Raw genomic sequence first — 134,054 nt, 5'->3', positions numbered from 1 at the left:
ACCTCTACCTGGCCAGATGCCACCTAAGCTTGCATGCTACATCTGCTCAGAAGCCACCTTCACCGGGGTACCAGCTCTGCTCAGGTCACCTCCGCACAGACGCCACCCCCAGAGCAGAAGAGATCAGGGCCAGTGCCCACACTGCCAAGGAGCCCACTGTGACGCCACAGGGCACCACGTAGCACTGGGGCAACTGGTCACACCATTTAGTTCCCTCAGCACCTACCCAGGCACGAGCACATCTCTGGCACGGGCACCCAGGAGAGCCCGGCTGGGCAGCAAACTGCAAAGGAGCAAGAGGAAAACTGTTAATGAACATTTTCTTCCTCTCTGCCAGAGCCATCCTCGAGCATGATGGGGTCTCCCACTGCACATAGCTCTTGGGCCAGTATCCCCAGTGCCCCCCCAACAGGCACTGCTGTCTTTTAGGGCCCCTTCACCTCTGGGCTGGGCTAAGCAACTCAAAATATGCAAAGTACATCAACATCCCCCGGGTGGGACTTTCTCTCTCCATCCTCTTCTTCCCCAGCGTGGGGACACCCCTTGGAGCAGATGCCCAGGAGGCAGCTCCAGCAGAAGCTCAGGTCTGACCATGTTGGGGCTGGGACACAGCCCTGAGCACCGACAGACCAGACCACACAGCCCAGCTAGGGATGCTCTGCTGGGGAGGTGGGACCAGCCACCACCTTGCTTCCACCTTTTCCAAGTGGAAAAGGTAAATCCAGTCTTTAGTTTATTTTCATACAGTAGATGTGACGCAGAAGATCCTTCCTTACCTACCCTCCAGCCCAAGCCCTGTTTGCCAATGGAAGCATCTCTGCTTGCAGTTGCAGTGATCAAGCTCGGTGAGACAGACCTTGCAACCAGGAGAAAAGCAAAGCTGGAGTGGTCTGCCCACCGCAGTCACCACCATGGTGCCACCTCTCTCCCCTTAAAGCAGAAGAGCAAGTGAAGGTCCTTAATGGGTTTTTTTCCCACCCAGTCAAGAGCAAAGATCTTTTGAGACAGGTCCAAGCACTGACGTTTCTGTCTACCAAGTGTCTGTCAGACAGTTTGGGGTCTGTGGGAAGGAGATAAGCTCTGCTCAAGACACTCTTGGATGAAACAGTCTGTCTGGGAGACCCAGTTTCTTTTCATTCTCCCCTCTCCCCCCTGAAAATATACGTTTGGGGTCTGCAGGCAGGAGAGGACACATGTCTGGAACAGAGATCAAAGCAGCAGTAGGATCCAAAATGGCAGAGATGCGGATGCTCTTTAGCTTGTTTGTACAGTGCTCCTTCCACCAGCAAAACGCTGCTTGACAGATATTTTCAGTTCTTAACCACGTTTCCCAGCTGGTTTTCCCCTATATAACTATATAACTCTGGAGCAAAAAAGCAGAATTTCAGGGCACAGCAGCAATTGAAGGGAACAAAATGGTGTGGTGAAAATTAAAAAGGATTCTTTTTAAGAATAAAAGGAAATATTAAAAAGCTCAGGCAGAAATCTCAGATGAGATTTAAAACAGAGTAACCAGGGCACAGAGGGAGGGATCCCTGAGAAGTGAATGCTCTGAGAAGAAGTCACAGCCTCGCTGCTCCTGCTCCCAGCCCAGGGCCAGAGACAGGGCACGTGAGGGGAAATCCCTCGCTGGGAACTAAACTCTCCCATGCAGTTGGAAGCCAAGCCAGTTTTTCATGAAAAAAAAATTACACAAGGCCTATATAAACTTGAAATTTGCATCTTGCTTCAGTTTTCAGAGATTGTTTGGAAGCAGGACGCTGGAACCAGACAGCTTGAAGGGTTTTGGAGGAAAGATGGGAAAAATAACACCAGAGGAAAGGTTCTGGGCCTCGTGTTATCTCTCCCTCCCCAAACAGAACAAGTGAGGTCTCAAACACTCAAGCACAAGTTTTCAGAAGTTAAAAATCTCCATGGAAAACCAAGCGGCTGCAGCTGCCTCCTGCCTTGAACTCCTCGATGTGGAAACCAGCGGAAAGTCAGATTTACAGGGATCTGCATTTCCACTCCAGCCAAAGGACTGGCCTTGGGAAGTTTCTCTGCACCAGCCACGGATCCTGTGCAGCAAAGTGAAAGGAGAAACCCCCGGGAGCTGCTTTGGGTTCATGAGCAACGTCCGTCAGACCCCTTCTGCTTCATCTCTCTTTGCTGCTTCTCCACAAGCAGCTTGTAAATCCCTGGGGGGTGTCTCATTAGTCTAAATTGGACCCAAGTGGGATAGCAGGGGAGCAGGGTCTTACTTGACTGATCTTCTGCAAAACTAGTTTTATCCATACAGACACTCACATGGCTGCACCACACTGCAGACTCCTCCTCTGCCGAGTTATCAGCACTCACCCTCAGACATCTTAATGTGACCAAGCCTCTTCTCATGAGCCAGAAATGCCGGGATTTCAAAGGAAAAGAGCTGTGCTGTGATAATATTGATGTAATACTTCCAAAATGTAAACAGCTGTCAGTGGAAGTGATGAATGGGAAAACAAAAAACAAGGAAATAATAGTATTTCAACCCCTTGGAAAAAGTTATGGGACATCCCACGACATCCAGCCGAAAACTCAGCAGCAGGGCTCCTTAATGTCTAAAAAGCCTACAGAAGATTATTTTCCTGTATTTATCATATGATATTAATCCTGTAAAAAGAAAAAAGCTGGGCACATATTTAGAGCTCCCTTCCCACTTAATCTTTTGGATCCCACTGCAATTTCAGTGCTGTTTCATCCAGCCCAGGCGGCACTTTCCAAAAAAAAAATCTCTGCCTGCAGCAGCGTGGAGTGGGGGGCAGCTGGGGAGACCCATGTGTTGGGGTGAAACACAAACTCAGGCAGCTGAAAGAGGGTTTTTTTCATTTTTTTTTTTTCCACATCCCAGCTGCTGCCTGCCATGAATGCAGCAGGAAGGGGAGCGGTTTCACACGTGAGCATCGCAGGGGACGAGGACCAGCCGGCATCACTGCTTCCTTGCGGGGCCGGCACACACCAACCATCTCCAATAGAGACCGGAGCGGCTGCAAACAAACAGCCAGTCCTCGTGCAGGAGCTTGGAAGGGTGGTAGGAAAAGATTTGCTGCAAGCTCTGCCTGGCTCTCAGCGAGCCCTTGGGATGGGTTTATGTTGGGTTTTGCTGGGGGATGCAGGAGTAGGGGGGTGCTAAGAGCCAGGATGCTGGGCTTCTGCAGGTCATTGCAGGATCTGTCCCCACCAGTTAGTCAGGCATCCCACCATGCTGCAAAACCAACCCGATGAGAGTGACATTGAACCCTCAGCACCCTCCAGCAGCCAGGAATAAATTGGTGGAGAAAGTGAGAAACAAAATAGATTTCTCCTGAAAACAGCAAAGCAACAGCTTTTGGTTGAGAAGGGCAGCCCTCAGCTTCTGACCCTGAAAAAGTCTGGCTCCCCAGAAAAGTTTCTGCTCATGACTCAAATGTCAGAATTTTGTGACCATTAAAACCTCATATTTTCTCTGCAAGCCTGATAGCTTCCAAGAAAAGTGTCCAGGTGCCAACTAAGGCTTGTGCACCTCGGAGATAATCCATGCTCTGTGGCCAAACTCCCTGGGCTTAAACCACCCCACCCCTTCAGCAGAAGCAAAACCCAGGAGCTGAACTCTGCACCCACCTGAGCCCCGGGCAAGGCTTTTACCTTCCTGAGCATCAGCATTTTCTGCAAATGCCAGCACAAGTCAGTAAAAAGCAAGGAGAGAGCAGGCAGGGATGGTTTCAACCCAGGCAGCAAGTTCATCTGGCTGCAGATCTGGTCAGGGAATTACACAAGCCGTTCCTGAGCCATTCCCAAGCCATTCCCAAAGGGAAGATCTCGTGTCTTCCCCCAGTTAACATCCTTGGATGGGCTTCTTATAAAATCTGGATAATACTGCACTGACCGTGCCCTTGCAGCCTGCGTGAGGATGACCCCATGCTGCATGGCTGAGCCAGGCAAGCCTTCATGCACCTTTTAAAGTTAATTACTTGTAGGATTTTCTATTTAACTCCCATCCACACATCCGAGTCGCAGCTCAAGCTCGCACCCTGACACCTCCAAACCCCACAGCAGTTTGTGTTACCGGCTCACCAGCTGCCTGACCTTCCTTCCCTACATTTTGAAGTCATCCCAGCAGTTCACTGTAGGTTTTCCCACGTGTGGTCATTTTTTCCAAGCTTCAGCCTTTCCCTGCGGCAGATGCCTCTTTGTGCCTGACCTTTGGGAGGGTGTCATGTATTGGATGCTATTGCTTCTGGAGTTTTGGAAGAATTAAGCTAGGATACAAAGAATGTAAACAGAGGCCAGGAATGAAAACAAAATCCCTAATTCACTAATATAAACGGAGGAAGGGCTGACGGTGTTTTGTGGGGGTTTAATCACAAGCTGCCCTGAGGTGATGGTGCCGCAGAGGGTCTGGGATGCACCCGTTGCTCCCAGGGTGCTTCTCCCACAATTTGGGGTGAAGGATGGTGCAGGTTGGATGCTCAGGTTGCACATATCCCCCAGCTCAGGAGCATCAAACGCTGCTCAAGTCTGGGGTCAGGATTATACCCGAAAGCAGCTCTGATGTGGCAGGAAGGGAAAAGGCATCATGAAGCTGGACCACCCGCAGCTCCCTGGGGGTCTCAACATGCTCAAACCCCTGGGTGGGTGCAGATTTGTCACCCATGGGTGGCTGGGAGCAGCTCAAAGCTGTCTGCTGAGGGCGAGCGCGGGCCAGCAAAGCACGTGGTGCCGTCATGCAGCCCCGCTGAGCTCAGAGCTCTGGAGAGTTGGTTGTCCAAAACAAATCTGATGTAAACAGAAAGCCAGCCTCTCCTGGAGACTGTCAGCTTCATGCAAAGCCTGGAAACATTACATCTCTACAGAGCACAAGACCAGGAAGGCGAGAGCCTCCCCTGCCCTGCCAGCACAGCGCCTGGGGGGAGTGACCCAGAGGTTTCCCACTTCGGGATGCTCCACGGTTATTTCTGTGCCCCAGGGTTCTCCCCATCACTCGTGTTACCCCAAGGACAAGAGCAATGTCCCAGCAGGGATCATCCTGGGTACAGCCTGGTCCAGCAGAGCGGAAGGAGACCGAAGCCTGGGAAAGGATGGGAAGATGCTGAGCAGGGACCTAAAGCTCCCATGGGGGTCTGCCCACAGGATCAAGAAAATCCTATGAGACAGATATTCAACATCTGCCTCCTTGCCAGCATAGTTTGGGGTTCCTGCTCTCAGCATCCTGTGTTGGTGGGTCCTTCCACCTGCACTCACCCTCCCCAGCAGGTGCAGACCCTTACGCACCCACCCAGCTCCCCTGGGGAGCTAAGGAGGAGGCAGCCACAAGCAACACCCAACTCCAGAAGCAACGTCAGTGGCTAAAATATACACTAACCCAAGAGAAATTCCTCTGGTGAATAGGCACTGCAGAGACCCATTGGCTTTTTCCTTTTTTCTTTTTTAAAAAAAGTAATTTAGCCACCGGAAAGCAGAGACTTGGCACCCCGGCAGTGTTTGGAAGAACTTTGGCCCTTAGCTCCCAGAACTCAATTAGCATAAGCCATATTTATTAGCCCTTGCCAAAATGCTTCTCTCTTCTTCCGTGCCACCAAGGTCATGCTGGGGCCAAAATGCTCTCCTGGCTGGACCAGGGCTTGCAGATGCCAGGCTGAGGTAGGCAGCAAAGCCCCTGCAAGTGATATTTTTGCAAAAATATATACAAAATTCAATAGCCAAGACATTTCTTGTCAGGTGTTTCTTGCTGTCTTGGCAATAGGTGCCCAGCTATAAACATCCACCTCTGAACAGATGACTTTACCTCCAAAAGCTGCTTTCTGAAACGTGCTAAAGCCCCTCTTAAAGGGTCACCAGAGCCCCTGGACCCGACTGTGAGGTCAGGGAGCCAGGACACCCGCAGCCTCCTCAGGAGGGACTGCGGGGTGCAGGAGGGCAAGGAAGCAGCTGTGGGGATGGGGTCCCCCCATATTTAAGGTCACTCCTGTCCCAGCTGGACCAGAGGCTCCCCAGGTGTCTGGTGCTGCTGCGGTGACTTCACGATTCAAGCAGCTTTCTCAACACCATATTTACAGACAACTAACCATAAGAGAAGTGTTTGCTACTGAGGAATTTCTTTGTTTACTTATCTAGCATTAATTTTTTTCTATTTATTTAGTCTCGCCCTGTTTATTTCTTACTTTGAATGAACAAACATCCACCCTGCCTGGATAATGAATTATTAGGATGAATCCCCTGGGGCAGAGCTTGTGCTGAGTAACCGCGGTCCGAATTCCCCGCCTGACCCGTGGCGCACGCTGTCTAGACGAGTTCCCAGGTACCGCAGCTCAGACCCTGCTCACATCTCTTCCACACGTACAGCACACAAAAAAGTGTCACGTGGTTGGGTTTATTCCCCTGCTACAAAGGAAGGCTCAAGAGTCTAGCGTTGTCCCTGCACATCCCCAGTGCATCACCCCAGAGAGGCCCTGGGAAAGCCCTTGCACCCCCAGCACTTAACCCCCTCTCAAAGCAAGAAAAAGAAATTAAATACCTCCCTGATCAAAACGGAATCTTTCCCCTGGGAAATTTTCAATTACAGAAAAAAAACCCTCTTATATAACTATTCTGAGCTATCTATTATGACTATTATTTTATCTCCTACTCCACGGCAGTGCTATCCACAGCTGCAGGTTTCTGCTACCTCCATTTGCCCGCACGCAGCAATTCCTCCCTGTCTGGAGGCAATCGCTGTGCAATATGAATTCTAGTTTTTGGTTTTTGTTTTTTTTTCTCCAGCTTAATTCTACCAAAGTGACACACGCAGCTAAGCCCTAAATACAAATGGTAAAGCCATTTAAACCTTGATTTGTCAGAGAAGATGCCAAACTGGCTGTGTGCAGTTGGCAGTCCATAAAAATCCCAACATCAGAGGAGAGCTTGATTAATACGCTGCTGAACCTCCTGGAGGGGAAAATATGCAACGGTAAAAGTAACTCTGGGCACAGAAATCTTTTTCAAAGAGGGAAGGAAAAAAGGCTTTTCAAACCTGCTTTCCTCCCTGTTGTGTGAAAAGGGGAGGCATGGCTGGGAGAACAGTGCTGCATCCATCTCCCGTGCACCATCCGCTCGGGCCCCCCACGTTCCCACAGGGATTAAACAAGGGGGATCGCTTGCACCCGCACAGCTTCGTGCTTCACTGGCCCTACCAAGGGGGGATTTGTGTTAATGCAGGTAGGGTGGGAGAAAAAACTCCACAACTGATGGACTCCGGGTAGGGACAGTGCCCTGGCAGCATTGCCCAGCCATCTCCGGCAGAGCTCGGTGGTTTTGCTGGATGTGCTTCAGGGTAGGTTAAGGAAGGGGTGCTGAATTTTAATACCAAGACCAAAATGCAGTTTTTCCTTCTTAAAGGAAAGCAATGTAACAGCCTCTCTTAGCGCAAGCTTTGAGGGGATTCAAAAATTTCAGAAAAGGGAAATACAAGTTTGACCTGAAAGCTGGTTGAGACTCAAGATCATCATGGCATGAGTCCCACCAGCTCCTCCATGCCATCCTCCAACCCTCCCTCCAGACCAGTGGCCTTGAAAGGGTGAGCCCAGCCCTCGCATCACTTACTGGGAATTCTTGCTCCTCTGGATGCAGGTTAGGATTTGAATATTTTTGGTCATTTCTCCAGAACACTCCACTGCAGAAAATAAGCACGTTACCCGCTCCAAGACACAACTAGGTTACTATAACAAACCTTCATACTTTCACAAAACACTTCCTCCAAGCAGCTCACGTGCCTTTCCAAACCAGAAATGCCATCAGGCATCAAAATCAGATCCCCTTTCACCTGACTCCAAGGGCACTTGGTGCTGGCATTTTCTAGACAACCCTCTCTAAAAAGAGGAAGAATGACCCATTTTTAGACTCTGGAGACAGATTTAACACATTCCAGGTGTCTAGAGAATGCTCTGCTTTGGTGTCCATGCTCTGGTAAGGCCATTTCTGGCCAAGTGCCTGTTCCCCTGCCTCACCAACACCAATGCCCAGCAGCTGGGTGCATCCCTGTGCGGAGGTGGCAGCCAGGATGTTGCCTGTGCAATAACATTTACAGATCGATGGCAGATCCCTGCTGCCCTGTGATCCATCCCCTGCAGTAACTTCAGCATCCTCTGATAGAGGGCTCCCTCCAAGCAAGCAGCTTCATACCCCTTCGGTTTGTCAGAAGGTCAAAAGCTTTTCTACCACTCAGTTTCAGGCATGGAAGTGTGATTTCAGCTGCATTTAGTGGCCCTTTGTCTGTCATCTCTGAAGCCAATGGACTTCGCTGGGAGTGGTGTGGAGCTTCTGATTTCCAAAATTCTCTTGCATAGTGCAAACCCTGCCCATCGAGAAGGCTGATGTTTAACGGTGATTAGCATAGAAAAAACACCAAACCAAAAAAACCAGAAAAAACACCAAACCAGCCTCCCAGGCTGCAGGTCCTGTGAGAGCAGAGGGGATGCACATTGACCTTGGACATGACAGTCTGGCCACGGCCATGCCATGCAGAGCTGCACCTGGGCAGATGTTGGGGGCCAGTGGAGCAAGGCAGAGAAAAAGCCTCATCCTCAAGGCATCATCTCTCTCAATGTGCACTGCTTTAGATTTGATACTGGGGTTAGTGCAAAGTTTCCTGCTTCTGCCAAAGAATTTGAAAGTTGGATTTTTAAGTAAAGATCAGCCAAAAGAAGGTGCTTTCTTTGTTAATGAAATATGAGGTTTTGCTCCAAAGCTGAATGCCAGCACATTCTCAGATTTATTTATTTTTTTTCAGGAAAAAAAGGCTGAAGACATTATAAAGCAAGCCAGTTCTTCATAGAGAACGCTGACCCTACTTTTCACTGTCCCCTGGCTGCCTGTGCTGGCTGGAGCACCGGCAGCTCTGCCATGTAGCATTGTCTGCAGAGCAGGAAACGCCATCCCAAGGCATCCAACTAAAGGAACCAAGAAAAATGGAAAAAAGGAAAATATGAAAGCTAAAACACCGCAGCCATCAGACTGGCTCTCACCAAAACACAGTCTCAATGTCTAAACAAATGCCTCACAGATTCTGGAGATCTACACGAGAAATATTTCAGGCTAAGGAACTTATTACCTCAACGAGCAGGTGGTTTCTTTTCCTCCCTCCAGTCCATAAAACCAGCCCAGAGATGTCCCAGGGACAAGACTGCTTTGAAACCACACTAGCATCACAGCTGCTCACTCCTGCTTCTGTCTGGGAACTCACTGAAGGTTTAATTCCATCGCTTGCTTAAAATCATATAACAGCATTGTTAAGCTTTTTTCCTTCTCCTTTGCTTGGATTTTGGCTCCCTCCATGGCTTTTGCCATGAAACGGGATGGAGGAAGAGTCACCCCTTTGCTATAGCAGCTGCAGGGAAGAAATCACCCAGCCACACACACTTTTTTTTTTCTCCTAGTTCAAGCTCCTAACCTGCAGTTTCCTCTGCCTTCTCCCACTTCTTTCCATGTTATTTTAGCGTTATTATTTTCCAAGTTGTGGCCTGTGCAGAAGCCTTGCCTGCAATGGCTACTGGGGCTAGCAAAGCCCCTGATGCCCGGTGGTCCTGTACCTGCTCTCCACTTGCCCATTTTCGGGATTGCACCCCCAGGTCCATCCCCAGCTGGTGCTCCCGGGACAGGCAGGGGGTGATTAAGTGACTATTCCAGCAAGTGGGGATGAGTCAGTGTCACAGAAATGCCAGCTCGGGGGGAAGGATGCAGCATCAGCAAGAAACCTGCCCTGGCTTGTAACAGGAAGAAGATGTTTCGCTGCGCAAACCAGCCCAGGGCCTGGGACGGATTAGGAATAGAGAAAACTCCCTGCCAGTGCGCACCGGGGACGTGCCAGCAGCTGCAGGGGCTGGCACCCGCTCAGGAGGACAGAGCAGGGATTAGTTAATCCCGGGGGCTACCCACCTTCCTGGCAATTTGTCTGTTTTAAACCAAACTCCAGTATCTCCTCCAGCTGACAGTGCTGGATCTCACCCTCAGCCTGCATCGCTCCACCTCTCCCTGCAGCTGGGACCTCCTGAGACCTCAGCCGGGCCCTGCTGCTGCTGCTGTTCCCTTACAAGCCTGTCCCAAAGCAGGGAACACCCCCTGACCCAGCCCAGGGGTGCAGCAGGGGAGCCCAGCCTCAGAGCAGCCCCCGCACCCGTAACGCTGCTTGCCACTGATAAAATCCTATCCTGAAGGGATTCATGCACCAGAGTGAAACAAAAGAAAAGAAAACGGGCTGTCTACTTTGTATTTTCTGACTTAAATGAAAAACAATTCCATTCACAAAAGATATTTATACCAAATGTAGCACTTTAATAAACGAGCACCTTCATAAACTAAATAAATCTGTCAGGAAGCAGGTTTTAAGACCTTTCTTTCAGTGGACATACAGATTTTTCTATGCCACCTGCATGCCATATTTGTGATGGAGTCAAGTATTATGTATAAAGGCACCTCTTCTGATGCCAGGATGCTGTTGGGATGGAACAAAACCCGGTGTGAAGCACAGCTGAGTGCCACACACTGCTCCTCCCGTGCAGGTTGACATTGGTGTCCAGTATGAAAAAACACTTGGGTTTCAGATAAAAAAAAGTTATATAATTTAACAGCACATTCAGCAAATCTCATTTTCCAGAGCCCTCAAAAAACAAGGAGTCAGTGCCCACATCCACGTCTGTCAACACTCCCAGTGCAAAGTATCACCAACTGCTTACAGCACATCCCAACTTTCTCTCCCTTCCATTTCAGCTGCTTCTTCGTAAAACACTGCATTTTTTTAAGCTCTCAATATCTTTTGGTCGTTACAGATTTAAAATGCTTGAAATCATCTTATAAACCCGGAGTTTTAATTACTTCCACATCATTCGCTTTTAAAACCAGCCTTTTCCAGTGGGATGGGCTGATGCTCCGCAGGAGGGACCCTCGGCTCAGCCTCCAAGCTCAGCTGAACATGAGAATTCACAAGTATCCCCTTTGCTGCCTTTTTAATTAAGCACGTAATAAGGAAAGACAGCTTTCCTCGCCCCACAAGCACTACCCATGTCAAAGCAGACTTTCTCCTGCTTCTCCACGGCTGCCGCCGGTGTTGCAGCACATCTACTCTGCTCCCTCCTACCCCCAGCCAGCAGAAGCAGTCCCACTCCTGACTTGAAGAGCCTATATTTAGCACTTCAGAAAAAGAAAAAATAAATACAATTTTGCAAACCGTAACTAGAAGAATATATCATTTTGCAGACGTTTTCCTCCAGGCCAGACTGCTGGGAAAACATGTGTTTCATTAGATGCAGCAAGTCATGCAGGTGGTCAGGGCAAGGGAAGCCAGTCCCATGGCATATGCACTTGTTTATTGTTTGGGGAAGGGGAAAAAAAAAGCCTCAAATGAGGTCATGAAACCTGCAGACACTGCAATTCCCCTGCTCTAAAAATGAGGAGGGATTTGCCAAACCCTTTAAAGGTGTTTTTCCCCCCAATGCCATCAGAATTGTATCAGGAGCGTTACACAATTACTGGCTGGAGCCTGAGGGGCATCAGGGAGCCCGGGTGCAAGCTGAGCCTGACTTTATAAATTCCTGCTTATGTGGGACTCCCACAGCCCCATGGGAGCAGGTCCTTTAGGTCAACTCTGTACTAGAAACACAACAAAAGCTGGTTCCTGTGCCAAATAGGACAGTCTTCACCCCAACCCCATCACGGAGGGAGGCAAGGCAACATCCAGCCCTTGGTGTGATCCTGCAGCCTCTGCACGGTCACCCAGGAAGGGTCACAGCCAGGGACCCTTCCTCCAGCACCCACCTTTCACTGGGACCAGTAAGGTCCTTGCTTATCCCCCAGCTCCAAGCTCAGCAAGACCTTGGGGACAGAGGGTGCCCAGGCAGGGGCTGTGGTGATGTTTCACTCTGCTCCACAGCGATCCTGGCACAGGACACCCTAACAGTACCCTAACCGCGCTCAGATGGCACGACCTGCACCCATCAGATGCTGCTGATTCCTGAGCACCCCAGATCCAGACCCAGACTGCCTCTCTCCAGTCCAGAAACCCTGCTATAACCATCACTACAGGACCTCTTGACTGTAAAATTACTACTTCAACTTTTTTTCCATACTCCTATCACTTAAAAAAAAAAATCTCGGTTTATGTAGCCAAGTCTCTATTACTCTTAAGTATGATGTATTGTTAATACATTTATGGAAGCAAAACCATTTCTTTCATTTAGTGTTATAGCCCATGTTATGCTACCTACTCACACCTGAAAACCATTTAGGGGAGCTCTAAATTATTGTTCTGCTGCTGTGCTCACCTAGATCTGTTAGAAAAATCAAACCAGAGCGGGTGGATTGGTTTCTCCTCTGCAGCACTTGGCAGCCTGTCTCAGGCCCCCATTTCAGCTGCAGGGATTTATAGAAGAGGAATCTTTTACAGTATTTTTTCACTTCACACACATGCACACAGGCCCTTTTCATCACCTTTCGAAGCATTAAGTGGGCTCAGACCAAATGTGAATGCCTTTGATCCAGCCCTATGGTTACCCAAGCTGTTTTGCAGCCAGATGCCCCCATCCACTGCCGGGCTGGGGAAATAGAAAGCAAAGCTAGAACACCCCAAAAGGAAATTTTGGGGATATTTCTGGCATTTGGGGGGCTGCTCTGGACCCCCCAACACTGGAAGTGAATCTGCCATAGCCTGGCAGCAGGGTTTTCTCATGCTCAAGGTGCTTTTATTTCCCTTGCAAAGCTCTCCTAGCTCAAGGCTGGCAGAATGATGTGCAGAGGTCAATGCTTCAGAGAACCAGTCTTTTCCTGACCCCCTTGCAAAAGATGTCACAGGGTTGACATTAAAAACCCATTTTTCATTCCTGAGAGCTCGCTGTGCAGGGCAGGCTGTGCTCTATACCTCCTTCCAATTTATTGTACCACTGGGGAGGGTGAAGCTGTTTAAGATTCAGGATTCACATCCCCATGCCAGGACCCTCTAACGAGCTCACCAGGACACACAGCCTCCTCGGCAGCTACAAGGGCAACAACCCAGTTATCAGCACAACTGGCTGCAAAGCCCTTGGGGAGGCCCCTGATCCCCAAATTTCCATATTTTGTCGTTGGGGTTTTTGCCTTGCAGGTAGTGTTTGAGCCAGGAAAACAGAGGTATACGCTAACTCAGACTAAGTACATAGAGAAATTTCCCATTTGAGAGATGAAATAGATGTCTCCAGCAAGTAGCTGTGATGTCAGCAGCAGAGGCCTGGCTCCACTGGAGGGGGTTAACAGCTCCCTTTCACCCTGCACAGAGCCCGAGAGGAGCCTGCAGAGCCTGGGGACACACTCAGGGCTCATTTCACTAGCCCAGGGATACATTTCCATAGCACTACAGGAGCAAGCCCACAGCCACATAACTTCATGCCCACATAAGCAGCATCCTGCAGAGCTGAGCCCCCCAAGTGAGAGCCAACAGCTCACTCCAGCCTTCTCTAACACCTCTTAGAGCAGCAAGACCATGAAGTGTTGCTCAGAGAAGCTGTCTCTGCAGAGCCCATGGGCAAACCCACACAGATAACCAACACCAGGGCCAGGCTGGACCTCCAGGACCCCAACAGCAAAGTGCTCAGAGCCACCTGGCACCCACGGGTGCAGCAGTAGATAAGGCTGAGCTTTACTAACAGCCACAGACCAACCAGGATGGCATCTCCCATGCTCAATCACCCACAGAACACAGTACTCACCCCAGGCTGCCTGCACAGGGCTCTTCACTCAGGGTCATGGCCACTTGGGTCACCTCTCCCAGGAGAGGCACACAACAGCAGGTGACACCAATGGGACAAGCCTCACAGGAGCACCAATCACAGCCAGGCACCCTCCAGCACAGCCTCACAGCACCCTTCATGCTGTGGATCCAGCCTAGGGAGACACTTGCTTTGGGTGCAAAGCCAGGCAGAAAGACTTGGATGACTCTCTAAGAGAGGCTTACTGAACCAAGGAGACTATAGGACACCACAGCTCCTTCCTGCACCTCCAAAACCACCCTTAGCCCAGCTCCAACCCTTTTAAGCAAAGGCTGCTAATTAGCACCTGCAGCCTAACGAGCTCATTTGTCTTTGAACTCACAGCTGACAGCACATTCCTGCTGCAGCCTCAAAACAGATCACCAAGGTGCTGGGCTGCTCTCTCAGCAGCCCTGGGGACAGGGCTGTGAGGGACAGAGGGGAGGTCCCTGCCTGGTGTGTGCCTGTGAGAGGGCAGGATTTGGGGCCAAGCTGTAGCTCCAGGAGCTGCTGTCCTGGATCGGACCCAGGTGGCTCCAGCCCAGTCAGGGCTGAGCACAGCAACAGTCAGAACTCGTGACACGCACCCGTGCTTCAGCAAAGCCGACCAAAACCTCCCTGTTTGAGCTCTATGACCAGCCACTGCAGCAGTATTTGGCCAAGGTGATAAGAATCACCTTGGCCAAGGTGATAAAAGAAGGTGATAAAAATAAGCAGGGAAGGACAATCTGAGACAAAACCGGTGCGAGCAGCAGTGAGGGACCTTTTTGCAGCAGTATTTGGCCAAGGTGCGCTGCATGCGGCTGTGCTTCCAGCCTGAGTCACCCCGCGGAAGTGGGGTCTCCATCACCAGCCCCAAACCCACGTTTCTAACAGGACCCTGCTGACATTTGCCAGAAAATTAACCTGGAGCTGCACGAAACATGTGCAGCATGTGTGGGTGGGCCGGGAGCGCTTCTGGCACCGGAGAAGGGTCAAACAGCCTCTTAAAAACTGCCAAGAGAGGCAAGAGCTGAGGCACTTTCTCCATGTGTTGTGCACGAAGGGTCACCTTCCCTTACTCCCTGTGGGGCTGCAGGTGGTAGGGCCAAAACTCTCCCCTCCTGGGGAGAAAAGCTTGTGATTAAATAAGCATTTAGAAAATAGCTGCTGGCAATGATGCTCAGAAGTTTTTATTTTTGGGGTGTGAAGTATTGTTCAGCCGATGTACCCAGAGCACTGCAGAAACCCCGCGCCTGCCCGGAGTCAGCGCTTGGAAGGCAGCGACTTCCATGTTCTCTCTGGGTAAACTGAGGCATGGGAGGGTGTGAACAGCTGAGCCCCCAGCGGGCTCCATCGCCAGGAGTCTCGGGGTCAGTTATTTACCACGTGTAAAAACCAGCTGAGCTCTGGCAGAGCTGGCAAAGCTGCTGGAAACGCACCCCCCCGGCCCAGCTCCTTGGTCATGCTTTGTTTGCTTTTATTTATTTTGCTCAAAAAGATTTGTAGAAAGCTGGGGGGACGCAAATGCCTTTATAAGCACTGTGCCAGGTGTTGGCGTCGGCGCATCACTGCCGGGGCTTGGTCTGGCGTGTCCCGTGAATTGTGTGCTGCCCTGTCCCCCCTCTCCCCGATGCTGTCACAGCCCCGTGTCCCTGCCAGCACACTGCCGGGGTGCCTGTCCCCTGTGAGGGCTGAGCACCCCATTTTATGAGCAGTTAGCCTTGGTGCTGCAAGCCCTCACCGCCTGTGGCTAAAATAAGAGGTGATGGAGGAAAGTGTGATGTATTTTGATAAAAATACATAATTATTTCCTGCCTTTGGTGGAAATTGTGGTGGCTTTGTGCACCTTCTCTCAGCTCTGGTTGTGCACGGAGTCGTGCTGGCCAGGCCTGGCACTCAAATGCTGGGGTGCACCCTGGGATCAGCCCCCCAAAATGCTGCAGTACACCTTGGTTCAGCCCCCTAAAATGCTGGGGTGCATCTTGGGTTCAACTCCCCCAAAATGCTGCGGTGTGTCTTGGGTTCAGCCCCCCAGAATGCTGCAGTGACCTCTGGGCTCAGCACCCCAAAATCCTGGGGTGCATCTTAGGTTCAGGCCCCCCAAAATGCTGCAATAAACCTTGGGTTCAGCTCCCCCAAAATGCTGTGGTGTGTCCTGGCCTCAGCCCCCTAAAATGCTGTGGTGCATCTTGGATTCAGCCCCCCACAATGCTGCGATGTGTTTTCAGTCCCCCAAAATGCTGGGATGAATCCTGGCTTCAGCCCCCCCAAATGCTGCAGTGTGTCCGGGGTTCAACACCCCCCCCCCCCCAAATACAATGGTATGCCTTGGGTTCAGCCCCTCCCAAATTGCTGTGGTGCATCTTGGGTTCAGCCCCCCAGATGCTGCGGTGCACCCCGGTTTCAGCCCCCCAAAATGCTGCAGTGTGTGCTGCAGCCTCTCCAAAATGCAACAGTGTACCTTGACTTCAGCCCCCCCCTCCAAATGCTGTGGTACATCTTGGCCTCAGACCCCTGAAAAGGCTGTGCTTCACCCTGCATTCAGCCCCCCAAAATGCTGCACTGTGCCCCAGAGTCAACCCTTGCAAGGTATTGCAGTGCATCTGGGGCTTAGCCCCCCGAAAAGGTGCAGTGCCCCTGGCTCAGCCCCCCCCCCCCCGAAGGCTGTGGTACCCCAGCTTCAGCCCCCTAAAAATGCTGCAGTGCCCCAGGCGGGGAGAAATGCTATGGGGTGCCTTGGACTCACCCCCAGAGTGCTGCGATGTGCTTCAGGCTCAGCCCCCTAAAAATGCCGCAGTGCCCCAGGCTCAGACCCCAGAAATGGAGCAGTGTGCCCCGGCTCAGCACCCACAGAGAAGGGGACACACAAAAGTCCATTGGAGAAGTGTTTGGCTTGGGGCTTGTTTCTCAACATTTTCCTCCTCCAGCTCGTCCTGCAAACCAGGTGGGAACGGCAAATGGGGGTGGGGGGTAAAGAAGTTGGGGGTGCTGCTTTAGTGGGCTCCCCTCAGCTGCTGCTTCAGCGGCCCCTTCCCCAAGCACTGCGTGGGGTCTTTCAGCTGGGGAGAGGATCCCACTTCTGGGGACGTGATCGCTGTGGGGATCCTTGGCAGGTCACCGACGTGGGTCAGCGGGAAAGATTGAGGGGACCTGATCACCCCCCCGCCCCCCCCACTGCCCCCTGAACCCAGGGAGACTTGGGGGTGCTCATCCTGTGAGGGGAAAAAGAGCAAGCGGGCCAGGCGTTTCAGGTTTGCCTTTAAAATGCATGTTGGAGGCAACTGCCAAACACATTCAGCAAACAACAGACTCGAGCTATGGAAAACCCTTCTTAAATTGCCCGGGCTGGCTTCCCACAGCCCAGGACGCTTGCCAGGATGCTCTCCTTAAAATGGAGTCCCATTTCCATGCCCTCCGTGCTGTGAGGAGAGCTCCCAAGTCTGGCCACGTTCCGATCTGCCACCGTATCCTTCAGGTTTCCAAATTCAACGTATGCTTTTCCCCAGCAGATGTGACTTAGTGCAGCCTTAAATCTGGACTCTGTTTAAATAGAAACTCATATCAGGCGTTTGCCTGGCTGAGCAGTGGTGGTTCAGCCAGGAAGACCCAGACTGACAAGGGTTAGGAAACGAGCTCCCTGTACAGCCCCTGGGGCTCAACTCGGGTCCCCGCTGGGACACTTTGCACTGCACCCCCTTGTCCTTTCTGCTGCTCTTCCCTGTGTCCACCCAGCATCCCCCTCCATAGGGGACAATATTAAGACCTTGGGAACCTCTTGAGATGCATCCGCAGCTCGCGGGGCCCATGGTACCCAAACGCGGCTGGGTTGGGAGCATCCTCTGTAGGAGATGGCTGAGAGGCTGAGGCTGGACGCCAGTGCGTGGTTTTAACCCAATATTGTCCTTCTGCTCTCTCGTGCTTTAGCCATTGGCACTAGAAACAGAGAGGAGCTTTGCAAGAGGGGTGCAGGGGGTTACCACAACACAGAGCCCATGGTGGGAGCCACAGCTCTGCCTCGGAGCTGGAGAATGGGGGGCGGTGGCAGAGCAGAGCAATCCATGCCAGGAGGGCTCCTCACCTCCATCAGGCTGGGGGAAAAGCTGGTTTCCACAGGATCTTTGTAAGTGCCTTAGGTTTTCCCACTTATCACTCATTTCAATATCTTCTGCCTGGGTTTAGGGTTAGAGCTTGTTCTGGGACCCTGCAGGTTCATATTCCTCCAGCAGAGAGCAATGGAAGAGCTCCAGGAGACCCCAGCATCTCTTCAGCACCATCTGACGCTCAGCCCTCTGGTTTTCCACCAAGAAACTCTGTATGGGCAGAAAACAAGGAAGCTGGGAATTATTTTCAGAAAGGAGGGCTAGGTCCTGGTTTGCACGAGGCGCAGGACAGGCCTTTTACAAAAAATTTAGCCAGGGAGTGGAGCTGGCAGCAAACTGAGACGCTGAAAGCTCAGCTCCCAGCGCTGCCTCTGATCTAGGCCAGTCCTTCTGTGCCTGCCAGTGCAAATCCACATGTCCCGGGGAGCCCGGCCATGCCAGGTGGACACCAGAAGCACCAGGAGCACCTCCGTAAACATAAGAAGAGGGGGAAGGCCATTGCTGTGTCTCACAAAGAGGATGAAGGCTTCACACCTCCTTTGGGCAGCAGTGTTTCACCCAAGCTCAGGAGCCAGCACCCATTTGTGGGTACCTGAATGAGCCGGCTGATTTCAGAGCTCCTCATGGCACGTGTTAGGGAGGCTGAGTCAAAAGCTGCTCTTACCAAAAGCCCCCTCCTTTGAAAAAAGGGTCAGAAAACCTCCCTGGGTGGGCAGCTCAAGGGGAAGGTACTGTCTCCTCTGCCACGGCCAGAGCTGTCAACACAGAGAGTGATGCTGCATGGGAGAAGATGCAAATCTGTCCTTGAGCTGTGTGTCCCAAAGGTCACCAGAAATATCCTTGCTGCGACATGACCCCCCAAACCTACAGCACGCCCAGCCCATCAAAAGATAGCGAACACTTTCAAAGGGCTTCTTTTTAAAAAAAAATTTAAAATCTTTTGCACCCCAAGCCCTTGGTTTAGCAGCCAGAGCCCGGCCGCCTTCTGAAAAACCCTGGAAAAACCCCACTGACCTCAGGGTGTTTTCCACTCCAGTTAGCCCAGAGCCCACAGATCGCAGCCATGACTGGTGTGCTGAGATGCTGGGGAAGGAATGCCTGAAACCACATGCACGCTCAGCGTGGGGCACGGTGACGAGCCACCGCAGGAGCCACCAGCTTGGCGACAGGCGCTGCTGCAAGCTGGCAACTCTGCTGAGCTGGGGATACGCAGGTGGGCACCGGCAGCCCCTTGCAAGGCCAGGGACAGGGTGAAACATGTTCAGAGGTGGAGATCAGCTCTGCATTTCCAGCGAAAACCGTCTCCCTGAGATGTTGGTGCGATGTCCCCGCTGAGGGACGGGTTTTCTGGGCTAGCTGGCACCGGGTGAAGCTTTCAGATGGTTTCAGGGGCTGCAAATGCCATCTCAACACCTGAATAACTACAGTTTTCTTTGGGTCAAGTGAAAAAAGAAAAGAACCACAACTCCTTATCTTATGAGGAGTGGCTGAGGGAACTGGGGGGGTTTGGTCTGGAGAAGAGGAGGCTGAGGGGAGACCTCATCGCCCTCCCTGAAAGGAGGGTGCAGAGAGCAGGGGATGAGTCTCTTGAACCAAGGAACAAGCAACAGGACAAGAGGGAATGGCCTCAAGCTGCGCCAGGGCAGGGTTAGACTGGCTCTTAGGAAGTATTTCTTTCCAGAAGAGGTTGTTGGGCGTTGGAATGGGCTGCCCAGGGCAGGGGTGGAGTCCCCATCCCTGGAGGGGTTTAAGAGTCGGGTTGACCCAGCGCTGAGGGATCTGGTGGAGTTGAGAACGGTCAGTGTGAGGTTAATGGTTGGACTGGATGATCTTCAAGGGCTCTTCCAACCGAGATGATTCTGGGATTCCTTTACAGGTGACTCACACCTTAGCTACTCTGCAATGAACTCAGGCTGTTTCAGACCCCGCTCCAGGCAGCGACCCCGAGGGAGGACACACAGACGCGTGGTTAATGTGTCCGTCCCTGCTGCTGCTGCCATCAGGAGCTCAGGCATGCGTTGAATCGCTCCCCTGCGGCCGGGGGACTGGAGGTCTTTGCTTGCAGTACATGACCGTCCTCTCCTCGCTGCGCTGCCCAGCTGCAGGCTGCTCACCTCTCACTGCGGTGAGTCCCGCTGTGGGAGATGATGCTCAAGCACTGCAGCAGCCCCCGACCTACACATGTGGAAGCAGCCTACCCAGCAGGGTCGAGCTCTGAGCACCCCAAGGAGGGTATTTATATATATAATATCTTGTATTTATCTCCCCCAAAACACACCAACCCAAAATCTAAACAGCTCTTCGTCCCGGCTCTCTTGCTGCGCTCCAGCCTCTGACGCAACGGCTGTTTTTCTCTCTGTCATCTTCTGCAAAGCGTTTCTGATCTGTCACGTGCTATCAAATTAGCAGCTATGGCAAGAGCTGGCTATAAACAGGCGCTATGTAAACAACAAGCCACAAGAAGGGGCTGGATTTAACTCGCTGGTGTTGAGAGGCTCCCTCTTGCTTGGTTTTTCTTGGGAATAGCTTTTCCCACTCCTGAGAGGAGGGTTCTCCTCCCAGCCAGCTAGTAGAGGCTGCTGGCACCCTCGCCGCGGAGGTGAGCGAGGAAGGCTGGCCCTCCTCCTTGCTGGAGAACACAGCACTTTCTCGCTGGGGTGAGAAGATGATGGGTGCCAGGAGAGCGGTTTGGGATCCTCCACTTCCAGCCAGCGCAGAGCAGCCCCAGACCCCGGCGCTGGCCCAGCCTGACAGAGCTGGGCTTCTCCCCCAAGCCCACACTTCAACCACAGCTTCCCCCTTGCTAGGGGTCATTGCTACCAGGCCTGGTGGTTGCCTGGGGACCGGGGACACGGCTCTGAGGTGGGAAACTCAGCTCCCACCCTCCATCTCCTGTGCTGTTAGAAGTAATTTTCCACCAGGAGGAGCTGCCATGTCTCTTTGATTCCCTTCTCATGCTGGAGCTCATTGCCTTTTCATTTGTGCACCACATTCAATTCATACTTGAAATGAGTAGAAATAGCTCCAAGTTCCCCTCCTAGTTCCCTGAGCAAAACGGGACCTTATCCAGGACTAATCTGAACCAGATGACTGCAGCAGAGGGGAAGAGCAAGGAGAGTCAGTAATAGAGAGATGTTTGTTCTTGCTAACAGTGTTTTTAAATGGAAACATCTTGCTTTCAAGTAGAAGGGCTTGGGCTTTCAGTGCAGTCCAAGTGCCAGGTTCTACCAAGTATTGTTATTCCAGATGAACTTTCATCAAAGGAGATGAAAGCTTGTCCCTGGACTTCTCTATAAATTATCTGGTATGAAATCCAAACATTAACCTCCGTATAATTCACAGCTGCAGTAACTCTGGGGATAATCCAGGACAATTTGCCATGCACAGACTGTATGTAGCATACTATATTTATTTCAAAGTAATTTTGGCCAGCGCAAACAATGCGCTCAGCTTTGGCCACCCTACTACACCCATCCAGCGATGGGCGCGTCTCTGTGAACTGTAACTCTTTTGTGATGGAGCAAGGAACCAGCTCAGTGGATCTTTCTTTAAGGATCAAGTATTTGCTAAGGGAGAACCTCATGCCTTTCATTTCAGAGGGAACTGCTGAGAAGGAGCATGGACCTGGAAGACATAAGGACTTTTCCCACCTGTGGCTCATGCTCATGGCAGCATCAGGACCAACACATCCGAGGGCAGCGTTGGTGCCGGCACGTCCCTCCAGTACTAGCGGAGCCCAGCCAGTCCCAAGCGCCGAGCGGTTCCATCTCCCCACCGGCTGGGCAGACACCTCGTGCAGGAGATTTGGGGCCTGACCTGCATCCTCAGAGCAAAGCCATCACGGGCTCACAGCAAGCGGCTTGGCCAGCTCCATTCATGAATCATCTCCTAATCAGGGCTCTCTGGTGACACGGTAATTATGTGCTACAGCGTGGCTTCGTTATTATTCTCATACGTCTGCAAGCACAGCCCAGTGCAATAGAGATGTGCCTTTCTGAGCATTTCATCAAATGAAGGGCTAAACTCATCCGTGGTGTAACCAGCTCAACCTCGGAGCGTGACCCAGAGCCGAGCCTGGCTCGGGCAAGCCAAGTAGTGAGTAATGGGTTGATGAAGTCTCTCCAGACTTACAATTCAGGACGAGTTTGGCAATATTCCTCTCAGGAGCTTTCCCTGAGCAAGGTGATGGATTGTGCTGAAGACAGACGTGCGTCTGCAGCGTTACATGCCCTGAATCTCCTGGACACAGGCACCACCAGCCACGTGCTTCCCGCAGCCCCTGCCCCTCTGCACAGCCAGCCAGGCAGGCTCCAATTTTCCTGATGACTTGTTTTAATTGCTCGCATCCACCGAGGCAGCATCTCCTTCCTCCCGCTCAGCAGCGCCAGTAAATTAAACAACACAGATAAATGGGGGGGGGGGGGGGAGGAGGGGGGGGGGGATGAGCCGCATGGCAGGAAGGATGGAAATGCAGCCGTGCTCCGCGCGTGGGCTCCAGATGCTGCGAGGCGGGAGGTGGGGGGGCGCAGCACTCCCCCCCCCCCCGCGCCTGGTTTCGGGACAGCTTTTGTTAATTAGCCCAGCTCAGGCCCCTGAGCATCCGTCTGCCTGGGTTTGCTCTGTTGCAGCAATGGATTTTTGCTTGCCCCAAGGGATGTGCAGTGCCACATGCCCCCCCCACATTGTCCCCAGGCGTCTTCCATCCTGTCCCCACGCCATCCGTTGCAGCCGGATTGTGCTCACAGGCTCGGCAGCTTCCCATCCCCACGATATATGCACCAATTTTATCTCGGCGGAGCCGGGAGAGGGAGCCCAAGCCACCCCCAGAGCTGGTCCTCGCCCCAGCCCCTGGCACCCACAAAGCTCCAGGCCCACCATGGCTGCTCCGTGGAGCACCCCCTGCTCTCAGCATCCTGCTGCGGGTGGGAAATCCATGCAGCAAGGGCTCTGCTCCACAGCTCTGTGCAGCAGACACAGCCTGATCCAACCCCACAGGACTATTCCCCTTGGCCATCCCATGGGCATCCTCCTGGGCCACGGGAGACACGATCCCAAGGGCGTGGGGACGAAGCAATCTTCCCCACCCAGCCGATGTCTGATGCTGATTTCCAGGACGGATCCTGCACGATGCCAGCAGGAGATTTTAACTCTTTGCAGGTGCTGAGCCTGCAGCAGTACAGTCTGTGCAGCACTGGCAAACCCCCCTCCTTGGCCCCCCCACCCCGGGAGGGCAAGTCCAGTCTGGGGCTTGAATGGGGTCCCAACAAACCTTCAAAGCCAAACCCCAGTAACAAAGCCCCTGCAATCTATCACTGGCTTAATTTTGATGCAAAGTATAATAAAATCCTTTCCAGTCTGCCAAAAGCCAGATGATTTGGGGTTGGAGTTGTTGTGCTATACCAGTGAAACAAGGAGCCTGTGATATTTTCCCAGCCATGGGGAAAAACTAAGGGTCCGTTTGCCCCCACCAGTTCTCAGCAGTGCCCCACGCAGCAGTTAATACCATTTGCTGCCGGGACCCACGCAGAGATGCTGCAAAAGGTGCCCTCAGCCCACAGCATTGCCACAAAATCCCACCTTCCCACCCCAGCAAGGGATGAGCCCCCAGCACCCCTCCTGCTCCCCACAAGGTCTCAGTTGGAGGGGCTGCACCAGCCCCCCCAGCCCTCCCTGCTCTGTGCGCTGCCTCAAAGCAGGTCCCAGTCCTTTCCCCAATATTTCTGGGCTTCCCCCAGCAGCAGCATTTGGGGGATGTTGGGGTTTACCACAACGTGGAGAAACCAGGGAGCTGCAGCCTCCCTCCATCAGCAGGATCAGGTCCCAGCAACACCTGCCTTCCCAGCAGCCTTTCCCTTCTCACCCTACCTTCATCAGCTGTCCCAGTTTGTCACTCCAAGTGAGTTGTTTCAATCAGCTAATTGGTGCTAATTAATCCCAGCAGCTCCAGACGAGCACAGGAGGCACAGTGGGCCCTGGGTGCTGCTGCTTCCATGACATGAGTGACAGTGGCTGGGGCATGGTGGCTCCTCTAAGGCTTTGCTAAGCCTGGTTTCTCCCTGCTCGGCTTATCTGGGCCTCGATGTCCCCTGTCTGTCACCTCCCTAGATCTGTTTAGTTTTAAACATCATCTCTGTCTGCATCGGGCCTTCCACTTCCACCACCAGCTCCCAGGAAAATGGGGTTTTTGTTGGGAAGGGGTCATTACTAGGTGGTTTGGGAACTAGAGGTGGCTTCTTCTGCTGGTTAATGTCATTAGTTCCACATTAATTGTATTACCCTTTCTCACAGTTTCCAGTCCAGCTCACAGCACATGGTTTATCTTTAAAAACAGAGTTGATTTTTAGAAGAATATCAGAGGACAGACTTTTTTCCAACCCTCAGTATTCACTTGTTATCAGATCCACTGATATTTTAAGGGGAGGCTCAGCACTAGAATAAAACTCAGTAATCTTTCATCAGACTCTTGGCTGAATAATCTCCTTATAAAAGGGAAATCCTTTGTTTATTGGCAGAGTGCTTTTCTTTAAGGGGAATTGGAAATGCATTTGATAGTGGCCTCAAGTAGTTTTAATTCAGCAACAATAAAATAAGTTGGTGTGACTTCTAATCTAACGGCTGGATACTTCTGCACCTGGGCTGTATCCTGCTGGTTTCATTCCCAAGTAACCAGGACACAACAAGCTAAAATACTACTTTTTCTAAGTATTGCTTCTCCCATCTCCAGTGATGGGAATCTTTAAAAATGTGAGAAAATGCTTGTGCTTTGTGTCTGGTGCAAGGGTGCAAGGCCTGGTGACACAGGCCGTGGCTAGCAGGGATGCTCCTGTGCCTCCCAGTACCCCACACCCCTGAATTTATTTTGAGTCGGTGCCTGTTTGCTCGGTGGTGAGAAGAGGAAGCGGGATAGAATTACACATATTTTATTCCTGTGTCAGTGACCTCGTAGCAGCTGTTTGGGCCCCCATCTGTGGCCACATGGTGGGACACCGGAGTCCTAAGTAACCCTGTGCATCTGAGTGTCCCCTCACAGTCTGGGCCACCCTTCTTTCACCTAGAAAATGGCACTGACAGCTCTGGGACAAGGCATTGGTCTCGGGTGTTGTCACTTGTCGCTGTCTGTAACAGGGAAAAAAAGTAAATCCCCTTGTCTGTGAGGGGAAACAAGCACTGGGATGAATGCCTATGGATGCTGTAGGGTGGGACAGGGCAGGAAGGTGTGAACCCACAGCACATCCCGCTGCTGAAACCCGATGGGAAAAGATGTGACTTGGTTGCGATGCCCGTGCAGAAGCCAGTGACCAGAAATCCGCCGTTCTTTCCTGCCTTCGCAATGCTGAGACCTACCGCGCTCCCAGCGTGTACACACCGGTCTTACTGGTCACCACTGGACCGACTGGGTGCAGGGAGGCCCCTCCTGGGTGGCCACCCCCCCTCTGCGCATCCCCGAAGGGGCGGGGTGGGGGGGGGGTGGTGCGGGCAGCAGGTGCCTTCCCATCTCCTGCCCCCGCGGGGCATGGAAAATCGCCTTGGCAAAGACTGAAAACCCTTTTCTCCCCGGAGCTGAGCGTCCCCCTCCCCACCCTCGCCTGCCCCCCCCCACCGCCCCGGGGGAGGCGGCCGCTCCGTCACGGCGGCGCGGGCTGACATCACCACCGCCGCCGCGCCGAGCCCCGATCGCTTCGGCTGCTCGCCCGGGCGGGCGGCGGAGGGCTGTGGGGAAACATCCCTCACCCCCCCCTCCCCGCAGCGTCCTCTTTCTTCCTTATTTTTTTATCCCCCCCCCCCCCTCCTTTTTTTCTCCACCCCCCCTTCTCCCCACGCCGCCAGCAGAGCTCCCTCACCCCTCCGCGACTTCCCGCATGACTGTCACCAAGGTAAGGACATCTCTGTGTGTATGTGTGTTCCCCCCCGGCTCGGATGCTGTGCTACGACGAGCCCACCCCCCCTGCAAGGTGCCTCGCTGGGGGCTGCAGGGCCCGGGCACCCCCCCCAATCCAGCTTGCTGCTCGTTAGTGTTTTTTCTTTTATTGTATTTTATTGTTTTCTTCGCGTCTCCCGCTTGCTCGGCCCCTCCGGCTCGCAGCCCTGCTGCATTTTTAACCCTTGGAGCAGCTGGGGGGGGGCGCGGGGGGGGTGGGGGGGGCTGAGCATCCCCCGGGGCGGACCCCGCTCTAAGCCGCTTGTTGGCAGATGCTGCCCAGACCTCTACAGGTGGCTGGGAGGGGGAAAAACCTCGGGAACGGGCCTGGGGGGGGATTATAGAGATGGGCGGGGGGGTTGCGAGGTGGAAGGGCCTCGGCAGCAGCTGAGGAAACCCACCCTGAGCAGAGCTGCCAGGTGCGGGAGGGGACACCGAGCCCCTTGGGTCCCCTCATTCTACCCTCTCCCCATCTGCTGGATCACCCCCAGAGCTCAGCTCTCCCAGTGCTGATAGGGGAATATGTTTTGCTTTCTGCAGACTGTTTTCCCGTTTCTCCCCATCCTCACCATCCCCGAGTTCGTCCCCTCCCGCTCGCCCCATCCTCCAGCGGGTCGGGCTTGTGCCGGGGTGAATGTTCCCCCCCCGGGGTGGTCCAGGGCGTGCAGCATCCCGCTGGATTAGGGCCTGATGTGGCATGAGATGGCGGCGGCCAGAGGGAAAGGGCCACCTCTGGCCTGCGGGAGCCACGGGGCTTCGGGAGCGTCGCGGTCCAAGCTGGACCTGCTTGGGCCAAGCCCTCCTTTCCGCTCTGTGGCCCCGCCGTGAGGATGATGAGTCTGGGGGAAACAGCTTGGTGCATGCGGTGTGGAAGCAAACGGGGCTGAAGCTGTTGTGGTCCTTCCCCAAGCCCCAAAGAAGGACGTGGCTGGGTAGGGCAGCCGTAGCTGTGCTCTCTTTGCTGCCTTTCACCCCAAATGTCGCTGCAGGACACGCAGCGGGGGCACACGTGTTGGCATGAGCATGTTGGGGACATCCAAAGAGCCTGAAGCATTCCAGGGCCAATGCTGGTGCATGCTCAGGCTCCCCAGCGAAGAGGCCGCCGGGGAGGAATCGCTTTCTCCCGTCTTTGTCCTCAGCAAATAACTTGCATTTTCCCTGCTTGGCTTTCACTGGGTGGTCACCAGCGTTTGCATTTGTTGTTGGGTGTCTTGCGCTGCGTCGTGCTGTCCCGCAGCCCCCTGCCAGCAAGACAAACCCACCAGCAACTGTGTTCAAGAAAAAATACGTTTCCAGCTCTTCTGGGTGCTGAGAAAGGGATTGATGGATGGACCTGAAAGGTCAATTGGGTTAAAAAAGCTACAAACTCACTGATATCAAGTGTCACAGTTTTAAACCAGGCTGACTAATTTGTAGTGCACATTAACGGATTTTTTTTTTTTTTTCTGAGTGCAAACGGATTTATTCAGGGCTACGTTGAGAAAAGGCCGCAGGGCTGGGAGGAAAGCATCTTCAGTAGGATGGGGAAGGACTCTGCTGTTAATTTTTGGGGAATGGAGCTGCGAACTGGGAAGATCTATGCCATGTGCACAAAGTATGTTTTCGCTAAAGCACTGTAAAGCTCTAACACACCCTATAGATTTTATTTCCTGCAATGTGGACTACCCTGATACAAGCTAAATTAAAGCCAAGAGCAGGGTCCTGCCCTGCCACAGCATCGGCTTCGGGGTCTTTACAGTCAAGTCAGGGGACGGACCCCAGCACCGAGGTGGTGACCTTGACCTTCACTCATGGGTCCTTCCTGGGGCCTGGGGCTGGCACACATGGCCCAGGCTGATGTGGTGAGGGAAAAAGAAAGTGGCACGAGCACCCGTGTGAGAGGACGTGGTTTTTTCTGTGTGTTTTTGGCTGCCGGGAGCCACTGCGAGGTGGGGACTTGGGGAAGGGTCCGTTGATCCAAGGCTGGGGAGAGTGGGGGAGTTTTGGGGACCCCAGGGGACTTCTGGGGTCTTCACATCCTGCCCAGCATCAGGTGTCTAACTAAAACCAGTAAAGCCCACAGCTCCCAGTGCTGTCAGGGCCAGGCATTTATGGCATTCCTGCAACAACTCCTCCCACGCTGGGGCCGCTTCCCAGGCGGTGCTGGAAACAGGAGCCATGGGTAGGGTTTTACAAACTTCGCAAATATTCCTGAGCAATTCATCCTTAGAGGAAAATTGATTTGAAAATCAGGTCTGGGTGCCTAACGCCAGGCCTCAGAGCTGTCCTAGCACAAGTCCGAGGCATTGGGAGCCACAAAAAGCTTTTCTTGGGGGGTGTGTGTGGGGGGCTGGGGAAGGCAAGGAGGGGACAGAAATATCTGCTGTCAGTATGTGAAACAAGCTGGTTTCATCGGTGTCCCAAGCCACCCCCTTCCCTCCCACAGGAAGAAATGCAAGCAGCCGCAGCACATCCCCAGACCTCACTCTTTTGGGGGAGTTTGCTACCCGGGAAAGTTTAAGCAGGTTATAAATAGGATGGAGAAGAACCGATTGAAATGCAAAAAGAGCCCACGCCTTGTGCTCAGGGAGCTGCCCAAACTCTGTGACACCTCCCTGGCATCATGGCATGGCATGGCATGGCCAGGGCTTTCCTTCTCCAGGCTCTGCAGTAAGAGCTGTCGAGGTGGTGGCCTTTGGCTGAGAAGGTGCTGTAGGAATTGGGGCAACCTCGCCCCTGCTGTAGAAGAGCTGGTCCTGTGAGGGTCTGGGCCTCGAGTTTGGTCTCTGTTGCCATCCAAAAACCAGCCCAAACGCATTAACTATAAAGAAAAGGGTCTGTGTTACAAAGCTGAATGAGTCTGTTTGTATCAGCAATAGCGTGGCCAGCAGGGACAGGGAAGGGATCTTACCCCTGGACTTGGCACTGGTGAGGCTGCACCTCAATTCCTGTGTCCAGTTTTGGGCCCCTCACTCCAAAAAGGCCATTGAATGACTCGAGCGTGTCCAGAGAAGGGCAACAAAGCTGGTGCAGGGTCTGGAGCACAGGTCTGATGGGGAGCGGCTGAGGGAACTGGGGTTGTTTAGTCTGGAGAAGAGGAGGCTGAGGGGAGACCTCATCGCCCTCTACAACTCCCTGAAAGGAGGGTGCAGAGAGGGGGGATGAGTCTCTTGAACCAAGTAACAAGTGACAGGACAAGAGGGAATGGCCTCAAGCTGCGCCAGGGCAGGGTTAGACTGGCTCTTAGGAAGTATTTCTTTCCAGAAGAGGTTGTTGGGCGTTGGAATGGGCTGCCCAGGGCAGGGGTGGAGTCCCCATCCCTGGAGGGGTTTAAGAGTCAGGTTGACCCAGCGCTGAGGGATCTGGTGGAGTTGAGAACGGTCAGTGTGAGGTTAATGGTTGGACTGGATGATCTTCAAGGGCTTTTCCAGCTGAGGTGATTCTGGGATTCTGTGCTTGCAAAAGCAGCAGGCAAACAGTGCTGACACACCTGGGTCTCATGGCAAACAGGGAATTTCTCGATGGTTTACTGGGGCTGGGTGAATGATTTCTCACCCCGGATGACTTTGTGCTTTATACCGGTGAGCAGGAAGAGCACGAAGCCAGGCTGAGGGCGGGCGGGCGGTGCGGGGCTCGGGGGAGAAGGGATGTGAGTCACAGGATACAGAACACAAGTGGGAGGAAGGAGCCCATGGCTGGGCTCTCTGAATTTATTTGCCATCAAAAGGGTAATGGGATCTTTGGGGAGACCCAAGTGGGAACCCTGTGGTCAGGGAGGGGTTAGACAAATTTAACATTCGAGTGGGGGTTGTGCTGGGTGTATTTTGGCAGGCAGAGGCATGGCAGCAGTCTCTTGGTATGGCAACAGTGCTTCCGGCTCCCACCCATCACCAGAGGCTGTTTCCAAAGCCCTAAATAAAATTAACCATGAACACAAGTTAGTGGGGGCCTGAGGGCGTGTTAATTTGGGGAATATAGTTTTAAAATGACTGGAGGTTTTTCTAAAAGACGCAGTTTAAAAGAGGGTGCCATCTGGGAGGTCCCACGGCATGCATTAGCCTGAATTATCCTATGGTCTCTTCTGGCTTTATTATGTATTAATTGGCATTAGTCATCGAGCCATGATGCCTAAATAACGGCTCATCCTCATAGTTCAGCAAGCAGATGAAGCCAAAACCAAAACCCAGAGGGGAAATTACAACTGTGGCCTGTCGTGATCAAACACAGCAAATAAATGATGCCCTAACATGGGGAAATAGTAATTACTGCAGAGGTCCTTGACTGGGAGGTCGCGGTTATAACGCCATGAGGTTCCTGATGGCAGGTCGCAGTGTCCTCTGCCTCGTTGGGAAGGGCAGAGTTAGTGTCTGGGGCAAATGCTGATCCCATGGAAAAGCTGATGCTGGTTCAATCAATAGGAAGCTTGATTGAAGGCGCTGGGCCATGTTATCAGGGAAAATGGCTTTGCAGAAATTAGGCTTTGGACAGCACAGCTTGGCTTTATTTCTGGGGAAGTAATGGGTGGAGTCCTCTCTAGGCAGTTCGCTAAAAAGGAATTGATGAAGCACTGTGTGTGCTCTGATGCTTGAGAAACAGCTCCAAATAATACTAATAAAGCTCGTGTTAATGGCTTAGGTGCAAGCTAACCAACACCTCTAGAAAACAGATGGACAGGATTTATCATTGCGTGGGGCTTTGCTCATGGTGTTCAGATCCAGCTGAACTCAGCCGGGGCTGTGCGCTGGGGGGAGTGGGGCCAGGGCCCCATGCAGACACGGTGCTGTGACAAAGGGCAGGTGCTTTTCCCGGCAGGAGAGGGGCAGCAGTGAAGGCAGACACAACCACAGAGGGTGCGGGAGGAGCAGGGCTTTCTCTGCCTCTTGCTGCCTTAAAATCTGTATATTTTCAGTTGGGGTTCAACGACATGGCAGTTGGAAAAACCTCGCTTGTTTGGGCTGCCCAGGCCCAGGCTCATAAATAAGTAATTGTGCAAAAGGGATTCCTGAGGTGCATTCGAGGTGTGGAGGGATGGTGGCTCTTTTGGAGGAGCTGCTTTGCAGGACATGCTGGGTGGAGAGCATGTAATGGTGTAGGAGATTGCGTTGCTGACCAGCTGGACGGGGATGGAACAAGGCAGTCAGCACTGAATTGTTAATAAAGTACAGAACAAGTCCCCTTGTCTCCAGCAGGGTGGATGTTCACTAATCTTTAGCTTCAGTGGGATTTCTGGGGGTTGGGAAGAGGCATAACGGGCTGCTTTGAGTCTAAAAATGGAAGCTCCCCATCGCAAGAAGTATTACTCTCATCAAAGGCAACTTGTCTGGCCTGCGGCTTTTTAATGAGTTTTAATTGAGATTCAATGCAGCATTAATCTGGCGCTTTAATATTGCCTGTCTGTGGCCAGCAGGCTCGCTGGGCGCTGTAATTCATACCCTGGAAATGCAATGCAGGGTCACCCCCCCCACCCCCCCCCGCTTCTTCTTTTCATGGAAATTTTATCAAATGATGAATAGTTCAATTCATTACCCAGCTAGAAGAGAGCTCGAAGGAGTCGAATCCTGGATTCCTATCTCCCGAGTCAGTGTGTCATTACCCAAATCTGGCAGCCGGCAAAATCTACATGACGGAGCCAGCTGCTAGAGTCCCCCACAAATCTGTGAATCCCATCGCTCCCGAGCTGGGAGGGGACCAGTGCCAAGCTCAGCTCCCAGAAATCCCGCGCTCCTTTGTTCATCACAAAGCTGTTGGCAAAGCCCCCTCGCTGCGGCTCTCGGGCCGGAGTCGGTCTGCAGAGCCTCGAGCATCGCCGTGAAACGCCCCGGGAGCAAAACTGCCCGGGGAGAGGCTGTGCCAAGGCAGTGCTGGAGCAGCTAGGGCATTGCTTGAGTTGTAGAGAGCAGAGAAATAGGGCTAAAACCTTCAGACTCAAGCCCAGATTGGGGTCCTGCCACGGCATGCAGCTGGGGAGAGGGACAGAGACCCTGCTTGGTGGGAAACCCGGGCGTCCTTGAGTAGGGCAGGGTGACAGCCGCCTTGCTGCACCAAAAATGAGATTTTTCCAACCTGTTGCTCCACGCTCACTGAAAAGCACGGCCGAGGAACCGCCCACTCCTGCTCAGCACCGGGATGGGAGCTGTGCCTGCAAGCTGCAATGCGCTGCCCTCCCTGTCCGGGTGCCGCCCGCAGCCCCCATCTCTGCATTTTCCCCTCGGAGCGGTGGTTTCTTCCACCAACAACCTGCTGTGCGAATCCCTCAAACAAGCTGTTGGGCCTTATGGAAAAATCCTCACCCACCCCCTGCGCCGAAGGGTGGGGAATAGCTGCGCTCCAGCCAAAAAGCCTCGCGGCGCAGCCGGGGAAGCTGCTGGGACCAAGCCGGGGATGTGCGTGTGCTGGCGTTGGGGACAGGGGGGTGCCAGCACCGGGCATCGCCCTCACAGAGTTAATGCTGTTTTGCTTTTGGTAACGGGAAGGACCTGAAAGGCTGGTTCCCGGGGTTGTAGGGGTGCTGGGGCTGTCGCTGAAGCCCGAGCCGTTAGCAATGAGGGTCCCTTTGCAGCCATGGCTGCCCCTTCGGACAGCCCAGGCCTTGCTCTCCGCCTGTACAATAGCAGCTATAAATTTCCCAGAGAATAATGGCCTCTCTGTCCGTGCCCAGGACCATCTCTGCCTGCCCGCCCCGAGCCACGCTGGCCCCACGGGGGTCCAGAGTGATGGGGGGCCACATCCTGACTGATCTGTGGTGCTTGGGGGAGTTCCATGGCTGCGGGCAGCTGCCGGCACCCAGAGACTCTGCACTGGCTGCTTTGGGGCTCAACATCCCCACCGGTGAAGGAGGGATTGCTCAGCCCATGCTATGAAATCCCTGCTCGCAGCTGGGATAAGCAGCAGTTTTGCCGTGCAGGGCTGGGGGCCGGCAATGAGAGCGGGGGGGGCTGGAGCTAATCCTGATATCAGCAGGAATTAGCTGCCTGCAGCTGCACTGGCACCGGTGGCTGCACCCTGGGGCGTGCTGGCACCCAGCATTTCTCGAGTCGGTTTGGTCCTGGCGGGGGCTTGGGGCAGGTGTCAGTGGTGCTGCTGTAACCAAAGCGTTTCCCTCTCTTCCAGGGTCGAGGAGCACCCACATTTCCCTGAGCCCCGCGTCCATTCCTGGGTGGCAGGAGGTGCCCAACCAGCCTGTGGAGCAGAGCAGGGCAGGTGAGGACCCCGCGCTGCGCCCACACCCCGACCGACCCCGGGGTGGCCCTGCGGGGGGACCAGGGAGGGATGGAAACAGCCCAGGGACACAGTGCCGTGCCCAGGGTGGGGGTCTGCCACCAGCAGCCCCTCTCGCCCATCGCCAATTGCTCACAGATCGCTGGGCAGGCGGTTGCATGTCCAGAAAAGCATTTTTTATCAAGAATGCGGCAGCTGCTGCAGCTCTCCTCCTCCCAAAATTTGACCCTGTCCCCCAAAGAAGCTCTGTACGTCAGATGAGAGCAGATCCGTGGAAGGCTCGGTCCTTGTGGAAATGCTGAGTGCTTTAAATAAATGGCTAAAAAGCTGAATGTACAGAAATATTGCTGGGGTGAACACAAGCGAGGCTGTGGGCATCCCGTGCAAGCTCAGGCTGCGGGATGCCGGCTCCTGCCCCTTCCCGGGGGGTTTCACAGCTCCGGGTCGCTTCACTACGACCCTCTGGCAAAGGGAGTTGCTTTGGCTGCTCTCAGGATTATATGAAGTGCAAAGAAACCCGATTCTAGAGCATTGTGTGCTGAAATACAAGGGAAAATAGGGAAAAGGGGAGATTTGAGGCTCTGCTGAACGCATGGACATGACTGAGCAGGGGAGGAATATCGCAACCGTTCCCCCATGAGCTTCCCTGCACTCATGTTTTTGCCGGAATAACAAGTCTCCGTTTTGCTTCTGTGGATGGTTTCCCTCTTCCTGGGAGCTGGCGCACAAGGCAGGGTTTGTCTGGGCTCCAGCTCCCCGGCGGGCACTGCGCGGGCTGGCAGCGGGGGAGTCGGTGCCTCCCCCATCCCGGCCCCGCTGTCCTGTGACCTTCATCCACCCAGACTCTGGCACTTCCTCGCGCTGGCCAGGAAACGGATTTCTGAAGCCTGAAATATTTAGAAGATACTGTTTGTTTTTCTTATTCTTTTTTTTTTTTTTTTTTGTCTTCTTTCCTTCTTCTCTTTTGGAAAACTTTTGCCCCCAACTGGGATAAATTTCAAAAAAACCCTTGCAGTTTTGTAAGCTGTCCAGGAGCGAATGGCTCCGTGTGGGGGCAGCTGGGATGCGAAAGGAGCTGCTGGAGCCCAGGCTGTGGGATGCTGCCCCATGCCCTGAGAAGCACCCCAGGGTCCTCATTCCTGGGAACATGTCGAGGTTTTGGGGGGAAAACATCAAGTGAGGGACAGGTGTCTGAGCTGCTCACCCGTGCACTGTCTCCCTGCTTTAGAAAAGTCCCATTTGCCAGGATAAATAAGTTTCTATGGTTCATGTCCTGTACAAAGCTGGGGCTTCGTAAGGACTTTTTTCAGGCTGTCGCAAAAGTAGAAATGTTAGTGCTCCCAGCAGTCCTTTTTGCCCCAATTTTTTTACCTTCACCCACATGTAGCATCTTCCCAAGCAGTTTCTTACCTGTGGGGTCCAGCAGCCGCCTGTCCCCCCACTGTCCCCCAGCCTTTTAATACCTGTGTGTGTATTTTCATCTCCTTATAATTAAAAAGCAGGTGAGTTAAGGAGGGGTTGGATTTATGACATCCTCCCACTGGAGGCTTTCTCTTGTTATACAGGCAGCCCCGCTTATTCTGTTTAAAACTGCTGGATCCTGGCTGGAAAAAAAGCCTGTTGTAACCAAGTCTCTTGACTCAGTCTTCTTGGTGACGTGTGGTGTGATGTAAAATAACGCGCACGGACGAGTGCCTGGCTCGGTTACCCGCTCATCTCAACATGTGAAAAGAGACTTTTTTCCCCCTCTCTGGCTTTCCTAAAAACCTCTCAAGTTGAGAAAAAGCATGCAATATTTTTGCCCTCAAGGAAACATTATTCCAAGAAGCTGGAGGAGGGTAAAATCCCGTGGTCGGTGACCCAGGGCAGCTCTGGGGGCCAGAAACGCTTTGTGCTTCATCAGGATGTTTCCGTCGGCTTCGTGGGGTGGGAAGGAGTTGGAAAACAGAGTGGGAGGAAAATTGTGCTTGTTTACAGAATTTATTGACGAGCGTGAGACTTGTGTTTCTTCTCAGCACGTGGGCCCAGGAGAGGTTTGGTTTGCCTCCCCTGGAAGGTTTCCTGGGGAGAAAATGGTCCAAAATGGGGCCCCTGCCAGTACCACAAAGACTGGTGCCAGGGATTCTTTTTGCATCATTCCCGGGCGGCCCATGACATCTGTGGGACCATGTGAAGTGTCTGGGGCGGGTGGGAAGCAGCACCGTGGTCAAGGAGGGATGGGGACTCATGGTGACAGCCCGGCCCCATGGCCAGGAGACATCTGGCCTCGCTTGCTGCTTTTTTCCCAGCGGCTTTGGAAGAGGAGAGGCTCTTCCCAGGCAGTCAGGGGGCTCTAGAAAGAAGAAGTCATTGAAAAGTTGAACTCCAGGGAAATCCCAGTCACTTCCTTCCAGGCTGGAAAAAAACTAGTTGGCAGATATCGCTTCAGAAATGTTCATCTGTCTTTTGTCCTTTGTTTAGACCATGTTAATGGGATTAATCCTTAATATTTGTAAAATCAATCTACTGCTTTTTACAAGTGGGATAAACATGGAGCTTTCTTTGCCTCTTCTCATCTGTGCACTAAGGACAAGCGGCTTTCCCAAAGTGAACCGTGCCTGCCCAGAATCCCATCTCAGGGGCTCCCTCCTTGCTCCAGGGTCACTGTCGGGGAGCTGGGGTGCACCCACCGCCCCGATGGGTGCAGGAGCAGAGATCTGCTCTGGCTCTTGGCAGCTCACCCCCAATTGGAGGGACCAAATCAGAGCTGTGCTGTGGCAGGGGGGTCTCAGCCCCTTGGGAGCTCTGCCCTGGGCTGTAGGGCTGTTGCCTGTCCCCAGTCTCTCTTCTGCCAGGATGTTGCCCCAGTACTAATTTCATCACAGCATCGTCCATCTAATCATGGCATCGCTCCTGGGCACAGGGTGCTGCTCGTCCCCTCGGTGCTGGCTGCTGCAGAGCACCCACTGAGGTGCTGGAGGGCTGGCGCTGGGCAAAGCCGATGCAGGGACATCTGGATTTGCACCACAACCTTGGAAACTGCCTTTTGGAGCATCACAATGCTGAACAGGAGCCAGCAGTGTGCCCAGGTGGTCAAGAAGGCCAATGGTATCCTGGCTTGTATCAGCGATAGCGTGGCCAGCAGGGACAGGGAAGGGATCTTACCCCTGTATTCGGCACTGGTGAGGCCGCACCTCGATTACTGGGTTCAGTTTTGGGCCCCTCACTACAAAAAGGACATTGAATGACTCGAGCGTGTCCAGAGAAGGGCAACGAAGCTGGTGCAGGGTCTGGAGCACAGGTCTGATGGGGAGCAGCTGAGGGAACTGGGGGGGTTTAGTCTGGAGAAGAGGAGGCTGAGGGGAGACCTCATCGCCCTCTACAACTCCCTGAAAGGAGGGTGCAGAGAGGGGGGGATGAGTCTCTTGAACCAAGGAACAAGCGACAGGACAAGAGGGAATGGCCTCAAGCTGTGCCAGGGCAGGGTCAGACTGGCTCTCAGGAAGTATTTCTTTCCAGAAGGGGTTGTTGGGCGTTGGAATGGGCTGCCCAGGGCAGGGGTGGAGTCCCCATCCCTGGAGGGGTTTAAGAGTCGGGTTGACCCAGCACTGAGGGATCTGGTGGAGTTGAGAACGGTCAGTGTGAGGTTAATGGTTGGACTGGATGATCTTCAAGGGCTTTTCCAACTGAGATGATTCTGGGATTCCGTGAATGCGCTGCTGTCCCTGGCCCCCTTTGCTCTGACAGGGCTCTGGGCTGAGGGCACGTAAGGCAGAGCCAACCCAGGAGATGCCCAGGCTCCTGCCTGCCCACCCGATTGTCACCCCTTGCAGGGGGACGTCACCCCATGGAGCTTCACAGCAGCCCTGGTGCTGCTCCTTGGGTCCAGGATGAGTGTGGGGCAGCCCAAATGCACCCCTGGATTGCGGCCACCACTCCTGCGTCACTTGTATCTTGCTGTTGAACTCTGTGTCAGTGGGGTCTGACCCCTCCACTGCCGAGGGGAGAAGTTTGGTTTGGGGGGGGGCACCTTCGTGGGGTGCAGCACGAGCAGACTGTGCCAGCCCCCCTGTGAAGGAGGCAGCCAGGCCACGTCCCCGCTGGTGCTCCTGCGCTGCGAGGCAGTTAAATCCATCATCCCATCACTGGTGATAGCAAACAGGGAAAAGCAAAACCCCACAGGTAAGGGCACAGAGAATTCAGCATCAAACCCCAAGCCTGGTTTTTTAACGCCACCTTCACGCACCGTTTGGTCTGGGGGCTCTGCGGGGCCCACGCCATGGATGTCCCGTGTGTCGGCACTCCGATGGGCTGGCAGCATCCCCTGCTGCAGAGCAACCTGTCCCCAGGCTGCTGCTGCTGTCGGGTGCTGTCAGCGGGGTGCTGTATGGGGTGAGACCCGAGCTACACCCCACACCAACCCCCCACCACCTCCGTTTTCCCCCCAGCAGATTTTTAGCTTTGCCAAACTTGTCCCCATTGCACAGCCCAGCTGTGCTGGGCAGGGCGAAGCGCAGCAGGACGGCAGGGATGGGGACATGACAGCCTGTTTGACGGGAACAGGCTCTTTTTCAAGGCCCCGCTCAGTGCATTTATTCCGGTGTTTATTAGAGCCCAAAGGTGTTTCCTGTGGTGGGTGCAGAGCTGAAGCCATTCGCTCAGCTTCCCTCTGCCGCTCCAGCTGTTTGTGCCATCAGCCAGATGCATAAATAAGGAGAAAACAAGGAGCTTTGCTGGTTACTGTAGGGTTTGGGTCTCCAAAGTGTTGTCAAGAGCAGGCTGAAGGGCTCTTCCCTCCTCAGTGGGCTGTGTATGTGTAAAGGGCTGGTGGGGACGGGGGACACGGGGTGTCTCGACAGTGGTATGAACACACACGAGCCATGGGACAGATGCTCCAGCACCGTGTCCTGGCAGGAGCTGGTGGAAATGGAGCTGGTGGGGTGGGATGGGAGCAGGAGAACCCTCTCCCTGCCCAGCTGATTCCCCTCTCCCCGCAAGAGGCGAGAGGGCCAAGAGGGCTTTATCACACATGGCCTTGTGCAGCATCAGCTGGCAGGGACGAGGACCGGCGTGCCCGTGACTCGGCGCCTGCTGAGCTCTGCCTGGCGCAGTGCCCCGGGGCTCCATGTTCTGTCAATAAAGCAAAAATTATGCAATTGTGTATCAGCTTTCCATGGGGATCAAACCCGTATCAGGACCAGGGGAAAAACACTTCTTCCCAAGGAGACTCTTTTCTCTGTTCTTGAACATTTATAACTAATTTGGGCTATGTATAATATTTTTTTTTACTGAGGGATCGAAACATACATAGAAAAACTTGATCTGAAAGAAGAAGCAGCTTCACGATGCTGATGGCATTTGGGACTGCATCCCCAGTGCTGGCAACGGAGCATTTCTGCTGTGGAGGGGCTTGCACGGGTCTGTGTGAGACCCCGGGGCAGGGGATTGGGGCAAGCAGAGCTGTGACCAGCCCCAGCCAGGGAGCCACTGGCAGCAGGAGATGGATGAGGTCCTGCTGCACCGCTGATGTTATCTTGGAGTCGTAACTACTGAACCATCCAAACCATAATAGCTGCATGGAGGCTTAATGGGGAGCTTTATTCTTCATTATCGACATAGTTATGCTGTAATGGGATCTGCAGTTTTGCCTGTCTCATAAGTACCCATAACTGCTTTTTAGTGGTCAATATATAATCCTGAACGACCTCATACAACTATTAACCCCCTTCTTCCCAACCTGGCCCCTGTAACAGTCTTAGACTGGCAGAATTTGGTTTTGGGGCTCCAATCGGCATCGCTGCTGTGCTGCTGCTTGTTGTCAGCCCGATGCGGGTGTGCAGGGCTCCGGCCGATGTCCCTGACGCCTGGGGCTGCTTCACGGGCTGGGAAAGCGTCAACAAGCTGCATCCATCAGCCTGTGCTGGATTTCACACAAACTGCCTTTTTCCAAAGGTCAAGCAAGGGCTTCTTGCAGAGAAGCACAAATTCTAAAATCAAAGCCTGTGCATCATTTTAGAAGTTTTCTCCATGGCAGCAGGTGAAACGGCTTCTCCCCACAGCTCAGTGCAACCCCCCCTTTTCTGCTGCTTGCAAAAAGCCAGTTGCACTGAAAATATCCAGCAAAAAAGTGTTCCCCCTCCTGTGCTTCCCCGAGGAAGGGGGAGGCTGCGCGGAGCAGCCCCTCACCTGTCGCAGCCACCGCGGCCCCGCTGCCGTGTCAGGCCATCCCCGTGCAAGGTTTAGGGCCCGATCCTGCCCTGGCTGCGGCAGGCGAGGGGTGGTCGTGCCCATGCCGATATTTTGGGGGCTCTGGGCAAGATCATATCCCACACCTGGATGTATGAATAGATGTTGCTTTACATCCCACCGCTGATCCCAAGGTTTGCGGACAGGACAGGTTAATGAGCATGTTAGCAGTGTATGAGTCAGATAAATGCTTCCATTTGCTAACGGTCTCAGGAGCAAAACTGTTTGTGTTGGAATTACTTTGTTCTCTAGAAGAAAGTAGGCGGTGATGCGTAATTACCCTAAACGGGGCTGGCAGTCGCCGGGGAGGAGGAGACAGGGGTCGGTGTGATGGCTGCTGCCAGCAGCTGGGGGGCTCAGCCTCGTGCCCTGCCGCCAGTGATGCCAAAATGACCCGGGAACAGCCCCGTGGGGGTCGGACCCTGCCATGCGTTGCCCAACGCCGCGGCATGGAGAAGCAGGAAGGGGTTGTGTGTTTTATCTCAGCCTCCCGGGATGGTGAATTGAATGTTTTTGCTTTCCCTCTCTGCACAGAGCTCTTGTCGAGTCAATGAGAGACCTCCACAAGTCTAGCGTGCTGGGAAGCAAGCACGGCAGCCTGGTGAGTGTCCCGCGCAGGGCATTTTAATAAGGCTGGGACAGAGAGATGCATAGAAACAGCAGCTGAGCCCCAGTGAGCCAAGAGCCCAACTGGCTGGCTCTGCTCTGAAGGTCCCTTGGCACAAAAGAGAAACCACTTAATTTACACCGGAGACTCGGCAGTTCTTAGCCCGTCTGCTTTTAAGTCAAGCTCGGGCTGCAGACGCGCCCCGGTGCCCCGGCCGAAGCATCAATCCTGCAGCAACACTAAATCTGGACTTTCAGACACGTTTGGTGGCTGAATTACGCCTGCACACTGTGAACATGTGTTGCTCTCTGTGGTGGAATTGTTATTAAAATGAAGAACGGGATGTGCCTAAATGTTAAATCTTACCGAGCCTCGTTAGCATGAAAGCCATTAATGTGAACAAAAGCCGTTTTCAAGGTTGAATTGAGAAGCATCAGAGCATTAGAGTAGTGGAGAGATTAAAATCAGCATTTGTTTGGCTCTAATCTAATGTGCATGGAACAATAAGCATTTGATGACTAATTTTGGCAATGCTGGGTATCTTATCAAAATATAGCTGTTTAATTTCAAGCTTTTCTTTAGGGAGTGGATTCCAACAGCATAAATCCTACATAAATGCTTTGCTAATGCACCGGGCATGCACTGAGCAGATCCCATCCTCCGTGTCCGGAGGAGTCTGGGCAGGACATGTCTTGGGGTGACACCATCCTGCCGCAGCCCACAAGTGGCTCTGCCAGCTCCTGCTTGGGCATTTTCCCCTCCGAGTGCAAAAAATGTTGGCTTTGCTCAAGCAAAGCGAGCAGGGATGGGCATGCGGCGGGGAGGTGGCTTTGCAGGGGCTCCCCCACCACGTTGGGCTTGCGGGGACAGTGTTTTGCTGTTTGCCAGTGTTGATTTAGGGTATGAGCACAGCCCTGCTCATCCCAGCGCTCCGCCAGCTCAGGTCCCCTGCCCCTGGCTGCTGCAGGGCCTGGGCTCCCCCTCAAGTCCGTGGCCAATATGTATCACATCCTTTGCGAAGGGGTTTAACCCCCCCTCGGCCACGAGGCTCCTAAACCCCCTAGTGCTGATGCTCACCGGGTGTGGAGGAGCATCGGGACCAGAGCAGGACTGTGCCTGTCTCGCGGGGGGCATTGGGGACGATGGCTCTGTCCTGGAAGGCACGTGGCAGTGTGCTCGGGAGTGTGGCATGGCAATGAGTCTGGTAGTGGCTTTTCCTCTAAAAAGTTTGAGATATTTTGATGTTTTCTTCCCCGCTCGCTGCACGAGGGAGCTGTCAGGGAGCTGTTGGGCCAGGGTGGGGGGGATTGGGCAGCTCTGTGCTTCCTACAAATGAAGCCATTTCCTTGGTTAAGACCTAAAAGCAGCTCTTGTTTTTGCCCGGTAACACTTCATTGCCTTAATGGCTGATCAATACTTGAAACCTCAAACTCGAGCACCGCTGACCTTTCTGATGGAAAATAACTTCTGCCCAGCGGCTGCCAGGGATGCGCAGGCAACGTGCTGGCTCCGGAGAGAGGGAAAGTAACCCCACGCAAGGGGGGCAGTGACGGGGTGGGTTTCACTTGTATTTGTTTTTTTTCATACAAAACTCTGCCTTGATTTTAACTGGAAAGCCCCAGATGGGGAACGCTTGCCAGAACCTCTGCCTGCGCCATGAGGGGGCAAGAAAAAAGGGAATAATGTGATTTTGGAAAGGCACTGTCTCCTGGAGTGCCACAAACCCCCTCCTGAAAGCCCCAGATTTTCTGGGCAAACAATTGCTGTTGGATTTCCTTTTCCCAACACACTTTTTCATGCAAATATATTTTCTCGCTAGTCAACCATAACCCTGACGCTTAACCATGTGCAGAACAACAAATGGGGGAGTCACGATGAAAGAGCACTGGTTTCCCATTAAAAAACCTCTCTAAGGCCATGGGAGATGCTACGTGTCATCGTGGCAACCCAAAGAGCTGCTGTAGGTGCCACAGCCTCCTTGTCACCCTGGGGGGCACCATGTGAAGGAGAAGGGGCTCCCACTGCGCGGGGGCTGGGGGGGTATTGCCAACCCCCCCAAAATGACTGCTTCATACAGGTGAAAGCAGAAATTCATTTCTCTGTAAAGCTTTCATGTTTGGGGCAGATTAAATGGGGCTATATATAGGAAATACAGATTTTTTAGGGATTACAGTCCACTGTGCTGTGTAACTGCCTATTGCAGCGTTAGGGGCTCTTTGCGCAAGCTCTCCCTCCCGGCTGCTGTTGCCAAGACTCCCGATGCTTGAAAAGATGCATTTAAAAATAAACACATTGAGACAAGAGCTGTGTCCTGCTGCTGCTGGTAGGCAAAGGCTGGAGCTGCCAGCAGATCAGAAAAGCCTCCAGAGAGGGGCTGGGTTTTTGCTTCTTGGTTCCTTTTTTTTCCAGGCGAATGGCAGTGCCGTTCCCAGGGGATGTGGACAGAGCTGGTCCCCGTGGGGTTTGTGTGGGCTGCCTGGGACACGCGGGTCAGGTCCGCCTGCCCCATGGCATCTGCTCTGCCCGGCTGATGGGGGCTGCGGGGCGGGTACCAGTCCTCCATCCTAGAGAAAAACTCACAAAATAAAAAGTTGTTTGTTTGGTATTTTTTAATGCAATTGCTCCTGAAGCTGCTTTGTGCTGTAAAACCGAATGGCAGCCACTTAAAAGCTTATTTCCCCACCCTGCAAGAAGCAGGAGCTCGCGGGGTGCCCAGGACGGGGCAGCTCTGCCCCCCCCACAGCCGCAGGGTTGCTCGTGGGATGCTCCCTGCGCCGCCTGGGCAGATGCCTCCATTTCTTGCTCGTGGGTCAGCCCTGCGCTAGGTGATGCGGTACTGCAGCTCCCAGGATAGATGGGGAAAAAGAGGGAAGTCAGGTCTCTGCAACCTCCGCTCACGGACCGGCCTGTGCTCTTGGGGAGGGAAACGTACCCATCCCTTCCCTGGTACGGGGCTGCAGCCGCTCCTCAGCATCAGCACCTTAATCCAGGCCTATCGTGCATGGAAAATCTCTTGCTAACGGCCCTACGTGGCATGCTCCTGGCCGCCTTCTACCCGTAGCTGCTTTTTCAGTGGGGCAGGGTCAAGTGAGATATTAATGTGGCTCTGTGAAGGTGCCAGGGAGTGCTGCAGGCTTCACCCAGAGTTGCAAACACCTAGCTCCTTGCCTATAATATTGTCCCTGAGGTCCTTCTCCACCTTCAGGTCTGTGTGTTTTCCTCTGGTTTTGAGGAGCAGCACAAAACCTGACGCAATGACACACAGAAACAACCCAGCACTCCTCTGCATTGCCCCTTCAGTGAAGTAGTTTTGCTAAACGAGGGCTGTTCCCCCCAGCCTGGGCGCGGATGCCCGGTGGTGGCAGATATCGTTGCTCGGATTATGAAACCTCAATGAGCTGCTTTGTTCTTTTGTTTGGAGAGGAGGAGCGGGATGGCAGTGCTGCCCGGAGCTGCTGCGGGAGCAGGGGTAGGGGAGGAAGGGGAAAGAGATGCTCTACACAGGCCTGTACCCCTGCTCTGGGCTCCCCAGCTCACCCATTTTTTGCTCAAATTGTTGTAACAAAGGAGATTTCCACCTTCCAGCTTGGGATTTCGGGACACACTCTTCCCCTCAAGCACTTAAATAAGTAAAACATTGCAATGAGCCTAAAAACGCCGGAGCGGAGCATAGAATTTCTCTGCTGCTGCTTGTTTCATGAGGTTAATGTTGATGCTGAATGTCGTGATTGGGGATGTGATTTATTTTATTGCCTCACTTCAAAGTGCTTTATAATATTCTCGTTTTTCATGTAAGTTCTGCTCAACCCAAAACAAGGGAGGAATTTTGTAATGAAAGGAAAAACCAGAGTCCAAGAATAATGCAGAACTAGAATGAACCTTGGAAATGGTGGCACATTAGTCCGATTCTGGAGATGGATGGAAATGACTCTAATAAATCAATAATACTTTTTTTAATGCCTCTGAGCCATTGAGAGTGAGGTGATGGAAAAATAAAGATGCCAATTAGCATCAGCAGAATGTAGAGAATTACTCAAAAAGCGAGTTTCATAAAAATTGTATATTGTAGGATTGCAAATGCTTTGGATAATAACTTCCAGAATTGCTGGATATTTCTGCATGCAAACCCCCGTGCAAAGCCCCAGGCTGCTGTCACCGTCCCCCTGGGAGGAAGCGTGAGGCAGTGGGGCCGGCGTGGGACCGCATCTGGGTCGCTTTTTCCAGCCTTTCCTCTCCCACTGTGTCTCGCCCGGGTCGAACTCCTTTGGGGAAGGGGCTGTTTTCCTCCCCGACTGGGAAATGTCAGCACCACCTGCAAAATACTCCGTGCCGGAGGGGTATGCTGAGCTGCATCCCGCCGGTGCCGAAGCATCCCAACATCCACCCTCCTCATCTTCAAAAGCCTTTGCTGGCCTGGCCAGGAAATAGGATGTTTGTCCAGCACTGAGCTTCAGCGTGGCCCCTCGGAGCCTGGAAACCCCGGGGAGCGAAGGACTCTGCAAAGCAGCACGTGGAGGGAAAATAAATAAGTAAGTAACAAAACTGTTTCCCATTTGAAAATATACCTCTACCTTGGATTGCAGAGACTGTGGGATAGGAGATTTTCATCCTCCTGGCTAGAAAATTCAACTTGTTTTCAACAGTTTTTCATCATAAAATGGTGTTTCTTGTGAAACCATGGATTTTGCTGTGATGACTTTCCACACGGTGGCCGTGTTTGCCAGCACAAGGGCGGTGCATCACCTTTGCACATTAGGTTTTCATTGACTTTCTTCCTCTTGGCATCCCTAAGGTCCCTTGGTGGCCTTGCGTGTGAGCTTGGGAGCAGCCGGGCACTGGGGAAATTTTTCCGGATCGGGGCTCTGATGTCCCCAGTGGCGTTGCCACAGGCTCAGTGTTGTGGCCACCATGGGCTGCTGGCAGAAACCAAAGGGCTCCTGCTGCTTCCCGTATCCCCTGGATCCTTGGAAGCCCCAAGAGATATGTCTGTCTGCAGACACTGGCTTCAAAGAGAAGGATGAAGTATATATTGGGGAAAAATAAGTGCAGGAATACATAATAAAGTTAAATGGAAAAATAAAACTGGCATCTGCTTAGAAACTAGATGTTTTCATCAATCCAGAACTGAAATATCACTCACCAGAACATCCAAATGGGATAACGCAATGGGAAACTGCTGATTTTTTTCACAGCCAGAATATCTTTCCAGGTTTTTATTCGTAGGCAAAGCCTCCTGCAGCCCAGTGGGCTCCACAGGGGAAGGGGTCTTGGCAGAACATGGCAGTCTTGGGTGCTGGCAGCACCTCCACGTGCCAAACCCAGCGGTGTAAATGGCTCCGCAGAGCAAGACGCTGCTTCCTCAGGACGTTTTCCAGCCAGGGAGCACCACCACAGCCATCTGCTGAAGGACCAGACACGAAGATGACGTTTTGAAGGTGGACTTTTCCTACCCGCCTACCTCTTGAGCACCTTGCTCCAGCGACAAGACAAAATGCCGGCAGGAGCAGCCTGCTCCGGAGCCAGCCGAAGGGGCAAAGGAGGCTGAGCTTATTATTTTTCAACCAAAATCTGCCACCCATCGGCGTGAAACTCTCCCATCAGCTGCTTTTCCCCACTCCTCCCGCACCGCAGCACCCTCTCCATCCAAAGGCTGATGCTCGCCGCAGCCGGTGGGGCTGGGACCCCCGTGAGCCCCCCCAAGTCCCCAGCTCTCCCACGTGGTGCAGGGAGATATTTCTGGCACGGGAAAGACTCCGCTGGCTGCCAAACCCAGAAATCTGCAGGAAAGGGCCCGGCCGGGAGCCGCCCGCCGCACAATGCCGGCTCTGGGCAGCTCTGAGCCCCTTGCCAGGGATTTTTCCGGCGTTTCCGGGCTGTCTGCATCCCCGGGGCCGCGGGGTGATGTGACGCTATTTGCAGGAAATACTGACTGAGGTTAAAGGAAAGAAACTCTAGATTTCTCCAGCGAAACAGGCACTTGAGCTTATTGCTTCCTCCCGGCGTGGCGGGGGCTGTGTGGAGACTTGCCCAGTTTTTGGTGAAAAGAATAATACAAGGAGGGCTGGGAAAAAAAAAAAAAAAGAGATGCAAAAGTGCTGAGGTCCTGGAAGCAGCATCACCCTTGCGGCTGGGGACCGTGGCGGGTAGGGAGCATCCATAGCACCCGCGTGAGGATCCACGTTCAGGGTAAAAACACGTCTCCGGGCTGCTTGGAGCTTGTTTGTGCTGGCGCTTCATTTGGCAGCGACTCGTTAAGATGAATTTCTGGATGCAAAAAATATTGGAAGCCCCTTTTCTGCTACCCCTGTGTGCTGGAGGGGTTTCTGCAGTGGGGGGGTCTGTGGGATTTCTCCTTCGTGGGGATACGCTGAAAAGTTTAGTGGGGGAAGGACTGAGCAAATGGCCCTTTCGGTAGAAATTGGGGCTTTTTTGCAATAGGTCCAGAGCAGAGGCGCAGGGATGGCAGAAAGTTCTGGGATCACGAAGAAAATTGAGAGCTTAAAAGATATCAAAATACATTTTTGTGCTTTTTTAAGGTTATAAAAAAATCTGATTTCACTATGAAAACTCATCTGTTCAGACAAAGGAAAATGTAAGATTTAGTGAAACTCTTGAAAGCCACTCCTCAAGCTGCGGTCGGGGTGTTTTTCCTTGCCCTGCCTGGCTCCGACCGCTTGGGTAGGTTTGGCAAAGATTCACAGCGCTTTGTTGGACATGAGTCTGCATTTTTTCAGAGCAGAAGCCTTTCCAGCCAAAAATGTCTCTCCGCTCTTGTTTTGGGTTAAATCCTCAAGTATCTGTGTCCTTTTTCCTTGCGGCCTGCAGATTGCCGACAGCAAATGTGCGGCCCCGGCGCTGCCGTGCATCCTCAGAAGGATGCTCCCTGCATCTGTGCTGCAGGTGGGGTGGAAAATACAGCTGGGATTTGGGGTGTGATGGGTGGATGCAGGGTCAGAGCAGTGCAGCAGAATCCTCACACAGGGCCGAGCAGGTTTCCTGCAGGCAGGGAGGGTGTCAGATGTGGTGAGGAATATCGGCACAGCGGGGGTCTGCTCGCGCGAAGTCCTGGCGACAGGTCCCCTGACATCAGGCCTGCAAGGCACAGCGCAGGACGTTACCCTCTGCTTCTCCTCACTCTGCCTTTTGCCTCAAAGCCCTGAGTTAAGCTGATGAGCTTGTTCGTATGAGTTAGAGATGGAAACACCACTGTTTCCAGCCTTAAAGCCTTCCACTTTTCCATTTGGGAGACGCTGATCAAGCACACCGTGCTCCCAACTGTGTGCCCGAGGCGTTGAGTTTGGGGAAAAGCAGGGACTGGGATTTATTTAGGATTAGAGCAACCACCAGAGCATTTCTGTGGTGTTGCCTCTTGCCGAGGGATGCTCTCAGCGAATGACCCAGTACACGCTTACACACTTTTGTGAATAAATGCGTAACTGAAGACGGCGAATGGCTATGAGTCCTCAGGCGTGCAATTATGGTGTGTTTGGATAGAGCTGAGTACTTACGTTGCTCTAAAGTGTCTTAAACACTCACCCAAAGTGCCTTAAATCTTTATAGATTTCATCGTGAACACTTGTGCTACCGTAAGGACTGTTCAAAAGAAGACCGAAATGAAAAAAGCAGTCTTGGGGTTTTTTTACTTAGAAAAAGCAAAGTGGGGAGGACAAGCGAAAGTGCACTCATTGCTGTGCATGCAGCTGCAGCGCTTGGGCTCTGGGGAAGCAGGACGAGACAGTGGGTCCTCGGGATCCCTGGTCCACTGGGATGAGCTGGGGGGTCCCTGGGAGCTTCCCAGCACCGCAGCGATGGCAGCCGGCCTGCAGCACACGCAGGGACCTGGGACAAGTCAGAGAGGGACCTGGGGGTGTTGATTGCCAGGTGGCTGAACAGGAGCCAGCAGTGTGCCCAGGTGGCCAAGAAGGCCAATGGCATCCTGGCTTGTATCAGCAATAGCATGGCCAGCAGGGACAGGGAAGGGATCTTACCCCTGTGCTCGGCACTGGTGAGGCCGCCCCTTGATTACTGTGTCCAATTTTGGGCTCCTTGCTCCAAAAAGGCCATTGAATGACTCGAGCGTGTCCAGAGAAGGGCAACAAAGCTGGTGCAGGGTCTGGAGCACAGGTCTGATGGGGAGCAGCTGAGGGAACTGGGGGGGTTTAGTCTGGAGAAGAGGACGCTGAGGAGAGACCTCATCGCCCTCTACAACTCCCTGAAAGGAGGGTGCAGAGAGGGGAGATGAGTCTCTTGAACCAAGGAACAAGTGACAGGACAAGAGGGAATGGCCTCAAGCTGCGCCAGGGCAGGGTTAGACTGGCTCTTAGGAAGTATTTCTTTCCAGAAGGGGTTGTTGGGCGTTGGAATGGGCTGCCCAGGGCAGGGGTGGAGTCCCCATCCCTGGAGGGGTTTAAGAGTTGGGTTGACCCAGTGCTGAGGGATCTGGTGGAGTTGAGAACGGTCAGTGTGAGGTTAATGGTTGGAGTGGATGATCTTCAAGGGCTTTTCCAACGCAGATGATTCTGTGATTCTGTGGGACACCTGTGTGAAATAAGCTGAGACAGCGGAACGCAGAGTGTACCAGCTCTCCCGATGCTCGCTCCCTGGCTAAGTGCTCTCGTTCTGCCCTGATGCAGCTTACGTGTGGTCCAGGCCAATCCATTTCCAAGTCATTGCATTAAAAGCCTTAATTCATTTGTCATATGCACATGAAGTAGTAGTGCTGTGTGTTCTAGATAAGCGGTTCATGCTGGAAAGGAGATCAGCTTAAATTTTGCAACAGTAGAGAGCCTTTTAATGCCTTTTGTGAGTTGTACCTTGTGCCAGGGGGAGATATTACATTTTTTTGGGGGTGTTATATCCGCAGATCTGGGCTGCTCTAATACTGCTGCACCTCGTCAGGCAAAATCCCTCTTGCAGCAGGGGTTGGAAACTGGAAAGCAACTGGGGAAGAGCCTGGTTTGGGTTATTTTCAGAAGGCTAAGCCCTCTGCATTTGCCCTGCAGATGTCATGGCGCCCGCAGTACCGCAGCTCCAAGTTTCGGAATGTCTACGGGAAGGTGGCGAGCCGGGAGCACTGCTTCGACGGCATCCCCATCACCAAGAATGTCCATGACAACCACTTCTGCGCCGTCAATGCCCGCTTCCTCGCCATCGTGACAGAGAGCGCTGGCGGGGGCTCCTTCCTTGTCATCCCCCTTGAGCAGGTAAGAGGTTTGACCTTGACGGAGGCGACTCCGATCCGGAGCTGGTCCCTAAATGTGTGTCCCTAAGCAGATCCACCTGAGAATCCCTGCCTCTGTGTGTCAGGGCCTCTGCTGTCCTTTACTGGGGTTTTCTTCTACGGGGAAGGGAGGATTTAGAACTGCCTTACTGGATTGGTTTTTTTCTTTAGGAAGAAAATGAAACATTGGTTAAAAGCGTTTTTGGCATCTCTCAGCGAGCATGTGCCGGCAGGGCGGGCACAGGGCACATCCCCACCCTGCCCCTTCACAGTGGCAGAAACCACTTGGGTCTGTTACCCAGTATTTCACCAACACAGCTCCCAGGAAGCAGGGGAGTCCCCGGGAAGCCCCTCATCCTGCCGAGCAGGTCCTTGCCCTTGATTTTCAGCTTGTCCATATAATCTCAGCCCTCAAATTCGATGCCCTGGGCAGCCTGAGGGGCAGAGCACGGCTGCGCACCCAGTTTTCCTGCTGCAAAACCCCAGGGGCTTTTACTTTGTGCACTGCAGCAGATGCCACCTCGCACAAGATTTTTTTTGAAGGCTCCCTCACCAAACCGTCGCCCCCCACGAGCAGCCCTGGAGCTCTGTGCTGAGCTTCGCTTTGCAGCTGGACCCGTCTAAACCACTTTGCATGGGAGAAGCGGCACGGACGCCTCTGCACTGTCAATCCTGTTCGCAGCACGCATCCTTTCTCCCCACCGCGCTGGGATTTTGCTTCCCCAGCTAAGAGTTGCCACAGCTCCTTGCGTGCTCATGCGATTTTAAACTCCCGTAAATTCAGCTGATGCTGCAGCAGCCGCCCCGTGGGACCCCAAGGTGTGCAGCGTGGCTCCTGGCTGAGCACTTGTCCCCGTGACAGATGCAGAACTGCATCTCTCAGAGGAAAAGCCAGGCAGCAGCGACCTTGAACATGAAATAAATATTGCCTTTGCTTTCTTTGCTTTGCCCCCCAAACTTGAGCACAGGGCAGTGCTGCGAGGTACCATGGTTGCACCGATGCTGGAGCTCCAGCTCCAAGCTGGCACCTGCCTCTCATCCCTAAGCATCCTGCTCTCGCCCCACAGCTCTTGGGCTGCAGGATGGGGGACACGGGGGCTCCCAGTCACTTATTTTTGGGAGCATTTTTGACACTGAAGGAGCTGCACTCACTCCCTTTAAGGATGCACCTACCCCATGTAACTCAAAGACACATCGCGTAGGAAGACATGTGTGGGGAGAAGGTGGGTGTCCCTCGGGCTCCTGGACAGCAAAGTCCCAGTGCCAAACCCGCCGGGATTTCCAGCCGGGAGGAGAAGGTGGCAGAGCCGGCGGCGATGGGATGGAGGAACACTCCCCTCCAAGCCCCCCCCGCACCCTGTCTCCCCACACCCTGGCATTCCTCTTAGACGCTTTCCCCGTGTAACATTCACATCTCTTCTGAACTTCTCTTTAATTTCTGGAGTAGAATCAGCTACAGATGGAAGAAATTATAATCAGCGTTTTAATTGCAGCGCACAGCTTGACTCTTATTAATATTCGAAAAACCAGGAGCTTTGTCTGAGCACTTGGAGGGCTCCAGCCCCTCCCCACGCCACCGATCCCGAGCTGGGAGGATGCCCATCCACACACCACTTGCTCGTAGCCCTCAGTCCTGAGCTAATAACCCTGTATTGCCAGTAAATTACCTTTTTTTTTCTGTCAAATGTAGCCTGGCCCCAGTGGGATAAGAGCAGAGGGAGTGCGATGGCGTTTGCAACCTGTTCTGTGTGGAAATCCTGGCAATGCTGCACCCAATAAATCCCAGCTGAATCAGACCTGGGCCCTCCGTGTCAAGTGGCCTTTGTACAGTCTAATAATTTCATTATTTTTTTAAAAATAGGGACTGATTAGCTCATTAAGAGTAAACTAATTTTCTTTGGAAATCAGCAGCCGTCTAATTAATTGGCATCCATATTTAGCCGAACATAATTAAGGTAACCTAGATACTGCAGATCTACTCAGGATTTGATTTGCTGCCATCTTTTTTTTTTCCTCTTCTTTTTTTTTATATTTCTGCCCTCTGTTCTGCTCAGAAATGTTCACGAGAAACCCCTCTGCTTTATGCTTCAAGTGACAATGCATTTGCATACCCTGGGCCATATGTTCCTCTGCCTGCACATCAGAAATGCGGGTTCCTCGCGCGCTTACGCAGCGATTGAGCGCGTGTGTAACCACTTCTGCAGGGCTGCGTAGGTTGGAAAGACGGAGCACGGCTGCATTTTGTTCCCCCATCCTTACCGAGCCCGTCCCCGCACCCCGCTCTGCAGCAGAGCTGGGGCAGGATCCCAAATTCTGGAGCCTCGGCCACCGGGAACCAGCCTCTCCCCAGCACTGCAAAGGTTTTGTGCTATAAATACCCCCGGGAGGTGGGCGAAGGAGAGCTTGTGCGCGGATGCTTGGGCTGAGGCTCGAGAAAACGGTGATTTGCTCCCCAAACTGTAGCGACCGAAGGATTTGGTCCCATCTGCAGCTGAAGGGGAGAGGAGACCGCGTCAAAAATCTTTATTTTGAGTCAACAATAACCCAGCCTGGGTTGAGCTCTGTTACCACGAGCAAAACCCAATCTTGCTCAGACGGTGCAATTCTACAGGAAAGCAGCTCGGTGTGATTCCATCCTCGTTTGTGGTCCAGTGTGGACCGTGTGTCTGCTCCAACCGCTCTGGACACGCTGCCAGCACTGGCCATCCCCCCCCGAGCCATCCCCATGCTCTCCACCTTGTGAAGGGATGCGTGGACAGAGAGGGGCTGGGCCAGAAGGACCCCTAGAATTATAGGAAAGCCAGGATTTGGGCTCCCTTTTTTAAAAAAATCTGTGCAAAATTCCCAGAAACATCAGGAATGGTGTGGCTGCCTTTTTTTAGCAGAGAATGTGCTTATGGGGAGAATCTGAAATTGGACATTTTACAACCCAAACAGCAGTGTTTTCCCCAGTTTTCCCCACATAAACGCTAAAATCTAGAATTTCCATCAACATCATCCACAGCACAAAGTCACCCATGGAGGAGCCTTCACCTCTTCTGGGCTTTCAAACGCTCCAGGGTGCATTTTGTGGCATTTCCAGGTTTTTAACGGTAGCCATGAAGCATTTCTGTTCCTCTGAAATGAAAACTGTGGCTCTCACATCCCTGCATGACCCCAGAGCTGTGATGGGGCTGAGCAGCCCCAGGAGAACCTGCTCTCCCCCTCCCTGGGGGAGGGTTTCCATCCCTAAACCGTTGTGCCCAGCTTTGGTCTGTTTAGTCTCCAAAATGCTTTAGCCTTACCCAAACGCATGGGGAGACCCGGAGCCCACTGGCCAGGGAGGGGACAAAATATGTGGTGCTTTTTGATGACGCTGCGCTTGTAGCCCTTGAAATTCCAGAGCTGGGACAGCTTTTGGCAGCAGTTATTAAATCAGAAAATAAACTGGTGTGTTTGTGCTGCAACTCACCTGTAACAGTGTACACCAGGGAAGCTCCTCTGCTTTGCTGGCTCTCGGCTGGCCGAAACAGCTGGGAAAAAAACAAGCTGCAGCAGCATGTGGATCTATCTCAGCTGTGCCTGATTTAATTAACTTTATATAAACAGGGTTGTGGGGGTGGTGGGATGCTGTGGGGGTCCCTTAGGGCAGTGGCTGCAGGGGAAGGGTGTCTGGCATTGCTTGCACAGCAGCAGGAGGATTTTTGTTTCTAGAGGGGATGAAGAGAACTTGTTTTCCCCAGCCAGACAATGTTATCTGTATGCCTGAAGGAAGCAGTGAGCAGGAAGGGGGAGTCTGTTTACATGGAGGAAGCTGAAGTCCGGAGCTGTTGCTTGTGTAGCTGAGGCTGGTTGTGTGTGGGCCGTATCCCTGTGGCACACTGATGCCCATCACCGTAGCCATGGGGGCCTGTATGGTCCTGCTTGGAGCTGGGGCACCCCATGGAGGTGACAGACCCATTGCTAATCCCCATGGGGGACCCAAATCTCCACAGCAGCTGTGGTGGGACGGAGGGATGGGGACAGCAGTTGGGCAAAGCCTGAGCTGTGCTGCTGGGAACTGCTGTCATGGGCTGTTTGTCCCTTCGTTACCCTGCACAAAGGGAGGTGACAGAGGAGCAGCCCCTGTGTCATGAGGAGCAGTGCCACCGCCCCTTGTCCCTGGGGGATTGGTGGCAGGAATGTGGGTGCCCCCCAGCCAGCTGGTGAGCGGGAGGAGTGGACTGTGTGCCCCAGGCAGCCTGCCCTGGCTCTGCAGTGGCTTGGCTTAACTCAAGGTCCTGGTGGCATCTGCTCTGCCTGTGTGCTCATGGCATCGCCCAAGGGACCCCCCTACATGTCCCCCTCTGCGGGGACACCTGCTTGCCCTGGCTGGGCAGAGAACGGGCAAGCTCATCACACAGCTGCTTTCCTTGCTTCTCAGAGCTACTGTGTTTCAATGTACCAGGAGGTTTTCTGCAGGAAAAAATACAGACTTTTCTCCATTTTTCTGTGGTATGAACCAATTTTCATGTCTTTAGAGATTTTCTATCTTTAAACTCAGGACACAGGACTTGTGTCTGTATTTTTTGTTTTCTGTGAATTTTTCTCTATCTGATTTTAGTCTGCAGGAGACATTTCCTTTAATTTATTGACTGTAAAAAAAAAAAAAAAAAAAAAAAGACCTGAGGCTTACAAAAATGTTGATACATCAGCATTGCTGCTCCACATTGGAGCACAATCTGGTGTCCCTGCATTTATCAAGGAGATAAGGAGGGAGAGCAGCTGGGGGAAGCCCAGACCTGGGATCTGGCTGCTTTTAAGCACCTGGATCAGTCAAAAAGTGTCAATGTACAATTTTAATGCTGCTCTGAGAGCTGGTGGTGGATCAGAGGAGGAAACAGGGTTTGAAAATGTGAGTCCTTGGGCCGGTGGAAGGTTGGAAGGGGAAATACGGGTTTTTGCCTCCCTTAATGCGGCTGCATTTGCAGCAAAGCCTGAGGTCGAGCCTGGGGAAGTGAGAGCTCGGCTTTGCCTGGGCCATCGCAGTGCAGCCCTGCCTGCAATTGCCTGCCCCCTCTGCCGGTTAAAACAGAGAGAAACCCTGTCCTCTCTGGGGAAAAGTGGCTTTTTGTTACCAATAAACATGGATTTATTTTTAGTGTCCATAATCCCATTTAACAGGGACATTATATGGGCTTTTGTCTTTTTAATTAACAAGCTTGAGCCTGGCTACTGTTTTTATGGTGCAGATAAATACTTCTGCAGCAAGGCTTTGGGGTTTTAAACTGTGCAAATTGTTTGTCAGAAGCTGCTGTGTGCGTGACTTTATTGGTTTTGGGGCTCTGTGGGTCCAGCGTGGCTGGAGAAGCTCATCTGATAGTTACCCCAAGCACAGGCAGAGTGGGGGGCTGTCTGCCTGGGCAGGAGATGGGATGCTTAGAGCCCACAACAGTATTTATATTTAATTTAACAATATTTCTATCCCTACAAGAGGAATAACTGATATTTAAACCTTCATCCTGGCAAAAATGGCATTAAGCAACACTGATTTCTTTTGCTGCCTTAGGACTTGCATGGTTTAGTTGTATAACAAAGAGTAATGAAGTCGTCTGTAAAATGATGTAAGTATTTATGGTAAGTAACCTGGTAAATCTGGGAGTGTTTATCCCAAAGTACCCCTGAACAAGGGGTTTGCCAGAGGCAGCGATAGCATTATTGCTCCTGGGGAAACTGAGGCACGGAGATTCATGGTGTTTGCTCAAGGAGGCCGAGGCAGAGCTGCCGTCCAGCTGCGCGGGGGAGAGGCTGGCCAGGAGTGCTTGCTGAGCAGAGGATGGGCGCTGAAGCCTGCTTGGATCGCAGCTTTTCCTGCCCTTCCCTCCTCCCACCCTGTGGCGAGGCTGGCAGAAAGGTGCCCGTGGACCCGTGGGGGTGGGAGACGCACAGGCAATAAAATCCACAGGGCTAAGCAAAAAATCCTGCCTGGCTCTGCACACTCCTGCGAATTTCCACGCTTGTTTTAGCAGCGCTGGAGGGTGCACAGAGCATGTCTCCATCTCCTTCCCCTCGCCATTTGTATTTCCCAGGTGTTACAGGCTGGGAAAAGGGGTGGCAGTTTCTCACTCCTGGTGTTATTTTCCTGGAGGTGCACATCTGGCTAAACAGCTTCTTCACTCAAGGTGCCAGAACAGGGGCTGGGCTTCTAGAATCTGTTTACTAGAAAGCTGGCGCTCGGTTTAGTGTTTTGCTTCTCTCATTCACAAGAGCAGTCAGGAAACTTGGCAGCATGTCCATGACAGCCAGGTTACTCTCTGCAGGACCCAGGAGCACGTTCAGACATTTCCAGTGCCTGGAATTGATGTTTCAATCAACAGTATTGTTGACTGCATGCATGTTTTGGTTTGTTTGGTTTTTTTTCTGATGGATTTATATTACTGAGAATCCCCAGACCAGCTTCCAGCCAGGCCATTTGTGTGCCCTGTCCCTCCTGGGGGGATGATCCTGCTGGGAACACATGTGGTTGCCCAGTCTCCTCAGCCTTGGCTAGCTCTGGCCAAACTGGGGCTGTGAAATCGCTCCCGTCCGGTGGTTTGCGGTCGCTGGAGGCTGGATGAGTGACCTGGCAGAAGGGAGGCTGCTAGGCAAGAGCAGAAAAGGTGGAGAAAGGCTTGAGGCATCTTTGTCCAGTTGTTGGAGAGAAACATTTCCAACAGCAGCATCCTTCCACCTGCACGTGGGAATTTCCTTGGGGAATTATTTGTGCAACGGCAGCGAGTGCCCAGTAACTACCTCCAGGTAACCCATCCCCGCATGTTCAAGCTCTCGCTCGGGTTGCAGATGTGATGCCTGGCTCTGCCTGGAGCCTCCTTTTGCCTCCCCCTTCCCGTGGGCTCTCGGCAGCGCGTGGTGGCGCGAGTTGTCTGGGGCCCTGCCAAGGGTTCGTCCAAGTTCTCCCTCTCTTGTGCTGGTTCTGTTTGACTTGGTTCCTAATGAGGATCAGTTAACCTGCAGCGACCTTCCCTTGTACATCAATCAGCCTGGGAGCTGCCCCGGGTCAGGGAAATCTGTGTAATTTCCTCCTCTTTGGCTCTTGAGTAGGAGAGCCCTTCTTTAAAAAGACAGCAGTAAATGTATTTACTCTTAATCTCAGCCACTGGAGACTTGTGTGTACTCAAGGATTTCCTGGGAAACCCTGTAAATCCCCTAAGCCTCAGGCAGTGTTTCCCTGAGCCCCCTCTAAGAGCTAATTAGGGATCAGGGAGCATCTGCGGGAAGCTGCTGGGTGGGGACGGGTGGCCTGGCCAGTCCCCAGACTGGGAGTGGGTGATCTTTCCTCGGGGAGGCTTCTCCCCCAGGGACAGGCGCTGGTATTGATGCTGCTATTATTTCTGTAAAGTTTTCCTTGCATGGCTGATTTGAGGGTTGAGTTGAATAAAGGTTCTCACCACACTTCATAGGGAACAGGAGGATTTGGAAACGTTCTGGGTTTGTATTTCCCAGGAACCTGGTAAGAAGCAGATTTTATGAAATACATCTATTAAAATGATTTAATCCGGGCTTCGTGCTGGTTGGTTGTAAAGTAAATGTGGAGCCCTGCCATCATGAGACAGAAGCTCCTGCTGCTTGGAGGGTGTGGGGTGATAACGCTTCCCATCGCTTGACTCTGACGATGGTTCAGAGGTGGACGCTGGTATCGGAATTACTCGTGAGCTCACACTGCTCACAGCAACACTTCGATGACTTAGAGTGCTTAAAAGTATTGCTTTTAAGAATAAAGAGGCATTGCTCCTCTGGGTGATGATGTTCCCCTTCTCAGGGCAGTTCAACCTCCTGGGGCTGTGTGTCCATCCCGCCTGGGCTCTGCCCTCGCTGCTGCTCCAGCCATTCCCAGGTGAAGGCTTCCTCCTCAGTCACCGAGCCACAAAATACCTGAATTCAACCAGCTTAAATTCATTGTCCTTTCCTCCCTTTCTCCCCCAGCAAGAATACAAATAACTGGCTCCTTTTCAAGTGCCCCTGATTGCTCCAGCAAAGGGAGGGCTTTGAGGGGCTGAAGTTGCTGGAAGGTTTGCTCCTTCCAGCACATGTTTTGGAAAATATCAGAGCTGCTGGAGCTCAGAGAGCCACTGCCCGACATGCTCTCACTGCAGGGACAGTATCTGGGTCACCGAGTTTCCCTTGGCCAGGCGTCAGGGATCCAGCGATTAAGGTTCACCGTGGCTTAATACACAGCTGCTGGTGAGGTCCCTCTAAGAATGGCTAAATGGGAAGCTATGGCATGAATCCCTGGGTTTTAATTTATTTTTTGCTTTTTATTTCCTTTATTTGGCTCCTCACCTTTCAGGTGCCCCAGGCACAGGCACAACCTGCCCCTGCTCTCACACACGGGCTGTCCCTTGCTGCAGGCACCATGGCAGCTCCTGTGTGCTGGCTGCGTTCGACTAATTTTAGTCAAAACTCTTGATTTCTTGGGCAGAAACTATCCCTAGTAACCAAACTCTGGTTTGTCCTCTTGAAAGCCTAATGAATTTTGACAAAAACCATCAAATCTACTTTGCAGAGGAAACCACTTGGCTGGTTGCTCAAAATTAAAGTGATTGCATATTAACTTGTGCTGTTAAAAGGTCTGTCCACCTGGAATTTAACAGCTGCTGCATGAATTTCTACTCTAGACAGTGTGTTAATAATGTCATGCTAATGCAAATATGAAAATAGGGGGAAAGCTAGATAATCTGAGCTGTTTGGGTAAGCAGTGTCTGCTAGCGTACTTAATATAATAACCCATAAAGCTGTGCTTTGCATCCCATTAATTCACAGGAGGGTCGCTGCGCGGTGCTGGGAGCCAGAGCTTCGTGCTCTAACGAAGCATCGACATTGCTGCGTTACCCTCCACCTTCTGTGTCTCACCTTGGGCTTTTTCCTTCCCAAATCTTGTCTGCTTGTCCCAGGGACTGCATCCCTGCAGCTCACGCTTTGCTCTCTGTGATGCTCATGTGCAGGAGAAGACCCAAAGCACCTCATCCTCTCTCCAGGGCTGCAGAGTATATGGTTGAGCTCTCCCAACCTGGGAAAGGAGGGCATAATTTTTTTTTTTTTCCCTGTGGGAAAACTTAATGTGAAAAACAAGATTTATTTTTTTTCATAACTTTCCATGGCATGTTTTTTTGCAGTGGAGTTTGGCGAAGGCAGTAGCTGACTCGGGGGCTCTGCGGGTCTCCCCAGCAATGGGCAGCTCTCGCCCTGTGTCCCGAGCACCCATCAGGGCAAACAGCCCCTCTTGGGTGCCCAGCCCGGCACGGGCACCTGAGGTACTGGGATTCTGAGTGAATGTGAATGCTGGTTTTAGATATTGAGATGTTTTTAGCGAAAAGTAACATTTTCCTAAATATTCCTCTCCACCCTTTTGGAAAATTCAATTTAGTAGAAAACTAATTTTTTGATCAAATCTGTTTTCTAGGCTCTGCATTGGGAAGACTTTATTTTCATTTAAACGAAGGGTTTGTCTTTAATTTCCCTTGAGTTATGGCCCATGTACTCTCAGCGCTCGGTCAGTCGATGCTCCTCCTTGGGCCTCACTTTTCCTGGGGACTGTTGGCTCCTGGCATGGAGATCTTAGTGTCTTGGGGGCATCCCCGAGAAGCTGGGGGCTGTTGTCCCCCACCATGCAGGTTTGGTGTGATGGACTTCTCAAGGGGCTTCTTTTGCCACTAGGTAAAAGGAAAACTTAAAATCTGTGATACCTTTCCTATGGGATGCTCCAGGGTTCACAGTGGTTCTTGAAGCAATCTAGGCAAAGAAAAGTATCCTGGGGGCAGGAGGGGAGATGCATGGCTAGGGGGATTCAGAATGGCATCATCCAGAGCCACCAGCTGCCAGAGGTTTGGTCACCCTGGCAGAACTGTCAAAAAGTCACTTTGTTTTTATCCCTAAAAACCTGAAGTGACTTATAATAGTGCTTATAAAACCCAAGTCTGGGGCACTACCCAGGAAAACACCCTTTGAGCTGTTCAGTAATGTCAGAAATATTGTGTATGTCAATCGCAGCTGCTTGTCTGGGGCAAATGCGGGGAAGAAAATGCGTTGGTGGCTGGCAGGAGGCAGTTAAGTGTCCAGGGTTGACGTGGCAGCTCAGATCTGAGCCAGATTGTTGCTGATGGGCAGAATGATCAAAATTTAGGCTCTCTGAGCAAGCCGAAGTGATGCTGTCAGCAGCTGAAGGAGGAGGCGGGCGCAGCCGCCCCGTCCCGGCTCTTCCATCCATCCCTGCCCTGACACCCCTGAAATTAGCCCTAATAGAGGTTAAAATCACACCGGCGGGTATCAATCAGCGAGGGGAGAACAAACCCTGCGCTGCACGGGTAGGGAATTACGTGCCCTAATTAGAAAGAGGCTCATGAGTTACAAATCAGTCCTGCGTTAAGTGCTCATCACAGGCTGGCTAACAGGGTTGTGATCCTGCGCCTGCCACGCCGGGGAATTAATGAGTGTTTGTAAGAGGGGAACGGCTGCCCATGACCCTGTTACCGGGCCAAGTGATGGAGCTGAAGGGGTCTGTTTGTTCACATACTGAAGGCAGCGAGAGCTGACACCTAATTTTTTTTTTCTTTACCTCAATAACTGAAATGACCCACACAACCGAGTCACCGGTGTTTTAAGGTCAGCCTAGTTCTCATCTTATATATAAGTCCACGAGCTGACTTAGAGCTGTTGTAGCAATTTGAGCAGCAAGAACTGGCTTTTCGCTAATAACGCCTGTGAAGAGTATTTTAAAAATTGATAAAGTGGGCTCGGGGAGGGCTATGTTTGCCTGTGTTTCTCAGTGCGTTGGTTTTCTGCATCTCCATCCCTGCCTGACCAAATCCAGGCAGGCAGAGCTGCTCTGCCCGTGCATCCCGTGTTCGCCAGAGCGGTGACCAGCCATGCACCAGGCACTGTGGCTGCCTGACAATTAGCAGCTGTGTCTCCCCAGGAGCAAATTAATTCAACTAAACCTTCCCAGCAGCGATGGCACAGGGGTGAGCCCCTGGGCCTGATCCGGCTGCCCAGAGCACTCCCGGCCGTTGCCTTTAGCCGCAGCTGGTAAAACCGTGGTGTGTTACCCTCGGTGCTTTTCTTTGTTCGCGTTAAATGGAGCCAGGAGCTGGATACGTTAAAAGGTCAGCGCTGGAAGGGCTATAAAATATTTAGTGGCTGTGTTGTGCTGACCTAGTTAGTTTGCACGCTCCAAGCGTGCCATCACCTCCGGGCTGCGGCGAGGAGCCAGCGCAGGGGAAGGAAGGGCGGTGGGGTGGCTGGTTGCAGAGACACCCTACAAGGTTCCTACAAGGAGCAGGGGGGGTCCGGCAGCCCCCCTGAGAGGGGAGCCTGAACAGGAGGCTGTGCCGAGTGCTGCGTGCTGTCCTCGCTCTGCTGGGACAGCCAGAGTGAACCATCCCCAAAAGTCTTGCAAGGATTTCCATCCGTCTGGAAGGATCCTGTCAAGTGGTGTGATGGGTTATTTGCGTCCTTAAGCAAGAGTGTCAATGATCTCAAAGTCGCGGGGTATTTGTCCTTGGTCGACATCCCTTCCAAAGTTTGGGTGGGAAGTACCAACCGTTTCACGTGTGACCCAATGGTTGATCAACCTCAAGGCCCAAGGATCGGTTTGGAGCCTCACGCGTCCCTTCCAACCCTTCTGCCTGTGGTTTCGGGTGGTCATACAAAGATTTCCAGCTGCAAGGAGCAGCCCCGTGGAGTTGTGGTTGCAGAAACCCCTTCTCATACAGATGCCCTGGGAATATCGATGGGGTAAAACCAATCCCCAATTCAGCCAGGTGTTTCCTCCAGCCAAAAACCCCATCCTGGGGTGGGCTATGGAGCTCTTTACCCTAACAAGGCTCCAGCCTTAAAAAGACCAACTTTATCACTAAATATTTTTTCTTTTTTTTTTTTTTGGTTTATTTTAAACTACAGACAGGCCGGATTGAACCAAACTACCCCAAAGTCTGCGGTCACCAGGGCAACGTACTGGACATCAAGTGGAATCCCTTCATTGAGAACATCATTGCATCATGCTCCGAAGACACCTCGGTGAGCTGGGATGCTTTGGGCTGGCACCTCCCAGGCGTTGTGCAGCTCCGGGCACCCTCCTGCTTTTAATTAAGATGCACAGAGGTGCAAATTGTGCCAATCCCCGGCTCCTATGTCGGCGGTGCAGGGGCTGTGGCTGGTGCCTGGCTCCTCTGCTGTCCCCAGTGTCACTTATTGTCACAGCACTGCTCTTTCTGTGTCCCTCACTGCAGATAAGCTCTACAGCTGTGCACAACGAGGTCTTTTTTTTTTTTTTTTTTCCCAAGCCCAACAGCAATGCTATTATTAATCCTTTTTGCTCTCAGGGACCACAGGGGCTGCAACCGCTCTCGTGGCCTGATCCATCAAGTGACAGGAGCAAAAGGCAGTTTTTCAGGCTGGGGGATAGTGAATCAGGTCATGTTTATGTAGCTGTTATTTGTATCCTCCTCCTTTTTATCTTCTGGACTCAATCAAGTCCATCCCAAAGGCTGTATCATAAAGGAAAAAAAAACACTTTTGTACAAGGGACTAGAAACCATCACCCATTCTGCACAGCAGAATCCGGGATTTGGGATGATCTAGTTTTTAACCAATTACAAATCTGCCTCGCCCGATACTTAGCGTTTCACTGTATTATCACCTAATGTCTCATCCTCTCCTTCAGTATATTGGCAGTTTTTATTAGCTGAAAGCTTGTCAAGGAAGATACTGAGTGGGGAAAAAAATTCAGATCATGGCCATGAATCATGGTGAGCTGTCTCCCACTTTAAATTATAACCTTTTATATACAGTTGCTGGGGAGTAGGAGGTGCTGGGAAGGAGGGAGGATACTGGGAAGACTTCATGAGCCATCGTTAAACCTGGGAAATTAAGTTAATTGCCCCTGAGGCTGTCTGGTGGGGGGTTTTCCCCCCCGATGAGGATGAGTTGGATGGGAGCAGCCCCACAGCAAGGTGGCCTCCTGGTGCCACCCCACACCTGGGGTGCTGCTTACGGGCAGGTCCTGCACCTTTGGGTGCTCCCCGCTCACTCCCCAGAGGTTTAATGAAGTTCAGGCCAGTAGTCTTTATCGAAGAGCGAGGATGCCTGGGTCCTCGTGGAGTCCAAGCTGTAAAAAATAGAGTATTTACATGATATTTGTCACCCGGAGGCACCGTTGGTCCCAGGCTTGGGGACACCACCGTAGCAGGGGAGACAGAGGAGCTGCCATGAGCGCGGCGATGCAGCTGGCCAGTCCTGCTCCGGACTCTTGGCTTTCCTCCATCACAAGAGAATGTGTGGCCTTGTCCCCCCAGGCATCCCCACGGGCTCGTCCTCTCCTTGGGGGGGCGGAGAATTTTACATCTTGGCAGCGCCCGATATTAACGGCCGTGGTTTGTCGCTGCCTCACTGGAGAGGGATCTCTCCCACAGCCCACCCTGCTTGAAACCCCTCCTGTAATTTCTCCTTTGCTGTCCAACCCATATCCTGTCTGTCCCTGCTCAGATAACGGCGTCTGTCCTCGCCTGACGCTCTCCCGTGGGATGGCGGGGCCGTTAATTATTTGTCCTCGTGGGATAATTAGTGGCAGGGCTGATCCTCGAGTTCCTAGTCCCCACTGTGGTGCTGCGAGATGCTGAAATGCTGTGAAGGCTTTCGGGGAAAGAGCTTCTAAAGGGCAGGACAAGGCAAGCAGGAAGATTAAAAGGGAATTACCCGATTTCTGTAGGTGTTTTGGGTTCTGTATTTCCCTTGTGCCGGAGCGCTCTGTGCGCTCAGGCGTGGGGAGCTGATGTGGCATGCAGGGATGGAGCAGGGGGGGGATTTTGCAGCACGGCGTCTTGTTGGCAGGATACATTTTTTTGGAAAGGGGTGTTTCGGGGGAAATTGCCTCAAGAAGGTTTCTTAGGGTGGGTTGGGGGAGGAAGCGTCCAGTTTCACAGGCTGCGTCCCACCCTGGCTGCTCTCCCTGGTGTTATGGGAGGAGGTGGAGGAAGGTACTTCGAGGGCTGTTCCTCTGGGTCCTTTTTTTTAACCAGAATTTTCCAAAACCATCACTTCTATCCCAGGACAGGACAAGGTTGTGAAATGCAGTGTTTGATTTCCAGGTTAGCTCCAGCTATGTCCATACTGGCACCAGAATGGCATTAGTGGTGCAACTGGTTCTGAAACGTCCATTTTCAGGTCACGGTGACTGTGGTAATGGAGAAACCTGCCTCAAATAGCCCCTCCCTGGCACTCACCCCCATTTTTTTGCAAGACACAAGGAATGATGCAGCTTGGTTAGGAGCAGAGCGTGGAGCTGATGCTGCTCTGCGGAGCCCAGTGATGATTCCCAGCTGCGCACGGAGGCAGAATGCATTTAATAACCACCCTCCAGGCTACCTGTGCAGTGGAAGGTGGGAGGTAGCTCCTGTTTGAGCAGACCCTGGCGATGTGGGGAGCCCGGGCATTGCAGCTGAGCACCTGAAGGTTTCCCTGTGTCCCCCCCCGGGGTTTGACAGAGCATCCCCCAAGCAGCGAGCATGCGGCAGGTCCCTCTCCTATGTGTAGGGCTGGCTCGGAGCAATCCTGGATGCAAATAGCCGGAGCGAGGCGCAGCTGGAGGTTTGGTAACAGCCTGTTTCGTAACCAGGCGCTTTTGTAACCGGTTCCTTCGACACCCAGCGATCAGGGTTGTGGTGCTTGTTCCTCGTGTCGTGCCGTGTTTGAAAACCACTGATGCCCTCAGAATCAGCCCTCTGAGCCCGACCAGCCTCTTTTGTGTCTCCCTCATAACTCTGTTTCCTCTGCAGACCCTCAGAGCAGCGTCTTCCACCTCTAAATGTGTAGGTTCAGGCAGAAAAAACTCACCGCTCCACCCGTACATCCTTACGCAGATTTTTCACTGCAATATTGCAAATTGAATTTTGCCCCACCCCAGGCTGTAGCTCAGCCCTTAGCTGGATGAGGCGACCCTTTGGGGTGCTGGAAAAGAGAGGGAAGAGCGGCCACAGGGGCAGCAGGATTAGTCCTCCCCAGGCAGCAGATATTCCCTACTTTTGGAAAAGCTTTATTTCAACTTAGCGATGCTCACTGGGGCAACACAGCCCTGGCCACCGCATCCGCCCGAAGGTGAGCTCGGCTTTTGGGATGCTGGTGGAGGAGGTGAAAGGGAACCTGCACAGGCTGTGCATTGTGTTCAATGTGTGACTTTTTTAATGGGTGGTACTTCAAGGGGTTGTGATGTGTCTGCAATGGGTATCAGAGCTGAGGCGAGACGAGGGCTCCAGGGAGGATGAGTGTGCCGGCCAAGGCTGCCTGCCCTGGGGAGGAGACGGGCGTGCAAAGCTCTGTCGTTTCATCTCTTCACCCGAACCACGGGGACGTGTACGTGCACCAAATGCTGATGGGTTTCGGGTGGCTCTGGGAAGCCGTGGGGCTGGCAGGAGCCTGGGCGCTGCTGCTTGGAGGGGTGCAGGGTGCTCGGGCATGGAGCAGACCGAGGAGGGTTAGATAAATGCCAAGTGTCACTTCAGCTTCCTGCTGGTGACCTGCTGTGGGGATGAAAGCATCTACAGCTGCTCTTTGATAGCATTATCTGCAGATTTTTAATTGAAGAGGAGACACTATTGAAGCCTTATTCTGTCCCAATGCATCACCTCCTTTTGTTCAGCAGAGTACCTTGTGTGGAGGCTTTCCTGGCTTGTTTTTAATCCAGGTGTCCTGCTTTCAGCTGAGGGAGTTAATTTTTCTTCTTAGTAGCTAGAACAGCGCTGTGTTTGGGATTCAGTATGGGATTAGGTGTGAGGAGAATGTTGATAATATACTGAAGTTTTTAGTTGTTGCTGAGAAACCCAGGACTTTTCAACTCCCTGTGTCATGCCAGTGTGAGGGTGCCCAAGAAGCTGGGAGGGAGCAGAGCCAGAGCATCAGACCCAAATGGACCAAGGGAATATTCCGTGTCACATGATGTCATGCTCAGCGTACAGAGGAGGGTTGGCTGGGAAGCTGGGTCTTGCTGTTCTGGGATTGTGGGTTTGGGATTTTCCCTCCTCTGGGATAGCTAGCTGGGAATGGGCTGGACATCAGTCAGTAGATGATGACCAATTGCATTGTGCCTTACTCATTTGTATGTTCTATTATTACTATCATGATCGTTATTACTTTAATTTTATTTTATTTCAATTATTAAATTGTTTTTATCTCAACCTATGAGTCTCCTTACCTTTCCCCTCACAGGTGCGGATCTGGGAGATCCCCGAGGGTGGCCTGAAGAGGAACATGACAGAGGCTGTTCTGGAGCTGTACGGGCACAGCCGGCGCGTTGGCCTCGTCGAGTGGCACCCCACCACCAACAACATCCTCTTCAGCGCTGGCTACGACTATAAGGTGAGCCCTGCCCAGCTCCTCATGCTCGGCCGCTGCCCGGGGCTGCCCTTGACAAGGCTTTTCCCTGCTCGTGGTGCGAGTGGGAGTCACCTGCGTGTCTGCGATAACGTGACCCACCAGATCTTACACCCGGTCATAAGGATTTTAATTTTGCACAAGCAGCAGCTGCAGGGCAGCGCTGGGAGGAGGGAAGGGAGCTCTGACTGTGATGAGGGGCAATTTCAGCCAAAATAGGAGATAATAGGCTCGATGTCCAAGTGGAGAGCGGTGACGAGTGGTGTCCTCAGGGGCTGGGGTTGGGGCCAGTGCTGTTTAACATCTTTGCTGGTGACACGGACAGTGGGATCAGCACGTTCCCTGCTGACACTGAGCTGTGTGGTGCGGGGGACATACTGAGGAGAGGGATCCATCCAGAGGGACCTGGGCAGGCCGGAGAGGGGGGATGTGCAAACCTCATGGAGTTCCACAAGGCCAAGGGCAAGGTCCTGCCCATGGGTCAGGGCAATCCCCAGCACAAATCCAGGCTGGGCAAGGAGTGGCTGGAGAGCAGCCCCAAGGAGAAGGACTTGGGGGGGTTGGTGGGTGGAAAACTGCCTGTGAACCAGCAACGTGCGCTGGCAGCCCAGAAAGCCACCCGTGTGCTGGGCTGCATCCAGAGCAGTGTGGGCAGCAGGGCAAGGGGGGGGATTCTCCCCCTCTGCTCCGCTCTCGGGAGATCCCCTGCAGTGCTGGGTCCAGCTCTGGGGCACCAACATCAGAAGGACACAGATGTGCTCGAGCGGGGCCAGAGGAGGCGACGAAGATGCTCGGGGGGCTGGAGCACCTCCCCTGTGAGGACAGGCTGAGAGAGTTGGGGGGGTTCAGCTGGAGAAGAGAAGGCCCCGGGGAGACCTTAGAGAGGCCTCTCAGGACTTAAAGGGGCTACAGGAAAGGGGGGGAGGGACTCTTGATCAGGGGGGTAGGGATAGGACAAGGGGTAATGGTTTTAAACTGACAGAGGGCAGATTTAGATGAGATCTAAGGAAGAAATTCTTCCCTGTGAGGGTGGTGAGGCCCTGGCACAGGTTGCCCAGAGAAGCTGTGGCTGCCCCCTCCCTGGAAGGGTTCAAGGCCAGGTTGGACGGGGCTTTGGGCAACCTGGGCTAGTGGAAGGTGTCCTTGCCCGGGACAGGGGGGTGGAACTGGATGGGCTTTAAGGTCCCTTCCAACCCAAACCATCCTGTGATTCTGTGATACAAGATGCCTGAAGCAGATGTGGAGGTTGCAGGAGGGGTGGGGGGATCTCTGGGAGCAGAGACACCAGGGCAGCCTCCCCCCTTCCCACAGGTCCTCATCTGGAACCTGGACATCGGGGAGCCAGTGAAGATGATCGACTGCCACACGGACGTCATCCTCTGCATGTCCTTCAACACCGACGGCAGCCTCCTGGCCACCACCTGCAAGGACAAGAAGCTGCGGGTGGTGGAGCCACGCTCTGGCAGGGTCCTGCAGGTGCGGTGCTTGTGGTGGGGGGCTGGGGGGTGGCTGCATGCTGCATGGGACGGCGGGGGATAGAAGGAAGGTGTTGGGGAGGAATTCTCCTGAAACGTGTGAAAACATTTGCAAGGTCCTGTACATACTTGTGATGTTTTGTGTGTGTCGGGGTCTGTGGGGAATTCTCTGCTGGTTGTTTGAATTAGGTGGAGGTGATGGGGAGGGTTCAGTCTCATTCCAGGCACAGGAGTTGGAGGCTTTTATCCCTTCATTTATTAAGGATTTGTGGAAAACAATAGAAATTAAGGGGGAAGGAAGCGGAAAGTTCCATAAAGAGCCACAGTTTGGAGGAAGATGGTGGTTAGGTGTCAGTAACGCTGCTACCTAATATTCAGGGAGATGGGCATTTTTGCTTTGCACAGGGAACGGGTGCTGAATCACGGTACCTCTGGCATTTCACCGTCTGGGGGGCGGCAGGTCGGGGGACCTGCCCAGGAAGGGGCTTTTACCTGGGGGGAGGGCCGGCCCTGGGGGCCGCAGGGGAGCCGGAGGGGCTGCCAGCGAGCATGCTCCTGCCTTGCAGGAGGCCAGCTGCAAGAACCACCGCGTCAACCGGGTGGTCTTCCTGGGCAGCACGAAGCGGCTGCTGACGACGGGGGTGTCGCGCTGGAACACGCGGCAGATCGCCCTTTGGGACCAGGTGGGTGCCAGGACCCCCGCTCCGTCCCCGCCAGGACCCCCCCACTCAGCACGAGCATCTTTGGGTTAATCAAGTGCTTTTTCCTGTGGTGCAGGAAGACCTGTCCATGCCCCTGATCGAGGAGGAGATCGACGGGCTCTCGGGTCTCCTCTTCCCTTTCTACGACGCTGACACCCACATGCTGTACTTGGCTGGCAAGGTACGGGCTGTGCTCTGCATCCCGCAGCAGCAGGGGCCGCTGCACCCCCTGGGGAGGCCGAGGGGCCTCTCTCCAGTGAACATCATGGGGAAGCAGGGCCGTGCTGAGCCCCGAGCAGAGCGTGACACAGCTCTGGGGCCACAAAACCCCAGTTTGGAGAGATGCCCGCCACTGTTGCATCCCGTGGGGTGATGCATGGTGCTGCAGTAGCCCCAGCCTGGGTCCTCACTGCAGCGTTTCCCAAGGACGGGGCACTGGGTGTTGTTATCACAGTCTTGATTCAACCTTGTGTTTGCCAAAGTGCTGAACCATCCCTCACTGCACTTACTCCAGGGCGACGGCAACATTCGGTACTACGAGATTGGCTCAGAAAAGCCCTACTTGAGTTATCTCATGGAGTTTCGCTCCCCGGCCCCGCAGAAAGGACTGGGTAAGGATGGATGATGGATGGTGCTTAATTAAATGTCGCTTGTCAATGGGTTGGGCAGGGGTTTGGCGGGCGCTGTGCTGGCTCTGGAGCACCAGCACGGGGCTGCGGAGCTCGCAGGGAAGCGTTCCCATGGCTGTGCTGTCCCTCTGGCCATGGTTCAGCCGGGTCCCAACCAGCCGCATGCCTGGTGACACCCTTCCCGCTGTCACACGTGCCACAGCTTTACTGGGGGACATCGGTCAGTGATTCCTGTGATTTGTCCTGAATAAAAGCTGCTCCTCCCTTTCCTGATGGCCCTGGTGTGGCCCAGCTCTCTGCCCCAGGTCCCCAGTTGTGATGGCAGGGGTTAATTCAGTGAAGTCCTGGGTCTCCTGATGGGGAGCAAAGACCTTTTGGGGTCCAGGGGAGGTGGATGTGCCTGGGCGGCTGCCCAGGGTTTGTGTCACCCCAGGGTTATTTTCCGTGTCTCCTCTGCAGGGGTGATGCCAAAGCATGGGCTGGACGTGACGGCCTGCGAGGTCTTTCGTTTCTACAAGCTCGTCACCCTCAAGGGGCTGATCGAGCCCATCTCGATGATCGTGCCGAGGAGGGTGAGGGAGTCTTCTGGGGCCCAGGGACGGGCTGTCGGGGGCGAGCAAGGTCCGGGGAGTGTCCGAAGCGGGGTCGGTGTGATGGAGCGGGGGGCTGGCACCACTTTGCTGACTGCTGGGTCTCTTTGCACCGGTCTTAAGACCTCCCAGGTCGTTACGCTTCCCAGGCGTGGGATTCCCCGGGGGATTTTTTTAGAAAAAATGGGAATGTTTATAGAAAATGCATCTCTGCATTGGTCCTGGCCTTGGTGCAATTGTTTTGTGAAAAGTCAGCTTGGTCTGTTGCGACAGGTAACGAGGGGCTTGTCTCACCTGAGGTTTGGGGGCTGTTTCTGATAAAATATATCCCGGAGCTGGAGCAGGGTTTGGCATTTTCCTTCCCAGCGCTGTCTGAGGCTGGCAGCAAACCCAACCACAGGCTGGAGGAGCTGGTCCTGGGCTCGGCTGCTGCTCATCCTTCTCTGGCCCTGCTGCTGGCAGCCACCATGTGCCCTGAGCAAGGCAGCGCCGGCATTTTTCATCTGACTTCATGGTGCAAACACCCAGTTTATTAGTTCCCCGGATGCCCCGGGTGGCTGCAGTGCTGCATGCCAAAGGGGTGAGCGCAGCCACTTGTAGCACGTAGCAATGTGTAGTTAAACTCGGGAGCAGACTCACGGAGGCGGTTGCTTTTCTTTCCCTGTGTTTTTAGTCAGAAACGTACCAAGAGGACATTTACCCAATGACTCCGGGTACGGAGCCAGCCCTCACACCGGATGAATGGCTCAGCGGGGTGAACAGAGGTAAAGCCACCGGTGCCACACTGCGGGGGGGTGACACGGAGCCCCGAAAACGGCTGGGCAGTGGGATGGGACTGCAGCCCCCCCTGCCCCACCCTGACCCCCTCCCGCGCTCTGCCCCGCTCAGATCCCATCCTGATGTCGCTGAAGGAGGGCTACAAGAAGACATCCAAAATTGTCTTTAAGGCACCGGTGAGGGAGAAAAGGAGTGTCGTGGTTAATGGCATCGATCTGCTGGAGAATGTGCCCCCCCGGACAGAGAACGAGGTAGGGCAGTGTGGCCCTGGCTGGGCACATGGGGATGGGAGGGGATGGTTGCTGGCTGGGGGGGGGACACTTTCTGGGTGCACCTTGGAAAGGCACAACTCTGCAGGTCTCTGTACTCCCAAACTGCCTGGGCACAGCGTTTCCCCGTGACTTCGAGCACCCTGCTCCGCGTTAACCACAGAGCACCCCAAAGGAGTGGCGTTAAGCTCCTCGTTTTATTTTTTAATTAAAATCCTTCTCTGGAAACAACATATGGAGCGCTGAGGAAACATCAGCACTTGGTCCCAGCAGGAATTTGTTTTGCTGGAGCTGCAGATTGCGTGTGTAGGGTATCCCTGAGCTGGAGGGTGAAATATTAAATCCGAGGGCACAGGCAGCATGGCAGATGAAGTCGTGTTGCAAAAGCAAAAGCGCGGCTCTGGGGGCTGGCCCGAGGGGCGAGTGGCTGGCATGGTCCCTCCAGCTCCCTTCTGCCTTCCCTTCCAGCTCCTTCGGATGTTCTTCCGACAGCAGGATGAGATCCGGCGGCTGAAAGATGAGCTCTCGCAGAAAGACATACGGATCCGACAGCTACAGCTGGAGTTGAAAAACTTACGTAACAGCCCGAAGAATAATTAACTTCCAGGGACGTTTTATAAATAAACTCTCTTTGTTTATACTTGCTCTTTAATTTTATTGTATCCACTTACACAGAATATGAGCCAGAAGTCAAGTGACCTGCCAAGAGCCCACTCGCTAACTGGAAATACGTCCTCCTAGTCTTGTCTAGCACTAAAACCGCTATAACCGAAAGCTACTGCATGAGAGGCGGCTGGGGCCTCCGCCTGCCCCAGCAACGGTCTTGGAGTAAGTAGATGAGCCGTGTCCCCTCCGTCGGGATTAACTGGCATGGGAGAGCCGAGGCGGCGGCGGCGACTCCCCGGCAAAGCGCGATGCTTCGTTGCTATTAATTTTTTTTCCTATGCAAAAATGTGACAGCGGGTGCAGAACTGGAATGGGGTGCGGGAAGGGCTTAATTCACAAAACCACGCTGCCATGGTGGCAGCCCGGGAGCCTTCCTGGGGCGGCGCGGTTGTGGCGTGGCACGGCCCGGCAGGCTCCGGCACGGGCGGCCTGTGAGTGTCCCGGCGCACCAGCCTGGGGAAGGGAGCTGCTCCACCTCTGTGCGTGCATCTGTGCACATATATCCTTCTTTAAATAATAGAAAGAGGTTGCATTTCTGAAACGGAGAGAGGGATTTTTGCACCCTCCGCCTCTGCAAAGAGGGATTTACCCTCCTCCTTTCTGCTGGGACATGTGCCAGTGCCATGGGGAGGGGGGTAAGGATGCCACCCATCCCATCCCAGCACCCAGCGGGTGCTCGATAGGTTCACCACGTGAGTACAATCACTGGTTTTTGTGGATTAGGCCTGTGGCACAGGGAACGACACCAAATACTGCTAGTTTACCTATATATATATTTTCATTAAATCAAATCGCTGAACTGCCCAGCACTACCAGTGCACCAGTTTCTCCTCTCCGTTAATTTACATTGTGCCCTGCACCCACCGCTTCCCCCTCTTTGTTACATGTGCTGTCATTGCCTATTATTTATGCTACTACAGAATAGTGATGAAATAAAATGTTTTCAAGATACCAAAACCTTGCCCATTCCTTCCTTTCGTTGCCGAGGGGCTGTGCAGGAGCACTGGCCCCCACCCGAGAAGGGGTGGTGGGGCCCAAAGGGGCATTTTTGAGTGTGAACAAAGGCGTCTTCTGCTGCATCATTCAGTGTCAGGACTGGAGTTTCCTGGGTTTATCGTGTCTCAGAATTGGAAGGTGAAGCCACTGTTAAAGCTCAGCTTGGCTGTTTTGTGCAGAGCAGCAACAGCTTCGTCCTGTTTGAGGTTATTTATGTCTTACGGCTTTATTTGAAGGGGGTGTGTGGGGACTTACTGTACTAAATTACCTCTTGTAAGGGAAGAGCCAACGTTTCTCCAAAGCCCCTTGAATCGATGTGAAATGAGCCCAATTATGGCTGCGGGTGGTGATGATTAATGAACCAATTAGCATATCTGCAAACATCAGCACCAATCCAGCGGCGGTTGCCACCTCTGCTGCAGGTGAGGGGGATGTCTTGGGGTGTGGAGGCAACTGGTGCAGGATGTGGCCCCACGGGATGGCTCTGGGTGGGTGTCAAGGCTCACAAAATGGTTTGGATTCACCAAAAACCTCCAGCCTGAGCCGTGGCCATGCAGTTTCCAGGGCAAACCCTTCACCCGGATCTCGCTGCTTCTCTTCTTGCACCTTTCCTCCCAAACTCCCCTCTCTTGGTAACAGCTCGAGCTCTTCCCGACGTTTCCTTCTGCACCATCTGGGTGCTATTTAAAGCAGAAAGGCCTATTTTTGGGCCACTTGATACACCCAATTTTAGCACTGAATTCCCTGCACTGCTGCAACCTTATGAGTCAACCATGGAGCAGGGGCCCTGTGCAGCTGGGTGCAACCCTGAATCGCTGCAAGGACCCACTGCATCACCCCTAACCCTGCCCTGTTCTGTTGTGGGTTTTTTTAGATGCTTCTGGGTAGTTTGCAGTATTTTCCAGGGTCCAAACGAGACCCCTGGCTCTGTAACCTCCCAGCTTTTTTTTTCTCACATCCTTGCAGACAACATTAAAGCTGCTCCTTGGCCCTGCAGTGTTAGCAGAGCTGATCCCTTCCACCCCAACACCAGCCCCTCCACAAACTTTATTCAGCCTCAATAATTCAAAAACATCCATTTTATCTGCAGCATTTCCCAAGCTGTCCCTGTCCAAATCCAGGCTGAGGTCTCACCCTTCCTGTACTGCTGCTAATTGCAATTACCTCTCCCTCACAGCTGACATCTTCAGGGATAACAGGTTTTAAGGAAAAAAGCTTAAAGATCTCAGCTGTCCACAGCAGACAGCCCCTTCCTTCTTCAAATAGGGCCATGGGGTGATTTCCTTCCTACCTTGTTTTTTCCCCTCCATATTAACACTATCCCTCTGTGCTCATCCTTATCAACCTGACCTACTTTCTGCTTCCTAGAGGTTTTGCTTTGTTTGAGGCTCGGCCTCCTCATATGCTTCCTAGCTGCAGGATTATTGTTAATTCTCTGTTTTCCAACATTTTATGAGTGCCTACTTGAAATGATTTCTGGTGATTAACCCCCCCGCCCCCTGAATTTATGGATGAAGATATAAGATCTGTTTTGGAAAACTAAAATTAAGCAAATGCAGAGGAGAAGCCACTATGGGTTTTAATTAAATGGAAGTTTCCCAGTGATTTGCAGAGGATGAGTGCTGGTCCCTCCTTTTTCTGACATCCTTAAAATCAAGGGGTGCTTTGCACTCACAGAACTTGGCCCAGCAGCTCCAGCTGCTGGGACCTCAACCCCCTCACAGCGAAAAATTATCAGAAATTTTTTACAAATTTAGTGCATTTTTAGAAACGATGCACTGCTGCCTTTTGCCCTAAAGTGAGATCCCCAGACACTGACTTCCCCATCCCCTCCTGGGGGCTTTCAAACACCAGAAGGGGAATTTGGTGCTGAAACTACACCAGGATTTGTGTAGCAGCCAGCTGCTTCTCTGGGCACCCTGGCGAGCGCCAGGCCGGGCACTGGCCACATGGACCTGCCCACTAGGACGTATCTGCTTCAGCCAGATGCTGCTGCTCCAGATGTTCCGTAAGGGCTCAGCAAGGAAACACCCTTGCCTGTCCTACTGCCCGAGCAGCAGCTTTTGAAAGCACCAGGAAAATCACAGTAAAATTAGCAATTGCAGCGAAGCTGTGATGTTTGGAGCGAGGACTGCTGCACGCTCTCAGGGGAAGATGTCGAGGGTGAGACGCTTGCCTGGTTCCACCTCCCTCCTCTGCGCACCTTTGGCAAGTGTCCAAGTGTAATGGAAAAATAAAAACTCCAAAGAGAAAGTGTTAAGCCTTGCCAAAAAGGTCTTCGCTGGGTTTTTACTGGCTTAGGGCAGGAGCAAAGAACCAGCTGATAGTGGAAGAGTCACACAGGGATGTTGTCTGGACCAAGCGAGAGCTGCCGAGCTGAAGAGAACAGCGAGGACTTCTCTGAAATGGGAGCCAAGGGAGGGCTCTGCTTTTCCACAAAGAACCTTTCCCCAGCACCTGACAAGTTTTAGGTAAAGCAAATTTTCTGCCACACGTAAGCATGACTGCACAAAAGAGAATAGTTTGGGTGCCTGGAGAACAGAACAGCAAAGTACAGTTGGAGACGCACCAGTAAGAGTTAATGGGAGCTGCTGGGGCAGAAAAAGTGGTCAAGTTTTCCAGTTAAAAGGGGATTGATAACCGCAGCTCCCAGATCACACACGTACTCTGCCTCCAGCCCACCCCGTGCTTACTCCCCAACAGCATTAATCCCCCCCTGCCATCCCCTTACCCAATGCATGAAGCAAACCAGCAGCTGAATATTTAAATCCTCCCTCGGTGCTTCCTGGGCTCAGGGCGCTGCCAGAGCCTCACCCAGAAGAAGGGCGAGGGCTGTGGGTTGTGCAGGGCCAACTCCTGCGCAACTCCTCCGCCACGAAGGAGGCCTTCGACAGCGCGCAGCAGGGCAGGAGGGAGGAGGAGGAGGAGGAGAGCTTTCCCAGCTCCATCCCGCAAGGTAGGAGGAATTATTTGCAAGAGCAGAAGAGAGTGGTGAGCCAGGATGCTGAGGGAGAGCAGCACCGGCTGCCCTGGGCTCTGGGCACCGGGAAAGCATCACGGTCCTTGCCTCCGGCGAGGGCAGCACCCGCAGGGCTGGGGGGGCTCCCCTCACTGCAAACCCCAAGCTGGGGCATCCTCCCCCACTGTGGAAATGGCCGCTGCCCACCCAGGCCCCACGCTGGCAGCAGGCAGAGCTCTATCGGCACACAGACATCAGCAACCAGAGCTGGCACGACTGCCAGAAAAATGATTTTTTCCTTACTGAAACATAAGACATCTTTAAGGATAAGTGTAAGACTCGAAGCAGGTATTGTTCTGCAGAAATCTGGGGCAGCAATTTAATACAACTGAAGTATCACAGTGCAGGGTAGGACCCCAGACTCGCTGCTTTGGGGAAGTACTTTTGGCAAGGCTGGGCAGTTGTTGCTGGCTGCAGACCAGCAGATTTGCCTCCCTCCGTCACCAAATCTCAACTCAAAAAGTCATCTGGGGTATGTAAGTGGTTGAGCAAGTCACCAATCCCACCTTGGGGAACAGGATGAAGCAACAGCTTTCCCCAACCATCACAAATTGTGAAGTTTTAAGGATGTACTGCAGTGTCCAGACAGAGCCTTGGCTCAGCTGGGCCAGCAGTTGTCTCCTGCATAATTGGCTCATGTTGACAAACATTTGGGCTTGGAAAGCCTTCCTGCCCTTCACCAGAGCCCTGTGCCCTTGCTTTAACCACCACAAACAGTTCAGGTCCAAGAAAGCATTATCAAATCAACCAAGGAGAAGCTGCCCTCGAGGGTGCCAGAAATGCAAACACTTAGGCCATTATGTTATTAAGACTTATATGGATTTGCAGTCCCCATACGTTCAGCTTGGCACGTAACGATTCTGGCCAAGAGCATCTTGTTCCCAGCTTGCGTACGCTGACAGGCACTGCACAACCCTGAGCGACACGGGAGAGAGGTTGTGTTTGTGATGAGGGGTCATGAACAAGGCTGGGAAGCCCCAGCAGGACATTTTAGGCACTTTGGGCTTTAGAACAGGCTCAGGACAGCGCGGTAAAGTAAAGCACCCCAGGAGGAAACTCTCTGGACTTCTCTGAAATGGGAGCCAAGGGAGGGCTCTGCTTTTCCATGAAGTACCTTTCCCCAGCACCTGACAAGTTCCAGGTCAAGCAAGTTTCCTGCCACATGTAAGGCTGAATGCACAAAAGAATAGTTTGGGTGCCTGGAGAAACCCCGGCTCCGTCCCCCCGGTCCCAGTCCAGGCAGATCCCTCGGCCCTGGATGGCTGCATGACCAGAGCTCTTCAAATTACCGCCTGGTTGGAAGGCAAACTGCGAGCAGAAAGAGCCAAGTGACACAAAACCTTGGCATTTGAACAGCTGAACTCTCTCATTATTCATTTCTGACAGTATTTCTACCTGGTTTTTCCTGCTGAACTGTTACAAAATACTGAGGTTTGGGTTTTTTCCAGGAGTTGGTAAGTTGCTAAGTATCATTCTGAGGTGCTAAGTATCTTTAGCCAGCACTTGTGTACACAGAGTACTTGGGAAAAGAAGCCCTTGGTTCCCAGTGTGACAAGACTGTACTTCTATACCATGAAATATGAAGTTATCCACATTGAGCAATCTTCATTTTTGTTTTCAGTGGCAGTAGCCAGGCAGAAGTCAGTCTCTCAAAACACACAGCCCAGCCTTGCTGTTCATCAGATCCCCTCTTACCCCTCTCGTGTCCCAGAGGATCAGGGCTCCCGCAGCACTGCACAGCCGAAAGGATTCTGCTTCCCAGGGAAAGCAGGCACGAGTGGCAAAGGTCTTACCGCTTTGAGAAAATAATTAATTCCAAAGTAAGCTTTGGAACAATTAACGGTACAAAGAGTCATTTAAATGACACCTAGGCCAGTCACTGCTTACACAAGGTGAAAAGCTCGAGGGTTTCTGAACGCTTCCAGGACAAGAAGAGAAACAGCTCTGCAGGCTGGCGGTGGCTCGCCAAGAGCCCCGGCTGACAAAGGTTAAACCAAATGTCACTTTGGCATCACGGTGTGAACCTGGTACCACCGCACCCTCCACACACAACGGGGACGTTCACTGCCGCATCTCGGGGACCTGCAGAGGCTCCTCCTGCAGCAAACGTCAGGTCCAGCTCTGACGACCCCTCAGCTAAAAAGCCATGTCTTTGCAAAACCCTGTTCCCCACTATAAAGCCAAACTGAAGCCTTAGACTAAGCTGGTTTAGTGACAGAAGGGCTCTGTTTGGGCTGTAGCTTGAGCTGCCAGCCCTGCCCCTGCTGTACTCAGGGGTGGCAGCTGCTGTTGGCTTTGCAGCCTCTGCCGGCCACGAGTTCAGTGTCACAGCAGCAGATCCTGCCTGGGGAAGGAACAGTTTGCCCAGATTTCCTCTTCAAAAAAACAACCAAACAAAAAACCCACCTGACAAACACTTCAGGATAGTGTAGCTTCCCACCTATAATAAAAGCATTTTTTTTTTCCAAAAGAGATCCACTCAAGATGGAACAGGGGATTCTCCACAGCTTCTCACACTCTTGCACGGCACAGAAACCTAATTTTAAGCACGCAGAATATGCCACTTGCTATGCCATCGGCTTTAATACACAATGCATTCACAAGAGAGGAAAATGCAGAGACTTAGCTCTGGACTGGCAGAAAGTCACAGCAGACAGCCCTTGTCTCAGACGGCCAAAGCTCTGAGATAAGACTAACCCAGAACTCACACACCGAACCACAGCACCGCACTCTGGCGAGGGAAATCGAAACTTCTTTCTTCTTGGCCTGGAGAAACAGAGGCAGGACCAAACAGGAGAAATGAATGTGCTTAACTGCGATAATCATGCTGGTAACACAGAAGAAAGCCTCATTCTGAAAGAAAAATGGCATACCGTTATTTGCATTAAAGCCACAACCTCTCCCTTGGCTTCACCCAACCATGGCTAAGAGTCATTTTTATGGAGCAGAACATATCATCAAGCTACTAAAAATATCAGGGAATTCACCAGAATAGCTTAGTAAATGTCCTTTTTGAAAAGGTATGCAACTCCTTCCCAGTGGCCCATTTTACTCAAATAAGCCACAGAAAAATTGTATAAAAAGATTTATTGAAATTCATCAATGACAAACAGACATAAAACTCAAAGTTTGGCTCTTCTGGGAAAAAAAACTGTTGCAAATGTATTTATACAGATGAAATATTGACTAGGAAATACAAGTCACTTCTAAAGCTATTTTAAAGAGGGATATGAAAGTAAAACTGTACATTCACTAGGTATTTTCAGTCATTTTACTGACTTCCACTAGGTAAGAAAATACAATTTTGTATTAGTATCTCGTGCTTGAGTGTATGAAAAGAAACCTCCTACCCTACATGCTGAACTGCCTCCTGTATTTAGGTTTGTAAAAATTTTCAAAGTATATAGCACAAGTGGAAGTAGTTTCTCATCACTTAAAATTGACTAGGTGTTATATATTACAGACCAAAATAGTACACACCTTATTTAAAAGGGTTGAAACATTTTTTTATTACAATTGTCAAATTCATTTCACTAGTAACTCAGGAATTAGGAACACTTTTTATATATATTTATATATATATTTAAATGCCTGCCATTTTCAGTGTATTGGCTATACCCTAGCCAAAAAAAAAAAAAACCCCAAAACAAACAGAAACGAAAACACACAACACACAGGGCAGGGAAGGGGGGGAGGGGGGGATTGCAAATTCACCCCACAAACCAGATCCAAAGGAACACCCCAAAAAAACCCAACAAAAACATTTGGTCACTATTTACAAACAGCAAAATAAAAGGTACCTACAAAAGCAGGGAAAGCATTGGCTGAAAATGGCAGTCATTCACGGACAGGCAACAAAGAAATCACTTTATCAATATGCCATTCTCACACCTGTTGCTGTGGAGGGATGCTTTGCCTAAATTTGCAGCATCCCCCAAAAAATGCTTACGATGGATTTAGTGACCGGCAGTGGTGGAAAAATCCCAACCACCAATGCCACTCAGCTGTCTCGGAACAGAGTACGTGTATTTGGGGGATCATCTACTGATCTTAAACTTTTTTGACTTTTTTTTTTTTTTTAAAAAGATGTCACTACCCACTCCAATAATAAGAAACAAATTACCACTTGGTTTATACTTACTATTGCAGTTACAGGGACTAAGAGAGGGACAAAAAGAAAAAATTTAAAATGAATAGGAGGAGGAGTGGCAGTAAAAATAGTATTTTATTCCCTTGCCCACCCAGTCTGCTTCTCCCTCTCGTTCCCACAGCAACATTACAATCAGAAAAAAAAAAAAAAAAAAAAGAAAAAAAAAGAAAAAAGGTTGGGGGTGTGGGGAGGGGAAATACAGGGTAAAAACAGTCAAATCACAATAGGAAATTTTCAAAATAGGTTATTCAGTTTAGTCATCTTCATCCCCTTCATCTTCAGGCTCTCGTTTTCTCTTCTGTCCCCGTTCTTCATCTAGAAAATAAAACACAACTTGAGTTATATGAGTGTTCCCTCATGCTGCTGAGAAGCTGAACAAGTTCAACAAGCTTCTACTTTGGCAACTGGCTTGCTATCAAAGGAGCAGGAATACAAACATGAGCCTGCTTTTTAGAAAATAACATTTTACTTATTAAAAAAAAAAAAAAATGCTTGTTTTATCTCTAGCAAAAACTGGATTGCTGCCATACCGGGCTCTTCTTCATCTTCATCATCATCTACTTCACCATCATTGTAGCCTTCTTCATCCTCCTGGATTTAAAGAGGGAAAAAAAAAAAAAAAGGATTAGAAGAGTCAGTTTCAGTGCAGGACCTTTCACAATTTGGCAATATTCAACAGCATTTTACAACGAAGTCCTTGAAGCATCTTAAACAAAAAACAAACAAAAAGGCAGACACTTCCCACGCGCTTATATAAGCGCAGTTTTTTGCTACAGTATAACTGGACTCTGGCCCAAGTTTCATTGCAGAAAATCACAAGTGATCATAGCAGCCACTTCTGGCTTCAAGTCTCCGGCGAGAAAATGGTTTTATACTTCATGCCGATACGCAGCTGCAAATTTTGTTATGATGTCCTGAGCTTAGTAAGGCTCGACAACTGGTCAGCAAAAGGGCCATGTTCTAGGGGTCGAGGGAGTCAGAACACGAGCAGACATCTCCAGAGCCTGAGGAGAAGAGGCTGATCCCCCCTTCAGCCAAATTTTAGCCCCATCCCAGCAGCAGGGCTAACAGCAAAGTTGCAGCAGACTGTGACTGGCTCAGCACACCCTACACAGGGGCTGGACTACGCTAAGAATTAAAGCGTCCTGAGGAATCGCAAGGTACCTGCCCAAGGAGGAACCTCACTCTGAGAGCACAGAGTCAGTAGTTCATATACCACTCTCTTGGCTTTAACCCCCAGCCCTCCAGAGGCCCCACAAACCGGGTCTGCGACGTTCCCGCAGTGTTTTTGACATCAGCCCAATAAACAGAAGGATTTCGTGTCAATGGTCACTAGATGGCAGCTGGCTCACAGACAGGCACGCCTCAAAGCCACCCCCTGCTGCGAAGCTTCTCAAGTAAAAAAGCAAGCGCAGGCTTCAAGTCCTAAAAACCTCCAATATTTGGTCCATTTCTTGCCCAACTATTTCCAGTTAGAGCATGTTTACTCCACACCCGTTATTAACTGCAGAAATCCTTACCTCCTCTTCTCCGCTCACGTCCTCCTCTTCTCCTTCCTCCTCTTCCTCCTCGTCTTCTTCATCTTCTACTACCTGAGCATCATCATCATACTCCTCTTCTATACAGTCAAACAAGATTAACCACTCAGACATTTAAAGTTTACTTTTTTTTTTTCCTCGCACCTGAGACGTGACCTCCTACTGACACAAGGAGCAAACTGAAAGCACTGCTGAAGGGCCGTACAGAATTAAAGCAGCTTTAGACGTAGTCCTGGGCCTCTTCAGCCTAGTGAGAAGGTAGTGGGGCAGCTGCACCCACGCTCTCGAGCTGCTCCAGGGGCCTTGACGGCAAGTCCCAGCAGCCTCAGGACTGCTTGAGCTTCAGCTGCTCCAGTTCCCACTACTAATCTGCATTTTTGAGCCCATGGGACACTCACAGCTCTTCATCTGCAAGCGCCCATCTGCTCCCACCAGGGCTAGAGCAGAACCTGACAAACCAACCAAGCGCTGGGTCCCTCCCCAGGGGACACCCTTCGTCTTTGTGCTGCGAGAGCGATACCAGAGGCTCACACACAATCCATCTTAGGGGTTCGCGATCTCTTTTCAAGAGGAAAGAGATGCAAACGCAACTAAGCCCAAGCAACAAACCAGAAATTGTTTTTCCATGCTGCAGGTAATGGCGTTTTGGAGCTTTTTTCATGCATTTGAATGCAGGCCCAGCCCTGGGCTCTGGTGAGGAGAACCTGCGTGGTGCTGGCTGAACACACGGCTCTGCCAGGCACTGCTGCAGCCCTCGCCCCTCTCACCAGAGCTCGCATTCAGCACTCGGGGGGAAAAGTGCAAGTCCAGCTATTCTGCTTTTGCTGTGCAGCTGGGTTTGAAGAGTCTAGCAAATTCCCCAAACTCAGCCGGATACTCATCCGACCGGTATGCTGCTGCCTCCGAGGACAGTCTCCCAGGGAGGCAGAACGGCACCCACAGCACAGAGGGACCCACCGTGCACCTCCCCAACATTAAAAACCTGCTCGCTGCTTCATTAGCGCCTTTCACAGAGCTTGCCCCAGGCAGGCTTCAATACATACACTCTCCCCTTTTCTGCCTGATCTCAACTACTTCAATTTTGTCCTCCCGGAGCAGCCACAAACTCCTATTAATGCCTTGGCTACTTAATTCTGTGAATTGGCTACTTTTTTTGATGCCCAATCTGGTTCTCCACCCTGCCCTTCTCCCTCAGGCCCTGCACAACTGCTTGTACTTCCTGGAACAGCGCAGCCTGTGCACGCCATCCTTTCTTACCCACTCCTGCCCTCGTCCCTGGGGTGTACTGTTCCCAGAACTATTTCAGCACCTTACCCCTCTTTTGGCCCCTTTCTTCTACCACCCTTTCACTCCCCAGCTTTCCCTAGAGAGAAGACTGAGCAAGCAGCTCTTCCAGGCCCTGTCCATCTCCTCTCCCCTCGTTCCTTCAGAGGACACTGAGATACTTCTGCTTTACACCAGTCAGAAGCAGCTGCTGAGGACACCACTTCTCCTGCCAGCAAGTCAGAGCTGGAAGCAAAACGTACCACGCAGCACATCAATCTTTCAACTTACGTACACCAAGTAGCACAAATTCACATACCATCTTCATCTTCCTCCTCGTCGTCTAAGCCCTCCACGTAGCCCTCTGCATCAGAGTCCGGTGCTTCTTTGTCATCCCGATCTTTCACTAGAGATAAGACTGAGAAAGTAGCTCTTTCAGGCCCTGCCCATCTCCTTTCCCCTCGTTCCTTCAGAGGACACTGAGGTACTTCTCCTTTACATCAGTCAGGAAGGAGCTGCTGAGAACACCCTTCTCTTGCCAACAAGTCAGAGCTGGAAGCAAAATGTACTAGGCAGCATATCGATCTTTTAACTTACGTACACTAAGTAGCACAATTCACATACCATCTTCATCTTCCTCCTCGTCGTCTAAGCCCTCCACGTAGCCCTCTGCATCAGAGTCCGGTGCTTCTTTGTCATCCCGATCGTAGCCATCGAGGTATGTGAGTTGCGGGAGAAGCTTGAATACATTTTCTCTATAATCGTTCAAGTTGGTTACCTCGCAATTGAAAAGATCTAGACTCTTCAGGTTTTCTAACTTTTTCTGCAAGGAAAGAAAAGTCCCTGAAGTTCAGCGTTACAAAAATTCTCTACAGAGCAAAGGATGCAACGGCAGCCAGAGTTAATGTGCTCAAGAGCTTCCCATGACAAAAGGGTCATTTTGGTCTCTGCCTGCTAAATTGGCGTGGAACAACAATCTGCAATGCCTGGCCGTGGCTGCTTGGGTATCTGAGAGGGGAAAATGCTCTCTCTGAAGTTCAGCGTCTCACAAGTAGAAGACTGAAGTTTGGAAAGAGGCAAAAAATCACACATGCTGTGAGGGGCCAAGCTAAGAATAAGTAATAATCCAGTCAGTTATCCCAAAAGGCAAGATATTGGAACCAGCGGTCAGGTATACTGAAACCACTGCTTTCAATGGAAGAAGAAACAGACCATTCTCTGGACATAAGAATTTTACTAGAAGAGATGTAAAAAATTTTAATGATTGTACCTTAGCCTTTGGAAAAACGAAAAAAGGCTTAGAAATTGAACGGCTTTTTTTTTTTTTTTTTTTTTTTTTTTTTAGGAGGAGGTGATCTGAACTGCCCACAGCACTTCAAAGAACTAACAATAAAAGCACAAGCAGCTGAGAATCGGTATCAAGTCTTATGAAATATCTCCCTTCTGGAGTTTGGCGCGTAGAGCAACGGTGACATCAAGTAAACAATAAGCCTGAAACTGGGAGCAGTTACAATCCTCTCTCTCTTCTGTTTGCTACATGAATTTAACAGCTCTGCTCTCCCCTTCTGCTGGGGGAGAGGAGATCCAAGATGAGAACTGCTCCTTGAGACATTTTAAGAGCAAGTATTGAGGAAATAAGCCTGAGCCAAAACTCCTCATTTCTGGAGAGCGAAGGGCACAAGAAGCAAAAATTAGAAAACAGCACAGCCAGAACTGACACTTGGATGCCTTTTGGAACTTGATCTCAGCACTGGAAATAAAAAAGTATAATGACCGTGAGCGGGAGAGGTGATGGAAAGCAGCAGGAATAAGCTGGAAGCTCAGCAACCTCTGCCTGGCTGCAGCGAGCAAGCCCAGCACGGCGGCACACAGTGCCGCAGCCCTGGGCAGAAGTGGCAGCTGGTGATTTTAGACCCGAGGCTCCAGAGGAAAGACCCGGAGCTGAAGCGGAGCGTCTGGTAGAGAGAGCCCCGAGCCCCGGCCTCCGAGGAAAGCCGCGGGGCTCCCGGAAGCAGCAGCCACTAGAGGGAAGCAGCCGCTCGTGCTGCGGGCACAGCCCCGGGCCAGAGCTCCCCGACAGCCCCGGGGCCACGGGAACCAGCCCCCAGCCTGGCCGGGGGAGATCAGCACCCACCACACTCCACTGCAAGCTGCTTTGGGACTGCCAATCCCTAAATGCCTCTACTCATCGCAAAATGGGGTTTGATTTCAGCCCGTACTGCACCAACTTACCAGAGGTTCTATTGTACCGAGATCTTTTATTTTGTTGCCGCTTAGATTTAGATGCGTGAGGTTCGGACACTTTTCTGCCAACACTTCCAGTCCGCCTGAGATTCTGTTGTCGCTTAGCTCGAGCTGGAAGGCACATAAACATCTTCAGGTTTTAGTGCAAACATGTATCACAAAGCAGTTTGGTCAGCTAAACTACGTTTTTATACAACTACTTCACACATGCGGTATAGCGCAAAGAGGGAGGCACACGGCATAGGACATTTTATTTACCTTCTTAAGTTTGTTTAACTTTGGTAAGTTTGCAACTGAGGTTAAGCCTACGTTGATTGTACTTAAGAATTCCAGCTCTTCAAACTCATCTGTGAGGCCTTCAATTTTGCCTTCGTATGACCTACAGTTGTCAAGAACGAGTTCTTTAACCTGGAAAGAGATGCAAAACGTGCATAAGATGTTCTGCGTGGAGAATAAAGATTTCACTCCCAAGCAAAGGATGACACTGATCAGGCAAAAATGAAAGGTATTCCGGTAAACTGGCAAGTATGCGAAAGGTTATTTTCAGTGTCTGATCCCTGCTTTTGCTGGTATGGTTAGCAGTGGTTCAGAAACAGGTATTTGTCTTTGCTTCAACTGCCTTTGTGTTGTTCTATAAACAACGTAAACAGTTCAAAAACATTAATCCTGGCTTAACCAATTTGGTTGTTAGAAGTAGCATCGTCTTTGGCAAATGCAAGCAACAGGCATTTTAAAAACTATGAAACCAATCTATTTATTTTTAAACTAATCTACTACTTCGGCATCCCGTACAACTCGTGTGCCATTACAACGTATCATCAGTTGTTAAAATAGCCTCTCTCCTAATGCAAAAATTATTCGAGCTTTTCAAGCGTGGAGAGGTCACTGCCTGCTCAGACACTCCTAAAACCTGAGGTAGGTCCTGGTGATCCTAAACCAGGTCCTGCTGGAGCCTCACCCCTCCGCACCAGGGTAGCTTGATGATGGTATTTTAGGGGAAGATCTTCTCCATGGAGGCAACTCCTTTCTTGGGGACTTACAAGGGCTGTGCCAGATGATGCTGGCAGGGGTGGTTCTGTGAGCAAAGTTGCTGTGCACCCTTATCTCCCTCGCCCCATTGCAGCAGGGAGGCTCGGAGGGAGAGGTGAAGATAACGTCCCCACGGGCCTGAGCCCCACAGCCAAAGTTACAGACTGCTCGGTTTTGTTGTTTTTAAACAAGGCACCGCTCTTTTTTTGTGGGTGCTATCTTCACCGGACACAACAACAGCGTCAATGCGAAAGAGATGCTAAATACACCCCACTCTGAGTAAAACTGCTCCTTTTCACCCTAAAGCCAGGTCAGCATTATGGGATTCAAGTCTCTTAGTAACCAAGGTGACTCTGGGGAAGCTCTGCCACGGAGGACTGTGACTCCACAGGAAGGGCCCACCCATTCGGGGAATATCCAGACATTTTCACACTGACGGAGAATTTCTGGGAGTTATTTCTCCCCTCTACAACCACCAAAGAAAACCCATCCTTCTGCGGGCACTGCAGACCCCATCCCCTGCACGAGGTTTGTTTACAGGTTTGGAGAGGAACGGCGTGCTGCTTTACGCTGCGGAGGGGATAAAGAGAAGTCTGCAAGAGGGGTGTACACAGAAAAAACGAAGCAACTTCTCAGTTCATACCAAGGACAGTTAATATGCAAATATTTAATTTTCTTAATTTCTTTTTATTACTGTAATCCCACAGCACAGAGAAGAATCCTATATAGTTTTATAGCTCCAAATAACATCCCTAGATTTCTAATTAAATCCCAAGCACTGAAGTCAATAGGGAAGTCAGCCCAAAGCAACACGAGAGTACAAGTGATTCATTGAGAGTAGGAGGATCAGTGTTAGACAGGAAATACATTTTCCAAGACTCTACAATTTTCCTAGAGGAATTATGATAGGGAATGACTACACAAAAGTCTTCCAGAATTTTAGGCTGGTTAGAAGAAACCAAAGATCAAGTCAAGCGCTCCTGATCCCACATACATCTATTCCATTGGGGGGGGAGGGGAGGGGAACCCAAACCCCCCAAAACAAATGACAAAAAAACCCTCTTTGCTTTGAAATTCAGACAGCTAGAAAGCCATTTTGAAGGCAAACATGCATATCTTCTTACTGTAACAGTATTTAAGTATCAGGACCCTCCAGTGAGATCAATTTGGGGACAGTCACCTTCACACACAGAGCTCCCGCCCAAAAGAAAAGAAAAAAAAGGAAGAAAAAAAAAAAAGTAGAATAGAAGAAGCTCCACCCTAAACCCAGACCCTAGAGCAGCTACATTCTGCCCCTATCTGTGTCCTCCCTCGCCAGCACATGAGGCCCCAGCCTGCTCTGTTATCTCCCTCGGCCAGTGAGGTGGCTCATCAGAGCTCCCACCTCCAGACACGTTTGGGAGGAAGGAGGGCGAAGGAGCATGGTTGCAGCATGCCGCGGGAGGAGAGGTTCTCCGCAGAAGAAGAGGTTCTTCGCAGAAAGAGGCTGATCTCCACACTGCACAGAGTGCAATGTCTTTTTTTTTTTGCCCTACCCTCTTCGCAAAGGAAGTTTGCAAGAGCTCACGTCAGAAGATGAAGCAAGGCAGGAGGGCATTTGGGGAGGGAAAACACTCGCAGCCACAGCAGCCAGCAGAGTGTAGAGTCAGCTCTGGCTCCAAGATATGCAGCAGACCAAAGGCACAGGGTGAAGCAGCACCTGAACAGCACACTGAGAAAGAAACGGCATGGGCCCTCACCCCGGGAGGTGGGACAGCCACCCCTTCACCCTCCCCAAGGGCAGGATGGAGGCAAATGGGGAATTGGACAAAACTTCCTCAGGGGTAGAGAAGAGATTTGAGAGGGAGTTGGAAGTAGCAATGGATGTAGAAGTAAAACCTTTTAATATGGTGATAGAATAGTCAACTGGCTTCTACTTTTAGTTTGCTCTTTTCAGGGCAAGAGTGCTGCTTCCCCTCTGCTTTTCAGAAAACTTTGCTACAGAACTGCAGAACTTCCTTGCTGTGCCCAGTACCAAGATACTGGGCAAAGGTACAGTCAAAACAACTCCCCGGGGAAGCTGTCATGGAATAAAACCAGCCAGGTTTGCAAGTTGTAGAAAGCCTGGTTGGATTGAAGAGTTGAGTAGGAAACAGCAGAGCACAGGCTCCTAATGCTCCCCAAGTGTGCCCGCAGCAATGTCATTTCGGTGCTTATGTGGTCAGAGGTATAACGATACACTGAATCGCTTCTGAAAGAATGTAACTCCACAAGAAAAAAATAAAAATTCAACTCAAAATTAAATGGCTTTATGCTCTAAGAGATTTAAGAATCCTGTAGGAAATATATGCCTGCAAGAGGAGGATGAACTGGGCTGATGGGGCTTCTCCCAACTTCACTGCCACATGCACGCTCACCACCGCATTGCACCCAACTCTCCTGCGTACAGTACAAGCAGTAGGAACTACCACCAGCTCAGACAGTTTTTGTAAGCGTTAAAATGACCTGCAGCTATTTGCCCACAGCCTCGCAGCCTGCAGTCGTGCTCATCCCACTCTTCTCCCCTTCCACTCAGACTTGCCATCTCCTCCTGAAGAACTTGCCGTTTCTCAGTGAACCGGAGAGGCAGCGCCGTCCCCCCGCCCCAGGAGAGGGCATCACTCTCTGAGGCCCCTCCGGTTATTAACAGGCACTTTTCCAAGGCGCTGGCTGCTGCACAGAGGTCTCCTCTCAAAGCTTAGCCCCGCTGCAAGGATGCTGGGCCTCATCCAGACATACTACAGCCCTGACAGTTAGCGAGCACAGAACTGTGTCAGTATAGAGAAGGAGAAGCGGAAAGGTGACCTTAGCAAAGCTACATTCCTTCTAAAACAGCTCACTACCACAAAAAGTATGACAGAAGGACTAAAAACCTATTCCTCGTTTGGTTTTCAGAAGTCTTTGTAATCTTAAGGAAAATTCCACCTCCTGAATCACTCTCCAAACGTCTACTGAACTTCCCTGAAACCACACGGTAACACTACAAGTTTTACATCTCTTTCCTCACCTTCCGTGACCAAAACACAGAATAAAACATTGCCTGATGCAAGTGGCCCACGTGAGCACCCTTCCTGAGTCTTGTTATATACCCAAACGAGATGAGTGGGCCTCGACCAGTCTGAACCAATTTAGTTGTATCACACTGCAGTCTCTAATACTACAGGCACGCAGATGCGCAGTCAGGATTAGGGAGGACAACCTGCATGTATCTGGAGAGAGAGGTTTGAGGGAATAAGTGTCCTCAGCTGATTTGCGTTTAGCTGCATCAAAGACAAGACGACATAACCTGCAGAAGTTGTGTATCGTTGACCTCATCCCTGTTTATGCACTAATTGGAGTAAGTACTAATACAAGTACAAGACAAGCCACATGACCCTTTCTTATCTTCCCCCAAAACTGCTGCATAGTGAGGAATAGTGGAAGAACAACATGCCACAGGGAACCAACCACCACAAACACCACCGCAGCGCTCACCTGAACAGCTAGCAAGGCACCCACAGGTGAATGTCTAGCAGAAACCCTCAGATGCAGGTGGGTAGGTTGGTTCCTGCAGTATGTAACCATGTCTTCCCCAGCCTTTGTGACAAGGCACCATCCGGTGCTTGGGTGGGGAGATGACGCATTGCACAGCTTCAACCAAGCGTTCCTCGCCCAGCCCGCCGTCCTGCCTCGTCCCCTGGGGTGGCTCAGGGCTCTGCTGCCCCTCTCCCTGTGTTGGGCAGGTGCCATCTGCTCGAGCAGGTGCTTCCTGGTTGCCTGCACACCTTCTGCTTCAGTGCTGTTGCTCTGCGGTTTGCCGGTACTGGTCCTTAGTTTTCAGCAGTCACGTGTAAGCAAGTAGGTTGCTCCTTCTCTAACAAACCCTTCGGACCACGCTCCTTGGACCTGTTGTCCTGTGGCCATTCCAGTTGCTATTTCTAATATCCCAGGCGTTTTCAGCACATGACATCACATCTCAATGCAGGCTGTGCTGTTAACTGTGGGTTACAGCATCCCCTAGATCTCTTCAGGACCTTCATGACATCGCGCTCTACATTACCGCCTGCTTGATAACTCTTATCTGTTTCCTAGTATAGTTACTGCATTAAGCTGCGTTCCCAAACGCGTATACGACTTCCTTAATATAGCCACAGGGTCTGCTGTGAGATTCCACCCTATTCCTAGAGGAAGTACAGGCAACCGTGTGTAAGCAGCTGCTGGATTTCATGGGAGTCACCACAAGTGGCACCCAGGACCCGCTCGTCATGCGCTGTACGTGGCAGGACCCCCCCCTCCCGCCTCCCTTTTCCAGCACCAGCCGCCTCGCTGGAAGGGACCGTACTCTCGAGTTATCAACGCACAATCAGTAGAATATAATTACACACAGACAACTATTAAGCTGCACATGTTGCTGCCTTAACCTTTAATCTATATTTCCATTTCAACAGGTAAAAAGGCAAAGTCTCTACTTCAGAAAGCCTACAACCCACGAGGGCGGGGAGATCCATGAACTTGGGACTAAGTTCCCAAATCCCAGCCTGTAATTGAAGGCTTAACAAGGTGACAGAAGGACACAGTTGTGGATATAATTTTAAAAGATAAAAGGCAAATTTACAAGTACAAATACCATTCTGCTGGCTTTACAAGCAGAAACAGCAAAGGCTGTAACATCTCATTTTCAGCACAATGGACCAGATGCTTTTGAAGTGTAAGCTGCATGTGGTACCCCTAGGTCAGGAATATCCCATGTGCAATTTTTTTTGAAAAAAAAAAAAAAAACCACGTAAAGATGAGAATGTTAACTCTACCTTGCACTGCTCCCAACCCAACGATCCAGGGGAGCACCGAGAGAAGCCCTCCATACCTCTTACCCCAGTGGGAACCTGATTTAGAGGAGGGAAGAGCTGTGGAAAGGAAGGAGGGGAGAGCAAGGGAAGCCTGCTGTGGTAAGCGGAAGCAAAGTCCAAATTACTTTTGAAAGCAGATACAGTTTTGTGCTCTCCCAGATGCACAAACACTTCAAGACACTTGGGTTCGATCTTTGGTATTTTTTTGGTCTCAACAGCCTGTATAGTCCATGCAAAGCTCCACAGTGAAGAATGACCATTGCTGCCTGCTGTAACCAGACTGCCAAGAGTTGTGGCCTCCTGGTGCTGGCACTGTACTCTAGACCCGTACTCACGCAGATCTGGGGATCCTTCAGCAGAAATGGATCCCCTCAGGTTTCTATTCCACTTGATTTGTGCAGCAAAGTTCAAGAGAAGCCAGCCCTGCACAGTCACGCTGTTCTCATTTGCTGGGGAAGGCACGGGTTTGACCAGGCTCAAGATAACGCCCAGGTCTTGCAGGAGCCCATCATTCATGCTTAGCTCCATGGCGATGGTAAGGATATCACGTCCTCCACACTTATGTTAGAAGCTTCCCCCGAAGTTACTACTGGAGGAGATAAGTGTTGCATGGATTTCCATTTCAGATACTATCCTGAATGTGACTAGGTCAAAAAATGCTTGAATGAACAGGCAACTTAATACCTTGGGCTAACAAAGCTGCTCTGAAGGCTCAAAGACATGATGCAATTTCTGCTCCAAGATGATCACCAAAACGTAACCAACCTGCAGAACTGATTTAAAAAGCAAAAAAACCCTCGATAGTACCACATGCCATTCACCACCGGCATTCAAGATCGATCTTCAGCCACGTTAGGACCCCCCATCATACAAACACAGAGCAGAGCCAGGCTACACAAAGCTCAGCTCCTGGGGGACAACGGCGCAAGAGGAGCGCAGAATAACCTCTAGCCCAAACCACAGCAGCTCCTGGGCCGCCGTACGTCCATGAAGACACACCTCAAGAGCTGTTCAGCCTTCCCAGAGCGCTGCCCAGCCAGGCTGTGCCCCCTCCTAGCTCTGGCGTGCTGCCCGCAGGCAGGCAGGGGAGGGAGGGAGGCAGGTGCCGTGGCACCGACTGCGCTGGCTTGGTGCCACGGGGGATTCCCCTTCAGCAGGGCAATCCTCAGCTGCTCCTTCTGGGCAGCTCAGCATCACCCCGTGGAGATGCTCGGGGATGAGGATCAAGCCACAAACAGAATTAAATGTAACAGGGAAGGGGAAATTCCAGTAGTGTTGACATCCTCTTCCTCCCCCAAGACACACAAGTAAAAAGCAAACCAGAATAAAGGCACCAACAGCAGGTGACAGCAGTAAAGTTTCTTTCCTTACCAAACCAACATTGCGATTCTGGATTTTGACATAGCTCTTCAAGGCTTTGTTATCATAAGTATCTAAGATGAGATAAACACGTGCAGTCCATGTCTTAAACTAGTTCATCAACGACCACCGACCTTTCGCAGGCTCTGGTCGTTACTGTACTGGGCAAAGAATCTGCAAATCCCGGGGCAGGGAGAAACACTGCACAAAAAATGCCCACGTAACATGAACCACTTCCCTTGAGATCCGGGCAAGATTATCTAGCAGTACTTGAGAATCCTATCAGCAGAGGCAGCGACTGATGGCGGGGAAAGGACTGCATGGGATTAATGCCTGCAGTTTGTAATTTTGAGCAGTGCTCCGTTACCACCATTACAGACACCGGGTGCAAACGCAGAGCCTCACCCTGGCTGAATGTCAGGCACCTGTCAGGACTTCAAAGAGGTTCAGGCTGAAGTTTACAGGATTTCCCCCAGACATACTCCCCACAGCCCAACAAAGCCATCCCTTCCACCAGCACTTTGCAACTGGCCCCTTCCCCACCGAGCAGTTCACATCTGCTGCATAAAACAGCCGCCAGCGCAGGCTGGTTCAATGGCAACCTGCTCCCCTTGTAGCTGTTTTGCTTATTTTTTACCCATTCAACCTGGCTGAGCTCCAAATGCTTGCAACAAGGTCATGTGAAACTACTACCGGACCTCAAAATTCATCTAGGGTTTCTCCAAATGACGTGATCCTGTCAAACTTTCATATTTGAATTCCCCTCCCACATCTCTTTCTCGGAAACTCCCACCAACACTGTTAAACACTTCAGCAGAGGGTTTTAGAAGCCCAAAATTGAACTTCCAGCATCACGTTCATACAGTTTTGGTGCCTCTCACGTTTTTCACTACAAGCACCGACACACGTGGATGTGCACGGATCCCGATACTCCTGTCTCTGAACTATAATGCTGTGCTTCTCTACAGGTTTACTCTGTGTTTGTAAACTACACGCTAGTAAACGCTTTGTATTTCATTTAGTTGATCCAACAATTGCGTGATGAAGAAACTCGGATTTACTCCAGATGAGGGTCCAACCAAGGAATTGCATGAGAACACTTGCCTAGGAACCAAGAACGATCCAGTGACAACACAAGCATCTCTGTGGACGTCTGTCAGCCTGGGCTCAAGCAGCTTCTTAAACCCCTGTCCTCAAGTTCAAAGTGGTGCAGTAAACTAGCTGTTTAAAGCCACCTTTTAAACTCCCCTCAAGCTGGGCTCTGTTTCTGTTAACTCCCACAAGGACGAGCACAATGTCCTCATTTTGGTGGCCCCCACATGTATGGGGGACCCTGCATCATCCCCAACCTGGCAAAGGGAAAGGAGCAGGAGAGACAGGGAATTTGTGTTGTTTTGTTTGGTTGGTTGTTGTTGTGATCTTTTTTTTTTTTTCTTTTTAAATCAAAGCTGCTCTGTGTTTGGAGACAGCTTAAGGCTGCTTGCACAGCTCAGAAAAAATCTGGCTCGATATCAATGCATTTACTTTTTTTACTCTCTAATATTTTACATAGTATAGCTGTAAACCCTGAGAGCAATACATATGGCGCCAACTAATTTTACATCCTTTTGCTCTGTTCTATGAGAAACTAAAGGTCCAAGGGAAATACCTAAGTGGCAGAAGGGTGAAGTGTCTTGCCAATTCTGACGTCTTACACTTGTATCTAATTACGAGGCATCTCTAGTACTAAAAAGTTGCAGAAAGAATAATCTACCCTTGCCTTTCTCAAAAAACAACCCCCAACCAAGAAACCCCATGAGTCAGAGAGATACACTTTCACACATTTACAAGGGTCACTATAGCCATATGCATAAGCAACACACTAATTAATAAATCGAGAACACACTCCAGTGACACGGAAAGCTGGTTCATTCAAAACCATACAGCTAGTTTTCGGTTTTGTTTCTACTGTTAGCAGCATAACTTGGTAAAAACTCCAAATATTTCTGTAGACAGACTGTTTCAAATACGTGGTGAAATTGCTTCTATCTTTGCATTAAATGCTTTTCAATATTCACATTAATGTTGCTTGCTTCTCTCTTTTCTACAGATGGTATCACCTCCCAGCAGAGCCCTTCGCTCTGCTCCTGGCTGAGGTGGGTGACTTTGCACGGGTCACTTCAGCTCCACGTCTCAGTTTCTCTCTATTTGAGAAACAGAGCGCCTGACATCACATCCAACATGCTTTTTCATTCACCGCCAGCTATTATTAAATAAAATAGAAGCAAGACATTAAGATTGCAGTGTACCTTTTATCTGAAAATTCTCCAGTTCGAAATTTCCAGCGTTTAGCTGAACTGCTTAGTTGGTGCAGTTGCACGTACTCCGAATTGCCCTCAGCAACAAAGGACTGATGTAGAGACACACATAAAAAAGAAACACTGCATTTAAATGAAGACTAATTTTAAGAGCTGCATATTTAATACGGAAAGCACTCTCTGAAGATGTCAGCTGCTATAGAATGCACTGGCAAATCATACTTGCAAAAGATAAGCTTCTCCTAGCTTTTTTTATGGCTTTAAAGGGAAAGTGTTCAATAGACCAAGTCGATGGACAAACGAGCGCTCCGATAGCAAGCACAACTTTTACACAGTGGCATAAAGGCAAACCACTGAGGCTTTTTTTTTTTTTTCCCCCCTTTTTGGAAGTATTTCAAAGGTCATGCTTACATATGCAAGGGTTTCATGACTGATTTTAGCAACCTAGTCAAAAAATACAGACTACGTATTTACTAGCTATTTTGTCTGAAGGATAGCTGAGCAAGAGAGGAGACAGGAAAAAATTATATGCGGAACAAGTCCAGTAGTGTCACATAAATAGCTGGGAAGTGTCCATCACTCCAAAGCACAACAAAACCACCACTGCTCCCTATTCCCACTTGAGACTTGTACCTCGCAGCAGACACAGAGGGTTTGGTTCATCGAGCTGAGCTGTTTGTCAATCAAGGCTGCTGAAAGCCATCGCGCGCTCCGCAAATGGCAAGCCGGTCTCGGCGGGTGGCAAGGAGAGGACCTCCCTTCCTCCCTTCCCAGCACCCCAGGGCAAGTCCTGCTCCCTCCCAGGCAGGGCACCAGGATCCCAGTAGGCCCCTGGGATTCTGGTGTGCAAACCAGAACTACTACTCCCATAACCTTCCCTTAGTCTTAATTCATTCAAAAAAACATTCAAGACACAGCACCCACACATGTTTCATAGGTCCGGTTCTTAGTTTTTAGGCTTTTTCAACTTACCAATACCTTATGGCAGGAGGATGGGGGGAGTAACCCATAAAATGAATGAAATTGGAATAATCAAAGTCAGCCTTATGGGATGCAAATATTCAAGCAAACAGTCTCCGATACCTGCGCCACCATTCAATGTACATTTAAAAATGCATCACTGATGTAGATAATATGCTCTTTTAAAATATCGTACTGTATTTAAAAGTCCTAAATCCTTGCATGTGGTTAGCAGTACCTTGAAACACTCAGGAGTTTTTGGTGTACACTTAGAGCAGAACAGCAGAAAGGTATATTCTATTTATTGACATAAAACACACAAATCCTGCTGCAAGGATGGATTACAATAGCTAGGCTTAACCCTAGAAGGTTTGTACTAAAAAATTGGGGGTTTCTTTCTTGTTTCAACAACTATTTTCATTTGGTGGGCAGGACAAGACCCCTTACTTCTTCAGGAGATGCATTTCTTGATGGACTACCAACACAGTTACATCAACTAAAGCCCAGCTATTTCTCTTAATGCGTTTTTATCTAGCCAGTATTTGGACACACACCTGAATCATATGGAAAGCTCTGTAACTGTGACTGCACTTTATCTATTGCTGGTCAAAAGGGAATTCTCAAGTGTTGAGGGGAAAAAAAAAAGAAAAATCTAGCATTGATACTTTCTAGCAGCATCACAGAGAAAGGGGAAAATCAGGCAACCAGTTTTGGATCCGTATACTGGTGTTCTTTGATTCTAAGTCTTTCAAATGCTTAAAACTTGGTCTAGGTTAAGAGAAGAGAATTTGCCACATACTTCCCTGGTCAGCCCAGTAGTCAGCTGTGAAACCAATCTAGATTTCAGAAAGGATAGCTCACACATCACGCCCATTCTCCAGCCTGATTTTTGTGGGCTGCGGTCCCTCCAAGATGAGCATCCATCCACCCACCCACCCAATAGGATGCTCGTTCTAGAGGTTAGCATCTGGAAATCAGAGTCGTGAAAACCAGCTGTGATACAAACTTGGGAAGTTTGCAAAAAAGACAGCTACTTCTTTGTACATTTACACCCTGCTGTCAGCTACATAAGTGGTTAAGTGATACAAGGCTGCAAAAATCCATGAGATAATCTGCACACGCCACACGGAGTTTGTACGTGCTGATCTCATGCCTCCCTAGACACAACCATATCTCACTTTGTTTCGAACCTAGAGTACATCCCCTTCCCATTTTGAGGTTGTTCAGTCTGGGGAGAGTAAAAAAGTAGGTATCTGCACTCACATGCAAGACCAAAATATTTTTTTTAAATGCGGGTCTTTGAAGTGATGCATGTCACTTTAAACTCTCTATGGTTCTTGCAAGCACCACAACAAGGAACTAGCTTGGGGAAAAGAGCCTTTTTATTTATATTCTTCATTTGAAACACTTTGTATAGATGCTTGCACCGTATTTCTCTTCAGTGTTAAAATCTACAGAAAACCAGAGAGAAATCAGACTGCCAAATTAAGTTTTAAAGTGCAACACAGAGTGAGAAGAACTGTAAGAAATACTCAACATTACAGTCAGTATTTTATCACTATCACAATTTTGAGCTGATAAAGCACTAAATCCTCAGACTAAATGAACCAGCGTGGTAGCCGTAAAGCAGAGAAGATGAGTTTTGTGCATAATTTCAAAAACCTACCTCCGTGTCACACAAGTAAGAGCCTCAGTACTGAACCTGTTCCACAGTCTTTGTGCTTTACTAATGAGTTTACGATGGGAATGAACAAGAATGCCCACAAACACGTCCAGGTGAGCACCCCTCTGCGAGGTCAGTAGTTACACCACTACCGGCTGATGGTTCTGGAGGAAACCCACGTGAAATAATTGTACCTGGCCCATTTCTGGCATGCAGTTAATTATAATGGAAAACCACGTTGGTAAGATCGGCAAAATGACAAAGTCAAGTGCACTACTGACTACTGTAAGCGACCATTAAATGTAATGGGATAAAAAGTTCTAATATCTGGGCAGAAAGTAGATGCGCAAGCTCAACTCTGGCCGTACAACACACAGAAAGAACAAGTTTCAAGCACTAAAACCCTGGACCTATCACCAATGCCGAATTCATAGAAAAATGGAGGGAGAATCAAAAAAAAACCCCACAACCAAACCAAAACAACAAAAAAAAGACGGAGAAAGAAAAGGAATAGCTCCTATACAATCCACTTCAGAACATTTATGTTATGTTTTATTAGTCAACATGTAACCTTGCAGGATTATATGACTTAACAACTCGGAGTAGTTAGCTCAGCCGCACAGCAGCACACAGTATTCTACACAAGAACCGTATTGGCCAGATCAAACTATAAAGTATCAATGTAGGCTCAGAAAGAACCACAACACCTTATCAACATCCTCTTATCTAACTTTGATTTACAAAAAGTTTTGATCCTGCACTCTCTGGTAACAGGATATATTAAACGTAAGATATACCGCAAAACTTAAGCACACATAGGGCAGAAGCTCCAAAACAAGCATATTCATGGCTATTTTCACCAAGATTTAGTTACATTACACTTAAAAGTTTGAAAATTATCTTGCACACAATAAGGAAATACTGCCTATCTATCAAAGCAGAGACTAATAAAAACAATTCACAGAACTGTCCTGTTCATGTCCAAAGACTTACTAAAATTTGTAAATAAATGACATGGGCATTAGAATCGCTTCTAACCCCCAGTTTCAAGTATTTTAGCTAAAGCATTAGCTGGATTTAGCCAATAGGTATTTCAGAGAAACAGACTTCAAACCCTACACTTAATTCTCCGGGACACAAAAAGCACGTGCACACATCTGTAATCAATGTCTTTACAAAGCGGGCTCTAAACAGAACAGCATTCCCGAATGGCATCTCCATCCCCCTTCGTATGAAGCCAGAAAGATTTGGCTTTCTAACAGAGGTGATCACCTTTGCTACCTCGGGAGGGCTGATACACGTAACTCATTGACAGAGTTAAAGTCTAGCAGGTAAAAAGTGACAGGTTCAATAAGCCTGATTTTACAACTAACTGCTACAGATTTCCGAGTTACTGAGGAACAATGAAGCCCTATCAGCTCAGAGCTCTCTCAACTTTCTTTGGCGTAAGCTGGAACAGAGCAAGAGCTGAACAAAACCAAAGCGTGGAGGGAAAAAAAAAAAAAAAAACAAAACAGAAGTCCAGTTTATACCTAACGCACTTTGTATCAAGTCTTCAAACCGTAGGACTGTGTTCAGAACGGTGAATAAGCCTCCAGCAGTAGGAGCGACGGGTAAATGGACTAAAAGTAAGGGGAAAAAGGCCAAAAAAATGATTAAAAATAAAATAAAATGAAAGGAGCCCCAACAGCAGAGACCTACCTTCCCGTAGGGCCCTACGCAGGAAGAAGGCGGACTCCCGGCGCCGCGCTCCCCGCCCGGGGGGCCGCAGGGGCACCCCACGCCGCCGCAGGGCCCCCCCCGGCCCCGCTGCCGGGGCCAGGCGAGGCGGGGCCGGGCGGGCAGGTGCGGCGGAGCTGCCGGCCCGGTGGGGCCCGGTCCCCGCGGAAGGCCGGGGGCGGGAAGAGGCGGCGTCCCCCCGCCCCACAGCGGCACCCGCGGGATTAAATAGAAAAGAATAATAATTAAAAATAATAATAATTAAAGGGGGGGGGAAAGGATGGCGCCTTTTTACCCTCCTGTCTCGTCCCGCCGCGGTCGTCACGAGCCTCCTCCCGCCCTGCGCTCGGCGACAAAATGGCAGCCCCGGCGGCTGGCAGTCATGTCGGAGAGGGCGCCCGGGCGCCCCTCGCCGCCGCCCGGCCCCGCCGCCGCCGCAGTGCCAGCGGGAAGGGCCCCCTCCGCCAACGCCTCACATCGCACCTCCACACACCGCCGCTCCCCCCCCTCCGCCCCACGGCGGGAAACCGGCGGCGGGCGGGCCGGGGCGGCGGGGCTTCCCCTCACGGCCCGGCGGGGCGGGCAGGGCCGCCGCCCGCGTTCGGCCGTTGCCGCCGCCGCAGCTGAGGAGAAGGAGGAGGAGGAGGAGGAAAAGGGGAGGGAAGGTGGGGGGGAAAAAAAAAAAAAAAAAATGGCGCCGCGTCCTACTTGCCGTGTGGCGCTGCCAGCGCGGGGCCGGGAGCGGCTCGGCGGCGGAGGGGGGGGGTCGGTCGGCCCCGCTCGCCTCATTGTACCCCCCGCGCTCGAACAATGAGCCCCCGCGGGCCGCGCAGGGCCGGGCCGCGCCTCAGCGCCCGCCGGGGACGGCGGCGGCGTGTGCCGCGGCGGTGGCGGGAGCCCTCCTCTGCCCCCCCCCCCCCCCCATCCCCGTCCTCCTCCTCCTCGCCCAGGAGTTTTTAAACTTTAAAGAGCAGGTTCCATCGACCTGCCCCCGCTTTTGTCCCTCGGACACCGCGCTCGGTCACCGAAAAGCCGCGGGGCCGCGTCCCGCCGCCTTGCCTCCGCCCTCCCCCCAGCGCCCCCCGGAGAGGTACGTTCTCCCCCCTTCATCCCCTTCCCGGTTCCCCCCCCCCGGCCCCTTTCCGCGGGCGGGCGGCGGGGCCGGGGCACACCTCGCCCTCCCCGGCCATTAGACAAGGGCCTGGCGGCGGCGGCGGCCCCCGGCGGGGCGGGGAGGGGAGGAGGGGGCTTCCCCGCCGCTGCCCTCGGCCTCCCCGCGCCCCGAGTTCGCGCCCCGCCGGAGCGGGCTCAGGGCCCCGCCTGCCTCCGGGCACCCCCCCGCACCCCCCCCCCCCCCGACTCTTTTAGGGTGGTTTTTTTTTTTTTTTTTTTTTTTTTTGTCCTGACAAAGTTTTTCTCTCTCTCTCTCGTTTATTCCGCCAGACGCGGAACAACAACCTGAAGTCCGGCCCCGGGGGAAGGGGGAAGGAGGGGGGGTGGGGGGGTGGAGGGGGGGAGAGAAAAACACGCACACGCACACATCCAGCCTTTTTGTGCGTGTGTGGGGATGGAGGGGGTGGAGAGTGCGTTTATTTCTTGCAATATTTTTTTTATTCAACGCTCGCGCTACCGGCGGCGATACCCGATCGCCAAAAACGCTAAGCATTGGTTTAAAATTCTTTTCTTTTATCTTCTCAGCATCTGGAGAGAGGGAGAGAGAGAGAAAGGGCGCGTTCATGAGGACTACAAAGTTACAAATATGGCTCCCCAGTCTCTCTTGCCTGATCACTGCAAAGAAATGAAGACGCACTTTAAACTAAACCATTTGCAACTCACTCGCAGTCCCTGTCTGCCTCTCCCTGCCCAGCACCCAGTACAAATATTTGCGAACTAAACACGCCAAGAGAGGAGCACCAACTTATTTTTATTTAATGCACGGCGAAGCCCCCTCGAAGGCATCGCACACCGGCAGACTCAGGAGCAGCCTCTAGTTTCCCCCTAAACCACAACGCGTGCGCCTTCGGGCACCCCCAAATTGGGGTGCACAGCCACACACACACACACACACAGGTAGGCACCTCAAGGGCAGCAGCGGCCCCGCCACCGCCGAGCCCCGCGGGGTTGGGATGCACACCCTCCCTCCCCCCCAAAAAAATAAAATGTGGGATGGATTTTTATTATTATCATTATTTTTTTTTTTTTTGGGGGGGGGGGGGGGGAGGAATTGCTTACATCTGAGGGCGTCCTGTTCCGCAGCTCTAAGTGGATCCTTTTCTTCATGTCCATGTCCGTGGCTGGCGGGAGTCGCTGGCTGTCCCCGGCTCCGCTCCTGCAGTGACACCGATGCGGACCCCCCCAAGGCCGCCGCCGTGAGGGACTTTGAGGGCTCAACCAGCTCCGCTCGGAATCCCGAGCCCCAGCACCGCGGCGAACACTAACCTGATAACTGCGGAGGCGGGCGCTCCCGGGGGCTCCGGCCTGATTGACGTCCACCGCCACCAACCGCCGCGCCGTAACGCGAGGCCGGAGCCAATGGGGCGGGCAAGGGGAGGTGGAAGCCAATGGGGGAGCGGCGAAGCCGGCCAGGGGGACAGCCCGGCTGGGAGCGGAGGCTCATTCCGTGCTGGTGGCTGATGGGGAAGGAGCGGCGGCGGCTCCGCGGCGGGGCTGGGGTGCGCTCTGCCTTCGCCGCGTCCTCCGTGTCACCCCCCCCCACCACTGCCGCCGCCATCCCCCCCTCCCCTCCTTCCTTCTCCACTCCCCCGCCTGCCGGATCCTGGGGGAGGCGCCGAGGCGCGGGGCGGGGAGCGGGGCCTAAGAGCCGGAGCCGCCCGGGCAGGGGCGCGCAGCCAGGAGGGAGGGAAAAGGTGCGGAGCGGGGCGGCTGAGGGGCGGTGGAGCGCGAGGAATGGCGGCGGGAGGGGGGCGGGCGGGAGCGGGAGGCGGGCGGACCGGCGCGCGGGGGAGGGGCGCCGATCTCCTCAGCGGCGGCGCCGGCCGGGAGGGGAGGGGAAGCCGCCCCCTCCTTTACCGGGGCGCTCCCGCCGGGCCCTGCCCGCCCTCAGCCCCGGGGTCCCCGGCCGGGAGAGCGCGTACGGTGGCGGGGCGGCTTGTGAAGGCGGGGATGGCGGTTGGTCAGCGCGGGGTGTCACCGCTCGGATTCCGCCCCCCGCCCTTCCCGCTTCTTTGGGTGAAGGGGCTGCTGAGGGCTCTGGGCAGCGGGAGGGAGGGCGGGGAAGTGGTGTTTGTGCAAAGAAATCCCGGGTCGGCCCATTCCCTCTCTGGAAGGCTTCCTAGGGGGTGCTTGTAGCTGCTCGGAACGTGTCAGCAGGAGCCTTGCAGGCTCTGGGAAGCCTCAACGTCCAGTTGTTGGGTGAAGCGCTGGGGCAGGGCCTGTAGTGCCAACGGGAGGTATATTCTGTATCTTTTGCCAGGCAGACTAATGAAATGAGGTGCCAGATGTGTCCTGGCAGGGCTTGCTATCTGCAGCAGGTTCTGGCTGTGGCCAAACCCCGCGCTTGCTTGTCTCCACGTGCTTGTGACTGGTTTATCAAACGGAGGGAACTGTTTTCGTTGGGTGTAGCAGATGATGGATAAAATGTGCTTCATTTGCTTAGCGAGGTTCCCGCTTGTCCCTTCACTCTTGGTTCGGTGGACTTGTTAACCTTGCCTTTGCCTCAGCTGGCTGAAAAAGACAGGGCTGTAAAAATCCGTAAGAGTTGCTTGAAATATTTGCTCTTCAGCATCCACAAAAATATGAGAATTGTTGGAAAACTGTCTTGTCAAAATATTTTGCAGCACAGGATGGAGATACTTCTTTTTTACCTGCGGTGTCTGCGGATAAACTGTGATGGGTGCGGTTGACAACTAAGCACAAGTTCTGTAGAGAACGTGCGAGCTGGGAGAAAGGTCAAGCTGGATCCAGTTTAAGGTAAAAAGTGTAACTTGTAGTACACTACCACTAGTATTCTGCAACAGGTTAATATTTTTGTGATGGTTTAGGGCCTTGTTTTGATTAAACTTGTTAGAGCCGTTGGATTTCGGCTTTGTCTGTGGCATGGACAAGTTGTTTTAATTATTGTTCTGTGGTGCTAGTTTCAACGAAAAAGAAGTTACTGCAGTAGTTTTAGAATATAAACTTTACAAAGCGTTTAAGACTTCAGGATCAGGATGAACTTTGTTTTAGCTCTGTTTTAAATTCTCCTTTACAGGTGTGAACAAAGGTGGCCCCTGGGCTGAGGCGTCACCGAGGAAGGTTTGGTCTGGAATTTGTTTTCATGGCACAGGTGAAGACCTTTGGAAAAGAACTTTTAATATGGAAACAAAGTGTCTATAAGTATTAACTACACCAACATGTGTTTAAAAAAAAAGTTTCTGGGAATACAGAGATACTTTTTCCTTTGTTTTCTCAGAAGAAAGAATGTTGTGTGTTATAATTATATAAAGTTGTATGAAGTGCCCCCCTCCAAACTACTGGGGGAAACTTACTCACAGTTCAAAACCAAAATTAAATGTTTAAACCCATTGGTTTTCCCTCTGCCCCATTCCTCTGCATGCTGGTTGTATCGCAAGGGTTTGAGAAGTCTTGAGAACTGTTTGGAGAACTCAAAATGAATGGAAATGTTCTACAGGCCAAATATCTAAGCATCCTATCACAATGGTGAATAAATTTTAAATAACTTCTTTGTCAAGTACAACTTTTGTTAAACAAACAGCAACAACAAAAAAATCTGGTCGCTGGACTGACTAATACTTTTAGGATATGAAAAAAAGCAACTCAGCTTTAAAAATGCCATTTAAACTAAGGATCTGGTTTTGTTCCCTTTGTAATAGAGGAAGAAACTGTTGCGTTTTGATGAAGCACTACTAAGTCTTAGTTGAGGAATTTTTATGATGCGTTTCTATGAATAAAGCTGTCAACTATCTGTTATAGATGTCATTGGTTAGAAATACTGCGTTCTGATACAGAGTGTGGAATCCTGTCTGCTCGGAGTCTTTAGCAGAGCGGAGCAGCAAAAGTGGCCTGAGCCCTGCTTACTGTGACGATAAACTGCTTGGTAGGATCCTGGTCACTCTCCCCTTGGAAGATCAAAATATTCTCCATTCTTATCTGTACGGTCTGGTCGTTAAAGCTCAAGTACAAAGAAGTTAGTATTGTGAGTAATCACCATAATCACTACAGTTAACGTTTGGTTGGGTTTTTTTTTTGTATGTGGTTCACATATTTGTCCAATTTCTTCATCACTCAAAGTAATTTGTTATTAACTGTATGAAAAGGAAATTCTAAATGCAGGTTTGCATGTTGAAGCTGATTGTATATCAGAATCCTGGGCCAGAATCTAAAATACTAAAAACCCTCGCTATAGAAACTTCAGTGGTGGCTGAGCCTGAGTTAGGTTTTCATGAGCTTCTATATGATTATCTTTCAGGTATTTTCTGATCTAGCTTTAAAAACTACTTAATGTAACTGCAGTTTGGCCAATTAGGTGATTTCATCCACAGTTCACACTTTGTTTTGGGTGGTTTCTTTTTCTTTTCTTTTTTAAACATGAACACTGCAGCCTGACATTAACACCAGTTATATGAAGGGCTCCTATACATTAAGCATGTGCATCATGTGTGAAATCCTACTGTGTTCTGTGTCTGTAAAATTCCTGGGTAGCTGAGCATTTGCTGAAATGAGCTGCTGATTGTTTTTTTGTGGCTTATAATACTCTTTTGTAGATCTGTTGGTATCTTGTTTGTCCCTGCTGCATCTAGACAATGCGTTCCTTCATGTTTTGTGTAACATCTTCTTCAGCAGTTTTTGTGTATGTAGATATGGTAACTGGAAAGAGAAAATTCTGTTCTTAAATTGTCCCTCTTCCTGCTCTTAGCTTCCCCACCTCCAGCATAGCTGGAATATTGGTCATTAAGGGGAATTTAGAACAGTCTTGATTGCTGGTATCCAGGAATTCTGGGGAAAAGGGACAAAAACGAGCATTGGGAAACTATATACATTCTCTGAGAACACAAATTTACTCTGTGAGATCCTTAAAATCAATAGGGGAGTGCTACAGGCAGAATAAAAAAAGCAAGAGGAAGAGCTCAAGACGTTGGATGAATAAGCTCTGGGGCTTATGACTGTTTTAAGACGCTTGGATGTTGGTGCTGTGCCTTTTGTCAGTTGTTCAGTTGTCTAAATCTCTCCCAGTAGTGGTTATCAAGGTGTAAACTGGGTGGTCAAGTCTAAACCCAGAAGGGTTCTTGTCTGCTGTTACTTGCTTTTTTTTTTTTTTTTTAATGTAATCAGCCCTTTGAGGGAGTTGGGCAAATTCAAAACAATATGTTTTTCAGTGCTTGCTTCTGGGACCAGTGTACAATTGCTCTGGCACATGAGTGATTCCCATTGGTCTCTGCATTAATTGCATGCGAATACTCCACATTTGTGTCACAATATTCTGTTTTCTAGCAGTGTTTCAAGTAAGAGATTGATACTCAACTGGGAAGCTCAGACAAGAAAGGAAGAAAGGCTATTTAAAGCAGTGTATCAAATGGGAAGCAGCTGGTTTAAGTTAGCAAATTAGGAGAAGAAGAGGTGAATGCTTCTGGTATGTCTCAAAACTGGCTTTTTTTTTTTTTCCCAGAGTCGTGTAGGATGTTATTTCCCTTTTATTTGCACGATATCAGGCATACCAGCGGAGCCTAGACATTCATAATTAACAAAACAAGGAGAGAAATTGTTTCACACATTTTTGCTGGTCTGTGAGAATAGACTGATCAATATATAAACCCATAAACCTTCTGTCACTTGTACACCAGTTTTTAAAATAGTTTAAATAGTTTTCTACAAGTCTTTTGCAGTATGCCACTTCCCACTCCCCTGTTTCTGTCTCTCAAATACTTTTTTTATTTCCTGCCAAAATTGGTTGTGTAGTTGGCGTGCTCTTAGGACAGGATTTAGATGAGTTTTGGAGGGGTTGGTTGGTTGTTTTAACCAGGAGGTGCACTGTATATTGTCTCTTTTTGTGAAAAGGATGCTTAAGAGTATTCATTAAGTTTATTCTTCGGTGTTTTTTAGATAACCAGGCAAATTTGTCTTTCTTTTCTGAAGCATTAATCATTTTATATGAGGGTAGGATGACATCGTTACAAATAAGTGCTTTTTTTATTGCTTTGATACTTCATTTTACTGTACAGGATTTAACAAATGAAAAATAATTGTTCAGTTAGTTCCAGTGGCTTATACTGGAACTTATTTTGTAACTGAGTATTCAGCCATTCTTACTGCTGTTGGTCTTCTTTTACAAGCTGTCCTGTCTATGATCAACTTCAGAATGTTTGTAAAAATCTCCTGAATTAGGCATGGTAAGCCAAAAATAGTATGGATTAGCTTAATTACCAGATAGACTTTCAGGATAATTTGGGGGAAAAATGTGTGTGTAACACGAAAATAAAAAAAAATCCTAAACTGAAGAAATAGCGTAACTTTGAAGTCAAATGAGCATGCCCTCTGGCCTTCCTGAGTAGTTTGTAGAGAATCAAATTACAATAACTTGGTAGACATGTGACAGGAGGGAGGGTGGGAAATCAGCATTATTTTTTTTGTTCAGCCTGTCATAAATCTATGAGTGGGTCAACACAGAAGTAGGAAAAGAACTTTAGTGATTGTTGCAAAATTCCTGATAAAATTCCTTTTAAAAAGCTGATAAACTCAGCTGTGGTATGGCAGAATAAGACACAAAATCAGGAAAGGAAAATAACAATTTTTAGAACAGAAAGTTTAAGAAGGTTACATACCCGAGTTCCAAGCTAAAAATATGCGTTAATGTATTTTGTAACGAGGTGGAAAATCCAGTGAATGATGACATCAGAATGAAACTGGATAAAATGAAGTTTATTGAAAAGAGTTTGCAGGACTGATTTAGCTGTTCCTGAAGATGACAAGAGACATTTGGAGGACTCTAATTAAAACAGAAAATTCGGAGGTTCTTGTCAAATCTGTGTGTGTTGGGGTAACTAGAAAGGTGTTTTGGTTTTTTTATAGCAGTTTGTCTGAGTAACTTAAAGCAACAAGAACATGATGTCAGGTTTTTACAAGGCCCGCGCACCGGCAGTGTGAATGTAGTTGAAGGTACAGCAGCTTTACTGCTCCACCAGGACTTAAAATTTTGGGACATTTTGACCAGTTCTGCTCTTTTTGGGAGACGGGGAAGGAAATGCACTTGTAGTTTTTATACTTCGTAGAATGATTAGATTTTGATTTAGCAGAAGTACTTCAGAGGAACAGAGTGTGTTTCTTTCTTGGACTCAAAATAAGAAGCACCGACTGTAGAAGGAGCGTATTGTACGAAACTTGCTGCAGGGGATGTGGGAGCTTTCAAGTCTGACAGTTTAAGTAGTGAAGATGAAAGTGAGGACAGTTCTTGGGCAGGGGACTTCAAGAGGAATGTGATTCATGGGACATAGTTACTGGTGGAATTACCAGCGCAGCTGCCGTAGTAACTTCTGCCAGTACGAAAAAGATCTGTCATGTCCAACGCTCTCCTGGGCGCGGCGTAAGCGATAGAGATGGGAGCAGCAGAAGTGCAGTGCCTTGGTCCACTTGCCAACTGCAGACCAGCGCACACGGCTGGAGCTATTTCTGCTATGTTTCAAACTGACCCCAAAGCTTCACAGGATTTCCTAAAGTGTTTGGGCTGGGCTAAAATTTTGGAATTGGAGGTGGTAAGATTTTGGTTTGTGTTTTCTGTAAAGAACAGTGAGAGGGTGGGCGTTCAGAGGGACTGAATTGCTCTGATAATGTGTGAAACCTGTTGAATTCAGGCAAGAAAAAACCCAACCCTTAAACATAAATACCTTCTACTTTCGCACTTCATTACATGAGGTTTTATTTCAGTAATGAATTCATTTGTTTCGGTATTGTAATAAATAGGACTTTTATACTTCACTCTGTGATAATACTTTCTATTTGCCATTCCTTACACAGTAGGTCAGACTTTTCATTTATTAATATTTGTTTCCAGTTATGTTGAATGGAACTTTTCAGATTTGTTCCAAAATGAAATTTGGAGGTAGGAGCTCTTGAAAAATTTGGAGGGATGATGGACAAGGAATGTTCTGATAGACGGAGGCTTCCTTTTAATATAAATCCTAGTTCAAATGAGAAAAATCTTTTACTGGGATGGGAGGGACTTCTGAAATACTAACCCCAAAACATTGTTTTCTCTCACTAACATGTGTCATCAAGACTCACTTCTCTAGCACGCGGTAAGTGCAATTTCCACTTAAAATTGTTCAAGTGAATCGCCAAAGGTCATGCATCAGTGTAGTGTCAAAGATGCGTCTGGAATTCAGGAACTCTGATTTTTATGGTCAGAGCAGTCTATTTAACTGCTTGGCCCCAACAACTGCATTAGCAGATCATAAAATTTCATCAGTGTGGTAGAAATAATTATTCTGTCCTATTTAAGAGAACACTTAACTTCCTTCCTAGCTGTTCTGCGTATCGGTGGCACGTATGTACGCACACGTAACCTTCTGAATTTCATTCAGTCTTCCTCACCCCCCTCAAAGAATTGCCGGGTTCAGTCTTCTCAACTGCTCATCTGCTTATTGCTTCACTTTGTCATTTCCATCTCCTGTTTCTTAAGAACCTCCTACAGCTTGTTTGGCCTTCTTGAGCAAAGGCTTTTGTGGCTCGATTCAGGAGGGGGGTAAAGGGAATCAGAAGTTCCAGTATACGAAGTTACCACAACATTATTAGTTATTTCATGAAAATGTTCTATAAGCATCCCCGGCTGTTGCCTCTGACTGCTATGGTGCAATTCCTACAGACTGAAATTCAGGTGCAACACGAGTCCTACAGTAGCCCTACTATAGGATTAAGCTCTACTATAGGGCAGGAGGGACTGCCTTTACTCCTCCCCAGCACCTCCTGGCCACAAGCAGAGCGACAGTAAATCGTACAGTTCTGTAGCCTACACGTCTGGCACGTATATGGGTGCACTGGGGCTCAGCCCTGATGAAGTGACCTTTTTTGTGGCAGTGATGTTGCATATTTTCTTCGTCACAGATGGCTATCAGTTTATGGAATGAGAGTCACATTGCGCTTTTGAAAATGCCATTAAAAATTAAGATTCTCTACAAAAATTATTTTTGCCTGAAGGTTGTGGTTATTTTTTTTAAACAACGAAACCCCCAAGTCTGAAAATTGTAGTTTAATGCTTTTTCTGTGCCATCTTTGAATCTCTTTCCAATACAGAAAGCAGGGTGAAAACTGATGATTTTTTAAAAACTTAAACAATCTCCTTTTAAAGCCAATGAAACAAAAATAGTTCTAAAATGAAAACTACAGTTTCAGGTGGTGTAAAAGGAGATCAGCTCATCCCAGAGTGTCTTTCCTTGACAATTAGGTCTTCACAGTCTCCAAAGTAGGTTAACTAACAGAGTTTAATAATCCTTTAGTTTCTCTGCGTTTCTCTGACTTGTTAATTTTTCTGCCTAATGTAAAGGTATGGTGCATTGTACATCCATCACTTTTTTGCCCAGTTACATAAATAATTGCATTGTTAAACTCCGAGGTCAGTCAGAGGTGGCGATAGGATATGAAAGTCCTGTTTTAGCCAGTGCTCTGAAAGAGGATTTTGCCATTCTTGTAATGATTCAAAACGTCATTGAGCCAGAGGTGAAGGTGGCTGATGGATTGATAAGTATGAAGAATCACAGAATCGTTCATAACGATGAATAATTCCCATGAGATGTACAAACGAGGAGGAAGACTCGTGTCCATTTTATAGATGGGTCAGTTTTCTGAGGTAAGTGACGTGTACACAGTGTGGGAAACTGAGATAGAGCAGAACTTAGAAATAAATCCCAACTGACCGTAGAGTTACCCTTCGTGTCCACCCGGAAGGCCTGGCCGCTCCTTAGGCATGCGGGCTCATCTTCAAATGGGGGGTCTGTCTTCCACCATTTTTTATGCCCAGTTATAAAAATAAATGCAGCTCAAAGAAAAATAAATGCAGCTCAAAGGAAAATAAATGCAGCTAAAAGGAAAGCTGAAAGGAAGAAAAGTTAAATTGAAGACCTGACTTGTGCTAGAGTACGTGGATACTTTATTCAGAGACAGAATGGAGGGGAAAGGAAGCAAATTCTGTAGCATAGAAGTTATTATCAAAACCAAAATAATTTTAAAGATAAGGTAGATAGGCCTTTTTAGAAAGTTACAAAGTGGGGCTCTTGCGTGCCTGCACCATTGATACCTTTCAAGTGGAGCGATGTGCTGGAGTAAGCGCAGCGAGTTGGTGCGGAAGAGGGGCTCGAGCGCACGCGGGATGTGGTGGCCTGGCTTGCAGAGCGAACGGGGCCGTTGCCATTGGCTTCGTGAGCGCTTTGGTTTTGGCTCGTAAGCCGCTTACGGTTCCGCTTCTGCAGTCAGAATAAAGAACAATCAGCAAGTTTGTACAGAAGCTGCTGGTAGACATCGGCCATGAGACCTACCCTGGCATTTAATTAAGATTTAATTAAATAAATGTTTTTCTAGAAATAATCGAGAATCCTAATCCTCTTGTGGCCACCTTGTGTAGTTTTCCCTCCTAGGTGGGTACGGAGTTTCCAGACAGCAAAAGCAGGAGTTTTACAAGTAGTCTGTGCGCTCTGTCCTGGAAAGCTGTAATTCAAGTATGTTTTGTGTCTGACACAATAATAGCTACAGGGGTGATGGAGGATTTGGGTAAGGAATATTCAGTTTTAGTTCAGTCTGCAGAGTGAGGGTCCCTGCCTCCTTCCTCCTGGGAAGAGGACCCTAAAACACGGGAAGCGCTTCACGCGCCACCCTAGGAAATGGAGGCCTCTGCTGAAAGACAAAACTCGGTATGCTGCTCCAGTGAAATACGTTACACATTTGTTATTTTCTGGGTAACAGCCAAATCATTTGTTGTCCCTCCCCACACGCACTTCCATTTATAAAGGAAGTCTTCAGTCTTTTGAATGTCATACAAAACTGTTCAAAACCAGACTTGAGCAATTGAAATTCAATTAGTTCAATCAGAGCAATTGAACTGACACAGCTGAGTTCTGTGATCTGAACAAAAGATTTCGCTTTAATTGTGTAGGAATATATAAATGATGATGTGATTGTCTCGTTCCCAGCCCTCCAGATAGATGTAATGCATTTTAAAGTTTACTGGTATACACCCCATTTTACTACTTGAGGTTATGTGGGGCTTCAGCCTTTTATAAAATTGCAGGTGAAAACAGTCCCCTGGGGAACAGTGTTGGTGTTTGCTGCGGGCAAGGCCGGTGAACGTTGGGGGCTGGCAGGTGATGTTATGACTAAATTTGGTAAATGGCTCAGTCTCCGGTCTGTCTTGAGGCATATGGTCCTGTAACATCTGTTTGCAGATGATAAATCATTTGAAGTTGTGATTCATGGCTCAACTGGAGTGATGTTCAAGTCAAAACCTGAACTTTATCTCGGAGCAGGAGAGGTTATGATGTCTGCTTTTCTTAAATCTGTTTACACTGCTCAGCCTACGACATATAAGGGGGTGCAAAGCCAACGTAAGCAGGTTTATTCCCTAATAAGAAGGCCAAGATTCTCCACTAGCTGGAAGCAGAAATTTCCTTTGACATCTTGCTCCTGCTACTAGAAGTCCTGCTCTTGGACTGCTGTTTTCCCATGGCATCTGTGGCTGGTTGCCACCAGTTCTGTCACCTTCCTAAGCGCTTCCTTACAGTGTCATGGTGATTTTTCTGTAAGTAAGCAAAGATCACAGTCGTCATCTTGCTTCCTCTGCCCCACACTTTGCATAAGCACGGAACTAGTGGTCATACCAGCAGTTCTGGTGTTGCCTAGCTCTGTTTTCTGTCACAATTAAAAAATCTCATTTTGTCTTTCTGAAAGTGTCTTTGTAAATGAGGCATCAGCTTATGCATCACACGGTTAAACTGGAGAGTCTCTTCCTCTGCCAATCTTCCTTCACCGTCTTAGTCATGGCAGATGAAACGGCCTAATTTGCTTATCACGCGAATTCAAATCGGGCATCATCTTTGAAATAAGATTTTCTTTAATTCTGAGTAGGGTTTTCTAAACTTCTGTATTTTCTATATGAAATGATGAGGTCCTTGGCCATCAGCACATGGAAAACTTAAGCAATGTCTCACTGGCTAATTAATCACTCCTTCCAATATTTTTTTTCTCTAGCCTGACACATTTCATCATGTGTTACATCCACGCAGAGTGATGCTGCGGAGGGCATTGTACGGGATGGGGATTTGATAGTTCATCCCTTTCTCGTGCTCTGCTCCCTTGCTTTCAGTAGGAAGTATTTTGCCTTATCTCAGATGCCGCCCTGCCTTATTTCGCAGCATCTCACCGTAGTCAGCCACCGGTGTCTCTTGATGCAGTGTGCCAGCCTCCACTGTCTGCCTGTTGCATTTTAAACCATTATTTTCATACAAGGAGGAGTATCCCATAAACAACCCATTCTCCTAAACAACCATTAATTTTCCTTTACTATGGTGACTGCAAAAGCCTTCAGAGTTGTTTGTTGATGGGCTGTTGGGACTGTTCATTCTGTCTTGCTGTTTATTCGGGCCTCCCTACCTGCCTGCTCTATTGCTGCCTCTTACATTTCTTTTTTTTTGTGCCCATTGTGGAATTTCTGTCACATGTTTATCCTATGCCAGGACTTGGCATGAGTCAGTGGCTAGACTTCATAGGCATTATAGTAAAACAAATAAATAATGACAGACTATGACATAATCAAACACTGACTCATAAGCGCAGAAGGCCTAGTCCATACTTCCTTTCAGGGCAGGGTCAGTTACACATAACTTTCTTCCTAACAGATAGTTACGTGGGCTGCTCTTGGCGGTGAGCAGTACCGACATCTCTGCTCCAGTACCTTGCCATCCTTGCTAGTCATAACATCTAACCTGTGTCTCCCTTGCTGCAGTGTAAGCCCTTTTCTTCTCGTACAGGCTGTGAACAGAAAAAAAAAAAAAAGGGATTTCCTCTTTTTTTTTTTTTAAAACACTTTATTTAAAGTACTTGCAGACGTTGTGGTCTTTTTGTCAGGCCAGCCTCCGTTGTTGCTCGAGCCCTTCCTTGTAGGCTGTTTGCTGAACACCTGATCGTTCTTGCTGACTTTCTGTATACAGTCTGTACTGGGTACACCTCTTTCTTAAGGCACAACATACCAAAGCTGGGTGCTGTACTCCACCTGAGACCTGGGTTATATTTGTCTTTGATCCCCATGAAGTGCAGCGCTGCTGTCAAAATAAATAAACGCTGTTGACTCGTGTTCACCTTCTAATTTCTCTGCGACCATTAGATTCTTCTCCGTAGAGTTATTTAACTCGTTCTTTCTGTCCAGTATTTATGTGACTGAAGTGGCAGTAATAAGTAGCTGTAGTGTTTTCCTCGGTGAGGGTCTCTGGATGGTCAATATGTCAATGAAAAAGCTAATCCTAGAGGGAAGTGTGATCAGCACGAGGAAGTTGCATGGCCTTGAACTGGAAACAACTGGAAAAGATGCTGGGGCTGTTCAAAAGGCTTTGGTGGATTTAAGCCATCTAATTTTTTTTTCACGGTGGTTTGGTGTATCCTTGTGGTCACAATATCTGTTAGATTAAATAGCATTGCTTCTCTGATATTTATCCCTTAGCTATGTAGAAGAAGGAATTTTATCCCTTTTCAGCCTTCATTTTTGTGAAGTGTCTATATACTCGATGAGATCTGTTATGAAGATAGGCTTAGCTGTTCTTCTCTGGGCTTGTTCTTTGCGAACAGGAACAATTACATTTTTACTAACTCTTCTGATCTATTTCATGCTGGGTGTCACTTGTGACGCGAGCGATCCAGGTTTCATTGCTGAATCTTGAACCTTAGATGACATAAAGAAGCGTAAGTATGTCAGATGGTACTTTGAAGAGTGAGTCAATGGGCCAAGTGACTGAAATCCATCCTTGCCATCCACACAGTCCCGGAGTGCTGCAGTGGCTGAGGGGCAAACTGCCAATACTGGACCCAGAAAAATCTTACAAGGATTTTCAGACTGAAAAAAAACCCCAAAAAATAGAGAAAACAAAGATCTGGGTAGAGAGAGGAAGGATTTCTTGTTATTAATTGCTATCCATATTGAGTGCAGTACTACTCTTCTAGGCCTTGGAAAATGACACATTATTTTCTTTTCTTTTAAGTATGACAAAAGCAAAACCTAGGACTAAGTGGTGGATGTTAAATCTTGAATATACCAAAAAGGATTTGTCATCTGCTAAGCATAAAAAAACTTTACTTCAAAAAGAAACAGGCTGGCTAGGCCCTATATGTTTGTTTTTCTTCATATGGATCATGTATTCCCATTTCTGTTCAAGCAACATTTATATTTGGGTAAATGGAAGTGCTTTTCCTTTACAGAAATGCTATTGCAAAAATAGTGATTTAATCAAATGAGCTTCACAAAATATTCACAGTTCACCCTCCTGTGTGCTGGAGTTCAGCATTGTACAAACAGGATCAGAAATTCTCTGCTTACCTAGCAGCAAATTGGCTGCTTAGTCAGATATGCAAAACACCCTGTTGAGCATACAATGCTGAAATAAAGTTTTGATAATTTAGCTTTCTTCTATAGTGGCATTTGTTGCGGGGTCAGACTTTTCAGATAATAGCTGTACAAAGTGCCTCAGCATTCTGTGTGTCTTCTGAATGAAGCTCAAAGCACGGATCTTTACGCTGGAATGTGTGCTTGGAGATGAGCTAGGGAAATATTCAGAGGCTCTGAATGTTATTACTGCTTATGTGCTGCGTTATTCTTTTTGAAAATTCCCAGAGCTTGCGATATGTTGTGTATATTTAAAAGCCCCATGAGGGGAGGAATAAAATACACTCTTCTTCTTTCCTCCATACTTCATGAATAGCTGCTTTCTTGAAAATACAAAATGATATAACCTTGTTTATTTTCTTACATCTACTTCTACGGTTTCTACAGTAATCTTAAAAATGTACTCTTTCTGCCATTGTTCCTTAAATATTTGCTTTCTGTCTCAGCCTCATGAGTGGAAAACCATAGGAAGGGGATGTTTGTAGTTTATTAACTTTTTAAGTTCTTCTGGTAGTTGAGAGTTCTAGAAATCACTGCAGTATGGGCAAAACAAGTAGAGTTGCGTTTTCAAATATTCTTTCTTTGTGGATATTCTGTGGCCACCCTCTGTTTTTTTCTGAGGCGGTTCCACAGGTTGGCCAGGCATTCGAAACTCAAATTAATTTGTGTGAAAACAGATTAAAAAAAAAAAAAAAAATCAGTTGGCAGTTATGGGGTATCTTACCACAGGCATCAGAAAACACAGGGATGCCAGCTAGCATAAATGAGTGTGTGCTTATAAAGAAGGGTGGGTGTTCATCTGAGGAAATGGGTAGATTTACAGGATCAGATTCTGAAAATACAGAAAGGGCTGAAGGAGCACGTGCAGGTGTGTAGAGCTGCATGTCAGATGTACCTGCTGGTTTGCAATGACACCCCACCCCCCCCACCCCCCCCCGCAAACAGCTTTTGTGTGTGCTGAGGAGCTGTACTTGTTTTACTGTGTGCGTATTAATTCACACACAGGTTCATGACAAGTGATTATACAAATGAGAAGTCAAAGAGTGTTTTGTATTAATTAGTATGTTTGTGGCCTTTTAAAACACTCTGATAGACATGGTCATATATATTTGAAGATAAATCTCTGTATACAGCTTACTAAAGTTCTAGTACCAGGAAAAGCATTAGTACAAGGACAGTACAATGATATAAACAAGTCAGCCTTGGGTTTTTATTCTTTGAGGTAAGATGGAGGGGTGCTGGTGTATTATTTACTAGCTAGGGGTGAGTACTGAAGGTGGCTTTTTCTTCCTCTAAAAGGAAGACGGTGGCTCACCAACTTCTGGTTTTCACAGACACCAGCAAAATATCTTCCCCCTTGATTTAATCTTCAGCTTGTTCCAGCTTACCACCTTCCTTCTGTAAATACTCACATGTCTTTAGTCAGCATCTCTGAATGCAAGGGAAACACGGGTGGGACTTAAAGCTAGGGGTAGGGATTGAATTTAAGCAAAGGAGATACTACTTGAGGGTTGTTTTTTTTTTTTTTTCTGCAAAGGGCTGCTTGTGTCACAGATTCACTTTATAATCATAGAGCGATGCTGTACTCTCCAGAAATATCCAAACTCCACCCAAAAAAAGTCCACAGTAAAGGAGGGACAGGAATGTAGAAGTAGCTATAGAGAGCATGTTTTGCTTTTTTATTAAAAGGGTATTCTTTAGATTCCTGCCAAAAGGTCCATTACCGAATCCTGTACATTAAGCGTTGTAATTAAAAAGTGTAGACACTCCCCTTAAGTCTTGATTAGCTGCACACATAGATTGTTCCCTCTGTTGAGAGCCATCTTTACTTGGTTCAGGCCACTTCTTGTGGCCTAATCCCCTTTTGACAGCATCTCCCTGCAGCTGACGCGAGGCCTGACAGAGGATGGAAACCCTCGGCTTTACAGCGCAGTGGATCACACATACAGAAAGCTGTTGGCTTTAATTGATAGTTAAAATGTTGAAATCTGGGAAGAAACGCTCTTGACATCCGTGGTGTTGCTGTCCTCTTTGATCTCCTTGGCAATCCCTGTTTAGGCAAGTCAGATCCTTAATATTTCATTGAGGTTTTGATACAGGCAAGTCCACCTTGCTGCAGGGATTAAGTGGATCTTTCCTGCCCTCTTATAATTTTACAGTTTCTTTGTTTGGTGATTTTTTTTGATCACCTCCAATCTCAAATCCCTGCAAGATGCCATAGTTTTCCAGGGGGTCCCTCCTCTTGACAAATCAGTTCCCAGTGAGTTGTAGTTTACTGTCCAGCTTAGTTCCTCTCAGTGGGATGATCCTAAAGATAGATAGTCCCCTGTTGCTAGCCTGTACCTTTTAGGGATCTTCATCCTACATGGAGAGTAGAAGACAACAGGATGAGGAAAAGCCCAGGTTTGCATTTTGACAGGTACTGTCGTTTCAGCAGGAGACCAGCAACTGTTTGAGGATTTCCAGATCGTTTCAAGACAAGGACTGGAATGAGCTGTGCCGAGGGAAAGTGGAGCAGAAGGAGCAGGGTTCGTAGCCTTGGTATCACTGCGACCAAAACTGGATCTTGTTATCTTCAGGTGAGCAAGTGAGGGTCAGTGAGCACAGTGATGTATTGAGGAGTCTTGGAACCAGGCTTTGAATTAACCAGGCCACCCCATTTGGAACCTCTAACAACAATAAAAAGAGGATAACTGATGAGGCAGAGCAAGTAAACCAACCTGAACGTAGTTGCCGTTGTGCAGGCGCGTGGAATTGGGCCTGCAATGGAGTTTCAGCCATACCGCTGTGGTTCTCCTTGCCAGCTCTCCCCGAGATGGAGTTCACCAAGAACCAAACCTTGCAGTAAGGAAAAGGGGCTGCTGTTGTGAAATTAGTGCTGAGAAAGGGTTCAAACAGAGGAGGCGGATCTCACTCCCTGATGGTTGTTGAGGTCCGATGGTCTTTTTATTTCATAACTGAAATTGCAGCAAATATCCTGTAATAATAGCAGAGTAGAAGCCAGTTGCTTCTCTGGTGAAGCTGATAAAAAGGACTGGTTTTGGGTTAGCCTACTGCTAATTTGCTTTTCGAAGGTTTTTTTTGATGTGATGAGCACACCTGCTTCTTAGTGTTCGTTAGTAGCAGTGAATACATTTTAGCTTTTCTTTCAAGGTAGAAGAATGAACATTAAATGTATAGACAGCAGCCTGTCTTTCAAACAACAGCCATAAAGCGCCACAATGTTTTTAACCTTCCCATTTATTATTTGTTCAAGGTAAGTAGATGTGACGTGTCTGTAACTTAGCACTGAAGTGCAACCATTGCCCACCATATGCAGATATTCCGAAAACAACAAAATAGTCTTCTCTTTGTGTGGATGACTGTGACTGTCTGGTGAATGTCATCTATGTTAAAGTGCTTTCAACTTGTTGCCCAACAAAAAATGTGTTATAGCAGTGCTTTGTTAGCATTAACATTTTTCTGGCCATATCCACTGCATTTTCCAGGGTCTTATCTTATGTTTCTGGCTCTGGAATTCTGCATCTCTGGACTTCTGGAAACAGGGTTTGTTAATCTTTCATGCATTTAGTAAACATATATCCCAAAGCAGACTTTGTTTTGTCTTTTGCCTTGGGGCTATGTGCATAGAGCGCAGCGTAAGTTTTGCTAGCTATACTTTAGAAGTGGAAGTAATTAATAAGGTAAAATCCTTAGTGTACACAAGTTTGGACTGGGACGGATTTATAGTCTATGATATTTGCACAAAAGAAAGGTGTTTCTGGCTGTCTTTAACATTATTTTCTATAAATATGTTCCTAAGGCTTTTGTATTGGAATTTCTTTTTACCAGTGCCCCATGATTTGCAGATGTGTTGTTCCTCAGCAGAAATAACTGCCTTGGCTATTTTGTAATGTTATTGTTAGAATATCCATAAGTAATATTATTTAGAATCACCTTCTACCAAGTTTACTGTTCCGCTGATGCTGATCTTTGGCAGATGCCAGATGCAAAAGGCTTGAGAATGACAGGAGTGACTAGCCACAGCACTCAGATAGGAGCAAAAAGAGGGAACAGAGTGATCGAGCAGTCTCTGTGGAGCATTAAGAGTTCTCCAGACATGACTTTACAGCCTCATGTCCCCAGAAGGGGTTACCGGTAGAGATCAGGTGTGTGTAATACCTAAGGAAGCATGAATCAGCTCCTGGATTCCTCAGCAGGCTATGAAACACTCTGGGGAACTGTCTGCCAAGAGTGCTGGTGAGTGAGTGACTCTTTACTTGCGTTTCACTGGGGAAATGTGTTGTCAGTCAGTATCTTGCCAAGCAAGTTTAATGGGGTGGAGATTCTGGGAAAACTGGTGGGACTGGAAGTAAGTAGTACTCTTCTAATATGAAAATTGAGTTAGGCTTCTGAATAAAAAGTTATTATTTGCCTAATTTCCCCTCAGATGTTCCAATATACACATGGGTCCAAAGCTCATTCTCTGACTATTTAATAGCTTTTAGCTGGTTAAGATGCAGACCTTAGAACTGGGGGGGTTGGGGAACGGCGAGAAATCCTGGCTGGGAAATAAAGTAAGTAGAAAACTTTTGAGTTTTGTTGTTGTTGTTGTTCCTTCTAACATCTTTTCCATGGTTTCTGTTATTTCCAGTTTTCTCATTCCTTTGTGATCTGTTATTTCTATGGATGTTTCTCAAAAAGCTGCTGTTCCTACATGTAGCAGAACGGGGAGAAGTGGTTTGTAATGTCATTTTAAAAAAAATATTTTCCGTGATGCCTAAAAAACAGGATGAAAAAGAAATCCTCTTTATATTTTCAGAAATATGGTTTACATTTTTTTTTTTTTTTTTTTCTGTGGGGAGACTGTGGATAACCCAGAGATGGGGGGCTGTCAGCTTTGGAAGCCCTTGCTTGAAAAGACAAGGATTTGAAGTCTCACACAACATTACTTCTCCCCAGGTATTTGAGTTAATGAACATAAATAGTAACCAGATAATTTTAAGCCACCTGTAGTAAAGCAATTTCCTTTGCAGAGCAGATTTTTGCTACCATCTCTCTCAGATTCTGACTACACGTACCCCACGGGAGAGAAAACCTCAGCATCCAATGTAAGATCTCAGCAGGCAGGAAAATTTTTTATTTCCTTTTAAACAAAATGTAACTAGTTACACTTCGCCTTTGGTTTTTAGGGTATGTAAAGAAACTTCACAACCTGAAGAAAAAAAAACCCAACAAACAACCAAAAAGCTTTTTAAATCTTTCCCCCAAATGAATATTGGATATTTTCTTGGAATATTTTCTTTGAGCAGGCTGTCTTTCCCTTTTGCTGTGTGTGTGTGTTCTATAGGCTATTTGTGTTCAAAGTCTTCCAGGTATTTAAGATCCTCATTCCTGAAGGTACCATGTGTAAAAAAAACTATTCAGGAGTTCCTAGAGCGCATCCACATTTGAAACCCATCTCAGAGTCCCAGTATTTGCATGAAGCATTTTGCATTTCAGCTGCTGTTGAGAGCTCAGAGTGCCGGTAGTGTACAGGTACATTGTGATTAAGTAATTTTAAGTCATGGTGTAGCCGAACAGCCGGTTGGCATCTTGGAACAAGTCGTCACCCTTCTGGTAAGCCACCCCATGGCTCGCTGTGCTGGAGGTGTGCCACAGTTAATTACCGTGGTGGGTGTTGTACGAGTTGTAGCAAGGTAATTGAAATTTGGGACTTAATCTCAAACTGTGAGCATCCCTGTGATGCTTCTTGTTTTATACAGAATCCCAGAATCATCTCAGTTGGAAAAGCCCTTGAAGATCATCCAGTCCAGCCATTAACCTCACACTGACCGTTCTCAACTCCACCAGATCCCTCAGCGCTGGGTCAACCCGACTCATAAACCCCTCCAGGGATGGGGACTCCACCCCCGCCCTGGGCAGCCCGTTCCAACGCCCAACAACCCCTTCTGGAAAGAAATACTTCCTGAGAGCCAGTCTAACCCTGCCCTGGCGCAGCTTGAGGCCATTCCCTCTTGTCCTGTCACTTGTTCCTTGGTTCAAGAGACTCATCCCCAGTTCTCTGCACCCTCCTTTCAGGGAGTTGTAGAGGGCCATGAGGTCTCCCCTCAGCCTCCTCTTCTCCAGACTAAACCTCCCCAGTTCCCTCAGCTGCTCCCCATAAGTCCTGTGCTCCAGACCCTGCACCCTTCTCTGGACACGCTCGAGTCATTCAATGTCCTTTTTGGAGTGAGGGGCCCAAAACTGAACCCAGTAATCGAGGTGCGGCCTCACCAGTGCCATCAGTTTTCTTGACGTTGCCCCCCCCAGCCCCAAAGCAAGGAGAGATGTGCATCTGCACTGCACTCCTCATGCTGGCGAGTGCTGCAGGCTCGTGTAGATAGGCAATAGACCCAGTGACACTGAGAAAGGGACTGATGTAGAAGAATGTGCTGCTTTTTAATTTATTTATTTTTTTTTTTTAGTTGAGAAACTTCATGCAACAAATGCCTGTTTGGGGATCAGCCAGCTGACCCTGACTGGGAAGTGCTGTAGGTCTGCAATAAAGAGAAGTTGAGGATGTCTAGAATGACTTTTCTCTGTCGCGGATCTTGTTTTGTGGCTCCACAACATTTATATGCATTTGCTACTGCCTCCTCTCCAGGTGCAAGTCCATAGCCAGCCAATTTGGTATTGACAGATAAATCATCAGGGTTTCTCTAATGGAGCCAGTACTGCTGATCGGAAGGCGTTTGTCCCCCCTTGGGTTATTTTTCTCTGAGTAATGCGCAGGAACTTGATAATGCTTTGAGATTTTAAATTTTTTTTGTTTTATTTTTCCTTAGTGGAGTTTCTGAATTGCACAAAACTCACTGTTGGGGCTTGTGTCACAGAATCATTTCAGTTGGAAGGGACCTCTTGTGATCAACTAGTCCAACCCTTCTGCTGAAGCCGGGTCAACTGCAGCAGGTTGCCCAGGACCGTGTCAAGTCCAGTTTGGAGACTACACCTCCTCTGAGCAACCTGCTCCAGTGTCTGACAACGCTCACAGGAAAAAACAAAACCAAAAAAGTGTTTTCTTGTGTTGAGGTGACACTTCCATTTTTTTTTAAATTTGTGCCCGTTGCCTCTTGTTCACTGAGCACTACCAAGAACAGTCTGGCTCCCTCCCATCAGGTATTTCTACGCACTGGTAAGATCCCCCTGAGCCTTCTCTTCTCCAGGCTTAAGAGTCCCAGCTCTCTCAGCCTCTCCTTGTATGAAAGATGCTTCAGTCCCTCAATCACCCTAAGCATTTAGTCAGTTTTTTTGAGAAGGGCCACAAGCTACATGCAGGCTACAGCACACTTTGTGAGTGTCAAACCAGTATGTTATTCAGGAAAACCTTGGTTTTGTCAGCCCTGCCAGGTAGTGTCCGTTTCTGTCCTCTCTTCTGTCGCACTTCATGGAACCTTCACTCCATTCTTCTGCTTTTTATCTTTGTTTTGGCCAAAGCAGGCCCTCCAGGAGTGTATTTTGGGCCATTGTTCCTTTGGTGTAGATTGGCCAGGAATTCAGAGACATCATCAGCTTTGTTCGTAGCAGCCACCAGCACAGTCAAGTAGCAGGGGGAGAAAAGAGAAAATGAATTCTAATGGTTGGGGAAAACATACCAGTGGAGAGTCTGGCAGAGGTGCAGCAGCTGCTGGGGGTGACCGACTGCCTCTGAACTCCTGCTGTGTCCCAGTAAACCTATTTCCTAACAGTTTCTAAATACCAGTTGTTTCCTAACAAATTCTTCTGTTTATCACAGAAAACTCTGTAACACCAAATAGCAAGTAGAGCTGCAAGAAATTTCCAGTATAGGCAAATTGTTAGGCTTGAGGCCTGAACATATTTTTTGGAACTTAATGCCATCTCTGTGTTCCTGTTATCTCAGATTCCTAATTTAGATTTGAGATCTCTAAGGGGTTCACTTGAACATACTCTTTACTAGCACTTTAAAAATGTCAGGCATATGTTTGTCAAATTTAGAGCTGGTTTAAGCACAATTATGCATGCATTTAAGCATAGTAGTTAAGTGATTTCATGAACTATATCAGTAAGTTTATACTAATATAATTACACTGATACTAGCAAGTTTTATGAATTAACTGTATTTGTTTCCAAACAAATGTAGCTGGTTGTGTTGGTACAAAATCTGTGCATAGACAAACCCTCACTTTTGCTAATAATACGGTATTACAAGGTGGGATGTGTTTTGTAAGATGCATCATAATATTCTTTCCCTTAAGAAGAAACTGAGGAGCTGGAACAAGATGCTTAAGTAAGAAGTGGGTGTAGATTTTGTTTATTTTGGGGGGCTTTGGGGTGAGTGGGCTTTTTGTGGGGTGATTTTTTTTTTATTGGGTTTTTGTTTGGTTTGTTTGTGTGGGGTTTTTTTTGTTTGAGGGAATAGGGGCTATAGGTTTCAAGGAAGAAGTGTGCTTGGCAGTAATCCAGAGATTGTTTCCAGTGTACCATAGTTTAAAAAAAAGTAAAAAGTCAGAATAATGTGCAGAATGAGTATTGTTGGGGTGGGGAAGGTCATCTTTGATGGGGGCACCTTTGTCTGGCTCCTCACTTCTACCCCCCCGAGCATTCATCGGGTAGAGGTCGAAAAGCCGTGGAGGGAGAGGCGTGGATTGTTCCTGGGAAGTCGCTTCTAAATCAGATTCTGCTCCTGCAAACTGTGCAACACAAGAAACCTCCTCTCTGGAGCTGGGGGGGTTGATGGGTGCAGGGGCAATGGCTGCGGGGGGCTCAGGGGATCTCTGGATGCCTGAGGGGAGGAACAAGGGACTGGGAGTCCCGCTGCAGTAGCCCAGTCCCTAAGTTTGCTTCTGTCTGCGTGCAGAGCCATTGTGACAGCCGGTGGCCCCCAGTGTGGCGTTCCCGACGTTAAATATCAAAGTTAGCCTTTTCCTTCTGTTTCCCAATTCCAGAAACCCCACATACGTCCTGCCCTCTCTAGCCCTTGGGAGTGCTGCCGTACTCTGTCTGCTGCGGCCACCTGACAGCCGTGGCAGCCCAGATTCATCTTGGAGGGAGACTTGTTTGAAAGGGATGAGCCTACATTTTTAAATTAGCTGAGCTGCCAGCTCTCTCAACAACAATTCTGAGAGGAATGCAGTAAAAAGTCCAGTCTTTTGTCTGGAGTGGATGCCATCTTCACTCCAACTGCTTTGCGGGTAGAGAAACCTCTAGGATCAACTTCTCCCTGATTTGGTTTAGGGACTAATCTGGAATGGGCAGAAATGTGTGGATAGAAGCTTCATATCAAAGCATCTGTTTTTCAAAATTAATGTGATTGTTTCAGTAATGTTGGGGGGGAAAACAAAAATGTAAAATCTTCAAAAATTGAAAGTTTTGGTTTGCCTTCCCCACCTCATTTTCTATTTGATAGCATAAAGGGTCTTGTTTGACATTCAGACTTCAGATGTTACTATGTTCGATATTTTGAAGGTGGTTCTTGCTTCAGCAGTTCCAGCCAGGTGCTGCCTTTGGAACAGCTCGGCCGGCCGCGGGGAATTGCTGCTCGGTCGCAGCTACTCCACGGTGTTCCCTTCCCCAGGGGTGCTCGCGGCGCGGGACCACCCTCGCAGCCCCGGGGCCTCGCACGCTGCAGGCCGGTAGCTGGGCCAGGCTGTTTTCTCTTCCGTTTTGAAACGCAGACATCAAAGTGAAAGAAATATTCTAGTAAATTTTGTTTTGAAGCTCTAAGAGAAAACTTTCCTTTTCCCATGTGTTTTTCATTTTGTTAGTTTTGCAATATCAACTTTTCATCCTGATGCAGATTTATTTTTTTTTTAAAACTAGCACTTTCCTAGAACAGAAATCCCATTTTCACACATGCATTTCCATTGATTTTTGTGGGACTACTCACATACATAAAGTTAAACAGCTCCAGAGTGTTACTGAAATCTCAACCATAAATTTTGTAATAGGTTAAAAGTGTCCTGTCAGACTGTGGATAGTAAATTCTGGATGTAATGAAATTGTTCATAACTTTTGGGGAAAAAAATGAGACGGCATTTCCCCCAGTGATTTACAACGGCTGTAATTTTTAAAGGGCTTAAAATAACTTTCCAATTCAAAATTATTTCAATCACTCCCCTGAACAAACAGGGATGCTATGCTGGCCATACTGCTATCTAATTAAATATTTACTATACATCTGTATCTGGTGGCTGAAGCAGGAGGGTGGAAGTGCTGATGCAGGCAGCTCTGAAGTGGCGTATCTTCCAGCTCTGCCCCTGACCTTGGCGGGCTGACCCTCCGCCTCCTGCACCCTCGCTTTGCTCTGGCTACTCTCACCCTGGCACTGTCACTGCCAGCCTTTCATCCCTAAAGCTCTTCTGGCTCGCCTGGATTTTATTTCCAAAAATCTCTTTGACAGGTGAAAATGTCTTTCTTTGAAGTTCCCCGGAGAGGCAGATTCCCCTTTGCTCTGCAGTTTGCCGCACCAGCGCCTGTGCTGCTGTGTGTGTAAATGTTTCTGTTTGCTCTGCGAGCCTTTTGCCTCTGCTGTGCTCTAAATATTCCTCATTTAACGAAGCAAAGTTCTTTAATTACTATTTTTCTTTGTGGAATGGCTCATGGTCCCTTGGTCTTTTGATACTATCAGACTGAAAGGGAAAAAAAAAAATCCTTTAAACAATTTTCTGACTCCCTCTAGAGGATTTCTTTCCAAGCCCAGAAATAGCTCCACAGTGGGAGAAGCCAAGCGTTCAGTCACTGCGCCTGCACAGCCAGGTTTCAGTGCAGATTACATCTTTTCCAGTACCCACAGACTGCTTTCTTCTGTCAGTTGCTGCTAATGTCTCCCAGATTTTATTCCCACTGTTCTTTAAATATGAATGCTCATGGTCCGTTTTCCCTTAGGCAACGCGAGCCCATAGGTCTCTGCCGAAGGACCCCACTGCAGTCATCGCTGCCCGGAGAACAGCCTGTCTTGTGATGTGCTCACTTTGCACCAAACTTTCTGAGACTATCACGTAGAAAGCTTAATTTTAACACCTTTTGGATGCCTTCTCTCCCATTGCAATAGTGAAATTTAATGTCTGTCATGAGTAGCAACTCATTTTCACGATGACATGGTTTTTTTTCCCCTTCATATCAAGGGGTATGCATCGTTTTCTTGTGTATTTGTCCTTTCTTATTGCTGTCCATTGTGTCATGCCACAGGTGATGAAAAATGCCATTGAAGTTGGACAGGCTGGTGTGGCTTCTTCACAAAGGTCATGGGAAGAGCAGAGACCTTTTTACTGGAGCATACTAATGGGCTCCTTCTCTGAAAGGTGATAACGTCATGTCTGTAAAGCAAAATCCTCCGGGGCACTCTGGGTGTGAAGCCTGGTTTTCTGACATTTTTAAATGGTAAGGAATTTAACCGTCATACTTCAGAGGCATTATCTTATGTAACCATTCGATACCATTATCTTATTTAATCATTTCAGGTGTGTTGTCTTATTTAACCAACGGAATATTGCTAGTGAAAATTGGAACAAGCAATCCTGGACAACTCTTACTGCCACTTGTTAGTTCAAAATTCTTTCAGGATCTTCCTTAGCAAGCGGCTGTGGATAAGGACTAATAGCTGGATTATTGCTGCACTAAATCAGTCTCAATTTGATATAGGTTGCAGCCACCTCTAATTCACCCTCTTATTTCCTAAAGGAAATGTTAACCTGAACAATTGCTTTAAAAGCAGTAGCTAATGATGGGCAATATAATTTGATTCTTTTAACATACTTGCAATCAAGAAAAAAGTAAATCGTGGTGTAACCAGCTAACGCTACCATCAGTCCCTCAGCCGGAGGGTCAGGTGTGGGTACATGCAGGGACCTCTCCCCCTCTGCCCTCCCTCATCAATCCTCTGCTCCACAATTCGGCTGGTTTCTTTGCAGAATTGGGACCTGGAGTGGCTGCAGAATAAAAGTAATGCTGGCTCCCCGCTTCTCACCCATCGCCTCACTGCTGGGACGTGGCAATCCCTGCCATGCTACCTATAAGTAGCAGGGTTATTTCTACCCCTTGACCAAAATCCCTGCAAAAGCACAGTAAAAAGGACCTTAGGGGTTGGTTTGTCTGGTGTGTTTCTGGAGGACACAGTCCGTATTGGTGGCGGTAGGCACCGATGCTACGGTGGAATTGGTTATTTATTGCTGGTCACGCACCCAGCCTACAGCTGCATGTTTCTCTGCCCTAATTACAGCAAATTGTGATTGCAGTAATTTAATATTTGGATCCCACATCCTAAAAATGGTTTGGTTTTATGGTTTTTCACTTGCGATAGCAGAGAACCCCCAGAGCACCAGCATTTAACTGGACTTTATTCATTTTTTCAGCGTACGGCTAACGCGCCCACACCCTCTGGCCCGATGAGCCAGGCTGGCCGTACCCCGCGGGTCCAGCTGCCGGTAGCAGCGAGTTGGTCCCCAGCTCCCTGCCTGGGGAAGAGTGCTGGCAGATGTGTGTGGTTTTTTCCTCTTTTTTTACCCCAAATCCCACCAGTCTGAGGTTTTCCCAAGGGTGCTGCAGCGCCTGAAAGGGGCCAGAGCTGCAGTGGCCATTTCCGCAGGTGGCTACTGATTTATTGCGTAGCTGGTGCTGGGCTCATGTGCCTGTTTACTTCCCAGGAACCATCGTGGTTTGTGCTGTGCTTCATTCGTGGCGCCGAGCATGTAAAAACAGATAAGAAGCATTAGAATTACTCATAAATGGGATGCTGACCTGCTTAGCTACATATACAATTCCTCACCAAATGAAAATGCTGAATGCCAAAAAAAATTTTAAAGGGACTGTCGTTATACTACTGAAGTGGCATTAGATATATTGTTTTAGTGTTTCGTGATACTTCTTTTTAGAAGGTTGTAAGTGCCTAGAAGCCACGTAGCTTCTCTGTGCTTATAAAAATATATTTATGCCCTATAGGTTAAGGGTTGTTACTCCATCACATCATGAGGGGCCTAAAGGAACATAATGTTCACCTATTTAGGGAAGTGGCAAGCTGAAATAGCTCTTCTGCAGCACTTAAAGTAGCAATCTGGTGTGAATGCTTGAGCTTTTCTGCCACCAAGCGAGGCAGAGCGTGAAGTGATGAGTGACTGGCCCATCTTCTCCCTACAGTCATCGTCTCCCGTGAGTAATGTCGCTTTAAAATTTCATTTTCTTTGTTGTGTTTTCTACCTGTTTCTTCAAATTGCTCCCTCGTTTCAAAGCTTGTCATTTGTTTCACTGAAAGTATTTGGTTATGCCCCAAACCACAGGGTTTGCTTAGTGATAGTGCATTAGTCTATTGTTGATGGAAATGATAACTTATATCAAGGCTCCTCTTCTTGCTTAAATTCTGACTTTATCAAGAATGATGTTGTCAGATGCGTTCGTTACTTGGAGTTCAGCGAGCGAGCAGGCTGGGGAGCCCCGGAGCCGCTGTTACCAGCCTGAGGAAAGCTCATGAATTTATTCCAGTCTGAGCTCACGTTCTTCCGCGGCGTATCACCCTCTAACCTTCGAAAGGAGCGGGCGCAGAAGAGGTTTGATATTTCTGTTTGTACAGGGGCCTCTGCCTCGTGGTTAATTGTACGTGTGCCTGCGGGAAGCCGTTGCTCCTGTTAGTCATGCTGCATAAACCACCTTTTTCCCTTTGATTCTATGCTGAGTAATGGCTTGTTAGGGAAGACCAAAAAACTTCACGTTCTTGCTCAGAGATTGAATGGACTAGAATAAATCTATGGCCTTTTCACACAGTCTTCTGTGGACCTTTTTATGGAATATATATTTTAAATACCTAGCCATTATAGAAGGTTTTACAGAAATGAAAATAATATTAGGCTTTGCTTCCTATATAGCAATAAAACTTTTAAATTGTCTCCACAAAATTCTACCTGAATAAACTGTTAAAAGACTATTCGTAGCAGAAGACAATGCCAGATAAACCTGTTAAAGTGCATCTATGACCTGAAACCTTTCCTCCTTTACATACACTGTGCCCGGGGTGGTAGAAGTTGTAGGGCTGTTGCTAACTGAGGCATAAGGAGCATTTGGAAAGAGCAGAAGGCACTTGCAGATGCCACCAAAGTTTATAATATTTCTATTCTGTTGGCAGTTTACTTGATTGCAGCATTTATAAATGTTTTCTGATGAGATAGAGGAAGGGAAAAATCTTTTTTCTTTCCCCATTTAAGAAATCAGTCCATATGATAGCTCTGCCTTTGAGCTCCCAGCTGACAGCACGGAGCCCGTCAGCACCTTTTGTGGGATGTGAGTGCCGTTTCGGTGGATGGAAGGACTTTCTGGGGAGCCTCCGGGCAAGAGGATGCAACGTCAAGTCACAGCTGATGGGCCTTCTGCTCCTCCACGAATTGCTATTCGGGGGAGGCTTGGAGGAGATTTTGAAGAAGACAGCTGAGTACAAATCAATATTTTTCTTGACAGCCCTGGTTCTCTTCCTCTCTTTCCAATTTACATCTGTCCTCCAGAGATGACAAATCGCAGTGTAGGAACCAGAGAGGCTTTCCATCTTCTGGATTACAGGGTGGGGTTGGGGATGGGGTTTTTTGTAATTCCACAGGCAAAATGGGTTAATTGATATACTTTCCGTTCTGTAAACACTTTGAGATCCCTTAGATTTTCAGATTCTCCCATTGCTTGAATAGGAGTGTAGCTGTGATTTCTTCCCCCCCACCACCCCGTTCTCAGGTTAATTTTTAGTCATTAAGATTGTTTGTCTAAATTAGGAAATTAGAAAGCTTCATGCTATTGAAAGCACTGCATGAAAGTCTCTGTAAAACCACACTTGTTAGAGAACTGATGGGAGGAAAGCTCTTTGTCATCAAAGGTCAAATTTATTTTCTTTCGTAGTTTCAGCCTTGCTCCAAACACGATTTCTTGTGTGGATGCTGTTCAGTAGTTAAAGTTTTAGCTGAAAAAGTTATAGAATCTTATTTATTACGTACACGTTGAGGTATTGTGAAGCCTCACGAAAGACAGGAGAAAGGCAGAAGTTTATTTGCATTCTTTCAGAAAAAAATCACACACCCTTTTTAGCAAATAAATGTTTGTGTAACATTTTAATTTGATTTATATAACAGTTTTGTTTGCAGATTTGTTTCTTAGATTTTGTTTCCTGATTAACCATGAAGTCTTTAATTGTGAAATTCTTATTATTTTACATTGTCTGTCTCTCAGAAAAACGTAGAATTAGGAAACAATTTGAAGTACTTTAGGTTGAGCAGTTACTGCAACACAGCCTTACTATTAAGTTTCAGGGTTCAATATTGTCTTTGCCGTTTTTCCCTTTGTGTGCCTTTTTAATTTTGGAGACTTCCTGAAGTGCAGTTTTTAAATGATGTAGATAGTAGCAGAGCCATTGTAATGATCACACCAGAGGAGCGGTTGTACAAACGCACGCTGGCATTTCATTAGTCCTGTTCTGCTGTGCGAGTTATTTAATAGCTGAGGTGGAAACTTGCACAGCTCCTTTATCTAGCACTGGAAGATCAGATCTCATTTTTATATTACCTTTCATGTATTTTTTCCAAAGCTGCTCTTTTGTATTGCTCAGGAGGGACCAGTAAGATTTTCTGTACTCGTGCAGTGTGTCAGACGGGCAAATTGTGACCAGCTTTATTTCTAACTCACTCTGACATGGTTAGGATGAACTGATTATGTAAGGTGGAAGTCAATCCCCCCAAAATAAACCTCTGAACTTTTGTGAACACTTGAACGCCTTCAAATACGTACCTGGGGGATCCTGAGGACAGTGTGGCATGGGGGAAGCAGGTGTGTCATGTTCTCTAGGTCAGTAACTGGAAGTGGTCAGACTGTGTCGAGTCACTAGATAGGATGCTTCAATATAATATCTTTTATAAGATGCTAAACGGGAAAATAATTCATTTTCTCTTTGTTTTTAGAGGTTCTGATCCTCCGAAGCAAATTCCAGCTTTGGCAGGGAATCTCTGTTGCAGAAAAAATCTGTACAAGTTTCAGAGGATTCACTGCAAAAAAAAAAAGAAACTGAGCTGTAAAAAAGAGACCACTCTCTTCTGTTGTTTCACAATAGAGCTGTGCAGCTTTCCTTTACCAGAACTGCTTATGACATGGCAACTTCTATTCAAAGCAGAAGATTATAAAGTACAGAGAACAGCAAATTCAAGCCTATGTATCAAATTGAGATCACGTTGTTTGTGTTTGTGCTGAGTGACTGATTATGTTTCTAAAAATTTTTCTTTCTTTTAGCATTGCAGCATAATTTCAGGAATGCGAAATATATAAAGGTAATTTTAATGAGGGGACTTTGGAACGTGGTTGTATTTATTTCTCGTTAATTACTCACTGTTTTGGTGCTGCTGTGTATATGATAAACCAAATTCTTTTGCTCTTGAAACTATTAGGAAGCTTTCCTGTTGATTTTTATGGGAGCAATGTCAAGGGAGACAAAGGGCAATCCTTATAGGTTCCCAGTATGGAAAGACTTGCATGAATTTAATTTTAAAATTTGCAAAGTGGAACCTTTCATAAAGATGCTTATGTATTCCCAGTGAAGAGGATTAATTTCACCAAGTGGCACTTTTTATAATATGTCACTTAGTTTTGACATGTCACGTGATTCCAGTGCTAGGATTTCAGTGTTGAAGTAGGAATAACAGTCATACGTTGTTTTCTGACTTCGTGGTTTTCAAACATAATAATGTGCTATGTTTTTCAAAAGTTTGTGATATACTGTGAATTTTAGGACGTTTTATTGTAGTTGTTAGTGATGACCGGCTTGGTTCAGTATTTTAAAATAGCTCTGGGTGGAGAAACTTTGCTGCTTCTGAGATGCAAGTAATTTTAAAGAGTGCACAGTACTTTTTTGTAGTTGTACGGTACTCTTCAAAAGTTGTACTTTTTCAGTTGTGCTGTGCTGTCCAAAAATAATAACTCTAATGATAAAAGAATATACAGTACACCTGTGGGGCCACTGGCCTTATAGGAGGCTTTTAGACCTGAATGTACGTTAATTCATACGCAAAGTTTGTACACCTATTTCTTGTGTTTCAGTATGCAGACTGGGTACCTATTTAGAATCTACCTGCTGTAAATTTTTTTTCCAAGAAAAAAGGTGGGAAAGCAAAGTGTAAATTCAAACGTTCATTTGAAAGTGTTCATTTGCAAGTTGGATTTTGACATTTTTAAACTTGAAAAAGCCTATGTTCTCCCCCACATAGTGCATATAGAGGAGAAGCAAATTTATGAGTTGTGAGTATTGTAAAGAATATATTCATGAATATACTGGGGTTTTTTTCTTGGCCTGGTTTGATTGCTTCTTCACTAAAAATAGTAGCCTTGACTTTGAGTTTCCAGGCCTCTCTAGGCATAATGTTTTGATTAAAGTTGTCTCCTTCCACCCCAGTTTTTTTACAGTAGTTCGTCTTAATTTGAACCTAAAAAATTCAGTGTGATGATACGGCAATGAATATTATCACTTCAATGAGCTGGAAGTCCTGATGTGATTAAAGTTAGTTTTTGTGTTTGACAGATGATGGTGCATCATCCGTCCTCATCTACTGAGACTTCGGCTGTCGATGCAGTCGGTGCTCTGGTCCCTGGGAAGAGCTTTTCCCTTGCACAGCAACCGCCCGCCCTTCAGCTGCGTGCTGAGCAATGGGACCTTTTTCAAACCAATAAGCTCTTAAGGAGCACTTTCGGGAGCGGCGTGGAAAAAACTCCATTTCACTGCAGAGACAGAGTGAACTGGCGAATTCACTGCATTATTCATCCACTCGAGAAAGCAGGGTTACCATCTAGTGTGGCGAACGGGATGGATTTTCTGTAAATAGGACGATTAGAATTATTCTAGCCAAAGCGCCTTTGTGCTGAAGTTTGTGCTGTTTGTGACGCTGACTGAAAGGTGAGCGTGGAAAATGTACATCTGACATTTAAAAGCTGTTTAATACTCTTTTGCAGCACCTCAAACCACTCCCTGTAGGACAGGAGCAGCTAAAGAGGGGGAAACCCTGAAGAGCCTCGTGGACATTCTGCAGTGAGGAACACGAAACGTGCCCACGAAAGGCACATCAGCTCAGCGTTCAGCCACTACACCCTCTCTTAATGATACCACTGGTGCTCTTTGCTTAAAAGTATACAGGAAATACGCTAAAAAGAAAAAAAAAAAACCCTAGAAAACATCGCAATAACAAGAAAACCCATTCCATCTACAGCGCTCCAAACTGACCCAGATCTTTCTGTAGTTTTATGTGTTTGAGTCCACTCAGCTGAGAGCAGCCCTGAAAGTCTTAACATTGCAAACTGCTGCTACAAAACAGAAAAATGAGACTCTCAATCAGTTAATCAACGGATTTAGCGAAATCTTCAAAGAATGTTTTAAAAAAAGGAATGTTAAATATCACAATTAAGTTTGAAAACACAGAACCTCCCAGCAAAATGATAAGAAAGGTTGCCCAAGTGTGAGGAGGTGGAACATCAAGCATGTTAAACAAACTGCATCTCAGTGGGCACGTTGAATCGGCTGGAATCTAGACAGCAAAAGCTCAAGCACTAGAAAAGAAGTAGGAAATTTGTAAGAACAACCATATAATTCTTCTAACGCTTCCTCTGCTCCTCTGTCTCTGTCTGCTCTAGGAGAGAGCTCAACTGAAACCAAGAAAGTGAGATCTTTGATTAAGCCACTTTATGATTTTAGTCATCAATTAAATACATATATTGATAGTTATCTTGAGAAAAATATTGCAGCTTTTAAGAATGGTGAAGACACTCTAAAAAATATAAATAGTTAAATACTAATATCTGGAACATTACCATTGTCTTTCCTTGAGGTTTAAAAGATCGATTTTCAGTTTTGTCAGTCACCCATAGCAGATATAACTGTATTTATCCCAGCAATTAAAAGTTACAATTTTAAAATGTTTCTACTCATGTCTGTTATGTGACAATGCTAAATTGGACTGTAGTGAAATAGAGAGTAATGCTCATTTGGCTTTTCCAAATTTTACTGTGTTTCATATGTGCATGTAAGAGATGACAACTCAAGTCACTCATTTTTTTGAATGCACTCGATGTTCTACACTAATGGCACAACAATAAATTGGCTCCAACAATTTCTCAGCTTTTTTTTTTTTTGTGGACATATTCCAGTTTTCATTTTATCATTGGAAAATGTGTTCTTACTTAAAAATAGTACCATGTAATATTTGCATTTTCTGCTGCTAGTTGCCATATTTTTGGAGCTCTATATTATTTCTATTTTCTGACTGTTTATTTAGATTTTCTTTTAATTTTAGTTAAATTCTTAGAAGGCTTCTGTCAAATATTGTTCTTTCTTGAAACAGTCTTCTGCAGGTGTCCAAAGCTGAAATGGGAGTTTTGGGGTTTTTGACATAAAGGTGTTTTTAAACTAAGTATGTTCACTTGCATGTCTTTTAGTTCAGTATCCTTGACATGCTGCTTTATTGCTTTTTCCATTAAAAATGGGTTTATACCATGATGGTACAAGGCTTATATTCAGAGAAGTCCAGCATGCACGTTCTTGGTATTTTAATACCAAGTAAAGGAAATAATTATATTTAATTTTAAAATATACTTCTAGCATAGTCATTATTTCATATATTTGGCATATTCAGGTAAAATGTTTATTTAACACCTTTTTTCTTCTGCCTGACGAAAATTAAAAACAATAGGCTGTTGGCTTTAAGCAATTGACTTATAATGTGTGCACACGTAAGTGGTACAAAGAAATAAAAATGCGGCGTGGAGATAGCAAAAAGCCTCACAGAAGGCAGCGGATCCTGCCTGTTGTACAGCAGAGTTTCACAAATATGGGCAATTGTGGTAATGAAGATGAAAATGAAAGTCGGTGGGGTCAGAACTGAACTGTCGTGGGAAAGTTTTGGAATAATCTGGGTAAGGAATCTGGAATCTCATTTGTCTTCTCTTGTAGGAGCAATTGCAAGGAATTTATCTGCTTTTCCACTTGAAACTGTACATAAACAAATGGACTTCTTGATTGTGTGGAGTAGTTGCATAAGTTTTTACTTAGAAACAACTGAATTTTCAGTATGCAGTTTATTTATAAATTGTTGACAACTTTGATTTTTCATTTATTATTATTGATGTTGCTTGTTTGAAGTTAATAATTCATGTTCCTTCAATGGGTCACTGGAACTTTGTGGCAGAAAAATAACGAATAGTGAATACAGCACTCTGAACCACAGATTTTTGTACAAGTAATCGGTTTTGACTAAGTTTTTAGAGTTCTCTGGCTTTGCAAACGTTCTCACCGACTCTAGGTAGCTGTCTCGGTAGGTATGGCTGTCAGTGGAACAGCAAGGTCGTAGGAAGTGGATTTTTCTGCTTCATGTGAATTATGAGTTTTTTTACTTGTAGGCAGTATTGAGAAAGATTAAGACTCTAGACAGTTTTCAGTGCAGGATTTTGGAGAGTCAGATGCTTTTAGAACAGATGCCTTATTTTCACATGCTTGTATCGATACAGGCTAATATATGTGTGTTTTGGTAAAGTGTAGGGTTTTTTTAAATACCTCTCTACTCTTAGTATGTTGGAGTATAGCTGTCTTATGGCACAAGTCTGTGGACATAACACATTTGCACTCGTGCCCGTTGACTGTAATAAATTGTTTGTAAGACTTTCTGCAAGACCTGGGGAAAGAATCCCCTCTGGGTTTGCACAGGTTGGATGCGAAATGGAAGCAACCTCCATGACATGGCTACCATCCGCACAAGAGCGGAGTGCCTGGCGTGTTACGTTCTCTAGAGGGGTTTGAAATATGTACAAAACATGAGATTAATGCCTGGTTTGCCAAGTGGGTGGATGGTGTTGTCACATCAGGCGCGTGACTCTGGGGATGCAGCAGAATCCTAATCAAACTGCATCATGATGTCTCACCTGATTTGACCTCCCCACTCTGTAGA

General features: G+C 49.3%; 2 protein-coding genes and 2 long non-coding RNA genes across 19 annotated transcripts; 3 read left to right on the top strand and 1 right to left on the bottom strand.

The window, feature by feature from the left end:
* Positions 1–25,420: 25,420 nt before the first annotated feature.
* CORO2B (coronin 2B) lies at positions 25,421–71,432 on the top strand. The gene is made up of 14 exons (XM_074880635.1): positions 25,421–25,698; positions 32,832–32,921; positions 39,699–39,765; positions 48,774–48,974; positions 60,905–61,021; positions 65,204–65,353; positions 66,680–66,844; positions 67,410–67,526; positions 67,621–67,725; positions 68,059–68,155; positions 68,633–68,745; positions 69,437–69,527; positions 69,652–69,791; positions 70,278–71,432. Exons 3-14 carry the CDS (start codon positions 39,715–39,717, stop codon positions 70,407–70,409), a joined length of 1,479 nt encoding a protein of 492 aa, XP_074736736.1. The 5' UTR covers positions 25,421–25,698; positions 32,832–32,921; positions 39,699–39,714; the 3' UTR covers positions 70,410–71,432.
* A 6,130-nt stretch (positions 71,433–77,562) lies between these two features.
* On the bottom strand, positions 77,563–100,014 carry ANP32A (acidic nuclear phosphoprotein 32 family member A). Of its 3 annotated transcripts, XM_074880517.1 has the most exons (9): positions 99,996–100,014; positions 99,789–99,885; positions 83,944–84,093; positions 83,674–83,796; positions 82,066–82,264; positions 81,761–81,859; positions 80,161–80,258; positions 79,171–79,231; positions 77,563–78,955 (listed from the first exon to the last, which is right to left on the bottom strand). In XM_074880517.1, the coding sequence occupies exons 2-9, from the start codon at positions 99,840–99,842 to the stop codon at positions 78,894–78,896; spliced, it is 846 nt and encodes a 281-aa protein (XP_074736618.1). In that variant the 5' UTR covers positions 99,843–99,885; positions 99,996–100,014; the 3' UTR covers positions 77,563–78,893. The 3 variants fall into 3 exon arrangements, with proteins under 3 accessions (XP_074736618.1, XP_074736616.1, XP_074736617.1); XM_074880515.1 differs by lacking the exons at positions 99,789–99,885; positions 99,996–100,014 and adding an exon at positions 98,040–98,345; XM_074880516.1 differs by lacking the exons at positions 99,789–99,885; positions 99,996–100,014 and adding an exon at positions 88,207–88,938.
* On the top strand, positions 98,506–99,733 carry LOC141948276 (uncharacterized). The gene is made up of 2 exons (XR_012630423.1): positions 98,506–98,646; positions 99,255–99,733. It is a non-coding gene; the product is annotated as an uncharacterized LOC141948276 (long non-coding RNA).
* A 28-nt stretch (positions 100,015–100,042) lies between the features above and the next one.
* LOC141948275 (uncharacterized) lies at positions 100,043–132,226 on the top strand. 14 transcript variants are annotated; one of them, XR_012630418.1, is made up of 9 exons: positions 100,043–100,423; positions 101,354–101,486; positions 101,767–101,841; positions 102,489–102,711; positions 115,577–115,721; positions 124,309–124,500; positions 126,058–126,264; positions 127,311–129,401; positions 131,074–132,226. It is a non-coding gene; the product is annotated as an uncharacterized LOC141948275 (long non-coding RNA). The 14 variants fall into 14 exon arrangements; XR_012630411.1 differs by having other exon boundaries at positions 126,058–126,659; XR_012630422.1 differs by having other exon boundaries at positions 126,058–127,529; positions 129,364–129,401; positions 130,646–132,226.
* The last annotated feature ends 1,828 nt before the right edge of the window (positions 132,227–134,054 follow it).

The sequence above is a fragment of the Strix uralensis genome, chromosome 11 (genome assembly GCF_047716275.1).
Source record: "Strix uralensis isolate ZFMK-TIS-50842 chromosome 11, bStrUra1, whole genome shotgun sequence".
Taxonomy (NCBI): domain Eukaryota; kingdom Metazoa; phylum Chordata; class Aves; order Strigiformes; family Strigidae; genus Strix; species Strix uralensis.
Note: the sequence above shows the minus strand (reverse complement) of the source record. Positions and strands in the feature narration are given on the sequence as shown.

What these genes read in the sequence shown, in the direction of transcription:
- CORO2B (XM_074880635.1), top strand. Translation starts at nt 39,715, where the DNA reads ATGAGAGACCTCCACAAGTCTAGCGTGCTGGGAAGCAAGCACGGCAGC. An exon ending in AGATCGCCCTTTGGGACCAG is followed by an intron (nt 67,527 to 67,620) that starts GTGGGTGCCAGG and finishes CCTGTGGTGCAG; the next exon opens with GAAGACCTGTCCATGCCCCT. An exon ending in GGCCCCGCAGAAAGGACTGG is followed by an intron (nt 68,156 to 68,632) that starts GTAAGGATGGAT and finishes TCTCCTCTGCAG; the next exon opens with GGGTGATGCCAAAGCATGGG.
- ANP32A (XM_074880515.1), bottom strand. Translation starts at nt 98,345, where the DNA reads ATGAGGCGAGCGGGGCCGACCGACCCCCCCCCTCCGCCGCCGAGCCGC. An exon ending in GGGAGCGGCGGTGTGTGGAG is followed by an intron (nt 84,094 to 98,039) that starts GTGCGATGTGAG and finishes ATCTCTTTCCAG; the next exon opens with GTTAAAGAACTCGTTCTTGA. An exon ending in AGTTAAACAAACTTAAGAAG is followed by an intron (nt 83,797 to 83,943) that starts GTAAATAAAATG and finishes TGTGCCTTCCAG; the next exon opens with CTCGAGCTAAGCGACAACAG.